The sequence below is a fragment of the Scyliorhinus canicula genome, chromosome 8 (assembly GCF_902713615.1).
Source record: "Scyliorhinus canicula chromosome 8, sScyCan1.1, whole genome shotgun sequence".
NCBI classification, from domain to species: domain Eukaryota; kingdom Metazoa; phylum Chordata; class Chondrichthyes; order Carcharhiniformes; family Scyliorhinidae; genus Scyliorhinus; species Scyliorhinus canicula.
Window position 1 is genome coordinate 85465313 of NC_052153.1, and position 144179 is coordinate 85609491.

At 47.1% G+C, this 144179-nt stretch overlaps 1 protein-coding gene across 3 annotated transcripts; it reads left to right on the forward strand.

The window, feature by feature from the left end:
- The first annotated feature begins 21424 nt into the window (after positions 1-21424).
- rasef (RAS and EF-hand domain containing) lies at positions 21425-101466 on the forward strand. Of its 3 annotated transcripts, none has more exons than XR_005461597.1 (18): positions 21425-22081; positions 37057-37203; positions 41176-41266; positions 56112-56207; positions 60964-61041; positions 63098-63213; positions 64329-64397; positions 65116-65200; positions 66409-66500; positions 71616-71850; positions 72432-72572; positions 81264-81389; positions 82646-82793; positions 85892-85973; positions 88454-88568; positions 91900-92002; positions 93343-93419; positions 100810-101466. XR_005461597.1 is itself a non-coding variant. In XM_038804892.1 (18 exons), the coding sequence occupies exons 1-18, from the start codon at positions 21783-21785 to the stop codon at positions 100916-100918; spliced, it is 2226 nt and encodes a 741-aa protein (XP_038660820.1). In that variant the 5' UTR covers positions 21428-21782; the 3' UTR covers positions 100919-101466. The 3 variants fall into 3 exon arrangements, 2 of the variants coding, with proteins under 2 accessions (XP_038660821.1, XP_038660820.1); XM_038804892.1 differs by having other exon boundaries at positions 21428-22081; positions 91900-92019; XM_038804893.1 differs by lacking the exon at positions 93343-93419 and having other exon boundaries at positions 91900-92019.
- The last annotated feature ends 42713 nt before the right edge of the window (positions 101467-144179 follow it).

The window sequence follows — 144179 nt, forward strand, 5'->3', positions numbered from 1 at the left end:
CAGCTCCAACAGCACTCATGAAACTAGACAAGCACACAGTGGCAGCAGTATGTACCCTCTGCAAGATGCACTGCAGCAACTCACCAAGGTTCTTTCTACTGAGCATTCCAAACATGTGACCTCTATTACCTAGCAAAACAAGGGCAGCAGACATGTGGGAATACCACCACCTGCAAGCAACATACCATCCTGCCTTGGAACTAAATCGGTGTTCCTACGCTGTCGCTTGGTCAAAATCTAGAACTCACTTTCTAACAGCACTGTGGGTATTCCTATACCTCATGGACTGCAACGGTTCAAGAAGGCCGCTCACCTCCACCTTCTAAGGGGCAATCAGCGATGGGGAATAAATGTTGGCCTAGCCAGCGAAGCCCACATCCCATGAATGAATAGAATAAATAAAGATAGGATTATCTTTTATGCTCTGAAGAGATTGAATCTGCTTCACAGTTGTCTCTTGGTGGCAATGCTGCATAAAAGCACCAGTACATAATAATAACCAATTCTTGTACATCACAATTAAAACAATTTCTAAAACACAATTAAGAAATTATTTTCTTTGTTCTAACTATTGATTTCATATTTATACTGAATTATTTTAGTGTTAATTCTATGATAATTAATAAATCAGATGGAATTTCATTATACATTTCAGATTAAGAATAAGCTTTACTTGGGAAGAATATTCTTGATGCAAAGTATTTGTTCTTTTAGGTATTCCACATTAAAATTGTTGATTTTTCAAAAAATAATCACTTGAGTTAACAGGAAAAAGTTTAACTTTGATACTTTACTTGCAGTCTCTTGGAAGCATTTCAGATTGGGAAGGTTCCCATGGGTCACTCAGTTGATGTCAGCAACAGAGTTACAGCAGCAAGCAACATAATTGAATGAGCACTGATTGGTATCCTAGAGCCTTAATGCAGTTCGTTTTGAAAATTGCGGTAGTTTCGTATTTTGTATGACTGATCTTGAGAAATCCTAACATGAATTATCGAGGTATGGGGAATAAATGTTATGGTCAGTTGCTCAGAAAGAATTTGAAAGCAAACATAATGCTTTGGAAATAGGTAACATATGATTTGGTCATAATCAGGTTAAGGAAAAATCTGGCAATATGCCAGAGGCATTGAGCAAAGTAAATGCATCACTACATGACACATGGAAGAAAGATCAAAAGAAAAATTTCTAGTTTAATTTATAAGAAGGATGTGGTAGAGAATTGAGACAGATTATGAAGATGGTGGTTATTTCTTCTTTTCCTAAAGTTTTTTAGTAAATCAAAGTTTTGATCATGTCTAATAGCTCGTAATTTGAAATAAAAAAAAACACTTAATAGAACATACACTGCAGAAGGAGGCCATTTGGCCCATCGAGTCTGCACTGACCCAACTTCCACCCTATCCCTGTAATCCAATAACTCCTCCTAACCTTTTTGGCCACGAAGGGCAATTTATCATGGCCAATCCACCTAACTTGCACGTCTTTGGACCGTGGGAGGAAACCGGAGCACCCAGAGGAAACCCACGCAGACACGGGGAGAACGTGCAGACTCCGCACAGACAGTGACCCAGCCGGGAATCGAATGTCAAATTATCTCAGGTTTTTTGCCATTTTATGCCACACAAATTCTTCAATCATGAAGGTGCATCTGGAACAGGCTGCCAGAGGCAGTGGTAGAGGCGGGTACAACTTTGTCTTTTGAAATGCAGTTGGACAGTTACATGGGCAGAGTGGGTATAGAAGGATATGGGCCAAATGCATAGGCACGCTTTGAAGGATTCAGCTTCTTCAGAGGATGTAGGTTTGTGGTGGGATAGTTGAGAGTGGAGGTGCTCGAACTCAGCAAATACCTCTTGCCATTTGATTCGGGATGAAGGCACACCAAAATTTAAACAACGTACATGAACTAATTCCTCACTTTTTGAGAATACATGATCAGGAGGATTTTCTATACATTGTTACGTACTACTATGCAGCAGCAAAATGAATGTTTTTCGCCACTAACAGGATGCTGCCATCAAACCAAAAAGATATTCTGCCTAGCACAAAAATGAGTTGTGTGGACATGAATTTCAGTGCCAGTGTGATGCTCGGTATGTAGGCCGTACGTCCCAAATACTGGCAGATTTTATCAAACAGCATATTCCTTCCACTGTTCACAACAGGCAAGGTATAGGATGTGCTCAACCAGCCCTTGCTTAAAACAGAGATGAGGAGTGATGTACAATCAATGACCATGCGACGAATGGTGAACTACTGTGGCTTTATTGTGCTAGATGTTAAGCCTCCTGCAGCTGGACCCAAGAATGGGGGCAGTGCAGGAGAGCGTACACTTTTATACAGAGTCTGCTGGGTGGAGCCAGCAGGCCGGGATTTACTGTAATGACTGGAGTACGATGGCAGTACATATGGTGCATGATCAGTGGTTTACCACATTCACCCCCTGTTTAAAAAGAGTCCAGCGGGGTTGAAGCGAAGTTACATGTCGAGGGCTTTGATCCTCCGTAGCGATCGCCTCAGCCCGGGCTGTAGTGTGGGCACCGATGTGAGTACCTGCGACTCCGGGAGTGTGTTGTCCTCTCCTTCTTCACCCAGTAGTGGAGCTGGTGGGGTGACGGGCGCTGCCGGGGTGGGGGTGGCAGTGATGGTTGCTGGTGGGGGTGGTAATGGCGCAGGGGCGGGGTTGGCGACCGGAGGGGGAGGAGACGGTACCAGGTCGGGGGTGGTGGTGATGGTGGATGGGGAACCAGCGGGTGCCAGGTCCCCGAGGGAGACTGTGTCCTGTCGCCCGTCATGGTGTGCCACGTAGGGGTACTGTGGGTTTGCATGGGGGAAGGAGGACTTTTTCGACGAGGGGGTCTGACTTATGGCTCCTCGCATGCTTCCGGAGGAGGACGGGCCCAGGAACTGTCAGCCAGGTTGGGAGCAAGACCCCGGAGGTGGACTTCCTGGGGAAGGCAAACACACGTTCGTGAGGGGTCTCATTAGTAGCAGTGCACAGGAGCGACCAGATGGAGTGGAGTGCATTGGGAAGGACCTCCTGCCAGCGGGAGACTACTAGACTGAAGGGCCAGCAGGACGGCCTTCCAGACCGTCGAGTTCTCCCCCTCCAACTGTCCGCTCCCTGGGGTTTGTAGCTGGTCGTCCTGCTCAAGGTGTTTGCGGAGCAGAAACTGACGCAGCTCGTCACTCATGAACGAGGAGCCCCAATCGCAGTGGATGTAGGTGGGGAAACCGAACAAGGTGAAGAGACTGTGTAGGGCCTTGATGACAGTGGCAGAAGTCATGTCAGGGCATGGGATGGCGAAAGGGAAACGGGAGTACTCATCAATGATGTTGAGGAAGTACACGTTGCGGTCAGTGGAGGGGAGGGTTCCTCTGAAATCGATGCTGAGGCGCTCAAAGGGGCGGGAAGCCTTCACCAGATGTGCTCTGCCCGGCCGCTAGAAGTGCAGTTTGCACTCCGCGCAGCCCTGGCAGTGCCTGGTCACGGTCCTGACCTCCTCAATGGAGTAAGGCAGGTTGCGGGCCTTGATAAAGTGAAAGAACCGGGTGACCCCCTGGTGACAGAGGTCATTGTGGAGAGCCCGAAGTCGGTCTACTTGTGCGCTGGCACATGTACCATAGGACAGGGCATCTAGGGGCTCATAGAGCTTCCCAGGGCGATACAAGATCTCATAGTTATAGGTGGAGAGTTCGATCCTCCATCTCAAGATCTTGTCGTTCTTAATCTTGCCCCACTGTGTATTACTAAACATGAAGGCAACCAACCATTGGTCAGTGAGGAGAGTGAATCGCCTGCTGCCCAGGTAATGCCTCCAATTTCTCACAGCTTCCACAATGGCTTGGGCTTACGTTTCAACAGAGGAGTGCCGAATTTCAGAGGCATGGAGGGTACAGGAGAAGAAAGCCACGGGTCTGCCCGCCTGGTTGAGGGTGGCGGCCAGAGCCACGTCCGATGCGTCGCTCTCCACCTGAAATGGGGGGGGACTCGTCGACTGCGTGCATCGTGGCTTTGGCAATGTCCGCCTTGATGTGGTTGAAGGCCCCGCGGGCCTCAGCTGTCAGGGAGAAAATGGTGGACTTGATGAGTGGGAGGGCCTTGTCCGCATAATTATGGACCCACTGGGCGTAATATGAGAAGAATCCCAGGCATCGTTTCAGAGCCTTGGGACAGTGAGGGAGGGGGAGTTCCAGGAAGGGGCATATGCGGTCGGGGTCAGGCCCTGGGACTCAATTTTCCACAACATAGCCAAGAATGACTAAGCGGGTTGTGCGGAAAACGCATTTCTCCTTATTATAGGTAAGGTTAAGGAGTTTAGCGGTGTGGAGGAATTTCTGGAGATTCGCAATGTGGTCCTGCTACTCATGGCTGCAGATGGTGATGTTATCCAGATATGGGAATGTGGCCCGCAGCCCATACTGGTCAACCATTCAGTCCATCTCTTGCTCGAAGACAGAGGTCCCATTGGTGATGCCGAAGGGAACCCTGAGGAAGTGGTAGAGGCGGCCATCTGCTTCGAATGCAGTGTATTGGCGGTCCTCCGGGTGGATGGGGAGCTGGTGGTACCCGGCTTTCAAATCAACGGTGGAGAAGACTCGATACTGCCCCATATGTGCGGAAGGGGGTACGAATCGAGCTGCATGTACCGGTTGATCGTCTGACTGTAGTCGATGACCATCCGGTGCTTCTCCCCAGTTTTAACGACCATCACTTGAGCTCTCCAGGGGCTGTTACTGGCCTCAATGACCCCCTCTCACAGAAGTTGTTGGACCTCCAACCTGATAACGGTCCTGTCCTGGGCACTGTACCGTCTGTTCCTCGTGGTGAAGGGCTTACAGTCCGTGGTGAGATTCGTGAAGAGCGAGGGTGGATCGACCTTAAGGGTAATGAGGCTACCAACGGTGGGGGGGGGGGGGGGGGCAGGGGTCCGCTGAATTTCAGGGTAAGGCTCTGGAGGTGGCACTGGAAATTGAGACCCAGTAACAGGGCAGCGCAGAGATGGGGGAGGACGTAGAATCTGAAGTTACTATACCCTACACCCTGTACCGAGAGGGTAGCGACGCAGTACCCCCGGATCTGTACGGAATGGTATCCGGAGGCCAGGGAGATTTTCTGGGTGACGGGGAGAATCGGGAGGGATCAGCGCCTTCCCGGAGCTGGATGTATGAAACTCTCCGTGCTCCCAGAGTCGAAGAGGCAGGTCGTCTCGTGCCCGTTGATTCGTATGGTCTTTGTAGCGGTCGCGAGGTTGCAAGGCCGAGACTGGTCGAGGATGATGGAGGCGAGCTGCGGAAGGTGGTGTGAGGGCAGATCGGTGGCGGCGGAGGTATTGGCGGCCAGCGTACGACCAGGCGAGCAGGAATCCTGGGGTGGTGAAACTGTGGAACTCTTTGCAGCAGAAGGCTGTGGAGGCCAAATCACTGAGTGTCTTTAAGACAGAGATAGATAGATTTTTGATTAATAAGGGGATCAGGGGTTATGGGAAGAAGGCAGGAGAATGGGGATGAGAAAAATATCAGCCATGATTGAATTTTTGACTGAGATTGTGCCCTCTTGTTCTAGTTTTTCGTACGAGTGGAAACATCCTCTCCACGTCCACTCTATCCAGGTCTTGCAGTATCCTGTAGGTTTCAATAAGATCCCCCCTCACCCTTCAAAAGTACAGACCCAGAGTCCTCAACCGTTCCTCATATGACAAGTTGTTCATTCCAGGGATCATTCTTGTGAACCTCCTCTGGACTCTTTCCAAGGCCAGTACATCCTTCCTTAGATACGGGGTCCAAAACTGCTCCCAATACTCCAAATATGGTCTAACCAGAGCCTTTTTCAGCCTCAGAAGCACATCGCTGGTCTTGTATTCTATTCTAGCCTTCTCGACATGAATGCTAACATTGCATTTGCCTTCCTAACTGCCAGCTGAACCTACATGTTATCCTGAAGAGAATCATGAACAGGGGGCGAAATTCTCCGACCCCACGCAGAGTCGGAGAATCGCCCGGGGCCGCCAAGAATCCCGCTCCCGCAATGACCAGAATTCTCCCACCCGCCAGAAGTCGGCGTTCCGCCAATCCCGCCGCCCGCCTTGGAGAATGGCTGGGGCCGGCGGGATGCAACGGTTTTATGTGCTGCCATTATTCTCCGGCCCGGATGGGCCAAAGTCCCGCCGACGTGGCCATGGGTCACGTCGGCCTTAATCAAAGTAGGTATTTAACGGCGTCAACCAGTGCTGATGGTTGACGCCGTTCAGCGTGGAGGTGGGTGACAGGCCGGGGAGAGAGAGAGAAGTGACAAACTGCGAGTGCCGGTGGGTGGGGGTGGGTAGAGAGAGAGAGAGAGAGAACTGACAAAGAGAGAGAGAGCCGGTGGGTTGGGGTGGGGGGGGGGGGGGGGAGAGAGAGAGAGAGAGAGAGAGAGAGAGAGAGAACTGACAAACTGTGAGTGCCGGTGGGTTGGAGGGGGGGGGGGGGCTGGGAAGAGAGGTAGAACTGACAAAGAGAGAGAGAACAGACAAACTGCGAGAGCCAGTGGGTTGGGGGGGGGGGGCTCTTTATGTGATGTCTCGCCGGGCGGCGTTGATGAAGTCGTCCAACGTCAACCGACGCGCCACTTCAGCAGCGGGTGAAACCGACGTGAATTGCGTAACGCCGATGCTGGCCCGTTCGGGCCCGGAGAATACGCGATGTTTTGCGGGGCCTGACGCCGGAGTCATCAGCGCCGTTTTTGGCCGCCGGTCCCAGGCATTGCGACAGACATCGGAGAATTTCGCCCATGAAATCTCAAGTCCCTTTATGCTTCTGATTTCCTAAGCATTTCCCCATTTAGAAAATAGTCTATGCCTAATACACAGGGCCCTGTTCTTTTGCAGGCAGAAAGAACATGTACACATGGTGCCTGTTTCAGCTAAACAAAATAAATGATTGCCATCTGTTGGTTCATTTGACAGGCCAATATCTTGACAAATCAGAGTGAAGCTGCCTGTTTCAAATTTCAAACAATACTTGGCACCTAACAGTCAGTCGTCATCAACTCCACCAATCTGCACCCTCTTCTCATACCGTATAAAGTTGCTGCTTCCCTGGTCTTGTATTCTAGCCTTCTCGACATGAATGCTAACATTGCATCCCCTGACATTAACATTGCCTCCCCTGACATTAATAATATTGATATTGTCCTGTTGAAAATGAAAAGCTTCAACAAAATGTCTTTTTTCAGCAATACTCATATTCAAAAGTTGTGAGAAAGTAAGATTCAAGATTTGGGTGAAACTTACTCACAATGCAGCCCAATCTGTAAGGATATGTACCAATATGAATCTAAACCATTCATTGCTTGGAAATCACAGCACCAATATACAATTGAAAAGTGTGGTACAACCAGACTGTCCCACAAGCAGAGTGCCTTTCATAGTCTTACTCTACTGCCCTGAAAGGCAGCATCATTTCCTCAGTGTCTGTGTCTGCTGTAAGGAGGGTCCACAACCTTGTTGCAGTTGTGTACCACTTTGATACACAACTTGAATTTCCTCAATGGCCACAACCTGGAAGGTGCAGCCAAAATTACTCTCTGTGCTGCATCCATTTTCCCAACACTAATTTATGCCCAAATGTCCTCCTAATCTCCTTAGAATGCATTCAATCTTAAAATTGATGTAAATCAGTGGAAACAATCAGAGCCTCACCAGTATGCTTAATTGTGAACTTGAATTCTCAACTCATTTAACCTTCATTCGTTGACGTCATGTTTAAAATTGGCAATCAGGAAGTGTTTCAGTTTTGAGAGATATTTTTGTAATATATCTCAATGAAGATGTTTTTTTAAACACAAAGGAACTGTATACCGCTGAAAAGCGAGACATGAAGTTTTGATCTTGCACTCAAAAGAGAATAAAAATGCCAAATTTCAAATGATCACAGCAATTTATACTACAGGAGAAAAGGTGTTGATTAGTAGGCACGTTGCCTTGGATTGGCATTCATTCATATCAATGTCAATAGACCAAATTGGTACACAACTGCAACAAGGTTGTAACCCTCCTTACAGCAGACACAGACACTGAGGAAATGATGCTGCCTTTCAGGGCAGTAGAGTAAGACTATGAAAGGCACTCTGCTTGTGGGACAGTCTGGTTGTACCACACTTTTCAATTGTATATTGGTGCTGTGATTCCTAACAATGCCACAGCTCCAAATTTGGTTTAGCACACGGCTAAATCGCTGGCTTTGAAAGCAGACCAAGGCAGGCCAGCAGCACTGTTCAATTCCTGTACCAGCCTCCCTGAACAGGCACCGGAATGTGGCGACTAGGGGCTTTTCACAGTAACTTCACTTGAAGCCTACTTGTGACAATAAGTGATTTTCATTTTTTCATTTTCAAATTGTGACATTTGTAACCACTTTCTTAACCTGCTTGTCACTTTCACAGATTTGTTTATTTTATTTGTGCTTGGGATATGGGCATCTAGCAACTGCAACATTTATTGTCTATCTTTAATTGCCTTTGAGAGGTGGTGGCGAACTGCCTTCTTGAGGTCGCAGTCCATGTGGTATAGATATATCAACAGCGCTGTTATGGAGAAATTTCCAGGATTTTGGCCCAGTGACAATGTTACGATGCCCCGGGCCAGTGTGCAGTCAATCCCAGCCCCACTGGTCCCTGTGGTGAATGTATTGACCATAATGCATGCATGATACTGTAACCTGTGACCTATGACCTGGAAGTGGAACTGCTTCCAGGTACTGTACTGTAACTCCGGTATGGCTCTGCCTCTGGCTCCGCCCTCACCGGGGCCATATATAGGCTGGCCGCCTGTGGGCAGCATTCATCTGTACTACTGACTCTGGCTAGGCAAGTTCATGACTAATCATAGAATTTACAGTGCAGAAGGATGCCATTCGGCCCATCGAGTCTGCACCGGCTCTTGGAAAGAGCACCCTACCCAAGCCCACACCATATCCCCATAACCCAGTAACCCCACCCAACACGAAGGGCAATTTTGGACACTAAGGGCAATTTATCATGGCCAATCTATCTAACCTCCACATCTTTCGACTGTGGGAGGAAACCAGAGCACCCGGAGGAAACCCACGCAGGCACGGGGAGAACGTGCAGACTCCGCACAGACAGTGACCCAAGCCGGGAATGGAACCTGGGACCCTGGAGCTGTGTAGCAATTGTGCTAACTACTATGCTACCGTGCTGCACTAATAAAGCCTACTGTTCACTCGCTCACTCTGCCTTACTGTGAATTGAAGGTATATCAATTTATTAGTCATGGACAGCACAATGGAAGCCGCTCTAAAGACAGACAGGCTCGAACTCGATGCCCACGCGTCCGAAGCCAAGGAAATATTCGAACATTGGCTCCGATGCTTCGAGGCCCACCTTGACTCCTCACAACGCCCCCCTCAGAGACTCTTAAGCTGCGACTCCTCCACGCTCGCGTGAGCCATCGAATCTCAGTAATGATCGAGAAAGTGGCCATGTACGAGGCGGCGGTCGCAACTCTCAAGGCACATTTCGTGAAGCCCATAAATGAGGTGCTCGCCAGCCACCTCCTCACTACTCGCTGTCAGTGCGCCGAAGAATCGCTGGACGAGTAACTCGAAACCCTGACCCTACTCGCGAGGAACTGCAGCTATCGAGATGTGATGGCGGATGAACACATGAAATCACAGATCTGGGACACCTACGTGGCGGGGGTCCGCTAGAATTATATCAGGCAGTGCCTGCTGGAAAACGGGACCTCTGACCTGCGGGACACGGTACAGCAAATGACCTCGCTAGAGATGGCCTATCAGAACCTCAGCGCATTCCCCACGGGCCTGGCGAACCCCTCGTGGACACCCCCATCGTGGCTCCCGTCGGACCCGACTACATCGCAGGCCTGTGCCGCACATCTGCTAGCCCAGCCCGGGGAAGCAGAGTTCTACTTCTGTGGCCAGGGTCAACACCCCCAGCAGTGCTGCCCAGCCCGCACAGCGACATGCAGCGATTGTGGGAAAAAGCGGCACTTCATTAGAGTCTGTCTGGGCCGGCCTAAGGCCCAGAAATCAAAAACGCACCTGGGCCTGACCCACAGATCCCACAATGCGGCTGCGTGCCTGCCCGGAACGCCCCCGTCAGATGCATCATTGGCATCGTGCGATTCGTGGAGGCTGCCATCTCGGTCGCCGGCCCCAACACCGACTGACACGTGTGACCTATGATGGTCCATGATGGTCGTCAGGGTCAACGGGTACGAGACCTCCTGTCTTTTCAACTCTGGGAGCACGGAGAGCTTTGTCCACTCCGACATGGTAAGGCGCTGCTCCCGCCACACCTACCCAGCCTCCCAAACAATTTCCCTTGCCTCCGGGTCCCAGTTCCCAGGTCAGTTCCGGGGGTACTGTATCGCCAATCTCACTATGCAGGGTGCAGAGTACGCTCGTTTTAAGCTCTACTTCCTCCCCCACCTCTGCGCCCCCCTACTGCTCAGATTGGACTTTCAATGTAACCACCGAAGCCTGACCGTACAGATTGGCGGACCCTTGCCCCCCCTCACGGTGTGTAGCCTCGCGACCCTCAAGGTCTTCCCCGCTTCACACTTTGCAAATCTCACCCCTGACTGTAAGCCCATCGCCACCAGGAGCAGGCGGAACAGTTCGCTGGACATGATGTTTATCAAGTCAGAGGTCCAGCGACTGTTGATTGAAGGGATCATTGAGGCCAGCAACAGACTCTGGAGAGCACAAGTGGTGGTCGTCCGGACCGGGGAAACGATTCGGATGGTTGTGGACTACAGCCAAACAATTAACCGATTCACGCAACTCGATGCGTACCCCCTCCCCCGCATAGCGGAGATGGTCAACCAGATCGCGAAGTACCATGTGCTCTCAATGGTCGATCTGAAATCGGCCTACCACCAGCTCCCAATCCGCCCGGAAGAGCACCACTACACTGCTTTCGAGGCAGCCGGCCGACTTTTCCACTTCCTCAGAGATCCCGTCGGCGTCACTAACTCGGTCTTTCAGAGAACGATGGACCGAATGGAGGACCAGTACGGTTTGCGGGCTACATACCCGTACTTGGACAATGTGACCATCTGCGGCCATGACCAGCAGGACCATGACGCTAACCTTCACAGGTTCCTCCAGGCCGCCCAATCCCTCAATCTCACATACAACGGAGCAAAATGCGTCTTCCATACCACCCGATTAGCCATCCTTGGCTATCGCGTAGAGAACGGAGTCCTAGGGCCCGACCCCGACCGTATGCGCCCCCTCACAGAACTCCCCTCTCCCCACAGCCTTAAGGACCTAAAACGATGCCTGGGGCTGTTCTCCTACTACACCCAGTGGGTCCCCAACTATGCAGACAAAGCCCGCCCACTTATTCAAACAACCACTTTTCCCCTAACGGATGAGGCCCGCTTGGCCTTCAGCCGCATCAAGGCCAACATCACCAAGGCTGCAATACACGCGGTGGATGAGTCCATCCCTTTTCAGGTAGAGAGCGATGCGTCAGACGTCGCACTGCCCGCCACACTCAACCAGGCAGGCCAGTGGCATTCTTCTCTAGGACCCTCCATGCTTCCGAAATTCAAAACCCCTCGGTCGAGAAGGAAACACAAGCCATAGTGGAAGCCGAGCGACACTGGAGGCACTACGTAGCCGGTAGGATGTTCACCCTCATCACCGACCAACGATCGGTAGCCTTCATGTTTGACAACGCACAACGGGGCAAAATAAAAAATGAGAAAATCTTGAGGTGGAGGATCAAACTCTCCATCTACAATTACGATATCAAGTATCGTCCTGAGAAGCTCAATGAGCCCTCAGATGCCCTGTCCCGCGGCACATGCGCCAGCGCGCAAGATGACCAACTTCGGGCTATCCACAATGACCTCTGCCACCCGGGGGTCACCTGGCTTACCCACTTCATTAAGGCCCGCAATCTGCCCTTCACGATCATTTGTTTATCTTCCCCAGGAAGTCCATCTCTGGGGTCTCGCTTCCATCTTGGCTGAAAACTCCGAGACCAGTCCTTCTCCGGAGGCACATGAGGAGCCATAAGATCGCCCCCTGGTCAAGAGGGTCCAGCTGCTCCACGCCAACCCCCAGTACGCTTACATCGCGCACCAGGACGGACGGCAAGATACGGACTCCCTACGGGACCTGGCGCCAGCTGGTTCCCCCACCAACGCGCCCCACCTGCCTACATCCCCCCCTCCCCACTGCCCGCCGCCACCCACAGTGCCCCATAAGCTCCCCTGAGTCTCCTGTATTGTCCCGCGCCAACAGTGCTGCCACCCATCACCACCCACCCTACCCCCACACCCCAGCCATCTCCGACACCCCGGACCGAGGCGCAAGCTCTGGACACAACGCCCCTGGAGTTACCACCTGCGACTACTGTGCCCGATGCACCGCCAGAGCTGTGGAGGTCGAAGAGAACGATCCAGCCTCCAGATAGACTGAATATGTAATGACCCCACGTCACCCCCGCTGGACTTGATTTTTTTAACAGGGGTGAATGTGGTGAATGTATTGACCTGGAAGTGGTGATATGAACTGCTTTCAGATACTGCACTGTAACCCTGGTATGGCTCCGCCTCTGGCTCCGCCCTCACCGGGGCCATATATAGGCTGGCCGCCTGTGGGCTCTGGCTCTGGTTCTGGCTAGGCAAGTTCATGACTAATAAAGCCTACTGTTCTCTCGCTCTCTCTGCCTCACTGTGAATTGAAGGTATATCAGTCCTGGAATCACAACACAATGAATGAACCAATAATTCCAATAAAAATATCCAATAATCATAGTCACCAGGTTTGTAAATGTAAACACAATTACTGTTTATTTATAACACGAACTATAATGAAGTATGCGGCACACAGTTGGCTAACAATTAGCTAATGCTTAACTCCCACTATAACTTGCCTCCCCTACCCTGTATATACATAAAACACACAAATACAGAGGGGTTGATAGGGTAGAAATCATAAGTGCCAGGAAGAAAGAGTCTTTGTTTCAAATTATGGTTCTTAGAACATATCTTTCCAAGGCAAGTGTGCAGATTAACGTATTTATTGCAGCCTGTACTGGCTTGTCTGTAGATTCATTCAGTAAGGTTAGCTGTAATCTAACAAACGAAGTACTCGCAACCTTTCTGGAGAGGCAGTTTAATTCTCTTCAGACCTTTGCTTTTGGCTCGTGGTTTGTCTCCAGACCTCTGTAGTTTCAGGAATACAACACCCACAGGCTTTTTGGAGAGACAGACAGCCCTCACAGCAGCCTTCCAGAGAGAGTTAGCTAGATCTTTCTAGAGACGGTTAGCCGGGTCTTTTTACCATGTTGCCAGAGACAAAACTGAAATCTTCAGGTCTCTGAAAAGTATTTCAATGGGATAAGGTCCAATCACCACCTGTTACCAGGCAGAGCACAGCCCCCAGTCTATCAATCAAACTGTGTCCCAGCCTACCTCTCTTACTGATGCTCAAAAATCTGAACCTTCAGTTTAAACTAGCAAGTGCTGCCCCCTTAAACCTCTGGATTCTTCTACTTGAATTAAAGACACATGCTGCTTGCCTTAAAGACTGTTGCTCGTTCTGGGTGAGTATGCTTTACACTCAATTTAGCTCTGTTTCGTTCCTTAGCTCTAGAGTCACCAGGTATCGTTAAGATACTGCCACAAGTTTCAAGTTCAAACCAATAACTCCATACACCAGTTAGTAAGTTCAAACAAGACACGTTTATTTTAATAGTTATCTCCTAATTATGCATATAAACTACAAGACTAGGCTAGTCCTACCACTAACAGGCCAAATACTTATCTGGATAAGGGAACTGCCGGATCAGGGAACAACAGCTTCTAGCTTTGTCCTGGATCCGCAGGCTTCCAGTCGGTGTGGACTAAAGGGGTCAGGAGTGTCTACTCTCGTAGCGTGCGTTGTGTGACACTTACTCGATGGCGGCTGCTGACCAGACCTCTCCTCTCCGTGGTCAAGTTCGAGAGCTGCTACAAAGGTGTTCTTGTTGGGAGGGCCGGCTGAGAGAGAGAGCTGGGGTCGGGGTCTCTGTCTTATACCTCTCCTAGGATCTCGCGCCCACCTGGGTGGACCCTCTATACACTCGCAATCGATTGGGTCTCTTCCCAATCGATTGACTTGAATTTCCCCAATAACGGGGCAGTCCCTCGATCACTGGGCGGTTCTTGGGGCTTATTGTTTTGGACTTCTCTTGGCACCGAGAAGTCTGGCCTTCTATTCACTGTAGCGATTTGAGTTAACTTGTTTCCATTGTACCTGGGAATCACCGGGTATCGCCTCATTAGTATGCTAACTTGTTTTCTTTCACAGTGCTGTCTGGTTTCTGCAGCAGTCAGAATACACAAGCTGCTTGCTTTTGCAACATGTCAATTTTCCCTGCCTGGACTGTACATGGAACAATACTTTTCACTGTACCTCGGTACACGTGACTTTAAATCTCAATCTAGAATTAAGAATCTAAACCTCTTTATCACATGTAAAGCAACCTGTGCACTGCTCATGTTTATGCCTAAAGTTGCCATGGAAATATCAGAAGTTAAAAAGGTAAGATTGAGGAACAGAATACGGAAGGAAGATTGAAGAATAAATTACAGGAGCTTAAACTGCTCCGTTGAGAAGGTTGCAGGCTCACGTTGCTCGTGGAAATCGAAAAAGCAGCAAACTGAAAATGTGGAAAATCTGAAAACCAAAAGGCAATATTGGAAACATACTACTGGTCAGTGCACATGTACAGAGGTAACACACAAGGTAATATTTTGGACTGAGCCTTTCTTCAGAACTGAAAATAGAGCAGACAGATAGCCAATGAAGTTAGTCAATTTTGCCCTTTTTGACACCAGAAATCCAGTTAAAAAGGGCCAATTTCTGTTCTAATCTAATTCTTGAAACAAATGCCAACTTTCCACATTCTAAATCCATATTTTTGTAGATTTACAAAGAATTAATCAGTAATTTTGAATGGAAATACTATGGGACTGAAATTAGTTTTTGGTGTTTCATAAAATAGACGGTCATGCATTTACAGCTTGATCTACACTCCATGCAATTTTATTTTCCACTGATTCACTATCACTCATTTTGTGTTTTTAACGATGATCATCTTTTACTTCAGCACAGTTCTGGAGGACTTAGCGTACACTTATATTTTCAAATGAATGTCAGCATTGAAAGGAATGTAGCAGTTATGGCTTGACCTCTTTTTAAAAGTCACAGAACATAGAACAATGAGGAATAGGAAGCAAATTAGGATAAAAAACAAGAGAGAATGAATTAAAAACTGGAATGGATGATTGAAAACTATAGCAAGGGACAGGGATTTGCCAGTCTTTGCGTTGCACATAATGAGTTGCACATTCAGGGGAATGGAGGGGTGATGAGGGTTTTTTGGGGCCAGGGTAGGAACAGAGGTGGCCAGGGGTCAAAATACTGGCCCTGCGTGGCATGCTGGATTCAGGATTAGCTATGTTAACCTGGATTGGGAGGGTGGGGGGGGGGGGGGGGGCACAATCCCACCCAGTCCCTGATTAAAGCCATTTATACTGGTTCAAGAAGTCATTAAGTGCTCATTAATGGAGGAAACTATGATTTTTGTTGAAGTGCAGATAAAAGGAAATGAATACACATCGGTGAGCTGGTTATGGCCACTCCAAGGAATTTGTGCAAATCACAAACTCCACCATTGATAAGTAGATGCCCTTAGTGCATTCAGATGGTGGGGAGAGTGTGCAGTTAGTGTTTGGGCAACATGGGAGGACGTCAACTTCCTGGTATCATGAGAGAATAAGAGCAGGGGCCAAGGCAGCTAAGAGTAATTTGGTGCCTACCCAACCACAGGGAAGGCAGCAATGGGGAAACGAATCTCAGAATTTGGACACAGTAGTGATGAGGAACACCCAATTAAGGAAGGGTAGAGCTCCAGGTTTCAGGTGACAAATAAATGTGGCGATTGTCCTCATGTGGAGGTCCTCGTGAAGGTACATGCAGAGGCAACTGAGCTTGCTTTATTCCAGGGCCAGCCTCCATCACCTGGCTCTGCTACACAGATGCCCCTCACAGTTGGAGAAGCCAACTGTATGTTAGTGCACAGTTGCTGCATGCACTCCCATGCTGCCACATATAACTCTCCATGAGGTTAGCAACTCTCTCCATGAAACAGTTCATTCTCTCATAGCCCTGACTCTTCGTAGTTCATGTGAACTGAATGGATTTCTCCATTTTCAGTTCATGATGCCCCACATTGCTTCATGGAGCTCCTATATGTGTGTGTACATCTGTTGCTGCTAACATAGGTAAAAGCTCCTTTCTAGTGGCTCCTGAGGTCCTGCAAAAGTGTCCTTGTTGGAAAGGGCTGTGTCTGTCTTCTCCCTCGGAGAGGAAGGTCCCATAGCTGCCTCTGGCACATCCAACTTTAGATCCATGTTCCTCATGTGAGCATCTATGCTGCTGGTCAATGCCCTTGCAAGGTGTGACTGTTCTTTCAGTTCAGTTTGCTCAGTGAAAGAGAGGGAGAAGGTATCTTTGGGCAGAGCACCTGCACATGGGAGGCACAAGAAGAGATCACATGAACTAGCCTTGGTGAGCAGAATTCTCTGCAATTAGTTTTGGGACCTCAAAACGACAAGGGTACAGATTACAGAGGTTCTGAAAATAATTTTCAAATCTTCTCTGGCCACTGAAGAGATGCCAAAGGACTGGAGGATAGCTAATCTGACACCGTTATTCAAGAAGGGTGATAGGGATAAATCAGGAAATTACAAGCCAGTGAGTCTAACTTCAGTGGTAGGGAAATTATTGGAAGAATTCTGACGGACAGAATTAATCTCCACTTGGGAAGGCACAGATTAATCAAGGATAGTCAGCATGGCTTTCTTAAAGGGAGATCATGGGCGGTATTCTGTCAGCTGACAGAGTCGGGAAAGGCGATTGGGTGAAGAATTGGTTTTGACACCGAAATCGTGGGTTCATGCCAAATTGCAATTCTCTGTACTGTGGTGTCAATGCGTTCATCTCTGCATGTACACTAAATGCCATTGGCGTATCATTAGCGGGCCTGACTTGGTAGTCTCCGGGGCCTCCGCGATTCTCTGCCTCCACCGGGGGGAATTCCTTTTGTTTTTAAATCTTTTTATTGGCATTTCTCATATTTATAAACAATTGTATATATAGATCACATTTTTCTTACCCGCGTTAATTTACTTTATTGTACAGAGAAGTTTATTTTGTGTTTCATTCAATTGACCCTCTATACAATCCACCGTCCTCTGGATCGATCTGTGCTCCCTCCCCCTCCCGCCTTTCTCCATCCCCCCTGCCTTTGGCTTCAGCTGTGTTTTGCTTTTAATTTCATGGAAAAAAGGGGTGGTGGGGTGGTTATGTCCCATCCTCTTCTCTTCTTTTGTAGTATTCCCACTCTCCTTCTGTCCCCCCCCCCCCCCCCCCCCCCCCCCACCCCACGCCCCCGGGCTGCGCAGTCCTTTGGCTCCTCATTTATCTTGTTTTTTTAAATTCTTAACTTCCTCCTCGTTGTTGGCCTCAAATAGGTTTTGGAACAGGTGACAAACTACCCCCAAGTACCTAGAAAGCCGTCCTCCGACCCTCGGATGGCGTACTTCTCCTGGTGGAGAAATTCCGAAAACTCAGCAGGCCAGTCTGCAGCTTTGGATGGTGCAGGATTCTCCGGCGTGCGATTAGGGAAGCGAAAGCAAGGGGGTTAGCCCCCTTCTCCATGTGTAGTTCTGGCTGCTCCGATACCCCGAAGATTGTTAAGGGGGGGTTGTTGGGTTGCGGGTATAGGGTGGATACGTGGGTTTGAGTGGGGTGATCATGGCTCGGCACAACATTGAGGGCCGAAGGGCCTGTTCTGTGCTGTACTGTTCTATGTTCTATTGCCACTATTGGGCATGGCTGCACCCTCACAACCTTGGACAGTGCCTCGGCGAAGGCTATCCAGAACCCAGCAAGTGTGGGACAAACCCAGAACATGTGGGTGTGTTCTGCCAGGGCCGGGGGGTGGCCAGTGGGTTTGGGGTGGACGGGCATGGAACACCATTGCTGCAGCCTCAGAGGCAGCCATCAGCATGCAGATGTGCATGCCGCTGACTGCCCCCTGTGAACTTAGTGCCACTCGTATGGGTGCCTCCCCCCACCCCCCAGGACACCCATCCTAGGTACTCTCTGGCTCCAGCTGACCCATCAATGGGATGGGCACGCCCAGCACAACCCGTGCCATCTTGTTGGCTGGGATGAGTGTGTGTGCGGAGAGGAATGTTCATATGCGGCTGCAGCTTGTCAGCCTCTCGAGTGCCAATCCCGACCCTGGTGAATCTCGGACCATTTTCCATTGGAATCAGTTGAGTTCTGTGTTGTGCAGGTGCTAGCCCCTCAACGATCAGTGAATTGGTCCAGGTGCAGCACCAGTTTTGCTGTCATAGAACTCCACTAATCCTGCCCCGGCATCAACACGTAGTCTCAGGAACGGCTGCATGTCTTCCAAATTTGATTGAATTTTTCAAGGAGGTGATTAGGTGTGCAGATGAGGGTAGTGCAGTTGACTTCAGTAAGGCTTTTGACAAGGTCTTGCATGGGAGACTGGCCACGAAGTTGAGAGCCCATGGGATCCAGGGCAATTCGACAAATTGGATCCAAAATTGTCTTAGAGGCAGGAAGCAGAAAGTGATAAGAACATAAGAACTAGGGGTAGGCCATCTGGCCCCTCGAGCCTGCTCCGCCATTCAATGAGATCATGGCTGATCTTTTGTGGACTCAGCTCCACTTTCCCGCCCGAACACCATAACAATTTATTCTTTTATTCTTCTAAAAACTATCTACTTTTATCTTGAAAACATTTAATGAAGGAGCCTCAACTGCTTCAATGGGCTGGGAATTCCATAGATTCACAACCCTTTGGGTGAAGACGTTCCTCCTAACCTCAGTCCTAAATCTACTTCCCCTTATTTTGAGGCTATGCCCCCTAGTTATGCTTTCACCCACCAGTGGAAACAACCTGCCCGCATCCATCCTATCTATTCCCTTCATAATTTTATGTTTCCATAAGATTCCCCCACATCCTTCTAAATTCCAACAAGTACAGTCCCAGTCTACTCAATCTCTCCTTGCAATCCAACCACCTCAACTCTGGGATTAACCTAGTGAATCTCCTCTGCACACCCTCCAGCGCCAATACGTCCTTTCTCAGGTAAGGAGACCAAAACTGAACACAATACTCCAGGTGTGGCCTCACTAACACCTTATAGAGTTGCAGCATAACCTCCCTGGTCTTAAACTCCACCCCTTTTGCAATGAAGGACAAAACTCCATTCGCCTTCTTCATTACCTGTTGCACCGGTAATCTAACTTTTTGCGACACATGCACTAGCATACCCAGGTCCCTTTGCACAGCAGCATGTTTTAATATTTTATCATTAAATAATAATCCCTTTTGCTGTTGTTCCTACCAAAATGGATAACCTCACATTTGTCAACATTGTATTCCACCTGCCAGACCCTATGATGGTTGATGGTTGAAGATGATTTGAGAGTCAACCACATTGCTGTGGGTTGAAGTCACATGTAGGCCAGACCAGGTAAGGATGGCAAATTTCCTTCCTTAAAGGCATCAGTGAACCAGATGGGCTTTTACGACAATCGACAATGGTTTCATGGTCATCATTAGACATTTAATTCCAGATTTTTATTGAAATCACATTCCACCAACTGCCCTGGTGGGATTTGAATCCCAATCCCTGAGCATTACACTGGGTCTCTGGGCCCCATATCTAAGGAAGGATATGCTGGCCTTGGAACGGGTCCAGAGAAGGTTCACAAGAATGATCCCTGGAATGAAGAGCTTGTCGTATGAGGAACGGTTGAGGACTTTGGGTCTGTATTCATTGGAATTTAGAAGGATGGGGGGATCCTTTAAAACAGAGATGAGGAGGAATTTCTTCAGCCACAGGATGGTGAATCTGTGGAACTCTTTGCCACAGAAGGCTGCGGAGGCCAACTCACTGAGTGTTTTTAAGACAGATTTTTGATTAATAAAGGGATCAGGGGTTATGGGGAGAAGGCAGGAGAATAGGGATGAGAAAAATATTCGCCATGATTGAATGGCGGAGCAGACCCGATGGGCCGAGTGGCCTAATTCTGCTCCTATGTCTTATGGTCTTATTACTAGCCCAGTGACAATACCACTACACCACTGCCTCCCCTAAGTACTAACAAGGGAGGACAATCAAGGCAAGGGAATATACAATGAATGGTAGGATGCTAGGAAGTGCAGAGGACTAGAGGGACATGCATGTCCATAAGTTCCTGAAGACAGCAGAACAGATCTGGTGGTTAAGAGGGCATATGGGATACTTGCCTTTATTAGCTGCGGCATAGAATATAAGAGCAAGGAGTTTATTATGATGGAGCTGCATAAAATGCTGGTTAGGCCACAGCTGGTGTACTGTTGCAGTTTTTGTCACCACACTACAGGAAGGAAGATATTGCACTCGGGAGGGTGCAGAGGAGATTCACCAGGATGTTGCCTGGGCTGGAGCATTTCAGCTATCCAGAGAGCCTGGATAGGCTGGGGTTGTTTTCCTTGGAGCAGAGAAGGTGGAGGAGAGACCTGATTGAGAGGTCAAAAATTATGAGGGCCTAGATAGGGTGGATAGGAAGGAACTTTCCCCTTTCGTGAAGTGATTGATACCAGGGGGCATAGATTCAAGATCATGGACAGGAGATTTAGAGGGGATGTGACAGAATACCTTTTCACCCAGAGGGTGGTTGGAATCTGGAACTCACTGCCTGAAGGGGTGCTAGAGGTAGGAACCTTCATATTTAAGAAGCATTTAGTTGGACCTCCTTCTGTACTGTAGGGATTTATTTGATGGATTCAATGAAATGCCATAGCACCTGCACCACATGGATTGCAGTTGTTTAAAAAAGCAGCTCACAACCACCTTCTCAAGGGCAATTAGGAGCTGGGCTACAAATGTTGGCCTGGTCAGGGAAGCCCATATCCTGTAAAAATGAATATAAAATAATACAAAACCACGGACACAGTGCTGGAAAATGGGATTAGAGCAGGAAGGTGTTTGATGGTCGGCATGGACACGATGGGCCGAAGGGACAGTTTCTTGGCGATAGCACATTTGACTTTTGGAAAGGAAGTCGCATCTGGAATTAAGGGACGGACCTGTCTCTGGGTCTAAATGGGCGTTGTTTGAAATGAAGTGAAACCTGGATTTTCTGGATCACTTTGAAAAGCCCATTTCTCCCAGTGATTCACCTGACGGCCTCTCCTCTCTTCGGTCAATAACGTGGGCAGGTTTAATGGTGCACGCAGAGAGAGAGAGAGAGAGAGAGGAACAACTTGAAACAAAGAATAGGGAGAAGTCCGGTTGTGGGCTGACGTCAAGGTGGACTGTCACCTCCCGCTTTAACAACTGTTTAACAGCAGCCAGCTGAGGGAGAGAGGTGTGCCCGGCTCGATCCCACACAACTCACATTCCGCAATGGTGACTTTCAACCAGCACTTCACTCTCTGACAGTGTGTTTCAACTGCTTTGCTTTGCAAATCTGCCCCAAAGTAAAATGGGAATTGGTGCATCAATGAGGGAGAGCCAGTGTTACTGACTGACAGGCTGGTCAACACGGAGACACCCGTCACAGCATCTTTTGCATCGAGGGAGGTGCTGAGAGGGAGCGAGTTGATCTGGTTGGATTTTCTTTCTAAGAACTTGCCCCCCTCCCCTTCCCATTTCCGGATGGAAAAAGAGGAGCCGAGACTACGCGCCCTCTTCCACGCCTGCGATGTTAACCGTTCCGGTCGAATCGAGTATGATGAATTTTCCACGGTCTGCCGGGAGCTACAAGTACAGGAGTCACAGATCGGCGCGATCTTTCACACACTAGACTCGGACAGGGACGGCTCCATCAACTTCCGCGACTTCACCCGAGGATTTCAAGAAGTTTCCGAGATGATCAAATTCGAGGCTCTGGGTGCTGAGCCTGACTGGGATGAATTCCAGCAAAGACTGGGCGACGAAGCCAGGTTAATTCCAAGGTGAAACCCTCAACTTTTATTTCACACAGCACACTTTCCGACGGAGAGACATACTGTGAGGAGTGTTGTTTTGTTTTGGATGTTGGGGGAGGGCTGCATTGTATTTGCAATTCAAAAAGTGGTGCTGCGGATTCAATGTGGGGAGGGGGGGGGGGGGGTGGACTCACCTGACTTTGCAGCCGTCAATCTAGTGTTGCAGACGTCAATCTTTCTCCACATTTCCAAATTTCTCAAATGCATTGCAGCCCGCCTCACCGTGCAGCTCCTGGCGGGAGATCCGCGCCATTTCTTAGGGTTCAGTGTGTGTTTGGCTGAATACTCTGACCTCTCTCATGCCTCACTCACTCGCTTCAACTGAACACAGAGTCAGTCACATGCCGACTTGAAGCAGATTTGAACAAATCAGCGGAGAAGCAACTTTGTTGCTATTCCATGTGAAAGTGGGGAAGGCTGCACAGCTGAGAAAGTACAGCTGAGAACTTTTCACTAGACCAGAGCGTGCTGCTGGATTTTAGTGGCATTATGAAATAGCGAGCCTATTGATGAGAATAATCAGACTTACGTGTGAGTGAAATATGATTTGGTAAATTAATTTGAGAGAAAATCCGGGTCGTGTACATGAGGTTGTTTGCTCAGTCGCTGTTATTCTTACGCCGCTGCCAGTCACCTTCCTTTAAATTACTCCAGGATGCCTTTTCCAATGAATTTCACGAGACCGGTTTCACGGCATGCCAATGCAGTGAACCGAATTCAGCAGACTGGTTCAGAAGAATTGTTTTTTTTAATTGGATGGGCATGGAAACCTAGAAGTTTTCACCGCTGAACAGATTGTTTGGCACTTGAGTGGGAGGAGGTCTTGGTACAGCCCGGTGTGTGTGTGTGTGTGAGGAATGCCATCTGAATTCAACATGAGGAAGACTGTTCCAGTAGACGAAAGGGTCCTGCCGGGAATCACAATACTCAAAAGAAACTTGAGCTTCTCACATGTCCCCATGTTTGTAAAGGTCGTCAAAGCGCAGAGTGGCAGATATATTCCACTAGTGTTCATAAAAGGATATAAACTGAAACCCAGTAATTACAGGCCAGTGAATTTAATCTCGGTGCTGGGGAAGTTTACAAAGAGTATAACTCGGGTCAAAATATCAGTTCCTAAATAAGAAAAGCCAACACGGGTTTGTTAAAGGCACATCGTGTTTGATTAACTTGCGGGAATTGTTTGATGAGGTAGCAGAGAAGGTTGATGAGGGTCATACTGTTGATACCCATGTACATGGACTCCGGAAAAGCATTTGATAAAGTTTTCCATAACATACTTAGGAGCAAACTTAGAGTTCATGGAGTACAAGCTCATGCTCCAAGCTGAACTTCCAAACGATTAGGGAACTCCTGTGGAAATTCTGCCCCTCGGCTTCCAGGAGTACCTTCCATGGATAAACGTTTATTAAATGTTATGCTATATTCAAACTAATGCTACATTTTACTTCCTACCAAGAGCCCTTCAAGGTTAGGTCAGCCAAGTCACTTTGGCGTATATTTCCCTACTTGGTAAAGATAACGGGCTGGATTCTCAAAAAATGGGTGTATGTCCCCACGCCGGCGTAAAAATGCTGGTGTTTCATGCCAGACTGTCCTTGAAAAAATTAAGAGTTATTCACCTTCTTGCAGGGGGCTGGCAGTGACCCGGAGTGCTTCTCGCAGCTTTCGATGCGGATATGGGCCCCTGCACTTTTGGTTCCGAGTCCATGCATGCGCATGGCAGCAGCCTCCATTGGCCGCGCCGAACGCGATGGCGGACTCAGCCAGTGGACCTGGACCAACAAACAAGGTCCCAATGATCTGCCCCACGCCGCTCCATCAACCCGCCTGATCGCTGCTCCAGCCGCCCATAAGGCCCCCCCGCCCCCCACCAGGGCAGCCGTGGACTGAGTCCCAACCGACCAGACATGGTTTGAGCCACGCCGTTGGGAATTCGGCCGGTCGGGACCGGAGCATCGCTATGTGGGCCTCTGGCACTGGCCCCCCATCTGCGCCGCGGAAATCGCACGCAAGCGATTCTCCGGAGACTAGAGAATTGCGGGAATGGCGCCTGGCCTGATTCGGGCTTTAAAGTGAATTCTCTTCCCCGCCCCAAACACGATTTTGGCGTGGGGCTGCGGAGAATCCAGCCCAACATTTTTTCCATCATTATTTCAGTATTTTATCACTTATTAATCAAATGTCTGCTGGAGGTGTGCATTTTTTGCCATTTGACTTTTGCCATTAGTCCATCACTACTCATCTGAAATAAAGCTGTGTTCATACTTTACATTAACTTACACTACTAGTTAACCCTTAGATCGGCAAACGTTTTAACTGGGATGTTGAAACATTACCACTGGCTGACAGATTTTCAGAGTAAGGTTCAGAGATTGGTGTGGGTGTCCTCAGTTAGAAAATTCTCCAAAGTAAAAGTGATAATTTTGAACAATCAGCTACTTTTGATATCACTTAAGGTGTTCTCCAGCTCCAGTTGTATTGTATATGTAGGTGAGTGTGGGGAAAGAAAATTTCAGTTACACAATTAATACAGCAGTAGATACTGTAAAGATTTACTCCTGTGGTGCCCTCTGCTGGCAAGTGGAATCTCCCTCGAGTATAAAGCTTCCCTTCACTGCCATTGGTAGTGCTAAATCTCATTACACAGTTTCTCAATTGCTTTTGATGATGAAACTATACTTTATTTTAGTACATTTTTTGCTAAGATTGTATTCCCTGACAAACCACTGTTTTAAAGCTGGCCTGTCCTGCAGTAGACTCTCCAATATAATATAACTGGCAATGACCTCGGCACACATTCCACAGAATAGGGTAGAGTAGTATGATCATTATGTTATTGGAATGCAAATTCAAACCCCACAATGGCAACTGGGGAATTTAAATTCAGTTAATCAAATACATTTGGAATAAAATAAGGTAGTATCAATAATGGTAATCATGAAACTACCAGATTATTGTAAAACCCCATTGAGTTTGCTATTGACCTTTAGGGGAGTAAATATGGTTTCTCTACTAATGGTCTCTCTAACTTAAGTTTTGGAGAATGTGTGTGATTTGTACATGGCCTGGGTGGGAATTTTGCACTGTTGCGTAGATTATAATAATAATCTTTATTGTCGCAAGTAGGCTTACATTAACACTGCAGTGAAGTTACTGTGAAAAGCTAATAATAATCTTTATTGTCACTAGTAGGCTTCATTAACACTACAATGAAGTTACTGTGAAAAGCCCCTGGTCGCCACATTCCGGCACCTGTTCGGGTACACAGAGGGAGAATTCAGAATGTCCAAACGTGCAGACGCCAAACAGACAGTGACCCAAGCTGGGAATTGAACCTGGGACCCTGGCACTGGGAAGCAACAGTGTTAACCACTGTAGGGAGCATTGGGTCCTTACTAGGTCCAGCTTATATGTGACTTCAGAACCACAGCAACATGTTTGATTCTCAACTGCCCTCTGAAATGGCCTACCAAGCCACACAGTTGTATTCAAGAAGGTACCTCACCATCACTGTCTCGAGGGCAATTTGGGAATGGGCAATAAATTCTGGCTTTGCTAGTGATGCTTACATCCAGTGAAAGAATCAAATATAATGGAATCCATTGCCCAATTGGCCTGCAGCAGTGCTATACTAACACATGCAACCCTTGCACTCCATTCTTACAGCTAACCTGACAAGGGAACAAACAAACCTTCCATTAGTGTGTACCCCACAAAGGAAAACTGTTTGCATCTCTTAATTGTTCAACAAGCTCTTCACAGCCATTTTAGGAGATTCCTCCAGCACTCAATACATCCATTTAAAACAGAAACTAGTTGAATAATGCAAAATAATTGGGCTATTGATTTTCCATCCCAGATTAGTTGCTTATACATTTTTTTCATTAAACTTTACATAAAGGGACGTATTGAAGGGCATTTTAAAGCCCACCCGGTCAACTGGGTTCAGCAGATATTGGAAAAAAGGGTGGCTCTGACTGCATGCCTCTAATAGAACCTGTCCAAATTCTCCTTCCATTTACATTAAAGGATAACGTAATCTCCTGTACAATCCAGCTCACTAAATTTCCAGATACTTATTGAGCCCAGGTAATCTATCACATTTGTGTACATCCAGGAAGGTCTCCCCTCCAGTCCAATGTTTCAAAACAGCAGATTTTACTGAAAACAATTACTTGTAAACCTGTTGAAAATTAGTAAAAGCTCTGCTGTGCAGCATTAACTAATGATGATGAACAGTAAGCTTTGATGTCATGACCTCACCTCACAGAGCACCCATTCATTATGAAACCTGTTAATTTACTAAAGGATTGTATGGTACCAAGATCACTGTCATGTGAGCTGTAATATCATTTTTTAAAAGTTCTCAATTTGCATTCACATATATATTTTGTAAAGCTATTGTATGTTTTCAGTGCTCCTTGCCTGCAGGTGGGGAACCTTGAGAAATCCTAGTTTTGTGCCATACTTGTGTTTGTGCTGGAAGCAATATGGGTCAAAGTTATTTTGTTTTGGGATCTGGGCTGGTTGAGGGTGAGTGATCTTGGGGGGGGGGGGGGGGGGGGGGGGGGGGGAGGGGGGGGGGGGGGGGGGGGGGGTTGCGGAGGAGAGTTGGCGCCCTTCATGCTCACCTGGGGTCATTTTTGTTCTGAGTGAGTCTCAGTTTTGTGATGATTATTATAAACTTAAAGACTAAAAATGCCCACCAGCTGTTATTTTGATTAACGAGTGCTTAAGTAAAGAAATAATAATGGAAAAAAAACTTGATGATTGCCAAACAGGAAATTTTATCTGAAAGTGACCTGACTAACCTCCAGCCTTGAGTGGCTCCAGTGGGAAATGACAATGGCATACAAATCAGTAAGTCTACATAGCAGGCACTGAGGCATATTCAGTGGAAAGGGCCACCATACCTTCAGCGCACATGGGTTAATTCTTCATCTTTGTACTCCTGGCACAGTAATTAGCTTGAGTGCAGAATAGGATTAGGCAAGGGAATGATTTTCAAATTGCTCATAAATTGAAATTGTGTCACTGCCTACTACAGCCTAAGGGAATTTGTGAATTGTTAGAAAATTACATTTTATGTTTGACTAATTGCTCAAAGTGATAAAGTGTGGCAGGAGAATTACTTGTGTACGACCAGAAGATCTCGAACTCTTGTTTGAATGATTCGTGGAATTTTCTTATGGACAATGGTTTCCTCCCACAAGTCCCGAAAGACGCGCAGTTAGGTAATTTGGACATTCTGAATTCTCCCTCTGTGTACCCGAACAGACGCTGGAACGTGGTGACTAGGGGCTTTTCACAGTGACTTCATGCAGTGTTAATGTAAGCCTACTTGTGACATTAAAGATTATTAATTAAACAGTCTCTACCACCTTCAAAGAAAAAAGACAAATCGTCCACTGCCAAAGTGAGTTAGAAATTCAGGGGAAATGTTGATTTCTTGGGAATTGCCATTACAGCTATTGGGTCAGTAATCTACTGTTAAATATTTTTACATTTTCTGAATGCTTTTGGTTTTGTAAATTTCTGAACTACTTCAAGGCACAATTCAAAACTGTTTTAGAAACATAGAAAATAGAAGCAGGAGTAGGTCATTCGGCCCTTCCAGCCTGCACCACCATTCAATATGATCATAAGACTATAAAACATGGAGCAGAATTAGGCCACTCGGCCCATCGAGTCTACTCCGCCATTCAATCATGGCTGATATTTTCTCATCCCCATTCTCCTACCTTCTCCCCATAACCCCGATCCCCTTATTAACCATGGCTGATCCTCCATCTCAAAACCATACCCACACACTCTCCCCATACCCCATCCATCTTTAGAGTTTTACTTTCTTTAGAGCCTTTACTTTCAACAACAATGCTTTATACAGTGCCTTTGACTTCATAAAGCATCCCAAGGTGTATCATAAGGACATTATGAAACAAAATATTACAGATAAGGAAATTTAGATCAAATCATCAAAAAGTTTGGTCAGAGAAGTTAGGGTTTGAAGGAGTGTCTTAACGAAGGGAAGCATGGTAGAGATGTAGGAAGGGTATTCCAGAGCTTTGAGCTGAGGCATCTGAAGATGCGGCCACTGTTTGTGGAGCAATTAAAATTGCAAATGTTCAAAAGACCAGAATTTGAGGAGCACATACTTTGGAAGGTTGTGATACTGGAGGAGATTCTGGAGATAGGGAGAAGTGAGGCCATGAAGACTTTGAAACCTAGGATGAGAATTTTAAAATCAAGTTATTGCTTAATGGGGAACTATTAAGTCAACGAGCAGCGAGTGATAGGTCAACGGGTCTGATGTGATTTAAGATACGGGCAGCAGACTGTCAGATGACATGACGGTTATGGTGGTAGAATGCAGGGGACCTACCAGGAGCATAATGGAAATGTTGAGTCTCGAGGTAACAGCAGTATGAATGAGAATTGCAGCAGCGGATCAGCTGAGTCATGGGTGAAGTCAGACCTGCTACAGAGGCGGCAATAGGTGGTCTTATTGATGGTACAAATATGAGGTCTGAAGGTTATCTTCGGGTCAACTATGACACTAAGGCTATGGATACATTGGTTTAACCTCTGACTGTTGCCAGAGAGAGTGATGGAGCCGATAGCTGGGGAACAGAGCTCGGCTGGGGACTGGAAAGATTGTCCGGAATTTTCCGTCCATCCTTGCCCTGTGATTTTCCAGTTTCTATGCACCTCCGCTGCCAAAACATGCACGGTGGGAGTTTGCCATCGGTGGTACTGGGAGATACCTTAGTGTAATATTTTGATGTCCAGCCAGAGATCATCCTGGTCAGTACACCTCAGGGTAGCACCACAGATTTAATTCCTCCACTGATGCTTCTTGCTAAATTTGCACTGTAATTTCATCATTTTATTTCTGCATAAGTGGGTAGAATTAAGAATCTGAACCTCTTTATCGCATACCTGTAAAGCAACCTGTGCACAGCTCATGGTTTATGCCTAAAGTTGTCATAGAAATATCAGAAGTTAAAAAAGTAAGACTGAGGGACAGAATATGGAAGGAAGATTGAAGAATAAATTACAGGAGCTTAAACTGCTCCGTTGAGAAGGTTGCAGGCTCACGTTGCTCGTGGAAATAAAAAAAAAAGCAACAAACTGAAAATGTGGAAAATCTGAAAACCAAAAGGCAATATTGGAAACATACTACTGGTCAGTGCACATGCACAGAGGTAACACACAAGGTAATGTTTTGGACTGAGCCTTTCTTCAGAACTGAAAATAGAGCAGACAGATAGCCAATGAAGTTAGTCAATTTGCCCTGTTTTACACCAGCCATCCAGTTAAAAAGGGCCAATTTCTGTTCTAATCTAATTCTTGAAACAGATGCCAACTTTCCACATTCTAAATCCATATTTTTGTAGATTTACAAAGAATTAATCAGAAAATACTATGGGACTGAAATTCGTTTTTGATGTTTCATAAAATAGATGGTCATGCATTTACAGCTTGATCTACACTCCATGCAATTTTATTTTCCACTGATTCACTGTCACTCATTTTGTATTTTCTTTTTTTTTATAAATGTTTTTTATTGGGTTTTCAAATGTAGTGTATTTACAGATGTACACAAAAGAGAAAGAAAAAACTGAAGATGTTGTACACAAGAGAAATACAATAATGCTATATATTTGGCAAAATCACGTGAACAAGTAAAGAAAAACATGTAGTGGGGAGGAAACTGGGGATATACATCGAGGACTCATTTTGTATTTTCAACCATGATCATTTTCTTACGCTTAACACTTCAGCACAGTTCTAGCGATCTTAGCGTACACTTATATTTTCAAAATGAATGCCAGCATTGAAAAGAATGTAGCAGTCATGGCTAGACATCTTTTTAAAAGTCATGAGGAATAGGAAGCAAATTAGGATAAAAAACAAGAGAGAATGAATTGAAAACTGGAATGGATAATTTAAAACTAAAGCAAGGGACAGGGATTTGCCAGTCTTTGTGTTGCACATAATGAGTTGCACATTCAGTGGATTGGAGGGGTAATAAGGGTTTTTTGGGGCCAAGGTAGGAAAATACTGGCACTGGGTGGCATGCTGGATTCAGGGCTAGCTATGTTTTTTTTTATAAATTTATTGTACCCAATTCATTTTTTCCAATTAAGGGGAAATTTAGCGTGGCCAATCCACCTATCCTGCACGTCTTTGGGTTGTGGAGGCGAAACCCACGCAAACACGGGGAGAATGTGCAAACTCCACACGGACAATGACCCAGAGCTGGGATCGAACCTGGGACCTTGGTGCTGTGAGGCAGCAGGACTAACCCACTGTGCCACCGTGCTGCCCTCGGGCCAGCTATGTTAACCTGGATTGACGTGAAGGGTGGGGAAGAATCCCACCCAGTCCCTGATTAAAGCCATTTATACTGGTTCAGGAGGTCACTAATGGAGGATGCGAATTTCATTAGTTTCCTGTGGAAGTATAGGCGCTGTTGTGTTTCTTGGTCATCCAGGAGAACCTACATGGAAGTTCATACCCTACTCCCAGCCCTTCAATTCCCACAGCACTATGGATCTATCTCTTTGTGAGTTCTGAAAGTTGCCAGATTCTATGCTTTCTCAGCCTAAGTAGTAAATGTATACTGCCAGAGGCATGGAGTACACGGCACTATTGCTTAAAATACGTGAAAGGTGTAAACTTAAACGGGGGAGCGTCTGGTTTAGCTCAATTGGCAGACTGCTGGTTCTTGCCAACAGTGCGGGTTAAATTTCTGTAATGGCAGAGGTTATTCATAAGGTCCCACCTTCACAACCTTGCCCCTCATGACCATTTGTCAGTTCTCTACCTCAAAGGGGTTAGAATCATAGGGTGGTATTCTCCCCCCCGCTCGCAATTCCCCCACCCCCCCCCCGAAACCGCGCGAATCGCGCTGGGCCACTCGGAGAATCGCCGCAAACGGCTAGCGGTGATTCTCCGGCCCAGATGGGCCGAGCGGCCACTCCGAAACGACAGGGTTCCAACGGCGCCGTCCACCCCGGTCGCTGCCGGCGGGAACTCTGCGGGAATGCTCGGGGGGTGGCCTGTTGGGGGGGGGGGGGCTCCTTCACCCAGGGGGAGGGGGCTCCGAAGGGGTCTGGCCCGCGATCGGGGCCCACCGATCGGCGGGCTGGCCTCTTCCCCCCCGGGCCTAAATTCCGCCGCGTCCGGCCCCTGAATTGCGTCGGGGCCGGCGCGCGTAAGAAGTTCCCCACGCATGTGCGTGATGGCGCGGCTCAACTGTGCATGCGCAGGATTGAGCTGCCCCAACTGCGCATGCACGGGTTGGTGGGATGCCCATTTGGCGCCGCGTAGGGACGCTTGAGTGGCGTGAACCACTCCAGCGCCGTGCTGGCCCCCTGTGGGGGCCAGAATAGGTCGTGCCCGGGCCCTGTTCGCGCCGTCGTGAAACGCGACAGCGTTCACGACGGCGCAGGCACTTGGTCTGCGGAGCGGAGAATCGCCCCCATAGAATTTACAGTGTAGAAGGAGGCCATTCGGCCCACTGAGTCTGCACCAGTTCTTGGAAAGAGCACCCTACTTAAGTCCACATCTCCACCTTATCCCCGTAACCCAGTATCCCCACCTAAACTAAGGGCAATTTATCATGTCCAATCCACATAACCTGCACATCTTTGGATTGTGGGAGGAAACCGGGGCACCCAGAGGAACTCTGCGCAGACACAGGGAGAATGTGCAGACTCCGAACAGACAATGACCCAAGCCAGGAATCAAACTTTGGATCCTGGAGCTGTGAAGCAAATGTGCTACCACTGTGCTACCGTGCCACCCGTTTGGGATTATGGCGACTTTACTCATTAGAGTAGATAGAGAAATACAGCACAGAACAGGCCCTTCGGCCCACGATGTTGCGCCGAACTTTTGTCCTAGGTTAATCATAGAATTTTGGACAATTTTCCATGGCCAATCCACCCAACCTGCACATCTTTGGACTTAAAATTAAAGTAGGGCATTAAAATTATTGTGAAGAATGAGAAAAACAGTTTGTGTCTGGATTTGAATTTAGTTCAAATTGTGCACTCTGATATTATTTTTAATTGAAATAATCAGATTTGTAGGTATTAGTAGCAAAATCTTCATTAAATAATACTCTAAAAAGTGATCTGCTGCAGGACTTTTGAAAATGAGGCAAATTATAATGATGCTTTTTATTATTTGGAAAGTTATTGCAACATAATTCCAAAATCTCATTTAGCTGCGAATGAAAGAGAATTTCTTTGTGGAACTATCCTGATAGTTTCAATCAGATCATTGATTTTATGGTTCTGGGTCATCAAATACATACAAGGATGATGGGAGTCTGGTTGTCTGATATATAATGGCTGAGGACCATCAGATCCCTACAATGCCATTCAGGATGGAGACCATTCAGCCCATCAAGTTGGACTGACCTTCTGAAAGAGAACTTTATCCAGGCCCACTCCCCTCTCCTATCCCCATAATCAGACTTAACCAGCACATCCCTGGACACCAAGGTGCAAATTTATCATGGCCAATCCATCTAACCTGTGCATCTTTGGACTGTGGGAGGAACCCAGTGGAAACTCACACAGACAAGGAGAGAAAGCGCAAACTCCACAATGACAATCATCCAAGGACAAAATTGAACCCGGATCCCTGATGCTCTGAGGCAGCAGAGCTAACCACTATGCCATTCTGGACAAGGATGCTTCTTCATGTCTCCGGGAAAAATAGTCACTGTCATGAATTACCTATTATATAAGGAATGATGGGAGCATTTAATTTACTAAACATTAGCTTGACATGACTGTTTAAAAAAGAAAAATTAGTGTTATATCATAGCAACAGAATATCATGTCACACAACTCAAAAGATACAGAACTCAATCTCATAAAAATGATTTTTACAAATGGAATAATGATTGTTGGCATTCGTGCATATTGTTCTTTTGATAAACACACATTTCTGTGTTGTTTTATAATCTGCCAAAAACATAGCAGTGTAGAATAAGAGTGTCAGTGCTGCAATCTGTTGGTTGCCACAACCATCAAGGATAAATTGTCCTGAATATTTTATTAATTTCTACGTTTTGGTAGGATCTCATCAGTAAGCGGTTCACAAATCAGTTACAGAAATTATAATTAACAGCAATTTAGTATTGCTCTTTCCATTTCAGATATCTTCAGAATACTGGACGAGTTACTGGCTCTGATAGTGTGAAGGAACTGAAATAATGCCGATTTTGATGCTGAGTCATTTTTCAAAGAACTCCAATAAATTGCTTAAATGTGATTTTCCTTTAACAAAGCCATGTAGACTCTGCCCCTGATTGCCTTGAATTTTGTTAATAAACTTTTATTTCACCAGCTGTCTTGGTACATAATTCAGTTTCTAACATTGGAGGGGAACTTCTAGGTGGTGGTATTTCCATATATCTGTTGTCCTTGTCATTCTGGATGGTGTTGTTCGTAGTTTGGAAGATACTTTCTAGGGGGCCTTTGTGAGCTCCTACAGTACATCTTGAAGATAGTACAACTGTGCATTGGTGGTGGAGGGAGCGAATGTTTGTGGATGGGATGACAATCAAGTAGGCTGCTTAGTCCTGGATAATGTCAAGCCTTTTGAGTGTTGTTGCAGCTGAACCTATTCAGGCAAGTGGAGAGTATTCCATCACATCCTGACTTGTGCCTTGTAGATGTCAATATTTACATGACTAGTTTGGTTCAGTTTCTAGTCATTGGTAACCTCCAGAATATTGATGGTGGGGGAATTCAACAATGGTAATACCATTAAATGTCAAGGGTTGGTGGTTAGATACGCTTTTGTTGGAGATGTTCATTGCCTGGCACTTACATTGAATATTGTTTGTCACGTGTCTGCCCAAGCCTGGGTATTGTCCAGGTCTTGTCCAGGTCTTGCTGCATTTGAACATACACTCCTTCAGGATCTGAGGAGTCATAAATGATGAACATGATGCAATCATCACCGAACATCCTAATTTCTGTCATTATGATGGAAGGAAGGTCAGTGATGAAGCAGCTGAAGATGGCTGAGCCTAGGGCACTGATCTGAGGAAATCCTGGAGTGATGTCCTGAAGCTGAGATGATTGACCACTGACAACCTCAACCATCTTACTTTGTGCTAGGTATAATTGCACCCATTGGCATGTTTCTCCCCAATTCCCATTGACTACAGTTTTGCCAGGGCTCCTTGATGCCGCACTCAGTCAAATGTGGCCCTGATATGAAGGGTATTGACTCTCATCTCAGACTTTTTCGGAACCCAAACTGAGCATCAGTGAGCAGGTTATTGCTATGCAAGTTCTGCTTGATAGCACTGTTGAAGATCCCGTTTAGCATTTTGCTTATGATCAAGGTTAGACTGATGGGACGGCAGTTGGCCTGGTTTGATTTATTTCTGTTTTTTATGTACAGGACATACTTGGGCAATTTTCCACATTGCTGGGTAGATGCCAGTGTTGTAGCTGTCCTGAAACAGCTTGGCTAGGGGTGTGGCAAGTTCTGGAGCACAGGTCTTCAGTACTATTGCTGGAAAATTCCTTTGTACTCTGTCCTACCATCTCAAAGATAGAAAAAACGATCAACAACTCAATATGTGCCCCTGACCTGCCCCACCGCTGGCAGTTAGAGCCACATGTGAAGCGGCAAAGAAATGCCCCTCAGCTGGCCACTGGAGGGGTACCTATGGACTTGGGAGTGGGCGGGGGTGAACCTACGGACTTATGAGGCCCATGGGGATACACTAATCAATCTCCCCATGGGATTCGTAGAATATGAGCTTCCCCACTGGTGGGCGGTGACCCGTCCGGCTAGGACTCATGTCTTGCTCTGCAAAAGCTGGTCCGGACTGGGACCAACATTCTCATAGTCCCGACTGGGACCTCTAGTGTTGTATGCTGCTGTAGCGGCCGTTTCCTTGACCTCAATAAACTCCAGTTAACCTAGCTTCTCGAGTCTCCTGGGTCTTAATGCACTTCAAAAGCAAAGCAAACTAAAATTAAAGTTGGAACAAAATTTCAACAGTTTTAAAGTCAGTGCATTATCTTTTGAATTGGATATTTAAGATAAAATTTGTAAAGCTCTCTCTGCTTCCAGTCTAAAGCCCTGCTTAATGGGAGCACAGGTTGGAGAATCATGTGTTGGGTGTGTATGCAATCTTTATGCAATGCTACCAACGTTTTGCTGATTATTTTAAAGACAAGACCATCTGGATTGCTGTATATTGATCATTCTACCTGTTTCTCCCAATTCTAAAATATGTGGTCTTGTCAAGTCAGTGTCCACAACAAAATTTACCCTCTGGCCTTTGGAAGAGGCACATCAAAGGATCAATGAATATTTGAAAAAAAAGCTAATTACTGAAATATGTAAGTAATGATTAATGTATCAAAATCTATTTTCACTGTAAACTCTGCAAATTGAGCTCTGAATTAGTCCCCAACAGTCAATCAGATCTCGAAAGGGGTCGAGTAGATGCAATTTACTTCCCTTATAAGTCATGAGTGAATGTCTGACTTGAAATACCCTCCAAAACTGCCGCTACTCTCCGCACATGGGATCTTGTCTTTTCACCACCTTTTCCCCTACCGGAACGTGTGCTATTGCCGTTTCAAGAATTTTGTTCTGTAGAGTGTTCAAATAGAATTGTAAACACAGAGCTATCCAGCAGCGTAGGTTATTTCCACTAATCAGTATTTACATTTCCATGATTTTGATGTCAGGTTGTGGAACTCGATCCAGTAGAAAGCAACTTGGATTGAAATGCATTTGCTCCTTTTAACACCTTTCCATCTAATTGATTGCTGATGTGATTTCATTTGCTATGTTTAAAGTTTTTGCCAAGGCACAGGTGTTAGGTGCTTAGCATTGTAAGAGTCTTTCCTGTTTATTTCCTTTGTTCCCATTTCTTTTATGCTATTTTATTATTTTGGGACATGGACCCATAATTGGAATGTGCCTTTAAGCAGAAGAGAAGCAGCCTGCATGCCAGGATGCTCTATTCCCGGTTTTGATTTTAGCCAGGCTCCATGGCATCGACTGGATCTTAGGAACCAGGTTCATAGGGAGTCAGTTCGATTGGCTGGCTGGCTGGCAATTGGTGGGTTGGACAGGGACAGTGTTCTGCCTGATAGTGATTGGTTCCTGCTTTTTGAAAGAACTGGGCAGAAGAGTTTAGACCTTGGAAGTGAAAGGAACTCTCTCTCTCTCTTTCCTGCTTGCTGAAGTGAACAAACTGCTTTATTGTTCTGAAAGCAGTGAGTGCCTGGCATATCCTTTGCCGTGAACCTGGAATGATGCGGAGTCTGCAGAGAAGGTAGATAATCTTGCCAGAGAAAACCATTTCAAACCTAGAAGGAAGAGGTATCAAAGCGAAAGCTGAACTTCAGAAAGACACTAACCAGAAATCATCCCAGTGCATCAAAGATCTTTATGCTTTTATTTTTATTAATATTTTCTTTCCCTTTCCACCATCCTTTCCTGACTGTGTTGTTTGTCTGTCTGTTTGTGTGTAGAGAGGGGGGTTAGTTGGGGATGAAGGTTGGGAAAGGAGTATTAGATAGTCAGTTACATTTTCTGTCCATTTACTGTACATAATAAAAGGTTGCATGTGTTAACGTTAGAAACCTGGTGGCTGCAGGTTTATTGGGACCAACCAAGGACCTCGGGTTTTTTAAATAAAATCTTCTTTCACCATGCACTGGCCCAGCATGATTCCTCAAAATGTTGGACTGAAAGCAAAAAATTCCTTAGATTCAAACACAGACAGAAATGTGTGAAGCAATTCCCAAATGCTGCTGAAATATCTGAAATGTGCAGGGTCAGACTGTAGATAACGGTCCCAAGATCACCATCTGACAGCGTTTCCGTAAACTGGTTGTTATGCCTCATCTATCATTTCTTGTATTTCCAAACAGACCTGCTCAGGTTGCGGCCCTTTACCAGAACCTGAAAACAGCAGAACCCAGGCTGATTAATCAATATGAATCTGTGGTCACGAATTTTGTTCACGATATTACATTGCAGAATGCAGAATTGGAAAAACTAGCCCAAACTGTGAAAAGGTAAGAATCATTTAGAATTAATTTTATGGGGTATATTTTCCTCTATTGTGAATGGAGCTAAGTAGGAGGTGTATGGAGATGAAAGATAGGCTGGAAGAATTGCATGTTCATAACGGTTTCCCTGATTTTCAACCTATATATTTGACTAGTTGGAAAATCAGGCAGTATCCATTATGGATATCTAATTCTTCTTGACTGTTTTTTTTTCCCCTGTATGTGTTCTACCTATACTATTATTTATGCCCAAGAGCAAAAGAATAATATGTACCCCAATTTGTTTCAGAATGAGTAAATAACCTTGCCTCCAGAGCTTTGACACGCTCATCATCGGCTTTAGGGTCGGTTTCCACATTTATGCTGATGACAGTAAGCTCTAACACTCCAGCTGCATTCATGATTTTCCCACCCCTCCTGCCCCTCCGCACTACCTATGAATGACATCCATGCTTTAAGAAGGTGCCTCAACTTCCTTAAGACACTTGTGAGAAAGACCAAAGTCATCGTCTTAAGTTTCCACCATAATATCCATACTCTTGGCATTGTTTCCAACCCCATCTCTGGTCACTGTCTCAAGCTCATGCACACCCTCTTGCTACCGTCTGGCCTGATTAAATGCACCCGCCTCCCACCTCGTAAAGGTGAGGTCATTAATTTCCACCCAACTATTCCAATGTTTCCTGGTCATTTTCCCATCTTCCACCCATCTGAGCCCAGATTGAAATTCCCTCTCTCAATCCTTCCAAGTCACCATCCTCCCTAAAACTTACCTCTTCAACCAGGTTTTTGGTTATCCGTCCTAACATCTCCTTGATATCCAGGCTTGGTAAGTTTTTTTTTCTTATAGTGTGTCTCTTGAGAGCCTTGGCAGTTTGTTCAACATCAAAGGTGTTATTGACCAAATACAAGTTGCTGTTGTTGGCATAAACATATTGGGAATGATTCAACTAAATGAGAACAAAGTTCCATAGTGAACACACTTAACTATATGTTTCCCACGCTCGCAGCGCCGAGAAACACATAGCTATACAACTCTACTCGCATTAAATAAGAGGCCTCAGCAGGAAACTCATGGCCGAGTCCGCAAATAGCTTTGTTTTCTACACCAAGGAGCTTTGCTCACCGGAACTCTTCAGTGAGAGGGCGGGACTCTCCCCTACCCGGCGGGGCAGGGGGTCCCGGCGTAGAGGAGTGGCGACAACCACTCCGGCGTCGGGCCCCCCAAAGGTCGGAATTCTCCGCACCTTTAGGGGCCAAGCCCTCACATTGAGGGGCTAGGCCCGTGCTGGAGCGGTTGGCACCACACCGACTGGCGTCCAAACCGGCTCCAGCGGCCTTTGCCGCCCGGCGCCGGGTCTGGCCGAAAGGCCTTCGCTAGTTCGCGCATGCGCCGGTGCGTCAGCTGCCGCTGATGTCACCACCGGCGCATGCGCACTGGGGGATTCTCTTCTGCCTCTGCCATGGTGGAGGCCGTGGCGGCGGCGAAAGAAAAAGAGTGCCCCCACAGCACTGGCCCGCCCGCCGATTGGTGGGCCCCGATCGCGGGCCTGGCCACCGTGGGGGCACCCCCCGGGGTCCGATCGCCCCGTGCCCAGCCCCCAGGGTCCCGGGGGCCCGCTCCCGCCGCCGATCCCACCGCCACCAGAGGTGGTTCAAACCACAGCGGCGGGAGAGGCCTCCCAGCGGCAGGACTTCAGCCCATTGCGGGCCGGAGAATTGCCGTAGGGGGCTCGGCGATTGGAGGGTGGTGTTTGCCACTCCCGCCAATTCCCGGGTGGCGGAGAATTTCTGCCACGGCGGGGGCGGGATTTTCGGCGGCCCCGGGGGGGTCGGAGAATTTCGCCCAGAGATTGGGACACCATTTTTAAATAGCGTCCTGATCTCCGAAGCTCCCAACACGACCACCAACCTCCTCCAAGCTATTTCTAAATGACGCCCCCCCCAACACCCATGCAGGGCACCCCAGCCCAATTGCCAGCATGTAAAAAATGCCTTGGCAGTACCAGGCTTCCATCCATACAACAGCACTGAAACCACTAACCCAAAATCATAAATAATAGACTGTGAATGTGCTGCGTTTTCTTTCCTAAAGCTTCTCAGAATCTCTGCTTCTTTGATGCAGTAAATGAAACCATTATCTGATGCCTCTTCTCCATTGTCCAATTCAATTTGACTCCTCATGTTTGGTTTCAACCATAAGCAGAGCATCTCTAGCATTAGTTGCTCCTCCCAGCTCTAGACCATTACCTCTGAAATCCTGCAAGATATATCTGTGCCCCTTTCCTCTTCCTCAGCTAAATGCTACCCCTTGATAACTGTACATAGACATTATGTTGGATTCCATATGTACTTTTAAACATCCAGTTCTACTTCTCCACCACGTTTCTTTCAACTACTTTGCTGCATCTATGTTGTCAGACTGCTTTTGTGACCTTTAGTCTTGCAGCAGTTTGGTCGTGTTAAATATTGGGACAACCAGCAATGTCCATATGCTTGCCATTGATGCTATCCCCCTCCCAGCTATAGTTTCTGGTTGAATCAGATTGTTTGCAACGTTTGTGTCCTATATGACCCTGAACGCAGCTTCTAACCGTATCCTCTCCATCACAAGTCTGTCTCTTCATTTCCAAAACAGTGCCTACTTCTGCCTTTATTTTGGCGCACGTACTGCTGAAACTATCATCTTAACTACACCAATATTCTCCTAACTGTTCTCTCATCTTCCACACACTTCAACACATCCACACACTTTACATCCAATGTTTGGGACAGGAACACATGGCCTACAGTGTCCGACACATGAACTTTGCAGTCCTTGTTGAACTACAGTGACTACCAGTGTCCTACACCTCCAATTTTAAATTATCATTCCTGTGTCGAAATCCCTTCATGGCCTCCCATGAGTAACTTATTTTAATCCTACATCTGCCCCAGCACTCTGCATTCCTCCAACTATATTCTTTGGGCATCCCGGCTCATATTACCCCAATTTGATGGCCATCTCAATTCCTGTGCTTTACAACTTCTTTCACCTTCATTCTCGCCTTCGTCAACTGTTCAGCTGTATAGAACCTTAGTTAGGCCACACTTGGAGTATAGTGTTCAATTCTGGTTGCCACGCTACCAGAAGGATGTGGAGGCTTTAGAGAAGGGTGCAGAAGAGATTTACCAGGATGTTGCCTGGTATGGAGGGCATTAGCTATGAGGAGCGGTTGAATAAACTCGGTTTGTTCTTACTGCAACGACGGAGGTCGAGGGGCGACCTGATAGAGGTCTACAAAATTATGAGGGGCATAGACAGGGTGGATAGTCAGAGACTTTTCTCCAGGGTAGAGGGGTCAATTACTAGGGGGCATAGGTTTAAGATGCGAGGGGCAAGGTTTAGAGGAGATGTACGAGGCAAGTTTTTTACACAGAGGGTAGTGGGTGACTGGAACCCGCTGCCGGAGGAGGTGGTGAAAGCAGGGACGATAGTGACGTTTAAGGGGCATTTTGACAAATGCATGAATAGGATGGGAATAGAGGGATATGGACCCTGGAAGTGTAGAAGATTTTAGTTCAGACGGGCAGCATGGTAGGCATAGGCTTGGAGGGCCGAAGGGCCTGTTGCTGTGCTGTACTTTTCTTTGTTCTTTGTTCTTTGTAAAACTCACTTTTTTAAATCAGGCTTTTAATCACCCATCCTAAAATGTCTCTCTTTGGATCAACATCTATTTTTTCTGTTATTGTTGTAATGGAGTAATGTCACTGATGCTACTAACCATTTTTGAAATAGATGACTCTTGAAATCAGCTTAACAAATTAAAACCAAACCAAATTGCTTTGTTACTCATCAAAACTATTGTACTTTGGATATTTAAATATAAGCAGGTTTTTCCCAATTGCTGCATTGTTGTAATCTCTGGACTCAGAAGAAGGAGGTGAAGCTGATTGTAGTATGCAGGGCTCTGTTTTATTGCTGCTTGTTTGTTTCAGGGCACAGGATGAGGCTGCACAGCACGTGAGTGAACTAGAGGGGGATATTGATCAACGAATAAAAATGGCAGTTCATAACTGCCAAAAGGAGGTGAGATTGTAAAGAGAATTCCAAGTCTTTTCAAATATTAACTATGATTTTTTTTGTTCAAAACCCCAAACACCTTGGGCGGGATTCTCCCAACGGGCGGCTAAGTGCCGACTCCTGAGTAAAAACGGGAGTGCACGTTGGCTCTGGCGCACACGTCTTACGGCCTCCTGCCCCTTGTCCTGCCCATTCTCGCCCTCTCCCGTATCCTCCTGGGCGGACGAGGCCTGGTGTTCATTCTCCTCCTCCAGCACATTGCCCTCTGCTGCACAATGTTGTGGAGGATGCAGCAGGCCGCCACAATGCGGGCGACCCTCCTAGCGTCATACTGGAGGGTCCCTCCAGAATGGTACAGCCACTTGAACTACATCTTCAGGAGGCTGAAGCACCGCTCGATCACACTCCTGGTTGCTGTATGGGCGGTTGTTGTAGCGGGTCTCCACATTGATCTGTGGCCTCCGGCTAGGTGTCATCAGCCACAACTGCAGTGGGTAGCCCCTGTCGTCCAGGAGCCACACACCCCAGCCAGGGTGGGGGGGGGTCGTCCCAAACATGTCAGGAATCTTCGAATGTGCCAGGATGAAGGCATCGTGCACAATGCCCGAGTATCGGGCGCAGACGTGTGTGATGTGTAGCTGATGGTCGCATATCAGCTGCACGTTCATGGGTGAATCCCCTTTTGGTTTGTGTAGAATTGCCTGTCATCTGCAGGTGCTCGCAGGCGGACATGCATCCCATCGATCACTCACTGAACCCCGCCGGCCCGGGCATCCTGATGGGTTCGGTCCACATTGAAATGGATGTATTGAGCCAACTGGCCATATACGTCCTCTGTGACGGCACGGATGCCCCTGTGAACCGAGGCCTGTGAGATCCCGGACAAGTCCCCTCTCGGCGCCTGGAAGGACTCTGTCGCTTAAATGTTCAAGGCAACCATCACCTTGACGGTCACCGGAAGTGGGTGTCGTCCCTCAAACCGCCGCAGTGCCAGGTGTGCCATCATCTGCCAGATATTTCGCAGTCTCTCTGCTCAGCCGGAGCCTTCGACGGCATGCTCCATCTGTACTCCTGGCCCCGTCAGTGGACTGCACCGTGGGGACTTGCGGTGCTGGCGGACATCCCCAATGTAAGGAGTACCGTCAGCTGGCACTGCCCTCGCCAGAGGCCCCATCGGGGCTACTGTGGGTGTTGCATTAGATGGGCCGCCGGCGGGTGGCGGCCGGGGGGGGGGGGGGGGGGGGGGGGGGGGTGCATTTGGCGGAGGGTTTGGTGCGGAGTTGGGGGCACCATACTGCTGGTGACACTCTGTAGAACCATGGGCCAAGGTGGGTGGTCAGTGGGTGTGCAGCAAGATTATTACGATAATGGTGGTCTGGGACTGGACAACCCCCCCCAATCCTGTGGGGGGGGGGGGGGGGGTCACCTCAGCAGCTCGGCCTGTTCCCCGGCACCCAAACCAGCCCGGCCAGTGTCCGGTCCAGCAGCCCACAGTCGCTCCTCTCTGTGTCCCATCTCCTCTCTCTCTCCTTCGGCAGCCATGACGCCGGTTTCACGATTTTTAAAAGCACAAGTAAACCGTGCCATCGGGAACTAGGTCCATCGGGGGAGGAGAATCGAGGAGGCCCCGAAAATACCCAGTCAAGCCTGCTAATGATATGCAAATGGCGTTTACTGTCTCTGCGTTCCGGAATGATTGACACTGCTGCCCAGATGATGGAGAATCGTATTTGATGTCAAATAGTTACCATGGGCGGGATTCTCCCCTAACCAGCGGAGCGGGCCGTACCAGCGCCGAGGAGTGGCGTGAACCATTCCGGCCAACCAGCACCGAAGGGGCTCCACCGGCCGGCATGAGTTGGCGCATGTGCGGTAGCGCCAGCGTGTGCTGGCATCATCCCAGCGCATGCGCAGGGGGGGTTCTCCGCGCCGGCCATGGCGGAACGTTACATTGGCCGGCGCGGAGGGAAAGATTGCCCCCACAGCACACGCCCGCCCGCGGATCGGTGGGCCCCAATCGCGGGCGAGGCCACCGTGGGGGCCCCTTCTGGGGCCAGATCCCCCCACGCCCCCCGAGGACTCCGCAGGCCGCCCGCGGAGCCATATCCCGCCGGTACGGACCTGGTATATTTTACGTCAACAGGTCCCGCCAAAAATGGGCGGCCACATGGCCCATCGCGGGCCGGTGAATCGCCGGGGGGCCGCTACCAACGGCCCCCGAACGGCACAACGCGATTCCCGCCCCCGCCAAAAAACGGGCACTGGAGAATCCAGCAGGCGGCGTTGGGACAGGGTTTACGCCGCTCCCAGGCGATTCTCCGGCCTGGCGGGGCGTCGGAGAATCCCGTCCCTGGTGCGATTTTGGCATCGGAACCTATTCTCCGCCCAATCGGTTTTGCGATTTAGGCGTCAGCAAATGGGGGAACCCTCCCCATATTCTCCCACTGGAGGTGAATTTCACCTCATTTGTACTCCACAGGAAGCAATTCCCAATCTTTAGCCATGCAAATGTATGTATGGTGAGGAATTTCCAACTTCCCCCACCTCCCGCGTCATAATTTACCCCCATTCCAAGATTTTCTAGGTTTCCCCCCTCCCCCATTACTATGAGGGTGACCTGACTCCCCCCTTCCACAGACCCCCCAGAAGAGAGGCCTGTGACTGGAAGTCCCCAGAAAAGAGACACCTATCAGGAAACCCCCCAGAAGAGAGAGCCCAGTTTGGAATCCCTCCAGAAAAGAGATCCCTGTCTGACAGCTAGGGAGCAGTCCAGAGCGAGACAGTGAAAATATTTATCACAATCACAAGAAGCAGCACCGGTCAATTCCTGGAAAGAGAAAACCAGTCAGCTGTGTTTAAACCCCCCTCAGATCTTTCATCTGCAAACCTCTTTGACATTGATTTTACTGACAACTTCCATATACCTCAGGTTTTTTTTTGTTCATGGGTGGGTGCGTTGCAGGCTCTGCCAACATTTATTGCACATCCCTAATTGCTCTTGAGGGGCAGTTGAGTCAACCAAATTGCTGTTGGTCTGGAGTCACATATAGGCCAGACCAGGTAAGAATAGCAGATTTCCATCCTTAAAGGATGGAACTAGATGTGTTTTTACGACAATCAACAATGGTTTCATGGTCATCAATAGACTTTTAATTCTAGATTTTTATTGAATTCAAATTTCACCGTCTGCAGATGCGGGATTTCAACCTGGGAGTACTCTGGATTACTAGTGCAGTGACATTACCACTGCGCCACTGCCTTCCCAATGCTGTCAGCATTCTTCCATTCAAAGAACAAAGAAAATTACAGCACAGGAACAGGCCCATTGGCCCTCCAAGTCTGCACCGATCATGCTGCCCATCTGAACTAAAACCGCCTACCATTCCCGGGATTATATCCATAAGACCATAAGACATAGGAGTGGAAGTAAGGCCATTCGGCCCCTCGAGTCCACTCCGCCATTCAATCATGGCTGATGGGCATTTCAACTCCACCTACCAGCATTCTCCCCGATATCCCTCTATTCCCATCCTATTCTTCTATTTGTCAAGACGCCTGTTGAAGTCACTATCGTACCTGCTTCCACTACCTCCCCTGGCAGAGAGTTTCAGGCTCCCACCACCCTCTGTGTAAAGAACTTGCCTCATACATCTCCTTTAAACCTTGCCTCTCGCACCTTAAACCTATGCCCCCAGTAATTGACTCTTTCACCCTGGGAAAGAGGTTCTGACTACCCACTCTGTCTATGCCCCATATAATCTTGTAGACCTCGATCATGTCGCCCCTCAACCTCCGTCGTTCCAGTGAGCGCAAACCCATGTTTCTCCAACCTCTCCACATAGCTAATGCCCTTCATACCAACCATGTTGCTCGTTCTGGGTGAGTGTGCTTAACACTCAATTTGGCTCTGTTTCGTTCCTTAGCTTTGGAGTCACCAGGTATCGTTAAGATACCGCCACAAGTTTCAAGTTCAAGTTCAAAGCAATAAATCCATACACCAGTTAGTAAGTTCAAACAAGACACGTTTATTATATTACAGTAATCTACTAATCATGCATATAAAACTATAAGACTAGGCCAAATACTTATCTGGATAAGGGGACTGCCGGATCAGGGAACAACGGCCTCTAGCTTTGTCCTGGGTCCGCAGGCTTCCAGTAGTTATGGACTAAAGGGGGTCAGGAGTGTCTACTCTCATAGCATGCATTGTGACACTTACTTGTTTGCGGCTGCTGTCCAGACCTCTCCCTCAAGGTTCTTTTGCTGCAACGGTGTTCTGCTGGGAGGGCTGGCTGGTCAAGGAGAGGCTGGCAGAGAGAGCGAGCTGGGGTCGGGGTCTCTGTCTTATACTCCTCTCAGGGTCTGGGCGGACCCTCTATACACTTGCAATCGATTGGGTCTCTTCCCAATCGATTGATTTGAATTCCCCAATAATGGGGCAGTACCTCGATCACTGGGGCAGCTCTTGGGACCTATTGTTTTGGACTTCTTTGGCGCCGAGAAGTCTGGCCTTCCATTCAATGTATCGATTTCTGTTTAACTTGTTTCCATTGTACCTGGGGATTGCCCGGTATCGCCTCATTATTATGCTAACTGGTTTATTTTCACAGTGCTGTCTGGTTTCTGCAGCAGTCAGAATATACAAGTGCTTTGCAAGCTGCTTGCTCTTTACAACATGTCCATTTTCCCTGCATTCCTTGCAATCTTCCATTTTGTGTTGGGCAGTGGTCACCCCAGGTGGCTACACCAACATCCTGGTAAATCTTTTCTGTACCCTCGCCGAAGCCCCCACATTCTCCTGGTGGTGTGGCGACCAGAGCTGAACACTGTGTTCCAAATGTGGCCTAACTAAGGTTCTGTAAACATGACTTGCCAATTTTTAAACTCAATGCCCCGGCCGATGAAGGCAAGCATGCTGTATGCCTTCTTGACTGCCTTCCTTCTTGACTACCTTCTCCACCTGCGAAGCCACTTTCAGTGACATGTGTACTGTGTACCTGCACAACCAGATCCTTTTGCCTATCAATACTTTTAAGGGTTCTGCCATTTACTGTATATTTCCCATCTGTATTAGACCTTACAAATTGCATTACCTCACATTTGTCTGGATTAAACACCATCTGCCATCTCTCTGCCCAAGTCTCCAATTGATCTATACCCTGCTGTATCCTCTGACAGTCCTCATCGCTATCCGCAATTCCACCAACCTTTGTGTCGTCCGCAAACTTACCAATCAAACGAGTTACATTTTCCTCCAATCATTTATATATATTACACACAGCAAAGGTCCCAGCACTGATCCCTGAGGAACGTTACTAGTCACAGCCCTCCAATCAGAAGCGCTCCCTTCCACTGCTACCATCTGTCTTCTACGACCGAGGCAGTTCTGTATCCATCTTGCCAGCTCATCTCTGATCCCGTATGACTTCACCTTCTGTATAAGTCTGCCATGAGGGACCTTGTCAAAGGCCTTACTTAAGTCCATGTAGACAACAACCACTGCTCTACCCTCATCAATCATCTTCGTCACTTCCTCGAAAAACTCAATCAAGTTGGTGAGACATGACCTCCCCTTCACAAAACAATGTTGCCTCTCGCAAATATGTCTTATTTATTTCCAAGTGGGAGTAAATCTTGTCTCGAAGAATCCTCTCTGATAATTTCTCTACCACTGACGTAAGGTTCATCGGCCTATAATTACGTGGATTATCCTTGCCACCCTTCTTACACAAAGGAACAACATTGGCTATTCTCCAATCATCTTCCTTAACTCTCAAGTGCTCTAACTGCAATGTTTATAAAATCAAGCTTTGATTTGCAGCTCCTGGACTACTTCAGAGTTAAGTGCTGTCAGTTTTTAGCTGACCACTTCAAATTGACTTAATCATGAAAGGAGGTGATTGGAAAGCACTTAAGTCTGTTTAAAGTGGTCGTGGAACTGTCAATCAAAGCCTGATGTTTATAAACGTTGAGTAAAGCACTTCAAAGTTACTTAACCGTGAAGGGAAATGAATGGAACAATGCCGACAGCTGGGGTGTGTGGAAGCTGTCAATCACAGCCTAGTAAAATCAGTATCAAAGAGAAATAAATGAATGTTCGCAGATGAAGCTCTGAGGGGGTTCAAATCCAGCTGACTGCTTTTCCTTTTCTAGGAATTGATAGGTGCTGCTTCCTCTGCCTGAACCAACAGGTGTATTGCCCAGATGACGATTAAAGCAGTGATGTTTTTCACAGCCTCTGTCTGGACTGTGCTGTAGCTTCCAGACATTATTCTCATTTCTGGGGGGCGGCGGGGGAAGAGGTGGCGGGGGAGAGGGGAGAAGGGGTAGGGGGGAAGAGGGGGTGGTAGGGGGGAGAGGGGGTGGTGGGGGGGAGAGGGGGGCGGGGGGGGGGAGAGAGGGGGCGGCGGGGGGGAGAGAGGGGGCGGCGGGGGGGAGAGAGGGGGCGGCGGGGGGGAGAGAGGGGGGCGGTGGGGGGGGGGAGAGGGGGCGGTGGGGGGGGAGAGGGGGCGGTGGGGGGGGGGAGAGGGGGCGGTGGGGGGGGGGAGAGGGGGCGGTGGGGGGGGGAGAGGGGGCGGTGGAAGGGGAGAGGGGACGGTGGGGTGGAGGACGTGGGCGGTGGGGGGGAGAGGGGGTGGTGGGGGGGAGAGGGGGTGGTGGGGGAGAGAGGGGGTGGTGGGGGGAGAGGGGGTGGTAGGGGGGAGAGGGGGTGGTGGGGGGAGAGGGGGCGGCGGGGGGGGAGAGAGGGGGCGGGCGGGGGGAGAGAGGGGGCGGCGGGGGGGGAGAGAGGGGGGCGGCGGGGGGGGGAGAGAGGGGGCGGCGGGGGGAGAGAGGGGGCGGCGGGGGGGGAGAGGGGGCGGCGGGGGGGAGAGGGGGCGGCGGGGGGGGAGAGGGGGCGGCGGGGGGGGTGAGGGGGCGGCGGGGGGGGTGAGGGGGCGGCGGGGGGGGTGAGGGGGCGGCGGGGGGGGAGAGGGGGCGGTGGAAGGGAGAGGGGGGCGGTGGGGGGGAGGAGTGGGCGGTGGGGGGAGAGGGGGCGGTGGGGGGGAGAGGGGGGTGGGGGGGAGAGGGGGTGGTGGGGGGAGAGGGGGTGGTGGGGGCGGAGAGGGGGCGGAGTGGGTGGTGGGGGGTGCGGTGGGGGGGAGAGGGGGCGGTGGGGGGGAGAGGGGGTGGTGGGGGCGAGAGGGGGCGGAGTGGGTGGTGGGGGGTGCGGTGGGGGGGAGAGGGGGCGGTGGGGGGGAGAGGGGGCGGGCAGTGGGGGGAGAAAGGGGGAAGGGGGCAGCAGTGAGGGATGAGGGGGCGGCAGTGGGGGGAGAAGGGGGAGGGGGCAGCAGTGGGGCAAGAGGGGGGAGGGGCAGCAGTGGGGGAAGAGGGGGCGACAGTGGGGGGAGAGGGGGGCAGCAGTGGGGGGAGAGGGGGGAGGGGGCGGCGGTGGGGAGAGAGGGGGGGAGGGGACGGCAGCGGGGGAGAGTGGGGGCGGCGGCGATGGGGGGAGAAGTGGCGGCGGTGGGGGACGGGGGTAGGGGGGAGGGGGGGCAGGGGTGGGGGGAGTGGGGCAGGGGTAGGGGAGGGGGCGGCAGTGGAGGGGTGGGGGCGGCGGGGGGAGGGGGCGGCGGGTGGAGGGAATAGGGATGGCGAGGTGAGAGGGGGCAGCGGTGGGGGCAGGGGATGGCGAGGGGGGAGGGGATGGCGAGGGGGAGATGAGGCGGCGGTGGGGGGGGAGGGCGCGGCGGTGGGGGGAGAGGGGGCGAGGGAGAGGGGGCGGCGGTGGGGGAAGAGGGGGAGAGGGGATGGCGAGGGGGAGAGGGGGCGGTGGGGGGGGAAAAGGGGGCGGTGGTGGGGGGGAGAGGTGGCGGGGTAGAGGGAGAGGGGGCGGCGGTGGGGGAAGAGGGGGGAGGGGGAGAGGGGATGGCGAGGGGGAAGAGGGGACTGCGGGGGGGAGAGGGGGCAGTGGGGGGAGAGTGGGTGGCGGGGGGGAAGAGGGGGGCCGCGGTGGGGGAGAGGGGTGGGAGGAGGGACGGGGGTGGGGAGAGGGGCGGGCGGCTTCCTGCCAGATGTCTCTTTTCTGGGGGCCTCTTGACTGGGGTCCCTTTTCTGGGGAGTTCCTGACAGGGGTCTCTCTTCTAGCGGGGCTCACTGATAGGGGCTCTTTTCTGGGGAGTCTGTGTGCGGTCTCTTTATTTAGGGGGTCTCTGTGGGGGCCTCTTTATTTAGGGGTTTCTGGTCAGGTGAAATTTGGTGGGGATGAGGTAGGACGTTCTTGCAGTGTGGGGGGGTTGGGGGTGGGGGTGACCCGCGGATGGAGTTTGGGGGCAACTCCCTAAAAGAGTTACCCCCTTGGTCCACTGCACCTGGGCCATCTTTGTCAGGACCAGTAGTAATTCTCAGTCACATGATTCCTGGCCCAGAGGACATGAGAAATACGTAGGTCTGGACAACATGATGCGCAGCCTGCTAAATGTATGAAAATCAACTATTATGAAATGAAAATCGCTTATTGTCACGAGTAGGCTTCAAATGAAGTTACTGTGAAAAGCCCCTAGTCGCCACATTCCGGCGCCTGTTCGGGGAGGCTGTTACGGGAATCGAACCGTGCTGCTGGCCTGCCTTGGTCTGCTTTCAAAGCCAGCGATTACCCCTGTGAGCTAAACAGCCCCATTAAGACCCATTTGCATTCTTCCGCTGAATGGGGGGGCAAACCTCTATCCTGGTGGACGGCAATTCCATTTTTTTCACGATGCTGGATTCTCTGCCTCATGGGTAACTCCACCACTGGCGGAGAGTTCAGCCCATGGAATCATTTTCTCCATCAACTAAATATTGATTGTAATTAATCCATTTTATTCGGTTGCTGCCCAGATGGTGAAATTGAAAATAATCCCTGTGTTTTGTGAATGGTTTCCTGCTTTTATTACATTTGGTGTGAGTGGTAATGATTTGCCCCTGAATTTTAACTTCACACTGCAATGCACCCAAGCCCTGAAATTACAATATGAGATTTAAAATAAAGTATTGGAGAGATAAATTTCACATAATGTTCTTGTGTTTGATCCCATGGGGGAATCCCAGAGCCTAAGTTCTTTCCTGTGTTTAGCTATACTATACCTCATTTAGAAGTGATTGATGTTGACACTTGAGAGCCTGCAATGGAAAATTGTTCCATTCCCGATTGCCAGCATCCTTCACCCTTAATGAGCCTGAAATTCAACACAGAGCACTCACCTCAACCTCCTCAAACACAGCATTGTATTTACTCTAGTTTGCATTGCATCAGATTTGCTTTTTACACAGCATAAGCATGTCTGGAAACACAACAATTTTTCTTCAAGTATGCTGCACCTGACTTAACATCCTTTGTGTTATAATTTTCAACGGTAAATAGTGCTGGAAAAAAGGTGTTGCAGGAAAAAAGGCAGAGCTGATAACATTAAGCATCAAGTACATTGTGACTGTTAAATATTTGCTTTCTTTTTTATGACCTTCGTATATAGTTGTTACCTCAAGCCAACACCTGTGCCCTCACTCCATCTGTAAGTTACTAGACACAAGTACACAGATCATTCTTTCACTCTATTACCCATATGAATGGTATCCATTCCAATATGTATGTATCTTGCCATTGCTTAAAGGACCATAGGCATCGCATCTGTTAAAGAAAGATAGATAATTTAGCTACTCGTAGCTTGAGGGGCACCACTCCGCAAGTGTGGGGTGAGTCAAGGAATCAGGGTATGAATTACCATTGCCAGTACAGGGACTGAACTTGAACCATTGGCACCATTCTGCCTCACACCCATTAAAATATGCCTTCTACATTCAAAACAAACATTGTATTCCTGTAAAATAGATGTTTTTTGTCTTGGTTGGGAGGCTGACTGTACCTCAGAACAACAGTCCACTTTACAAGTCAGAATTGAAAATATATGTTGTGAAAGTGCACTGAGTATTATATTTACATTGGTTAGCTTTTGGGTTCAAAATAAACTTTCAAGGTTATGGCACAGTGGTTAGCACTGCTGTCTCACCGCGCCAGGGACCCGGGTCAATATTCTGACCGTGGGTGACTGTGTGGAGTTTGTATGTTCTCCTCATGTCTACGTAGGTTTCGTCTGGGTGCTCCGGTTTCCTCCCACAGTCCAAGATGTGAAGGTTAGGTGGATTGACCATGCTAAGTTGCCCCTTAGTGTCCAGGTATGTTCAGGTTAGGTTATGAAGTTATGGGGATAGGATGGGGTGGGCGCTGGAGTGGACCTAGGTAGAGTGCTCTTTCTGACGGTCCTTGCAGATCGATAGGCCAAATGACCTCCTTCTGCACTGTAGGTATTCTTGGAAGTTTGTCACTCTCTCGAGCAAGGAAAATGTTACAATGTGTCACTGGGCCATCAATATATAATCACTGTTTAAATAAGGGCAATATTTGTATAGTTTTCAAACCAGTGAGCCAAATACAATGAAGTTGCTTTTGAATAACATTTGTGACATGTAAAGGAGTGTATGGTTTTAACCTGGAACAAATGTCTCTGTACACTTAAAACATGCCAACCTCAGATTTTGGGCTCAGGTGTTTTAGAGAGTTTATCTCTAAAAGCCTGGTGAGTCAGAACCACTGGTAGCTCAGTACAATTGTTACCTTCAGATCTCAAAAAATATGTATGAATTGCTTCACATTTGTAGTGGAGTGGTCATGTTGCTGTGGCAACAAATCAGTTATGGAACCATTCCAAAATATATTATTATCTTGGAGTTGGGAGGCACAGTATGTCAGCATGTGATCTTTTAACTTCTGACTCCTGCATTTAAATCAAAACCATGCTGATGAAGGCCTAGTGGTATAACTATGTTCCGTGAATTGAGTTTCAGCAGCCTCAACCCAATTGCTATTGTGTGAAATTTGGGCCAGAATTTTATGTGTCTAGGCCGGGCAAGCACCCAACCCAGGAGTGCTTACAATCTTCCAAGAAGACATCAGGAGCGTTTTCCAATTACAAGGTCGGCGGGCACGTGCATGAATTGGATGTCCACCCACTGACAATTAAAGGCTATTAAAAATCCAATCGATAGCGATTTTACGCTGCCAGTGCTATTTTTAGCTCGTCGCACAGGCAAAATGGGTGGATTACACTTTTTGCATTTCCCCAGCCAAAGTTAGGTGGGAATAAAAGGCCCTTGAACCAGCCGCAGTTTCTGTGTGATCGAGTTCTTACCTCGACTTCCCTAGTTATTGTTCACCATTTTAAGCATGACTTTCAGTATTTCAGGACTTCTCTGGAAGGTTTTCCTGAGAACTAATGGACAGCGTTCCATCATTTGCAAGGCACTAGACCTCTGTATCTGTTCCAATCGGTTTAGTGTACCCTGAAATCACCTCTGAAGAGGATTTGAGGGGCAGGAAAGAGAGGAATGCAGGCAGCGTCCCTTTGTGAAATTAACTTGCCTCCAACTGCAAGAGTGGTCACTGCATGCCGCTGGCATTGAAGGTCACAATGACCTTCAACTTCTACACCTCCGATTCACTTCGGGTCTCAGTGGGGGACCTGTGTGGTGTCTGGCAACCAGCCGCACATGATTGTGTCAAGCTAGCGATTAATGCCAACTTCAGACACATTCGCACTTTCACCAACTACTGAACATGAGGGCAGCCAGATAGCGAGGATGAGGACCCTCTGCAATGGCTGGGTTTACCAGATTCCAGGGTGCTATAGGCTGTAAACATGTGGCCATCAGGACACCAGCAGGTGAGCTGGGGCCTTTTATCAACAGGAAGGGGTACCATTCGATGAATGTGCAGATTGTGACCACAGGACTCTGATTTTGCATGTATGTGCCCATTATCTAGGGAGCTCACATGATTCACATCTTGCAGCCCTCCAGGTACCAAGACTGTCATGGCTCCTGCAAGATTGGATGGATGGCTCCTGGGTAACTAGGGTTATCCCTCGAATGGTGGCTGATGACCCCACTCTGTCACCCAAAAACTGAGGCAGAGGGGAAATATAGCAGGAGTCATACCTCCGTAGGTCTGGTGGTGGAAGGGATCATCAAGATGCTCAAGATATGCTTCCGATGCCTTGACCAATCCATGGGGTCATTGTAATATCTACCAGAGCATGTCTGCCTGCCTAGCTGCCATGTGCTGTGCCCTGCACAAATAACTCTGACAAGGGGAACCCAGAAGAGGTTGGGGAAAGCGAAGCAGGACCACAAGTCAAGGTGGATTACTCCAGTGATGGGTCTGAGGATGAGCCTGGGATGGCACAGGGTGAGGACATTGAGGCGGACAACAGGAATATTTGGGGGAACGGCATGGACGCAAGAGATGCATTAATCCAGCAAACCTTCATCCAACGCATGGAGGCTGACACAATCTAATCCAATTACAATCTCTCATTCACAATAAAACTTTCCTGAAGAAACCAACCCAGAAATGTTGCATCACACAAAGCTCTCAACCTACAAGCCTGTGTAACATCTGGCTAATGTACAAAGCATGCAGCCAACTCTGCCCATTGAATTGAGGAACACATGTATGTGACTTAACATAAGAACAGTATGCAATTGTGCCAAACCTAACAAAATTCTAAAGTAATTAATGTAAATAATGTCACTCACGACACGCCTATGTTGTAATGAAGGTGCTTTAAACTTGCACCTGCAGGTGCTGCAACTTGGTGCCCCCCTACCCCACCCCTCGCTGGCAGCAGCATTGGAGGCAACCTGCTGACTTTGCTGTCGTGGTGGCCGTGATGACCTTGGCGGGCGTTCTCTGGTCACTGGTGCCTGGATTGGCTCCAGCTGAGAAGAAACATCCAGTACCATTGATCGTCAGCCAATGGATCGGCATCGTCAGATGCAGCGATCATTTGTAGAGGGGGCGGAGGAATTGCTGCCTTTGCCAGGAGCACCATGAGGTGTGTTTGCATCTCCCTGACCAACATTGATGGATGGACACCTAGCAGACAGAATCGGTGCCTCATTCATCTCTCACAGCCGGTGTGGTGACTTGCAGGTCCGAGCACATTCTCCCCCTGTGTGCGTGGGTTTCCTCCAGGTGCTCCGGTTTCCTCCCACAGTCCAAAGATGTGCAGGTTAGGTGGATTGGCCATGCTAAATTTGCCCTTAGTGTCCAAAATTGCCCTTAGTGTTGGGTGGGGTTACTGGGTTATGGGGATAGGGTGGAGGTGTGGGCTTGGGTAGGGTGCTCTTTCCAAGGGCCGGTGCAGACTCGATGGGCTGAATGGCCTCCTTCTGCACTGTAAATTCTATGATTCTATGAGTGCAACGCCTGAGGGTGTCCCTGAAGCTGGCTCTCCACGAGAGTTGCCACTATTTCAGTTGAGGCTGTGCGCTTGATGCTCAGGATCAACACAATGCTGATGTTCCACATGGTCTCCTCAATGACGGACGCCACGGCACACAGATCCTCATGGATCTCCGCCAGATCTCCTCGTGCATCCCACTGGACATAATGTACCTGCCGTGTGATGGATGCCTCCAGAGGCCCGCCATCTGCTCCAGCTCAGTGTGGACCTGGTCTCCAGTAGTGCTCCCACTGTCGGCGCCCTGGGACTTCTCTGCCTCTGCCAACTCCTCACATGACTGTGATGTGCCCTCATCACTGTGCACTACCCCTGAAGGTGATTACCTATCGCCCACCACTGTGTGAGTATCTGCACTGGTGTCTGGTAGCGAGAGACAGCGTGACATGGGTACGGGAGTGATGTATTTCTGGGTGCCTAATGGGGAGTCGCCTGCACCTGGTATGGTTGGCTCATCTGCTAAAGGAAGGTACAATATCAGTGTATTTAACTGTCATCACCACTATACTTGCTCAGTGGCCTTATGAGGTAATGAAAGGATATGGCACAGTGGTATCTGCATTGAAACTTCACTGGGTACTCTGGCTGGGACAGCTCACTTTCAGGGCCCATGACCGCTCCCTTACGCGCAGCACACACATCTGGGACATTCACATTTGCTTTCATCCCAGAATCCCGTCTTGCCAGGACTATGGGAATGAGCGTGCTGTTAGCAGTCCAACTCGAGCGCATCTCTCTTGCTCCTTGTCAGCACCAGCAGATGAGGGACTCCCCTACAAATTTGGCAGCGCTCCGCAGTATTTTGACTTGGGTACAATAGAAAGGCTCATACTGGGTCCACCGTGCTTGAGGACCATTCCAGGTGCCCCCTCCCACCACGCGAGCACCGCCAGCCGGCGTAAATCCGCGCATGCGGCGGAGCGTCAGCGGTTGCTGACGTCATCCATTCGCAGGGGAGGGGGTCTCTTCCGCCTCCGCCATGGTAAAGACCATGACGAAGGTGGAAGAAAAAGAGTGCCCCCACTGCACAGGCCCGCCTGCCGATCGCGGGCAGGCCATCATGGGGGCACTCCCTGGGGTCAGATCAGATTGGGGTCAGAGAATTTTGAGGGAATCTAGGGAACAAATAGCAGAAGTGCTGATTATAATTGATGAGGACCTGCTCCAATGTCTTTGACAGTGCTGCAGTTGGGGATATACTTCAGTAATGCTCAGCAGCAGAAACCCAATATGAGTCCTTTAATTGCGGTGCCGGCTTATTCAGACTTGCTGTCAGGCCTCTGACATTGTTGCTCATGGGTGGCCTCATTTTCTTGCCATTTGAGGTATAATTAATACTTACTCCCTGCTTTGTAGAAAAGCATCTTCTATGCAGAAATACAAATTCGGTATTAATGGTTTCACTGAGGATGTAAAACTGGGTTATACTAACACATAAGTTACACTTGAGTTTTATGTGTTTTAATAGACAACATTTTGCTATGTTATGTTACATATATTGTTTTGATGTGGCCCAACTCATTTGCCTTTGATTGCAGGAACAAAGAAAAGCCGACATTGCTCTCAGTAACCTAAAACACCAATACAATGCCAATGTAAATGAACTCCAGATAGCAGTAACAAAACTTAAAAAGGTAAGGGTTGTCTCTAAGATGGTAAAATAACTTTTGAGAATGCAATGTAAAGTGAGTATTGATTCATTTTGCTTTAAATCGGCATTAATGTAAAAACAAATCATTTTCCAAAATGAACTTTTCAAAAAGGTAATTTGCGAAAGCCAAATGACTTTTCGGAACAACGACCCACATTTTCATGCCTCTGTCTCTGTCGGAATGGAGGCGGAAAGGCTTTAAAAATGACAAGTGGATCCCGACTCAGGAATTCCCGCCCCCATTTCTGTTTCTGTAATTATTGTCAGTGCAGCATAAATTTGTAAGTACTGAGCACACATGTTGCACTCTCAACTTTGCCGGATCCTTTGTGGGGACAGGCTCGCATTTATAGGAATCATGGTTAACAGCTCCTCAGACGGTCTGCAACCCTGGGGGAGCCTAATTTGGAGTCAGAAAGCTCTTGACAGATAAGTTTAAAAGTTGATTAAAGGGCAGCACGGTGACGCAGTGGTAGCACTGCAGTCTCACAGTGCCGAGGTCCCAAGTTCGATCCCGGCTCTGGGTCACTGTCCGTGTGGAGTTTGCACATTCTCCCCGTGTTTGCGTGGGTTTCGCCCCCACAACCCAAAGATGTGTAAGGTGCGTGGATTGAACTCCCTAAATTGCCCCTTAATTGGAAAAATAAATTGGTACTCTAAATTTAAAAAAAAAAGTTGATTAAATGGGAAATGATAATGGAATGAATTCTCCGCCCCACAACGCCACCAATGCAGATTGCCATCAGATGTCTGATCGAAATTGAGGTTCACACTGGGTGCCGAGCCTACCGTTATGTTCCAGACCCCGCTGGCGGCGGGATCAGGGTTCATGCCCATGCACCAGCAGGTGGACGCTTAGTGGGCCCGCACCAGAATTTCTGAACCCTTGCGCTTCTCTGGTCGTATGGGCCAGGCATCAGGTGGACGCAGATCACTATTACTTACCAGTGTGTTCCTAATGTGGTAGAACTCACCATGGGCCAAGGGGATAACCCCTTAAGGGAGCTGACCCCAAAGTCAACCCGAGGGCCTGCCTCCATCCCCACCTCACAATGCACAATCTGCCCACCCCTCCCAGCCACCCCCACTCCCCAGGGACGTCCCTAAAATGAGAGACACCCCCAAGGGTCCCCTAAATAAGCGGAACCCCCCTGAGCCCCTGAGATTCCCTGAATAGGGGAAGCCCCCATCCCCACACAGACCCCCAGAAAAGAGAACCCTGTCTGGAAGCTAGAGAGCAGTCCAGACAGGGGCAGTGAAAAAAACTACTTTTGTAACACTCACCTGGGCATACACCTGTTTGCTCAGACAGAGGAAGCACCACGTGTCCATTCCTGGAAAGAGAAAAGCAGTGACCTGTGTTTAAACCCCTCAATTCCTCTAGCTGCAAGCCTTTCATTCATTTCTCTTAATGGACTATGATTGACAGCTTCTACAAACACAGCTGTTAGCTGTGCTTCATTCATCTTCCTTCATGGATGAGTAACTCTTTAAGTGCTGTACCCATAATGTTTACAAACATCAACCACATCAAAGAGAATTAAGCGAATATAATCCTAACCGACTCAATCTCTCCTATATCAATCCCACCATCCCAGTAATCAGTCTGGTAAATCTTCGCCGCACACCTTCCATAGCAAGAACATTCTTCCTCAGATAAAGAGACCAAAACTGCATACAATATTCCAGGTGTGGCCTCACCACGGCCATGTATAATTGCAACAAGACATTCCCGCTCTTGTACTTTAATCCTCTTGCTAGGATGGCCCAGGGGCACATTGGTAGCACTGCTTCCTCACAGCGCTCGGGATCCGGTTTAATTCCAGCCTTGGGTGACTGTGTGGTGTTTGTACATCTCCCTGTGTCTGCATGGATTCCCTCTGGGTGCTCTGGTTTCCTCCCACTGTCCAAATATATGCAGGTTAGGTGGACCATGCTAAATTGCCCCTTAGTATCCAAAAGGCTAGGTGGGGTTACGGGTAAGGGTGGGTGCTCTTCAGAGGTTCGGAGCAGACCTGATGGGCTGAATGGCCTCCTTCTGCACTTTGGGATTCTATTAGGGACCAACATAACATTAGCCTTCTTTATCGCCTCCTGCACCAGCATGCTTACTTTCAGTGGCTGGTCTCTGGTCTCGTTGTACATTCCCCTTTCTCAATCTGTAGCCATTCAGATAATAATCTGCCTTCCTGTTTTTGCTACCAAAGTGGATGACCTCACATGTTCCATATTATACTACATCTGTCATGCATTTGCCCACTCGCTCAAATTGTCTAAATCACACCGAATCATCTTTGCCTCCTCCTTACAGCTCACCTTCTGACCCAGCTTTGTGTCATCTGCAAATTTGGAGATACATTTAGTTTCCTCATCTAAATCATCAATGTACATTGTTAATAGCTGAGGTCCTTGTCTGAATGTCCAAATAAACCACATCCACAGCTTCCCCCTCATCAACCCTATTAGTTACATCCTCGAAGAATTCCAATAGATTTGGCAAACCTTTTCGTAAATCCATGCTGACTCTCTCTGATCCTGCCATTGTTTTCCAAGTGCTCTGCCATTAAATCTTTTACAATGGATTCTAGCTTCTCCCCCACTACTGACATCAGGCTGACTGGTCTATAATTCCCTGTTTTCTCTCTACCTCCCTTTTAAATAGCTACCCTCCAATCCATAAGAACTGTTCCAAAGTCCATAGAATCTTGAAAGATGACCACCAATGCATCCACTATTTCAAGGACCACTTCTTAGGTTAGCAGGCACTGGGGATTTATTCGCCTTCAATCCCATCAATTTCCTCAACACCATTTCCCTATTAATACTGATCTCCTTCAGTTCCTCCCTGTGTTCCCCAACATTTCTGGTACATTATTTGTGTCCTGCTTGTGAAGACAGAACCAAACTATATATTTAGTTAGTCAGCCATTTCTTTATTCCCCATTATAAATTCCCCTGTTTCTGACTGTAAGGGACCCACATTTGTCTTCACCAATCTTATTTTCTTCATATATCTATTTACAGTCAGTTTTTATGTTCCACGCAAGGGTATTCTTGTATTCTATTTCTCCCTTCTTAATCAATCCCATTTTCCTCCTTTTCTGAATTCCAAACTGCTCCCAAACCTCAGGTCAGCTGTTTATTCTAGCCAATTTGTATTCCTCTTCCGATGATCTAATACTATGTATAATTTCCAGTGTAAGGCATGGTTTCGCCACATTTCCCAATTTATATTTGCACCAGACAGAAATGAACATTGGCTCCAGTTTACCCATGTGCTCTTTGAATGTTTGCTATTGCCTTTCCACCATCATCCCTTTAAGTAACATTCCCCAATCCATCATAGCCAACTTTCACCTCCTACCATCTTAGTTTCCTTTATTTTGATTCAGGACCCTAGTCTCAGAATCAGCTAGGTCACTCTCCATCTTGACAGAGGCGGGTGAACCAGGAATTTTCCAGTATCAGCCAGTTTGTTGACTTGCTGGAATCTTCCTGTCTTGGGGAAATGGTTAAGAAGGCAGGTCAGGTGAGGTGACAGCTACCCACCCACAAATGGTGGGTTGCTTGTTAACATAATAAAAGGTCAATCAAAAGCTGACAGATTCCACTCTGCCAGTTGGCTCCCGTGACGTCAGAGCTCGACATGCCTGGAGGGTCAATTGTGACCTCCCCCACAATGGTGGTCTAGAAGCTGTAGCACTTTATTTTTAAATAGCTTGGGAAATATTTTTGAGGCCCCTTCTCCCTATTTCTGTATTGGTAGGCAGCCACTCTCAGTTCTGGAGGGCCTCCTGTTGATCCTCTAGCTTCCGGGGTCTGCTTGTCGTCCTTAACTAATGGTGATCCCACCCCTCTGGCCATTAATTGGCCTTTTAGTCAAAAATAATGGTGTTCTTGTCCTGCCGATGTAATGCAGGGCTGTTCCTTCGAAATTATCCCAACATCGGGATCATGACTCAAAAATGAAAATCCAGCTTTTATGTCCTAGGACTTCCCCAGAGTTGGGAAGTGGAGTGCTTGGATTTATGGCATTGCGCATAATGGAAATTAAAGTAAACAGTTTCTACAGATGATCTACAGTGTCATTTTATATCCTCCTTTGTGTTGAAATTCTGCCTCCTTCTGGGTGCTGTTAATGAACCACAAGACATGGCCCTAGCATTGGGAAGTTCACCTCCAAGCTGCACACCATCCTGTCCTTGAAATGTATCACTGCTTTTTCATTGTCGCTGTGTCAAAATCCTGGAATCCCCTCTCTAACAGCACTGTGGATGTACCTACACCACATGATCGGCAGCGGTTCATGAAGGTGCAGCTCACCACCACCTTCTGAGGGGCAATTAAGGAGAGGCAATACACACTGGCTTAGCCAACAAAGCCCACAACCCATGAATTATTTTTTCTTAAATTTGTTAGCCGCCATCAGCTGCACCAGCTCTGAAGGCAGGCTCCTACCAGAGAGTCAGTTTGCACTGGGCCACATTTAGCATATGCCACTGACATGATTCTCCAAATGCACGCAGTTCCAGATCAGCTTCAATGCATTTGAGTACCCTGCCTCTGACTAGCATCTAGACATGGGCTTTGCGTAAAGTCTTATATTTTCCATGCAGTTTTGATGGATGTTTAAAGTCTGTCTCACTTGTGAATCATTGTGAAAGTTGTACAAAAATAGTCTTTCTGATTTACTTTCATTCAGTGTGAAAAACTAGAAACTCATTATTTTCCTCTTGCAGTTGGAAGAACAATACCGGTCATTTAGCCCAAAGGAGGAGAGCATTGCATTGAAAAGAAAATTAAATGATTTCACATTGGTAAGAAAGCATGTTTCTGTATAGCTCCTGACACACTGGGATATTACTGAGACTCTTGAAAATGTAGTGAGCATTCAGCAAGCCAAGATAAATCCAGTTTTGCAATAGAGGATATTTTCCAACAGTGTTCTGGGTAAATTTCACAACACAATTCTTGTGCGCTTTTTTGAATCTTTCTGGTACATTAATCAAATGCTTTAGGGATATCTGAACCTAACCTAACCTACCTGGTGAGAGGCTGATGGGAGGGGATTGGCCACCTAATTTACACTTTGCCTAATTTTATTTTCTGTTGAAGTCAGTGGAAGGTAAACTTGAGGAGGATGATAAAGGTGGCTGAACCAATCTTACTGTTTACTGCAATGAAAATTATGTTAAAACTGCTCTCTTGGTTATAGTACAGCAGTAGATTTATAAGAAAACTGCAGCTTTGCAATTAATGAAAAGAAACTTAGAGAATTTACGAGTGTGTGAATCGCTTAGATTGTGAAAATCTTCAACCATGTGAATACAGAAAATCCTAAATCTTTCATTCACATGATCATATTACAAGTGATTTATTATCATTGATTTACTGCCACTGACCTTTTCTGCAAGATACTATATGCTGAGATAGTAAATTGTACGACACAAAGTCAATGCGAAACTTTGAGTTTTGCTGAGAGCTGTCACACTGCATTAGATCTCTTGCCCCACTGATCCAGTTGCTTCATTTAGGTATGGCAATTCATGGATTGCAGAATTTTTTCATCCATTTATTTTAATTTGCTGTGTGACGTTCTGCGACAGCAGTGTTACATCATAAAACCAACCCTGTGTGTACACTACACTTGTCTATATTTGAAGGCAGCTGTTAAAAAATATGCCATCCTTACATTGTACACAACTGACTGAGGATTTCTGAGAAAAAGCTTTTTTTAATCACTTCCTCCAATGACATGGTGACTTTATCGAGTGAACAATTGAATGCAAGAATGTCCCAGATACATTCCCAGCTGCTGCTGAGTTAGCAGTGGACATATTAAAATTAGCCTCAGCACCCCACGGTTCTGGAAAGTCAACCAGGCTTCTCACATCTGATTGATATCCTACAATCTCCTCTGGTAGTGTTAATGCATGGATGTCAGATGAGGACAAAATCAAGTGTTACTGTGGCGCTTTCCATGGTAGCATAGCCTGTATATTTCTGTCAAGGCTTATTGGGAATAATCACCTAATTGAATTTCTGTGCAGCTGTACCCCAGGAAGGAGAGAGCGTCTTAAGGAATTGGTAGAAAGGGGAAAAATTGGCAAAATCAAACTCTACATTTATAGACTCTACACTCTCTCACTCTCCCACCATGGACTATCTGTGGCCAAGATGATTTGATAGCTTGTTCCCTCACTGATAAACCTTTTTTTCTTGCATTGGTGCTGACAAGACCAGCATTTGTTACCCTACCCTAATCACCCTTGAACTGAGTGGCTTGCTAGGCCTTCGCGGAGGGCATTTAAGAGTCAATCACATTACTGTGGGTCTGGAGCCCAGGTGAGGAGGGCAGATTTATTTCCCTAAAGGACATTAGTGAACCAGAGGGTTTTCATCAATGATAGTTGTCGTGGTCACCATTACTGAGGGTAGCTTTACATTCCATAATTATTAATTGAATTTACGTTCCCCAGTTGCCATGGTGGGATTGGACCCACGTCCCAAGAGCATTAGCCTGGGCCTCTAGATTACTATGCCCAATGATATTACCACTATGCCACAGTCTCCCCTGACAGTACAATAGTACGGATAGTACAAACATGGCACGAGGTTGCCTTCTGGTGGATGATCCCTTCATTTTCTCTGCTTTTCTGGAAGGAACACCTGATCTACATATGCTACTCATTCAGATATTACACCTGTAATGTGCCTAGGATGATGATGCATTATTCCACCTTGTTACAAAGTTATTATCAATTTAAAACAATTGTAAAAATGAAATTCTATGGGCAAGAGTGTTGAGGCTTGCAAACAGAATTCAGTCAAGAAATGTAAATGTTAATGCTTATTTTTGTGTGTCTTTTATAGGAAAATGATAAACTGAAGAAAGAACTACTTGAAGCCCAAACAAACATAATGCTGCTGCAGAGTGAAATAGATACTTTGAAAAGTGACTATGCAGATCAGTGTTTGAATTTAGAAAGGTAAAATTAATAGAAATAATTTGGAGTTTAATTTGGATTAATGTGAGGTTATCCACTTTGGTACCAAAAATGAGAAGGCAGACTATTTGAGTGACCATAAGTTAGGAGAAGGAAATATGCAAGAGAGCTGTGTGCCTTTGTACACCAGTCACTAAAGGTAAGCCTGCAGTTACTGCAGACGGTAATAAAGGCAAATGATATGCTGGCCTTCATAGCCAGAGGATTCGAGTACAGGAGCAAGGTTGTCTTGCTGCAATTATAAAGGGCCACGCCTGCAATATTGTATGTGCAGTTTTGGTCTCCTTATCTGATGAAGGATGTTCTTGCTATAGAGGCAGTGCACCAAAGGTTTACCAGACTGATTCTTGGGATGGCAGGACTGATGTATGAGGAAGGTTTGAGTCTGGGCCAGTGGTTAGCACTGCCTCAAGGCACCGAGGACCCGGGTTCGATCCCGGCCCCAGGTCACTGTCTGTGTGGAGTTTGCACATTCTCCCCGTGTCTGCGTGTGTCTCACCCCCACAGCCCAGAGATGAGCAGGGTAGGTGGATTGGCCACGCTAAATTGCCCCTTAATTTAAATTTTTTAAAAAAGATTGAGTCTGTTAAGATTGTATTTGTTAGGTTCAGAAGAACGAGGTGGGAACTTATAGAAACCTATAAAATTCTAACAGGTCTGACAGGGTAGATGCAGGAAGGATGTTCCCAACGGTGGTGGTGTCCAGAACCAGGGGTCACATTCTGAGGATACGAGGTCGACCATTTAGGACAGAGATGAGGAGGAATATCTTCACCAGACAGTGGTGAGCCTGTAGAATTCATTACCACAGGAAGTGTTGAGGTCAAAACATTTCAAGCAGCAGGTAGATACAGCACTTGGGACGAAGGGCATCAAAGGATATGGGGGTGAAGGTGGGATTAGACTACTGATTGGATGATCAGCCATGATCATAATGAATGGCGGAGCAGGCTCAAAGGGCTGAATGGCTTCCTCCTGCTGCTATTTACTACGTTTCTGTAACTACTGCTCCTCAAGTTAAAGTGCAACTATTGTTGCTGCTCAAAACTTTGTGTAAAGGAATGTCTCCATTGTCTCCATTTTTACTTCCACTGCAGGAATCATGACATGGTCGAAGGGTATACATATGATAGGGACAGCCTAACGCGACAGATTGAAATGCTTCAGTAAGTATCTTTAGTTTAAATTTCTCAATAACACTTCACAAGCATAATTCTGTTGTTGTTTCTGAATATTTTGAGCCATATTTTCTTACATTTTCACAATCGGCGTGTTTACTCAAGTGGCCAGTGGACACAGGAGCATTATACAGTCCTACTTGTAAATTTGGAGTGGGAGGTGCTGCTGATTAATATCCACATGGCTTGAGCCAATTGAAGTGACACATATCTGTGACCTTTGTGCGCTCAAAGTTGTGGAAGATGTGTGATTGTGACATCATTGATTTAGCGGCCTAATGAATCACCAGGATACCAAAAGCACTGATCCCTGTGGAACACGACTCGTTACATTTTGTCAACCAAAAAATACCCATTTATGTTTACTCTTAGCTGTTAGCTAGCCAATACGTAATCCAATGCACCATGAGCTTCTATTTTCCACATAACCTTTAATGTGGCCTTATCAGGTGCCTTCTGGAAATTAAGTCCAATACAGCCACTGGTTCGCCTTTATCCACAGCACATGTGACTCCTTCAAAGAACTCCAATAATTTGGTGAACCATGACTTCCGTTTGATAAAGCCATGTTGGCTCTGTCTCATTATCAAAATACAAGGCAAAGAGCTTCAGTTTCTCTAGCTGTCTTGGAATATAATGTGACATCTTTCCTAAAGGAATTAGATTTTTTTGTAATCCATGGACAATGTTTTCCCCGCTTTTATAGGTCAGCGAACAGAAAGCTTCATGACAGCAATGATGGTCTGCGATCTTCCCTTGAAAGCAGTTTCAGCAAATATAACAGGTCTTTGGTGAGTGTACATTCTGATCGAATTTTCTCGTCGCGCCTGACTCGGTGACGCAACAAGGTTGTTAAATCTTGCGAGAGATTTCCTGTGAGATTTGCGATGCTCAACACCTCGCGAGATCTAATGAGACTTCATGAAACGTCGCAATCTGGATCTTGCCCATATTGGGCAAGCTCCAGACCAGCATTTTTAAATGAGCCATTAGGCTCATTTAACCATGTCTACATCGGATTCTCCTGGAACCTGTGAACTAACAGCCTCCCCAGCGAGACCTGGACCAGGTGTCATTTGCTACTGGTCCACACAAATGTGGACCAGGCATTACGGCACCTGGGTGGTTTCCCAGGCCATTGGAACTCTGAGTGGTCAGGGACAGGGAAGAGTGGCACCCTGGCTCTCCTTCTGGCACCTGGGCACCTTGGCAGTGTTTGGGCTGGGGAGAGGTTGGGGATTCTTTTGCAGGCCTTGGAGATTGGGATAACGTGGAATTCTGGTGAGGAGAGCTTCCTATTGAAAAAAAGTGGACTATGTGAAGCCTCGGCCGCATGTTCCCCATTCTGGGCCCCTATTTAAAGCGAATTGCATGAATAGCCAAATGTTTCTCGGCACTGCGAGTGCCGGGAATCATACGGCTAAATTTGTTTGCTCGGGGACTTTGTTTCTTTTGGAAAGATCGTGCCTTAAACTTCAAATATACTGCATTGGGTGCAAGGCATTTAAGGTCAAAGGTTCTATATAAATTAATATTTATTTTATAGTCCCAACTTCAGCAGAGTCATGCCACGTATGTGAAACTTAATATTTTGTACATTAGAGGCATGGTAGCATAGTGGTTAGCACTATTGCTTCTCAACTCCAGGGTCCCAGGTTCGATTCCCCGCTTTGGTCACTGTCTGTGCGGAGTCTGCACGTTCTCCCCCTGTCGGCGTGGGTTTCCTCCGGGTGCTCCGGCTTCCTCCCACAATCCAAAGATGTGCGGGTTAGGCCGATTGGTTATGCTAAATTGCCCCTTAGTGTCCAACAGTTAGGTGGGATTGTCAGGTTGTGGGGTTGGGGTGGAGGTGTGGGCTTACGTAGGGTGCTCTTTCAAGGGCCGGTGTAGACCCGATGGGCCGAATGGCCTCCTTTTGCACTGTAAATTCTATGACTTCTATACCTATGACGCAAATACTATTGTGTACAAATAATCAGAATTTTCTGCAATACTACAGCGTGCAGCAAATCTCTCACCAGGAAATGCCATGTTCAGAAGCAGCCCAAAGCTCTGTGGACATCAGTCGCCTCAGATTTCAGCATATGACAGGTGAATGTCTTTGTATATCTTCACAGAATCAATGCAATTTCTGTTTGGGAACCAAATGGTCTATGTTGGGTAAAATAAATGAACGGATGATCTGAAATGGAGAGTAGAGAAAAGTACTAGTCTTGTTATATCTCTTGAAATGATGATGTTAACAATTGAATCATAAATAATTTACCATTTATTATGCTCTGTGCTTATTCATTTTCAGAATGGTAACTCTCTTGCTTTTTCACTTAATGTAACAGATTAAAGATAAAGGGAATAAGCTTTACAGGCAAGTTAGCATAGAATTTACAGTGCAGAAGGAGGCCATTCAGCCCATCGAGTCTGCACCGGCTCTTGAAAAGAGCACCCTGCTTAACCTCACATCTCCACCCTATCCCCGTAACCCTGTAACCCCATCTAACCTAAGGGCAATTTGGCATGGCCAATCCACCTAACCTGCACATCTTTGAACTGTGGGAGGAAACCAGAGCACCCGGAGGAAACCCACGCAGACACGGGGAGAACGTGCAGACTCCGCACAGACAGTGACCCAAACAGGAATCGAACCTGGGACCCTGACGCTGTGAAGCCATAGTGCTAACCACCGTGCTGCGTGATGTTTAGGGATGCACTGCCTCAAAATCTGGTGGAGGCAGATTCAATGGTAATTATCAAAAGTAAATCCCTCACCAGGAAATGCCATGTTCAGAAGCAGCCTAAAGCTCTGTGGACACCAATCGCCTCAGATTTTATCATATGACAGGGTTACGGGGATAGGGTGGAGATGTGGGGCTAAGTAGGGTGCTCTTTCCAAGAGCTGGTGCAGACTCGATGGGCCAAATGGCCTCCTTCTGCACTGTAAATTCTATGCTTAGGGCAGCAAGGTAGCACAAGTGGATAGCACTGTGGCTTCACAGCGCCAGGGTCCCAGGTTCTATTCCCCGCTGGGTCACTGGCTGTGCGGAGTCTGCACGTTCTCCCCGTGTCTGTGTTGGTTTCTTCCGGATGCTCCGGTTTCCTTCCACAGTCCAAAGACGTGCAGGTTAGGTGGGTTGGCCATGATAAATTGCCCTTAGTGACCAAAAAGGTTGGGGGGGGGGGTTATTGGGTTATGGGGATAGGGTGGAAGTGAGAGCCTAAGTGGGTCGGTGCAGAATCGATGGGCGAATGGCCTCTTCTGGACTGTATGTTCTATGTAAATTGGCTTTTTATCTTAAAAGGAGGAGAGAGGTGATGCTTCTACAGGGCTGGGGCAAAGTGTTCCCTTCAAAGTGAACCGGAGCAGGTGACTATGAAGGTCAATTCCTAGAGTCTGAACCTGAGGTCTTGGCCATAGTGCCATAAAAGTTTAATGTCCTCACAATGGTGTTCGAGGTACATGGAGACATCTTTGAATGTTATCTCCTATTCACTGCAACACCAGTCTCATGCTACTGCTTCTTGACAGCCTCATCAATCATCAGGACTCGGGCCTAATATTCAGATGCTGCTCCTCACACACTTCACAATACCGTCAATCTCAGGCCTACTTCTTGAACTTTCCACATTTTTCTAACTATTCAACTATGGCAGGCATGCCAGCCAAAATGCATCCTGCGGCTCTATTGCCAAGGCGAAAAGCAACGGGGAGAGCGGGCACCCCTGCCTCGTCCCACGATGTAGCCCAAAGTACCCAAACTCACTTGGTTGGTCCGCACACATGCGACCGACGCCTTAAATAGCAGCCGGACCCAATCCATAAACCCTTGCCCAAACCCGAACCGCCCTGCGCCTCCAACAAAGACACCCACTCCACCCGATCAAACGCCTTCTCTATGTCCATCGCCACCACTATCCACCTCCTGCCCCTCCGAAGGCATCATGATTACATTGAGCAGCCTCCTCACATTTGCTGACAACTGCCTCCTCTTCATAAAATCAGTCTGATCCTCACCTATCACCCCGGCACACAGTCCTCAATTTGCGATGCCAACACCTTTGCCGATAACCTGACGTCCACATTCAATAGTGATATCGAGTTGCATGACCCACACTGCTCCTGGTCCTTGCCCCTCTTTAAAATCAGGGAGATGGATGCCTGCGACAATGTAGAGGGGAGTTCCCCCTCTCCCTTGCTTCACTATACGCCCTCACCAGCAGTGGCCCCAGGTCCGCTCCAAACATTTTACAAAACTATACCAGGAACCCGTCCGGCCCAGTGGCTATTCCTGCTTGCGTTGCCCTCATACTATCCATCATCTCCTTCAGCCCAATTTGAGTCCCCAGGTCCTCCTCCACATGGGAAACTCCAACCCTTCCAGGAACCACTGCATCCCCTCCTTCGCGATTGGGGGTTCCGACCCGTAGCGCCTTTTATAAAACGCCTCGAAAACCCCATTCACCCCCTCTGGGTTCATCACCACCTTACCCTTATCATCGCTAACTCTACTGGTCTCCCTCACTGCCTCCTGCTTTCTCAACTGATAGACCAATACCCTATTTGCCTTTTCCCCATATTCATACATTCGGGGCTGGTTTAGCACAGTGGGCTAAACTGCTGGCTTGTATTGCAGACAAGGCCAGCAGCTCGGGTTCAATTCCCATACCGGTTCCCCGATCAGGTGCCGGAATGTGGCGACTAGGGGCTTTTCACAGTAACTTCATTGAAGCCTACTTGTGACAATAAGCAATTACTATCATTATACACTGCCCCTCTGGCCCTCCGTAAGTACCCCGCTGCCTTCCCTGTAGAAACTAGCCCAAATTCCATCTTGGGGCCACTGCCTCTCCTTCAACAACTCTGCCTACAGCACCTCCGAATGTCCCCTGTCCACCCTAAAAATCTCGTCCACCAGCCTTGCCCTCTCCTCCGCTCCGTTTACTCCCTATGCGCCTGAATTGATATGAACTACCCCCTGACTACAGCCTTGAGTGCCTCCCACAGCATGGCGTGATCTCCCTGTGATCTCCCTCGTGGCATTCAGCACCACATAGTCCCGAATGGCAGCCCTCACCCACTCACACACCTCCTCATCCGCCAGCAATCCCACATCCAGCCTCCACTGCGGGCGTTCAGAGCCCCCACCCCCAGGCCACCCAACGTGGCGCATAATCAGAAACCACAAGTTGGCCACCCCTCCAGCACCATCTTGTCAAACACAAAAAAATATATCCAGGAGTACACTCGGTGCACAGGGGAGAAGTATGAAAACTCTTCACCCTTGGCCTCCCAAACCTCCAAAGGCTATGCCAGAATTGTTAAACTGTCTTTCCTCAGCTTCCATCATTTGCAGTTTTTTCCCTTGTTGTTCCAACCTCATTGTGTTAAATATTGACTGGCAGCTTTTTGTTCCATGTTGGCTGTAATTTGTCTGCACTCTGGTGAGTTCAGAATGGGGATTGGAGGTTCAATCTGAACCAGCCCAAACTTAAAAATATAGTAGGCGTTGCTGTAGACCGAACTAGTTCAAAAAATCTAGTTATGTAACAAGTACATTGACATCAATCATATTGTGCTAAACACTAATCAAATCATCTACTAAGTAAAGAATCACATTGTGAACAGCAAACAAAGAGACTTGTTTAGAATTAGGGAGGCACAAGAACGTTTATCGAGACCAGGAAATACTGACGCCTGTAATTATTTGTCATATATTGATAAAAGCTCCAATGAATTCTTAATTGTTAAAGGCTTAAATTTCTAGAATTATATGAAGTAGCTATGTATTATAATTAACATAATTACTGATATGCTATTTATTATAATTGGCATAATTACTGATGCTATGGGCACGCTTCTCCCCCAAAATTTCTAAGTTAATTTGTGGCAGGTTTTTCAGGAAGTTTCCCGCCAGCTCTGCTGGCAAGTTCACCACCGCTATCTAATGACACTTTTTTGATCGTTGGAGAGTTTCTCACCAGTTTAGCCCACACTTAGAATTTCTTTTATTACTGGGGAGCTGAACTCAGAAATAGCTGCCATTTTGAAAGGTTTCCCCAATCTCTAAGTGGGCTTGTGGGTCCCCCTCACCCATCGGCAATGTCACCCCCCCCACACACATGGACCCTACCCCACACCTCCTTACCCCCCCCCCCCCCCCAGGTGAGGACACCCCACTATGGTGTCCCTAGCATTCTCTCTCTTCAGACCCCCAAAGTCCCCTTACAAAACCCCCTGCCTTCTAGGACTCCCACCCTCCCAACCTCCTGGAGGCTCCTACTTACCTGCCCATCACTCCCCCACCCTTCAAACCTGTCCTCCACCCTCCTTTCATGGGCATTGCGCCCCCTGCCCATGACCCTTGGCAGTGCCACTCTGGCACTTGGGCACCCTTGCACTGCCACCCTGGCACCCAGGAATTGCTCATGCCAGCTTGGCAGTGCCATCCAGGCACCTTGGCAGTGCCAGGGTGACAGTATCAAGATGCCAGCCTGGCAGTGCCAGGGGGCCACCCTGCACTTACCTTATCACCCAAGGGTATCCGATGGTGCCATTCTACCTGGTCCACGTTTGTGTAGATTAGCACTGATCGTCACCCGGCTGCAGCCTCCCTGGAGAGGCCAGAGAATCGCGGGAGGCTGGTGAAACCCAGGAAAGTAGGTCGTAAGTAGGTTTGCGTCCTAATTCAGTCATTCAGTCTCGCCTATTTGGAGCGGAGTTCTGACTCTGACATCTCGGGGGAGTCCAGTGAATCTCGCGAGGCATGGAGCCCGTCAGGAGGCTTGGTGCAGGCCTCTCCCAAGTTTCACCGGCCACGTTGTGCTCCCACTTGAGCAACGTGGCTTAAAAATCGCACATTGTGTCTACACCCTAACTAAATATTAAACTGCATTTAAATAGCTTTAAAATAAATATTTATCTGATTCCTTATCGTGTTGCATTGGACACCATAAAAACATTTGCCAGTCAGCCATTATTGAACCACGTTTGCAGAATACTATCATATTATGTATCTAGATGAGAACTACAAGACCTATGCTCTTTCAAGTTGCTAAAAAGATGTGTCTGTCCTGCTGGTCCAAGTTTTCTGAGGATAAACCTTGCAGTGATTCCTTCAGTTGAAGAGGGTTATGCTAGATGTCATTCCTTTGATTCAAACTTCAAAACATAGACAAACTACCAAAATTGATTTTGATTATTGTTCACAATAGGTCATCCAGATCCTCTTACTTAGATGAAGACATGGAGTCACTGGCTCTGTGCGACCCGATGCGCAGGGTCAGCTGTGAAGTTGAAAGCTTAACTGAAAGCTGCTTTGACAGTGGCATGTCCACAATGAGAGATTCAAATGAATATGATTCTGAGGGTGAATTCAAACATCATAAGAATTTTGGAAAGGAACTTTGTGCTGGGGAAACCTTTGGAGAAGATGCTTCTGACACAGATGTAAGCATCCATACAAGTAATGTGATGTTTTCATGAAAATCTTTTGTACATTGTGAACTGCACTTATTGATCCGCTCAAAAATGAATGTTTTCTTCTGTGGGGAAATGAGTTACAAATGAACGCTGTATTTTTGATCAGGTCTAAAACAAGTAACTGTGCAAATGACCAGTTTTAAGATTCTTAAATGTCAGCCCCAAATGGTTACTAAATACCAGTGTTTGTTTGATACAGTAACAGAGTATGCTGTTGTGTTTGTGTTTGGCTTTGGGCACAATGTTCCCGAATCAGAACAGAATTTTCCCACTGGGACAGAAGGAAGGGCAATTGGAAGATTACTCTATCTGAAAGAGCACCGATAATTTATTGTCACTATGCTGAGATTTTAAAAATTAAATTAAATGCATAGATTGATCAAATAATTAATAATTGGAATTATAAATACAACTATCAATGGTCAGATACAGATGTCAAGCTTAGAATCAACCACTGTTTGGCCACCAATAATTATAGTGAGATGAGGTGATGCGGGCCATCTTTTGTGAGCTCTGTAGGTTAAAGTATATCTGTGATTTATTTGTAGGTACCTGAAATTCGGGATGAAGTAGCTTTTAGCCAAGATAGTACAAGCACTGTTCTGGAGTGGAAGCCATCCCATGCATTGAGCCGGAGCAGTTCTGCAACCTCTTTGTCACAAGGCAATAACACTACATTTTCATCACAGGTAACGTCTGTTAAAGTGTTTTAAATGCAACTCCAGTTCTGTGAGCTTCCGTTTCTCTTATTCAGTTAAATTAAATTGTTACATTGCAAGTCATTGAGAGGCTGACTGTTGAACTCCTTCAGATGACATTTGCATTGCATATTGGGCAAAACTATGGCTGATGGAGTTCAATGTTGGGAAGCACGAAGACATAACATGCAACTTGGAGTTGAGAAAGAGGAGTTTACATGCTGTACAAACTTGGTCTGTATTTCTTTGAGTTAGAAACTGTACGATTTAATTGAACACCGATCTATAAAATGCGAAAGTAAGCTGATTGTGAGATACAGATCCACTTGGAGAATCCAGAAAAAGGGGCACAATCTTAAAATAGGAGCTAAACCATTTAGGAAGTTAAATCAGGAAGTATTTTTGACACAGAATATGGTGACAATCTGGAAATCTTTCTTTCAAAACATTATGTGGCTGAGAGCAATAGATTTTTGTTAGGGAAACAGTATCAAGGGAGATGGAACCAAGGCCAGTAATTTAGATCAACAGTGATCTATTTAAATGGTGGAACAGGCTCGAGTGACTGAGTAGCTTACTCTTCCTATGTTTCTAATCCTAATTTTCTGAAGTACTGGGAAAGTGTCATGCTCAATAGAAATGCAATATTATGGAACTGAATAATTTATAGCACGGTTTTCCCAGGTTCTTGTGTATTTCCTTATTTACTCTATGGCGGTTGGCTGTGGAGTAGCAGAGTATCATTCTGATATTTAATCTGATGTTGGCACTAATTCCAAGATGCCATTTTTTCCATGCTACCTGTGTTGTTCAGTTCCATTATGATGTGATCTTCGGTTTGCTCCCCCCTCTTAGTCTCTCCATAACACGTGCTTTCTTGAGCTTGGAGCACAGGCTGGAGATCTGCTCCTGGTTCCCGACCAATTATTCCGAGGGAAGAAGTGTTAGGTGTATGAAAAAGCATTAAGGTAGACAATTCCCCAGATATCTATCCCAGAATATTGAGGGAGCCAAGAGATAAATCGCTGGGCCTCTAACAGAAATCTCTGTGTCCTCGTTGGCCACAGGTGGGATCCCAGAGGATTGGAGGATAGCCAATTTTCTACCGTTATTTAAGAAGGGTTGCAAGGGTAATCCAGGTAATTATAGGCCAGTGAGCTTGACGTCAGTGATAGTGAAATTATTGGAAAAGATTATCAGAGAAAGGGGGCTGGATTCTCTGCACCCCGATGCCGAAATCGCGTCCGGCGCCGCGGCGGAGAATCCAGTTTCACGCATGGAATTGGGACCGGCTCTGGTTCCTCAATTCTCCGGCACCTGAAAAGTGGCATATTCGGGGAGTGCGCCGTGTATCCACCACCGGCGGCCATTGCTTGAGGCCCGCCCCGCTGTTCTCCGCCCCCGACCGGCCAAAGTTCCAATGGCGTTTTTCTAATATGGTCACAGGCGTTCGTGAAACCTGCAAGGCGGCTGCGGACACGGTCCGCGGTCGCCATGGTCGTGAACGCACCGATCGGAGGGCTGGGGGGGCGTCATACGGGTCTGGGCCATTATTGTGCGGCCGGTCCGGGTCAGGTGCGGTGCCGATCGGGGGCACTATTTCTGCGGTCCAGGTCCGCGGTCTGAGTCCGCCATGGAGCACGGCGCGGCCGCTGGAGGCCGCCGCCATGCACATGCGCAGCCTCTAACCCGTAAGTGTGGGGGGCCGTATCTGCAGCTGGAGCTGCGAGCTCCACGATGGATCCCTGCTGGCCCTCTGCAGGGCTGTGAATCTGTGGCCTTTTGACACCAGTTTTTCTGGCTTAAAAGACCACAGATTTCAGGACAAGGTGGGGACATAGTCCCTGTAATGGAGAATCCAGCCCAGTATCTATTCACATTTGGAAGTGAATAGTCTTATTAGTGACAGACAGCGTGGTTTTGTCCGAGGGAGGCCATGTCTCACTAATTTAATTTAATTTTTTGAAGAGGTGACAAAAATGATTGACGAGGGAAGGACTGTGGATATTGTCACATGGACTTTAGCAAAGCATTCGATGAGGTCCCTCATGGCAGGATGGTGCAAAAGATTAAATCACATGGGGTCAGGGGTGAACTAACTGGATGGATTCAGAACTGGCTTGACCATGGAAGACAGAGGGTAGCTGTGGAAGGGTGTTTTTCCGAATGGCGGTCTGTAACTAGTGGTGTTCCGCAGGGATAAGTACTGGGACCTCTGCTCTTTGTAATATATATAAATGACTTGAAAGAAAACGTAGCGGGTCTGATTAGAAAGTTTGCGGATGATACTAAAATTGCAGAAGTTGTGGATAGTGATGAAGATTGTCAGAGAATACAACGGCATATAGATAAGCTTCAAAATTGGGCAGAGAAATGGCAGATGGAATTTAACACGGACAAATGCAAGATGATGTATTTTGGTAGATCCAATTCAGGTGGGAGCTATAAAATAAATGGCAGAACCATCAGGACCTGGGCGTGCAGGTTCACAGATCCTTAAAAGTGACAGCATGGATTGGACTTCCGGCGGGGTCGGAGTGCGGCCGCAGGCAACGGAGCTCCGACAGTCACGTCCTGTTTCAGGGGGAGAGACAAAAACAAAACGTGCAAACTGGCCGGACTGCTGGGATCGAGCCAGAGGCAGGGATCGACCTCCACCCCCTCCGCACGGCAGGAGAACGCGAGGACCGAGCCAGCAGCAGAGATCGAGCCAGCGGCAGGGACCGACCCCCCCCCCCCCCCCCCCCCCCCCCCAAGCCGGCAGCAGAACAAAGGAGGACACCCGGCCCATCCAGATACCTCTCTCTCTCTCTCGACCCTCCTAACCCAGCGTGTGGGTGAGTAAGAGGAAAAAAAAGAACTTCCCCAAAAACCTTTTGAAGAGGAAACTTGTAAAGAGAAAGAAAACATTTTTTCTTTCCCCTTTTTCTTTAACAAGGAAAAAAAATTTTTTTTGGCATTTGGGAAAAAAAGCGGTAAAGGAGAGAAGGGAAGGGGAAAATAGAAGGGGAGAAAAGAAAAGGGGAAGGGGAGAAAAAAAGGGGGGATAAAAGTGCCAGAAGGTAGCCAAAACAAAGGGAGAAAGGGCACCAGACGCAGAAGGGGCCGGGGACGAATCCACTCAGACGAGCTAACCGGCAAATGAAGCGGCAGAACGGAAGGTTTGCCACAACGAAAGGAGCTGGGCAGAATGGAGCTTTTTTCCTCTTGGGCCAGGGGGGAACTGTAAGGCAGCCTTTGCCGAGGCGCTGAGGGAACATTAGCAGGAAAACAAGGCAGAGGCCAGAGCAGACATAGAGGCCGCAGTGCAGGTAGCAATGGCCAAGGCCCTGGCGGAGGTGCAGCTCACCCTGGGCAGAGCAGAGGAGAGACTCGATGCCCAAGAGGAGAAACTGGAAGCACAAGAGGCGACCATTAAGGAGCTGGAAAAAACCGCAACTGACGAGAGCGACTGAATCATGGCCCTGGAGAAGGAGGTGGCGAGATTGGGCACAACACAGAGGAGCCTGAAGGGCAGAGTGGACGATCAGGAAAACCGCTCGAGAAGGCTAAAATGGAGGGATAGTGGGCCTGCCAGAGGGGATCGAGGGTAGAAACCCCACGGCATACGTGGCTGAGATTCTGGGTAACTCAGTGGGGAGGAAAACTTTCCCCAGCCCACCAGAAATGGGCAGAGCACATCGGTCGCTGCGCCCGAAGCCCAAGGCAGGGGACCATCCGTGAGTAGTTATAGCTAAACTGCACTGGTACCAGAAGTGGTCACAGAGGACCAGACGGGTTTTGTCAAAGGTAGGCAGCTAACCTCGAACATCAGGCGCCTGCTAAACGTGATAATGACCCCCTCCGGGGAGAGAACACCAGAGGTGATTGCCTCACTGGAAGCAGAAAAGGCCTTCGACAGAGTCGAGTGGAAGTATCTCAGAGTACTGGAGCAGTTCGGGCTTTGAACAGCATTCACCTCCTGGGTAAAACTTTTATACAACGCTCCCATGGCGAGCGTACGGACCAACAACACCAACTCCTGATACTTCCAGCTGCACAGGGGCACCAACCAAGGATGCCCACTGTCCTCGCTGCTATTCGCTCTAGCGATTGAACCACTAGCAGTTGCACTCAGAGTGGCAAAACGCTGGAGGGGGATCCAAGGGGGAGGCAGAGAGCAGAGTCTCACTCTGTGCAGATGACCTGCTCCTCTACATTTCAGACCCACAAAGCAGCATGGACGGAATCATCGTGCCCCTGAAAGAGTTTGGCGCCTTCTCGGGCTACAAACTCAACATGAGCAAAAGCAAGATCTTCCCGGTACACCCACAAGGAGGGGAGAAGCACTAACGGGACTGCCGTTCAAACAAGCCCGACACAAATTCCGCTACCTTTGGATCCAAATAGCCCATGACTGGAAAGGGATCCAAAAATGGAACCTCACCAGTCTGACAGAGGAAGTAAAAAAGAGCCTGCAAAGATGGAACACACTCCCATTCTCCCTCGCGGGGAGAGTCCAGATGATCAAATGAACGTGTTACCCAGGTACCTCTTCCTACTTAGCTCTATCCTGATCTACATCCCAGAGGCCTTTTTCAAAGCACTAGACAAATTAATCGTATGGGGGGGAAGAATGCTAGGATCCAAAGAAGGTCGTACAAAAAACAAAATCCAGGGGGGAGTCTAGCCCTCCCAAACCTACAATTCTACCACTGGGCGGCGAGGGCCGAGCGAATAAGGGGATGGATCAAGGAGCCAGAAGCCGAGTGGGTGTGCGCGGAAGAGGCCTCCTGCAAGGGGACCTCCCCCCAGGATCTCGCCACGGTGGCACTCCCATCCCCACCCAAAAAAGACTCCAGCAGCCTGGTGGTGATAGCCACCCTCCAGTCCTGGAACCAACTACGGCAGCAATTTGGCCTGACCAAAATGTCGGACAAAGCTTCCATCTGCAACAACTATAGGTTCGCACCAGTGCTGACTGACGCCACCTTTAAAAAGTGGGGACAGGACGGAGAGACACTGACAGTCAGGGACCTAAACACGGACGGCAGGGTCGCAACAATGGATGAACTGACAGAGAAATTACAGTTAGCCAGGGGAATGAGCTAAGGTACCTGCAACTCAAAAACTTCCTATGAAAGGGGACAAGGACGTATCCACAGTCGCCATGACAGACACTACTGGAAGAGTTACTGGACGCAGGCATCCTAGATAAAGGGAACTGTAGCGACATGTATGGCCGACAGGTAGAAAGGGCCGACAACGTACTGGACGCAACAAGAAAGAAATGGGAGGAAGACCTGGGAATTGAAATAGGGTGGGGACTCTGGAGCAAAGCACTGTATATGGTCAACTCCATTGCCACGTGCGCAAGGCTCAGCCTGACGCAACTAAAAGTGGTACATAGAGCCCACTTAATAAGAACTCAAATGAGAAGGTTCTTCCCAGAGGTGGAGGATAGATGTGAACGGTGCCAAGGAGGCCCGGCCAACCACGCCCACATGTTCTGGTCTTGCCCCAGACGTGCGGGGTACTGGACATCCTTCTTCGAGGCAATGTCCAAAGTGGTGCGGATGAGGGTGGAGCCATGTCCGATAGTGGTGGTCTTCGGGGTAGCAGACCAGCCAGATCTGTTCCTGGGGAGGAGGGCAGACGCCCTTGCCTTTGCCTCCCTGATCGCCTGCCGTAGAATCCTGTTGGCGGTCAGCAGCACCACCCAAAGCTGCAGACTGGCTGTCCGACCTCTCAGAATCTCTCCAAATGGAGAAAATCAAATTCGCCATCCGAGGGTCAGACGACGGCTTCCACAGAATGTGGGAGCCATTCACCCAATTGTTCCGGGACCTGTTTATGGCCAACGAACAAGCAGAAGAATAGTGAGGTAGCCAAGAATCAGGGGAAGGTAGCTGAGACGGGGGAGGGAGAGATTGACTGGGGAGGGGGGGGGGATAGCAGTTAAACTTAAGAGAAAAAAAAGGCGAAGCACAGGAGAAGGGGGGGGGGGAGGGGCTGGAAGAGGGAGGACACAGGGAATAATAGAGGGGAACCAGTGAGGTGGAGGGGGAGGCAAGGGAATGGCAGCCGGAAGGAGGGCAAGGGAAACAATAGCAAACTTGGCATCTGCAGGAGCAGAGAACAAGAAAGATCCGGGCGAAAGACAGTATTTCAAATGGCTGAAGCGGAGATGATCGCGAGACGACAACGGCAGCGAAAACCGCCCAGGGAAGCAAGCGACAACACCAACACCCGATCCATTCGTGTATTGCCCTCTGTAATTGTTCTGTAATTGTTTCCCTGACGCCCAAATGTACATGTACCCCCCCAGTTCCCGCCCCACCCACAAACAGATGCCTACTTATGTGCTAAAAACAATACTGCCAATTGTACAGAGCTGCTGTTGTTGAGCCAGCACATAATACCCTACCAGTTATCTTATTCTAATTTTTTTTTCTTCTTTTTGTTTTTTTTTTGTTTGTTGTTGCTTCTTTTGTTTTTTGTGCCTGTTCCCTTCTCTTCTATGTATATATACATGTATTCTGTTTTGTGTACATAATGGTAAATGTACTTTATTCAAAAAAACAATTAAAAGCATTTATTAAAAAAAAGTGACAGCACAGGTGGGAATGGTGGTAAAGAAAGCGTATGCATGCTTGCCTTCATAGGATGGGGTATCGAGTACAAAAGCTTGAAAATTATGTTACAGTACAACTGGGTTGGTTTAGCGCAGTGGGCTGAATAGCTGGTTTGCAATGCAGAACAATGCCAGCAGCGCGAGTTCAATTCCCGTACCGGCCTCCCTGGACAGGTGCCAGAATGTGGTGACTAGGGGCTTTTCACAGTAACTTAATTGAAGCTTACTTATGACACTAAACTATTATTATTATTACAGTTATATAGAACATTGGTTAGGCCACATTTGGAATACTGTGCCCAATTCTGGTCACCGCACTACCAGAAGGACCTGGAGACTTTGGAGAGAGTACAGAAAAGGTTTACTAGGATGTTGCCTGGTACGGAGGGGATTAGCTATGAGGAGAAATGGAATAAACTGGGATTGTTCTCCCTAGAGAAACGGAGGCTAAGGAGCGACCTGATAGAAGTTCATAAAATTATTAGGGGTATAGATAGATTGAACAGTTGGAGGCTTTTTCCCTGGGCGGTAATGACAATTACAAGGGGGCACAAGTTCAAGGTTAGGGGGGGATAGGTTCAGTGGAGATGTGCGGGGGATGTTTTTTGCACAGAGGGTGGTGGTGGCCTGGAATGCCCTGCCAAGTGAGCTGGTTGAGGCTGATACGTTAGTGACCTTTATCTGAATAGGCACATGAACAGACGGGGTATAGAAAGTACAGGCGGTTGGTCTAGATAGGACATGTGATCGGCGCAGGCTTGGAGGGCCGAAGGGCCTGCTCCTGTGCTGTATTATTCTTTGTTCAATGCCACATTATAGTTGTCTGCCCAGTGGTACCTCAAAGCATTTCCTCCTCTGGTTCTTCGGTTTCCTGCTTCAAAAGGTGCCGTTGATTGAGATTTAAACTTCACCGTGTGGAATCACAGGCGTAAATCTTGGTGCTGCTCAATAATTGCAGTACATTGCAGTCAAATACAGCGGCCAAACAAACAAATGTGAGATAAATAAACCAATAGTTCATATGGTGGTGTTAGTTGTGGATTGAATATTAATCAGAGCACTGAATACCTTCTTGCTCCTTTTTTGAGTGCGGCCACAGAATTTTATCAGTGTATCAGTAAAAAGCAGACATTTTCTGTCTTTAATATTTCATCAGAAATGTTGCATCCAAGAATGCAGCAAATCCTCAATACTGTAATATTGCACTCAATATGCACCTGACACATTACTAGCTTGAAAAATCTGAAATGGGATTAAATGTAAACGGTGGCAGTCTTGGCTCATGGCAGCACTCTCATTTCTGAGTCAGAAGACTGCACTTAATCCCTTCTCCAAGACTTGGGCATGTTATCAAGGCTGAGATTTCAGTGCTATCCTGTCAAAAGTGCCATGTTTTTTCAAGATAAGATGCTGAACAGAGGATCCATCGGCTCCCATCCGATGAAAGTAAAAGATCCCATATTGCTTTATGAAGAAAGTCTGTGGAGATCTTCTGGTGTCCTGAATTTTCGCTTAATTAATTTCACTGCAACAAATTATTTGACTCATTGTATATGGGACCTTGCTATGTACATAGTGGCTACCATGTTTCCTACATTACAAAATGAAAGGTGCCATAGTCCCAGTGGCTTTGAGAGAGAGAGCTGACTGGTGGTGATTTAACCTGAGGGTCATCAAACTTTAGGCAAGGGACAAGGTTGAGAAGGTAGGCAATCTCAGCCGGTATGGAAATTGAACCCACGCTGTTGGTGTCGCTTTGCATCATGGACCAGTCATCCAGCCAACTGAGCTAACCCACCTCCCTTACATTTCAAAAGTGACTGTTTAAAAACACTAATTGGTTGTGGAGTGCTTTAGGCTGCTCGGAGGTTATGGATGGTGCTATATATGTGCAGATTATTACTTCCACAGTTGAATAATCTGAGTTCAACAGTTAGTAGCCAGCCACAGTATTGCAAAGACTAGAAGCAGGCACTGGGTAATCACAAGTCAGATTGAGTGAAGCTGGTCTTGTATTTTTAGCTCTGTGGTTACATAGTATATTTGTGATTTGTTTGTCTGAAATCCAGAATGAGGTGACTTTTAGCCAGGACAGTAGAAGCACTGTTCCAGACTGGCAACCCTCCCAAGCAGTGAGCCAGAGCAATCCTGGAGCCTCTTCATCAAGGCGCTGTATCTCTGCATTCTCACCACAGGTAATGCCTGTTACTCATTTCTAAATAATACTTCATTTTTGCACGTTTAACTATTTTGTTGTTCAGGCAAACCAAATAGTTGTATTGATTTATATTTATTTATTTAGACTTTATTTACAGCGGTGATTAAAAAGATGCTGAATTCTCAGGTGATATCAGGAAAAACTCATACAATCTGTTGTCAGTATTGAGTTGGCTGATATCAGCTAGACAGCAGTGTTGGGATTTATAGCTGCCATATTCTTCATTCCTGGGAAAGAAAATAGGGAAAGAATAGCTACGTTATCATGTCCAATTTGAGGTGACTGCTGCTGGAAAGTGACTGTAGGGTGAAGGGAAGTTGGACTCTGGTGTGATATTTAATGCTCTTTTGGATGATTTAAAGTAGCCTGCAGAAACACCAAAACAAACCGTAAAAATAGAAGTTTGGGCCAGAGAGCGAGAAAATCCTTGTGGAAATTTAATCCCTTCTCTCCAGATTCACATATTGTACAAAATGAGGGTTATGAACCCTCATGAACCCTTGAACAGCATGGTAGCACAAGTGGATAGCACTTTTGCTTCACAGCGCCAGCGTCCCAGGTTCGATTCCCCACTTGGTCACTGTCTGTGCGGAGTCTGCACGTTCTCCCCGTGTGTGCGTGGGTTTCCTCCGGGTGCTCCGCTTTCCTCCCACGGCCCAAAGACGTGCAAATTAGGTGGATTGGCGATGATAAATTGCCCTTAGTGGCCAAAAAAATTAAGAGGAGTTATTGGGTTACGGGGATAGAGTGAAAGTTGGGTCAGTGCAGATGAGATGGGCCAAATGGCCTTCTGCAGTGTATGTTCTATGAAGTTTTAAAATATGGATCATTGTCAATTAATGGTCTCGGAAGAAGGGAGGAACATAAATAATTAAAATGGATACTTGTATTTAATGCCTGTCAGCAAGAATTTGTTAGCAACATGACCATTTAGAGCTGATTCTATTTCCTCCATTAGGTCTCTAAGCCCCATCTACTGGGTCGACATATTTATTCCAACTCATATTGCACTTACACATGGGTTAATAAAGAAAGTTGGGATATAGAGAAATTGAATAATTTCCAATCTGACTGTTGCATTGCTCATCCATGTAAATGGATGTGGGCAACATGTGAACCAGCCAGAAAGATATATTGATTCAGTCAAAAGTCATTATTTTGCTTGTCTCAGAGCTCACAATTAGCTTTTAAAATGACCAATGTCAGTCTGATTGAATCTTGCCCTTTTTTCAGCCGAACAGCACAGTTGGGAACTTCAAATATCCTCAGTCAGAAAAGGCTTTCAAGATAGTGCTTGCTGGGGATGCAGCCGTGGGTAAATCAAGCTTTCTTCTACGACTCTGCAAAAATGAATTTCGTGGGAACAGCAGTGCCACTTTAGGTATGTTTTCTAAGCTTAAACAACTTGCTTCCCTTAATTTCCTCACATCTTGGTTACATTGTCAGTCAGCTTCTTTAGCTTTCACTTGGCTGCCTATTTTATAAGCCTCTGCCAGAATACCCATTGTTCATGTAGAGGTCAATGAGTCTCTGTCCAGCCTCTGACCCAGAAAATCCGTAGGGGCATGATCCTGACAGTTTCATTAGGACCATGTTTTTCAATGGAATGTGTGTTTGATCTCTCTAAACTTTACTTGCTCAGAGGATGAAAGCCTTTGATGCCAAACCCCACCCCCACTGCAAAGCCTGGAAACTTAGGAAGAGCTGGCTAGTCCAGTATTTGAAGGATTCACTTGCAGAAAATGAAGCATTGTGCGTTCCCCAGCCAACCTAGGTGGGTCGATTTGCAGCTTCAGCAAGCAGGTATGCTTGATTTTATTGGGTATACGAGCATTCAAAATTGAATCCAACCAGGAACAAGAAAATGGGAACACCCAGTGTAGGGAGTCACTGATCTTCCACCCTGACGTGAGAAACTGTATTTGGAACAGAGGGAGGTTCTATCTCATAAGGTCCCAGGAAGATAACCATGCATAAACACTGTATATTTCCGAAAACTTCTGCTACAGCCACGCGGCTTGAGCATTCTCTAGGCCTCTGTATTGTCTTCTTCATCTTCAAAGTTTTAATGCTTCTTTATATTTCATAAATTGCATTTATAAAGAACTCTTTGTGACCTCCTGATATCCAAATTGCTTTATATCCATTGAAGTACTTTTGAAGGTCAGTCACTATTGTAAGGAACTGCTACAGCCACAGTTTCATAAACAGCAGTAAAATGAATGACCAAGTATCATTGCCGTTATTCCACTGAAAACTGAAAGCAACTTTGTAAATTTGCACACGTGCAGGTAACGCGGAAACCAGAAGTTATTGTTAGTGCTTCTGCAGATGTTGCATTGTTCAGGCTCCAACCTGCACCCCACCCCCCCCCCCAAATGCTGCAAACAGTAGAAAATCTTTATTTTACCTTCTCTTTTAATTCAATCATAAGTATTTATTTTTCTATCTGAAATTTTAAATTAAAAGTAGAGGGGTTTGATTTCCTGATTTACTGTCTTTGGGAATTCAGTGTGATTGCCTGTTAACCCTGCTCGCTGACATGACTGTGCTGCACTGGAGATCCCCTTGAATTGGTGCCAGATTTAATCCATTGTTACACCACTGACTGCAAAATCTGACCAATGCATTTTACTGATATTCATTGGTAGATAATTATTGACCAAGACATCAGGAAAATCTCTCTTGTTCGTCTTTGAACGGAGCCCTGAATCTTTGACATCTATATGAGAGAACAGATGCTAGTTTAATGGCCTCATCTGAAAGACATCAGACTCTAACAATGCAGCAGGCCCTCTGCAGTGTCTCCCTCATTTATGTGCTCAAGCCTGAATTTGGACATGAACTACTCAGATCACTAATTTAAGGCTGATACCTACAATTGATATTGAATTTGCAGCTGCATTCAATGTTAAATTTAGGTTTACAAATTAGAGATCTGACTATGTTACTCCCTTACTATTGTCGTTTAAATTGGTTAAAAAAAAGGTTTTATCTCGAGTGCAATTATCATATTCATGGGGCGGGATTTGCCACCCGCCCCCACCGGCAGCGGGATCCTGCATCCCACCAGCCAGCCAATGGGGTTTCCCATTGTGGCCACGTTGTTGGGAAAACCGCGGGCTTGAGCACGCTGCTGGCGAAGTGGAGGATCCTGCCAACGGAGAATCAGGCCCATGGTCTTTAGAATATGCCTAACACTCAAAAATAAAGAATAATAGGCAATAAAACCTCATTATTACAATAGTAGATCTCATTGTTAGTTGTAAAATAAAGGACTGAGGCGGCTGATGGGTTTGCCGTCAGTAAAGGGAGGAACGCATGCACAGGACCTGAGTTTGAGGAATAAAGGTTGTAGAAAGGGATACACGACTTGGGAGTGCTACATAGAATTAGAATGAGGCCACAGAGATTAGAAAATGAGGGGCAAGAATGAGGATTTTAAATTAAATGTGTTGGGAGACTGAGACAACATTGCCCAGTGAGGATAGATGTGATGTGTATGACAGGATACAAGCAGCTGAATTTTGGAGTCATTGGAGATTATGTAGAATAGACGGGAAGACCGATGTTGAAATTAAATCTGGAGGGACCAAAATTGTGGATAATGAGCTCACTGTGGGAGACAATGTTGTGGAGATTGTCCATCGTTGTCTTGATGATGAATGGGATGTGTTTTTTAATCGGGAATCTTGGTTGAACAAAATGCCAACCTAGGCTATTTGAGCCAAAATGCTGAGGAGGGTATGGAGGCAGTGGCAATGATGAGAGTTAAAAACGATCATAAGACATAGGTGCAGAGGTAAGCCATTCAGCCATCGAGTCTGCTCTGCTATTTAATTAGATCATGACTGATCTGATATGATCCTCAACTCCACTTTCCCACCTTATCCCCATAACCCTTGAAATGAAATGAAATGAAAATCGCTTATTGTCACAAGTAGGCTTCAAATGAAGTTACTGTGAAAAGCCCCTAGTTGCCACATTCCGGCGCCCTTACTGATATAAAAATCTGTCAATCTCAGCTTTGAACATACTTAACGACCCAGCTTCTACAGTCTCCTAAGGTAAAGAATTCCACAGATTCGCTATCCTCTGGGAGAAGAAATCCCTCCTCTTCTCTGCCTTAAATAGGTCACACTTTACTTTGAGATCACGCTCTCTGGACCTTATCACTCCCACAAGGGGAAACATCCTCTCAGCATCTACCCTGTCAAGCCCCCTGACAATCCTACATATCTCAATGAGGTAGCCACAGTCTTCCTGGTGATCAGTTGGAAGAAGTTTGGAAACACCCAAAACAATGCCACAGGCAATCTTGACAGGACAGAGAAAGCTGTGAATCGTGGAGAAGAATAGTGAAGTAGGAGTGAAGATGGGTATTATCAGGATGCAAAAGAAACTCGCTGTGTACCTGTGGGTGTCACTTGAGAACAGCACGCTCTTATTCTCCATGTTCTTGTCTTATTTTTCATGCAGGAGTCGATTTTCAGATGAAAACTTTGATTGTTGATGGAGAGCAAACGGTGTTGCAGCTATGGGACACTGCAGGCCAAGAAAGGTAGATTAGAAATGAGCAAGTTTGAAATTAATTAAACTACATATATGTTAAAGCCAAGTATGCATGCAAGATGCACATTTTGTTTTTCCCTTTGTTAGCTTTTGAGTAGACTCTTGGAAAGATACAGAAAAAGAATAAAGGGTCATTGCCTTCTGGTGCACATTCTCATGCTTTGTAAGTAACTAGAAGAATGTGATGATGCGATCTGTGATGTGGAGCATGATTCAGCGACCGTGTTACGCCCAGCAAGGACCCGGGCTCAATGGGTGAATTGTGCAAGAGTCCCAAATCTGTCTCCACTCTTGCCCTCGGTGAGCATGAAGGGGCTTGTTTAGCGCAGAGGATAAACAGCTGGCTTGTAATGCAGAACAATGCCAGCAGCGCGGGTTCAATTCCCGTACCGGCCTCCCCGAACAGGCGCCGGAATGTGGCGACAAGGGGTTTTTCACAGTAACTTCATTGAAGCCTACTTGTGACAATAAGCGATTATTATTATCCAGATCAGCACATTTAAATGAGCCGAATCCCGGACGCCAGATTCACCTGGCGCCCAGGCGTCAATGACCATGCCTCTGAGACCGCTAGAATGCCGTTTAGCACAAATGTGGACCAGGCATAACGGCACCTCAGGGGGTCTCGCTGGCTATTAGAGATCTCCGGGTGGTTGAAAACAGGACAGGGTGGTTCCTTGGCATCTGGACACCTTGTCACTGCCAGCCTGGCACCCTGGCAGTGTCACCCAGATACTTTGACAGTGCCACCTGAGCAGTGTCACTCTGGCACTGCCAGATGTCGAGGTGCTGCCAGGCCAACAGGTGCATGGGTGTCAGATTGGCACTGCCAGGGGTTGGGCTCACGGGGGGGAGCCTTGCCCATGGGGGGGGGGGGGGGGGATTCGGGGGCTTTGGCAAGGTTGGGGGCATGGGGTGGGGTACAAAAAGCACGAGACGGCATGTAGACATCGGGCTGAAGTTCAAAATGGTGCCCTGATCTGCGAGGAGCTGTTCCTGCTAGCAAAATCAGCTCACCAGCAGGAAATCTCTCTTGAGTGTGGCCTCAGTGGGGGGAAACTCTGAGGCCCAAAAAACCGTTAAAATGTCGGTGAATAACAGGGTAAATCTTCGCACTGCAGTCGCTGACAAACACCCCGCCACCGCACCAAAAAGCGGTCTTTAACTTTTGTCCGCTGAATCGCGTCCGTGATCATAAAAATATCTTCCAACCTATTTACTGAATCTCAGCTGGAAGTAACACTAGTCCAGTGCTCCTGAGTTTAAAATGCATGAAAACACTTCATGGTTTCCAATGCGTTTGTGGTATTTCTCTCTTTCAGTTGTGGCACCCGCAAAACCACATTGTGCAGTTTAAGGCAGCTTATATTAAGGGGAAGCCTACTGTCCTGGTAAAGTTATGTGCACACTCTCCCTTCTACTCTCTGGGCAGAGAGAACACAATGTAATCTCTCTCCTAGCATAAGGAGAGTTGGTATTCTTCCTTTACACATTAGTGGTTGCCAAACTCTGTGATATTAGAGATAAAAACAGAAAATTCTAAAATACTCCAACAGCATCTGTGGAGTGAGATAAAGTTAACTTTTCCATTCCATCATCTTTGATCAGAACAGAGAGAAGAAAAAAATGTAGTAGGTTTTGAGCAAGTGAAAGTGGGAAGAACAAAAAGGGAAGGTCTGTAAATGGATGGAAGACAGAAAAGACTGAATGAGAAAAGATTTCATGGTGCAAAAACCAAATGAGTCAGGCGAAGAAACAAAAGATATGTCCAGACGGGGTTTAAATGGCTGGATAGGTGCCATTCAGATGCAAAGTGAAGGAATAATGAAAGAAGAAAAAAACTGAACAAAATTAAGGCAGAGGTCATGATCCAAAATTACTGGACTCGATGTTGAGTCCTCCATTTCTTTTTGCAAGCCAGACAACCCACTTCAATTCTCTATCTTACTCCCATTCAGACCTTTCTGTCCTTGCCCTCCAATAGTGTTTCAATGTGGCTCAATACAAGCTCAAGAACAGCGCCTCATCTTTCAACGTTGGAAGGCTCCATAGCCTTTTGGGCTTAACATTGAGATCAACAATTTTAGATCGCAATCTCTGCCTCCATTTTGCTTCATGTTCATTTTGTTTTTGACTGCTTCTTCAGTTTTTCCTAATTTTTTTCATTGTTCCTTTACTTTGCTTCTGGACTGCTGTTCCACCTCATCGGGACACATCTTTTGTTTCTTTACCTGTCCCATCACCACTCCTTTGGCCGTTTGTATTTTGAAACATTTTGTCATTATGTTTTCCTGCCTGATAGCCTATCACAAACCTTCCCTTTGTTGTTCCTCTATCTCACCCCACCCCTCCCTATAATCTGTTAACATCTCCAACAATGTATTAATCCAATAGTGTTATTTTTTTTCCCAGAGAAATGATATTAGTAACTGAGAAATGGGCACCAAGATCTTATTGTTTATGTTTCAGATTTCGGAGTATTGCCAAATCGTATTTTAGGCGTGCGGATGGCGTTTTATTGCTATATGATGTCACATGTGAAAAAAGCTTCCTCAATGTACGAGAGTGGGTTGACACGATTGAGGTGAAAGAGCCTGTTTTCATATTAAATATATTTTCAGGTATATTAGGCAGTACACAACATGATTAGTGTAAACTGGCCAGGGGAAAGATAATCTATTTGGACAAATTGTGCTGCCAGTATTGAACCTTGTCTTTCTGCGTATTTATCATGAAACTGGTGGCACAGTTCCCACAGTTTTTAATCCATTAAATTTATACTTGGAGCATCATTTAAGAACGTTACTTTGATATTATAAGGTCCAGTGCAAACGTCTCTATTTCATATGCCATATCCTTATTTTTATTAATGTTACACCACTATTCTGTTAAAACTCCCCCTTATTTTTCTCTCACCCTCCAATTTCCTTGACTATATATCATGACCTCTAGGTGAATTTTAGAAGGATTTCTCCTGCCTTTGTTTTGGGGTTTCCGTGACTCTCCTACCAAATGTAAAGTGGATTCCCAAAGAGTTACTCTTTTTAGCTTGGAAGGTAAACAGTAAGGGTACTGTCACACCTCTACATTAATATGAGTAGCACCTGCATGGGAGCTATTTAAAATGACCTGATTCTCAAGAATTTGTCATTCCAATGTGACCTCACCTAAAGATGAAGGTTAGATTGGGAACTCCTTATGTGGGAAATCATATGGTGTGACAGAACATATTGGAGCCCAGCATACTGTTGTAGTCCACTTGTTTATGCTCAATAATGAATCAGTTCAGTGGTTCAAAGAAGAGTCAGGAGACTGGCCACGAGAGTCATTGGACAGAATTTTTACTTTTTGACCTGCGGGTTGGCCAACAGTCAGTCAGGAACCCGAAGGCTTGTGGAGGAGACTCTGCCATGACTTTATAGCTCAGTCATGGTAGTACCATCCTGCTTCCTGGTTTTCCAGCCAATCAGAGCAGGTAGGCCTGATGATAATCCACATCTGACAGACGAAGACTTTCGATTTGAAGGAATCCCAGCCGAGGTTAGAAAGGCTCCATTACAGAACCATGAGGAGTGAGGGGGAAAGCATAATGACAGAGCTGCAGGACTAGATCTTTGGGGAGTTGGGCAAACTGTGTAGACCTTTAAGTGGGACTTGGATGGGGAAGTTCCACCCCCATTTCTGACATTCCGCTTATGCTAGCCAGGGATGGGGCATGAATCACACAGCCGAGAAACCCAAACTCAGCAGGACCATTTTAAATTTGTGCTTAGTTCAAAAAGATCCCATTTGTGCTGTTCCAACGGCCTTAGCCCACAATGCTGGAGTCATGAATTTTTGGGATAGATATAAACATGCTTAAGGCAGATGACACCTGTTTACATGTCATGACCTGAAGTTTCTAAATTCCCAGCCCTTTAAACATAAAAATGGTGTTAGAGTTCAAACAAATCACTCTTTACTGAATTGTTTTGATGAACAGGCCTTCTTGTGTCGGTGAAAAAGAACATTATTGAAACTGTAGGAACAGATGGAAGAGATTTGCTGTTGATATTTCCCAAGGGCCTTATTGTAGCTAGGTGATTATGAATGCCTAGCTGAATTTCAAATGCTACAAAGGCATTTATCTCAGCAAGGGGGCTCAGTTCACATTTTGATTGACATTTCAAAGAGACTATTCAAGGATTAACTGTCTTTGAAATAGTTACTGAGTAGATGTTTGTTTTTATAGCAATTTTATAATATTTTAGATTGTTAGAAGTGTTTTTTTAAATCTCATGGCTTCTGAAGTCTCCCCATAGTGAATACTGAGTGAGTGGCTATGGGAGGTGAGGGTGGGGCTGCATGAAGGGGCATGGGGAGATGCAAGGGCATGGAGGGTGGAGAGACTGGCATGGAGGGGATTTTAGTGTGGATGAGGGGGTGAGTGTTTGTGAGGGCTAAGGGCTATACGTCCCAGCAGCTTCTAAAACAACTGGGCTTTGCTCAGAAATCCAACATTGAACTACGTAAGCTGCTCCCAATGCTGCAGTGAAAGACTAACAACAGTCTGAGAAGTCCAAGGTTGTAGAAATGGCCTCCAAAACTTTGGAAGTCACCTTGAAAGGGCAGTCTCAGAATGAGTCCTGTAAACAGAAGCCTTCCATTATGACAAGGAAGCAGCCATCCTTGTTCAATATTTAAATGCTTTACAGCCTGGTCAGTCCATAGAATTCCTACAGTGCAGAATGAGGCCATTCTGCCCATCGAGTCTGCACTGACATTCTGAAAGAGCAAACTATTGAGGATCACCCCCCCCCCCCCCACCCCCACCCCCATTCCCGTAACCCTGTGCATTGATCATGACACTAAGGGGCTATTTGGTATTGCTAATCCCCCTAATCTGCATATTTTTGTACTGTGGGAGAAAATTGGAGCACCAAGAGGAAACCCACACAGACACGGAGAGAACATGCAAACTCCACGTAGTCCTTGCTGTGAGCTTGCCTTGTTGATCTTGATGAGTTTCAGACAACTCAAGAAACCCCTGTGCTGACAGTGAAAGCCGGAATCCTGAGAAAAATCTATTATTGGTTATCTTTTTTCATACTTAATTCTAAGACCTGCCAAATCTTATGGGTGTTTCCCCGGCACCGAATAAATGCATAAGTGAGTGGGATCACGTTGGCTTCTTTACATGTGAACATTCCCCCCATAGGGACTGAGTTAGGTGGAAAGAGTAGAGTTTGGAGAATAGGGCTTGAAAAGGAGCTAAAAGTGGTTAGCACTGCTGCCCCACAGCGCTGAGGACCCGGGTTCAATCCTGGCCTCGAGTCACTGTCCGTGTGGAGTTTGGCTGGAAGTGGAAGCCAAATAAATACTAGACGGAAATGAAGAAAGCAGGCTGCTTGTCATTTTCAACATTTTCTGTTTGATTTTATAATGCTGTGAAATGGCATGAATGATAATTATGTTAGTCACACCATTACATTGGTTGCATGTAATATTGGCAAAATGAAAACGCTGCTTGGTTTTCCAGTTCCATTCAATCCCAAGATGTAAAACAAAATTGCCAAGCAGTACTTCAAAAAAGATAACACCCCTTTAAATGAAGAAACTCTAGGAAAACATGTATAGTAATGACTTACCTAAGAAAATATCATGGTAATATTTGTCATATCCCGCATGGGATTTAGAGTGGAAGTGATTATCTTCCCTGTGGTTCTCGCAGATTAGTAGCTCCCCCGATGAGGGATGGGGGACTCCATTCAGCTATGTATAAAGGGTCGGCCAGTAAGGCACCGACCGTGGAGTTATCTGGTAGGGATCTACGGGGAGTTGTATATAACGTAACCGTAAATAAGCTAAAGTTCTTTATTCTTACTCAGTGTGGACTCCCCGTGTCCTTATTAAAACGTTTTTTGTTTAATTCAAAGGATTCGACCAATGAAAATATTCCAATTATGTTGGTGGGGAACAAGGCGGACCTAAGAGAGAGAGCGATACAGGAAGGACAAAAGTCTGTCCCTGTCAGCTATGGTGAGAAGCTGGCCATGGTGAGAATCAAAGAACCGAGTCACTAAAAATATTGATTTAAGTCTGGAGAAGTGGGATATAAAGTAAAATGTTAAGAATCTTTCAGGATGTCATTATACTTAATGTATAGGCACCCACTTCAACTCAACCAAATCACACACAAGCTGAGAAAAGTCCTGATTTGGCCAATTCTCCAACCATTATGGGGCAAATCTTTACTGATGAGGGGAATTGAATCTTTACCGATGAGGGGAACTGAGTTTGAATACAACAGGGAGTTAAATCCCCTAAAAATGATGTCTGGTCAGGATCCAGATGTCACCCCCCCCCCCCCCCCCCAACCCCCTCCCCCCACAAAACCAGGACTCTGGCTTTCCCCAAGATTGTGGCTCCCTTATGCAAGGAGAGGTAGGCAGAATATTATGAGCATTAATAATGTATTATGTCGATACCAGGGAAGGACAACATTCCTGGAGGATGACTGGGAGAAACAAGTGCAGGAAGGCAATAGGATGAGGGCTTTGACAAAAGTAATCACGACTTGGAACATTAGCTCCCTTCTTTCTCCACAGGTGCTGTCAGACCTGCTGAGATTGTCCAGCATTTTCTGTTTTGTTTCAGATTCCAGCACCCGCAGTAATTTGCTTTTATCTAGGATGAGGTGTATATTTGCTGTTCACATGGGAATCTGATGTAACTGAAAAATAAATGAATGGGGCTGTTGGCTCTGAGGAGTGATGTGCAGAGAATCTGGGAAAGACAGTGTGTGGAGTTTGGGTATCTGGAAGTATTTTACCACTCACCGTTTGCGCCTTCCTGAGGTCCTGGATCCTCTTGGTACATTGTCTGCAGGTTGGGGGTATGGGTGGGCACACTTCTGTTGGCTTATTCGAGCAATGGCATCCCCAGGTGCTTGGTTGGTGCAGCTTCCTCTTTCTCCTATTATTGAATGGCCACCTCACTACAGCTCCTCATATCCTGCAGCAAGACTTGCATGTATGAGTAAGAGACCCAGGAAACCGCCTTCCCAGCTCTCCTCTCTATTCCTCTGGTTACTGCAGACTCAAAACTCTTATGTGCAGGTGACCCATTGTAACCCTTGCGAGGGACTCTTCAAAACCATCCTTTGACAGACCCAGAATATCATCCTACCTTCCCTCACTGATTGGTCAAGGTACCCAAAAGCTGAATGCTAATATCATCGTTCAGTTAGAAAGATCCCAGTGGGTTCCACCAATTGCTAATGATCAGTGACCATCAGTTTAAAATGCTGTCGTGGGTGGGGTTTTAAGGATGCCAACTTATAGGATTGAGTCTTATTTGTTTTTTTGTTTTCTTGGCAGACATACAACGTTCTGTTCTGTGAAACAAGCGCAAAGGATGGTTCAAACATTATAGAAGCAGTGCTTCATCTCGCTCGGTAATCATTGATTTTAGTAATTAGATCAGTAGATCCATGGAAACATGCATGAGATGGAGTAAACGGAGAAAGACAATTTGATAGAATGTTAAATGTAACCGCTAAAAAACCCTGAATAACTCTCTTGGCTAGCCACCTGTTTGTTCTCAACTAAATAAGCAAAGAAAAACATTTACATTCGATTTATTTTGATACTGGGGTAAAAACATGTACAAACCATTAGTCTGGATAGACTTGAGGGAGAAAAATAATAGATAGAATCATAAAATTCCTGCAGTGCAGAAGGAGGCCATTCAGCCTATTGAGTCTGCACTGACGATTTGAATAAGCACTCTACCTATGTCCACTCCGCCCTAGCCCTATAATCTAACCCACACATCCCTAGACACTAAGGGGCAATATATCATGGCCAATCAACTTATCCTGTAATCCATGGACTGTGGGAGGAAACCAGAGCACCAGGAGCAAACCCACGCAGAAACAGAGAGAACATACAAACTCCATACAGACAGTGACCCAAGGCTGGAATTGAACCGGGCTCCCTGGTGCTGTGAGGCAGCAATGCTAACCACTGTGCCACCTTGCCACCCAATAGTGAATTACAGAAATGAATTTTCATTGGTCAAGTGTAAATTGCCCACTGTGGATTTTTTTTTTTGTTCTTAATTAATGTGAGGTACAGACCTTAACTAATGTTTAGGCCAGACCTTACTTACATTAGTACTTAAAGGACTAAAGTTACAAGTCAACAAATAGATGGATGGCTGAACTGAAAAAAACAAAAGTTAATTTTTCAGGTCAGAGACTGAGATGAAGCTATGGTAATTCACCTTTCACACACACACACACACAATTTACAGTGCAGAAGGAGGCCATTCGGCCCATCGAGTCTGCACCGGCTCTTGGAAAGAGCACCCTACCCAAGGTCAATACCTCCACCCTAGCCCCATAACCCAGTAACCCCACCCAACACTGACAGCAATTTTGGACACTAAGGGCAATTTATCATGGCCAATCCACCTAACCTGCACATCTTTGGACTGTGGGAGGAAACCGGAGCACCCGGAGGAAACCCACGCATACACGGGGAGGATGTGCAGACTCCGCACAGACAGTGACCCAAGCCGGAATCGAACCTGGGACCCTGGAGCTGTGAAGCATTTGTGCTATCCACAATGCTACCGTGCTGCCCCGTCACCATATATGATGAACAGTTATTCAGGGATTCCAAAGTAATAGTAATATGTAAATGTTCCTATTACCGAAAATACCTGGGTTTTATAATACTGCACTATTACAGTCCCATTGGGGATCCCTTGATGCTCCCTCCTTACCTGGAGAGCACAATAGATAAGTAGACAAATCACAGTGATTTTCCAGCTATTAATTTAAAGTAATTAATTTAAAAATGGTTTAAAAATCACATGTTGTGAACACCTGAATTTCTAATATGTTCTCAGAGTGGATGAGACTCCTACCAGGAGCATAAAATCAGAGAATTACTCTTGTGTATTGAACTAATTTCTTGCATTTTAAACTTAAGTCACATAGAACAGTGACATAATCCAGGTAGATACCATCCAGCTATAACATTTTATAGCTCTTATCTATTGGGTGAGATACCAATATCTAAAAAAACAGCCGTTTACCATCTGCCCACAGCTATTCTCGTCTATACGAAGGTATGATGAAATAATTTTATTGATGGAAATAATTTAACTGGGATTCTTGTCATCTGGCAGCTTGATGTTGTGCAAGTGATGGATACCTTGGAGTCAATCTCCATTACGCATTTTTCAACATCCTGGCTTCTATTTTGATGTTAAGATGCTTTTGCTTCTTCCATTTATGGCATCTTCTTTATGCTGAATATGCTGATAGAGAGGCTAGGTCGATGAGTAGCTCCCAGACCTTCACCAGCGTTGCTCTAAGTGTATGGTAGAAGGTGCAGAAGGATGATCTGGAACAATTCTTCCTCTGTTTTTTTTCTTCAGGCTCTTTAGGGAAGTGCTTGGATTCTACTCAGTACCTACCAGTGCAGCCGTGGCAGAGATTGGGAACTCCTGCATGACGGAAACATAAATATAAAACAAATATAAAACAATGCTCCACTGTGCAAACTGATACTTTTTATGTTTAACATTTTAAAAATATATATTTTTATTCAAGGCATTTTCAAATATTCAAACAGAATCAGAAGAACAATCAAACAACTCAATAAACAACCAACACCCACTCCAACCAGCTCTCCTGATGCCACCCCCTCCTCACATTCCGCCATCCCCATTTTAACCCCCTTAAACCCCCTCACCCCAGCCCCACCCTTGTTGACCTCTCGAACCTCCTTAAAGAAATCAATGAACTGTTTCTACCTCGGGTGAAACCACCCGCTGGCTCCCTCCAGTTGAACTTAACCTTCTCCAACCCCAGGAATTCCGCCAGGTCGCGCACCCACACTCCCACCCCCACTTTTGGCGGCTCTGAATCTCGCCACCCAAGCAAAATACGTCTCTGGGCTACCAGGTAGGCAAAGACCTAAACATCAGCCTCTCTCACCCCCTGGACTCCCGGGTCTTCCAAAACCCCAAATATTGCCACCTATGGACTCTGTACCACCTCCAAACCCAGCACCTCGGACATCACGTCCGGGAAACCCTGACAGAACCCCCTAAATCCTGAACAGACTCAGAACATATGGACGTGAACGTGGCTCTCCTCCCCCCGGTGCACCGCCCCCACCTGTCCTTTTCTCCCTCAAAGAATCTACTCCTCCACGCTATCGTCATATGCACCCTATGTACCACTTTGAACTGAATGAAGCTTAGCCTCGTTCACTCTCTGTAAGGCCTCTACCCACGTCTCAGCCCCCACCTCCCCTCCCAGCTCCTCCTCCCACATGCGCTTAATGTCCTCCATCAGGATTCCCTCCCATTCTCCCAACTCCTCATAGACATCTGACACCATTCCCTATTTCACCCCTCGACAGCACCTTGTCCTGCAACCCCAGAGGTGGCAGCCAGGAAAGGACAACACCTCTCTCCTTACAAAGTCCTGAACCTGCAGGTGCCTAAAGCCATTCCCCCTGGGCAACTTGTACTCTTCCTCCAGGTCCTCCAACTTTGCAAATTTGCCCCCTATAAACAGATCGTCAAAGCCCCCAATCCCTGCCTGCCGACACTTCCAAAACCTTGTGTTCAGCCCCGCCGTTGCAGATTGGTGCACATACCGAGGCACCCTCCAGCCCAAATGCTGCCTCCACTGCCCCCACACCCTTAGGATCGACACCACTACTGGGCTCACGGAGTACCTAGTTGGCAAGAATGGTAGAGGCGCCAACAACAAAACATGCACAATGCCGCCTCCATCTGTCCCCATGCCAACCCCTCTCTCATGGCCCACTTCCTAATCATTGTGATATTCAGGAACTCCACCAACTGCTCCGTTGACCACTGAGCCGGTAGCACCGCCCCACTTGCCCTCTGCCACCTTTCCCTGTCACAAACCACAAAAACTCTCCTGCTCCAGCAGCACTTTCTTTCTCGTGGCGCTCCTCATCCGCTGATCCATTCACCAGCCACACCAGAGGAGTATTACCTTCCACAGACCTCCTGTACCTTTTGCCCTCAAGTACTTTGCCCTTTGGGCAAAACAAACTGCTTGGAGCAGAGCCACCAAATGGGCGACCACTCACTCCATGGTCGCCTCCGGAACTCTCTTTTATGTTCAACTCTGAGTCGTGATTTTCTTTGCTGTTTTCAAATGAGTCAGCTCTTCTGTTATATAGATAAATTAATTATATTTTTCAGGCTGAATGTTTTGAACAAGAGATTAGAAAAGCACAACCTAATTTTTGTCAGTTTTGTGTATATATAGGACAAGTAGGAATGCATGACCAGTGTTATATTCTCTTGAAGGACTCTATGCTGCCTTATTTTTTTCCTGAATATAGGTTTCCTTTTTTGAATGATTGGGCATGTAAAGATTTTCCTGTTATTTTGTTATTATTCTAGTTGTTCATTTTCAGCTCTGGGCAGGTTTGCAAATTCATGTGTATCCTCGGTCATAATGGGTACGGGAATGAGAAAAGACTCCAAATGCTAACTGGACAAAAAATGGAAATTTTTCTATCCCAGAATCCACCGCCCCTTTCAGCAACAACAATTTTCGCCAGCGCGCATGCTGATCTGACCGGCTCCATTGCGCCATTGGCTTATCCCAGCCCCTGCAATTTTCAAGGAGTCAGTCCTGGTCCTCTATGACCTCACAGCCTCTCAGAGGAGTCGTGAACCACAGTCTGGATTTTGAAACCCTTTGAAAGGTAATTTCAAAAGTTCTTACCCATACATCCCAGCCATTCTCCATAGCCCCTCATAACCTCCTTGCCAGCTCAATGTCAACTCATGTCCCTTTCATGTCCATTCACCCAGTATGCACATACCTGATTAGCAATATAATCACAATGGCAAGTGTGGAACTGCTGAGAAAAGAAACATCGGTTCAGAAATGTTCTTTGTAAAAAAAAAAATGCTGTTTCCTACAAGCCCACAGAAGTGCCAAACAGACAGACCACATCAATGACTCGGCTTAAACACTTCACACCTCTTAATCTTGTTTGTGTCAATGTCTCAACATTTATTTAGATAATCACAGAAAGAACGACTTACTATAACCGGTAATAATATCAATCAAAGTCCACAATTCATTTAAGTTTTCAAAACAGAACCCCATGTTGAACTAATGCTTTTTATTGATCTGAGCTCACAGCCCAAATCAATTTCATAATAAGGACAGGTGGAAAAAATGTGTTTTTTTCCCTCAGTTCCACACTTGCCATCCTGTTTATAGGGCTCATTGGTTATGTACATAGTGCAGACTGGGTGAATGGGCATGGAAGGGACATGAGTTGGCATGGAAGGTCTGATGGGCCATGGGGAGTGGCTGGCGATGTGCGAGGTGAGGTCTAGAGGGGCAAAAGGCTTTTATTACAACTGGGCCAAAGTGCCCAAAAAATTGAAGTGAGCCTTCTAACCAACCTGTCTCAGCAGTCGCCAGCCGCTGTGGCCATCTAGGATCAACTTCTGGGGCCAGTGGGCCTGACTGCATCTGTACCTGCTTCTCCAGAGTCAGACTTGCCCACTTGGGTCTCTTAAAACTGGGGTGGAGCTGTCAAATACAGTCCCTAGATTTAACTTTACATTTCTAGATTGGAAAATGAGTCCGTAATTCCAGGGACCCTTTCCTGATTCCTCTTTGTTCCATCAGGAGAACCTCTTTACCTGACGCTACCAAATAAAGTAATTCAAAGGCAAATCTATAGGTCTTGCTGCCTTTCAGAAGTCATTTATGCATTTAATTCTGATTTGTAGAAATTCTAGGGCTGAATTCTCCGATTTCCAAAAGGATCCAGAGGATCCGTGGCATTTTATGTCAAAAAAATCGACGCTGTCCCAGCATCGATCCTCCGACTAGTGAGGGGCTAGCATCCGTGTCACGTAAAACGCCGGTCTCTGTCAACCTGCAGCGGTTGCGCCGTACAACATGGTGCTGGATGTGCGCAATCCGACCTGCCAGATTGTACCACCCTAGATACCCCCTCGCCACTCCCGGCAGATCCCCACCAGTCCCGCTGGCCAGCAGCACGGCTCCCGCCCAACTGTGGCAGCGTTGGACACAGTCCGCAGCCGCCACGCCGTGTTCGCGACCGCTGAGACGATGAGTCAACCGCGCAGTCGGGAACTCGGCGCATCGGGGATGGAGCAGATCTCAGATGAAGTCCTGAGGCCATCCCAATAGCATGCGGCGCGCTCCTTGATGATGCCGTTTTGGAGAGGGGTGGGGCATCCGAAAACAGGCGGCGCCCCCGATTCTATTGTAAAAAGGGATTCTCCGTCCGATTGCCGATAACAAAATTGGCGTTGGGAAACGAAGAATCCTGCCACTAGTCTTTCAAAACATTCCCAGTGTGTGGAATGGACACTTGCCTGTGTATAGATCCATGGCCACTGTCGTCTAGTGATACATTGCCCAAAGTGTCATTCTTTGCAATAATAAAAGTAAAATATTCCAGATGCTTGAAATCTGAAATAAAAACAGAAGATGCTGGTAAAACACAGTAGATTTGGCAGAATTTGTGGAGAGAGAAACAGCAAACATTAAAGAGTCTTACAGTCTTGATACATTAACTCTCCCCACAGATAAAAATAATCTTTATTAGTGTCACAAGTAGGCTTATATTAACACTGCAATGAAGTTATTGTGAAAATCCCCTCGTCGTCGCACTCTGGCGCCTGTTAGGGTACACTGAGGGAGACTACCTGCTGCGTTTTCCATTATTTTCTGTTTTTATGTCACTCTTCATTGGGGAATGAACCAGAGAACGTTGACAAGTTCCCCAGCCATCAAAGCATCACCGTCAAGCTCAAGTTTTCACTCAACATTGACAAATATGGATTCTCCAGCTGGGAATGCATTCAATAGCAGGAATGCGTTGTCCGTGATTCTGGAGTGCCAAGTTTAATTGTAGTGCTTGAATCAGTTAACTTAGCACAGACTAAGGGCAGCACGGTGGCGCAGTGGGTTAGCCCTGCCGCCTCACGGCGCCGAGGTCCCAGGTTCGATCCCGGCTCTGGGTCACTGTCCGTGTGGAGTTTGCGCATTCTCCCCATGTTTGCGTGGGTTTCGCCCCCACAACCCAAAAGATGTGCAGGGTAGGTGGATTGGCCACGCTAAATTGCCCCTTAATTGGAAAAAATGAATTGGGTACCCTAAATTTTTTTTTTTTAAAAAACTTAGCACAGACTGAAGATTGAAATGAGACCTTATGACATGTGCAGGGCTTAGTACTACACCAAGAATTACTGACAGGATCGTAGAAGAAAGAACTTTGTGAATGTTTGTTTTTTAGCACCTACCATATTATATCTTAAGTTCTTCATCTAAATGTCACCAAGCAGCCCATTGAGTGAAGATATTTCTTTTAAAAATTATGATTTAAAAGTTTCTGCATTTTTGAACACCCCACATTTTTGAATAATAATTAAATAACAATGGCAGATTCATTTGTCATTTAGTTGTCTTTATCTGAGGGATTTTCTTTTGTGCTTATCGAGGAAAGAAATATTAGTGTTGCAGCTTGCAAAGCAGGTACCCAGAGTAAGTATTAGGGACTGTCAAGGCAGGAGTAACATAAGTGGATACAAAATAAAATTATTTTGTTGAAATATTGGGCCCCGGTCTCAAATTCAGACTTTTGCGATGGTGAAATTTTCCTTCTGGTTTTTGGTACACAATAAATGCAAACTGGATTCCTGTAAATTAATGTTCAACATAACTTAACGGTATTGATAAACCTAGGCATTTGTTCACATTATCTGTTTATTCCATTCCACAGGGAAGTGAGGAAAAGAGCAGGTGAAGACACAGATGAGGACTCTGTAACTAGTTTGACCAGCACACATTTGAACAAGAAGATGCCCATGAAAAACTGCTGCACGACTTAACTGTGAAGAACCAATAATGGAACATGTTTTGTGATCAAGATACATTATTTAGCACCTTAGAAAATATTGAATGCTGGAGGTTACAGTGATGAAGAAGCTGAAATATGAAGGATCGACCATATGAAAGGATGTGGAAGAGCATTTGAAATTAGAATTTTAAATAAAATGCAGTTAGCTATGTTTATACTTCATTTATTCCAATGAACAATGAGATCAGTCTGCCTCAATGATGTGAAAGGATTAGCCAACAAGATGGCTGTTTGAAGAAAAAGTTTATTGGTCTCCTTAATTGTATTTGTATATAAGTGGTCTTATTTACATTTCAAATTTAAGGGACATTTCTAGAAATAATGCTGCTTCCTAAGATTGTATTTTGGATATTATTTTGTCTCCTGTTACCTCCATAAATGTATTTATTTTTTAAAAAGCAAAATTAATGTAAACATAGCCTTTAGAAATGTAAATAAATTATTTTTGTGACTGAAAGTTATTAAAATGTTCTGTAACTTTAGTGAGGTATATTAAATCATACATTACATTTAATTAGATTTTGTGAATCCATAATGATTTTCTTTCTTAAAATAACACTTGTTGGGGTGGGGGTGTGTGTGGTTATTGCATAGAGCCTACAAAACATTGCATTTGGGGTGAGTGAATTAGACAGAATGCAAAGTTTTATATCCCGAAAGTGGGTTGATATGCAGAGATAAAGGCAGGGATTCGCCCATCTGAGTTCGCCCCACCACGGTTGCCAGTGAGAATGGAGAATGTGGCACTCAGCCAAAACTCCATTCACTGCAGCGGGACTGGGGAAACCGGCTGGCGTGGATGGGCAGAGAATTCCAGCCAAAGTCAATGACACTTCAGGCATCTTGCCGTTCTGTGGCAATAATGCTTTTTTCCTTATTTCATGGGAATATGGGCATCACAGGCAAGGCCAGCATTTGCCTCCCGTCCCTAATTGTCCCCGAAAATGAGTGACATTTTATGAGTCAACCACATTGCTGTGGATCTGGAGTCACATGTAGGCCAGGCCAAGTAAGGGTGGCTAATTTCCTCCCTAAAGGATATTAGCGAACCCAGTTAGGTTTTTTACGACAATCATTTCATGGTCATCATTAGAATTTTAATTCCAGATTTTTTATTGAGTACAAAGCTCACCATTTGCCCTGGCAGGATTCAAATCTGGGTCCCGACAGAATTATCCTGGGTATGAAAATGAAATGAAAATCGCTTATTGTCACGAGTAGGCTTCAATTAAGTTACTGTGAAAAGCCCCTAGTTGCCACATTCCGGCACCTGTCCGGGGAGGCTGGTACGGGAATCGAACCGTGCTGCTGGCCTGCTTGGTCTGCATTAAAAGCCAGCGATTTAGCTGAGTGAGCTAAACCAGCCCCTAATAGTATTTGGATTACTAGACCAGTGACAACACCACTATGCCACCATGTTCCCTTGCATGTCATGAGTGCTCTGCATCATAATTGTTTTCTCTTAAGGTCCTATCTTTAAGTCAATGGCACACAAGAATCTTGTTGCACCTGATTCACATTCGTTTAAAGGTGGCTTGCACAAATCGGCTTTGCGGTTGTGTCTGACGTCGCCAGGTTTCCTTGTTGAACTACCACAGAACAAGGGAGGGGAGCAGGAGAATAGACTCTTACATGATGCTCAGACTGGCAAGAGTGAATCGGGGTTGTGGAGTGGGGTCAGGGGCATGGAAGAGTGAAGTGGGAAATGCCTGGCATTCTGGGGGAGGTGGTCACATTCAGTTAAGGTAATGTTACGTCACTCTGGGCTCATGCGCTGTCAATTTAAACCCCATTTGACCCGGAGTCGCAACACAAGTAAGATTAGATTTTATTTAAAATACGTAGGGACCTTGGCTGAGCCCAATAAACTGCAGTCACCTGGTTGGTTTTATAACAATAAGACCTCTTCAGCAGGCAAAAGAGAGAGAATGTTCCTTCTCCTTCCAAGGTCTAATCACTTGTTTGCTCAGAAAGGATAATGCAGGAACCAATCACTGACTGTCGTCATGCAGAACACTATCCCTGGTCAACCCCCCCCCCATTGCCAGTTAGCCAGTCAAACTGACTTCCTCCAAAACTGGTTCCTAAGATTCACTCGGCACAGAAGAGTCTGGCCTCTCCTCTCAGAACATAAAACCTGGGAACAGAATTTCCTGACAAATAGGCTGCTTCAACTGAGTCTTCTGTTTAAAGGCACATTCTGATTATGGGTCCACAGGCATAAATAATAAAAGGAATGGGAACAAAATAAATAACGGGAAGGACTCTTACAGTAAGAACATGAGGGATCTAAAGGGTGGTGTTAGTCCTGTCTATGGTGGACTTATCAGAGTGTTGGCTGGGAAAGTCCTTAAAGGACCTTGAATTATTCATTTCAATTATTCACGCTGAAAGTGATCTCAGGCAATCATGGAAGGGAGAGCCAGCTCAGGCTGCAAGTTCAGCCATATCCTACAAATTGACAAGTATAACACTGAACACTAAGATGATTATTCAGCATAAAGTGAACAAAAGGCATAACATTGTTTCTTCCACAATCTCGGAAATGTCCCTAACTCCCTTGTAACAATCATGGCTGACGCATTGAGGCGTGCCAATTCATTTAGCTCTCTGAATTTATTATTGGTTTATGGGATATGAACGTCATTCGATAGACTGGGGTTCAATTGCCCATCCCTAATTGACCTTGAGAGGGTGGTCGTGTGCTGCCTTTTTTGAACCACTACAGTCCACGTGTTGTAGGAAGATCCACAATGCTGTTAGGGAGAGAGTTCCAGGATTTTGACCAAGAGACTGAAGCAAAAGCAAGAGTTCCAAGTCAGAGTGGGGAGTAGCTTGGAGGGGAACCTGCAGGTGGTGGGGTTTCCATGTATCTGCTGCCCTTGTCTTTAGGTGGTAGTTTGGGAGATGCTGTTAAAGGAGTCTTGGTGGGTTTCTGCAGTGCATCATGCAGACAGTACACACTGCTGCTGGTAACATCAACAAATATAGTTGCAGACATGAATAACGTGAAACCAGCGTAGTGGGAAATATTTACCAATGAAATTTAATTTGGAAAAACACCTATCCGACCTTTGTGCTCTCAATATGTCTTATGTTGCAATGGAATTGGACAAGGAGGCTGTTTAATGGTCTACTCCTAACTGTAGAATTGACACTTGATGGTGCGTTTCACCACTGAAATGCTTCCGCAGAATCACCCATTTCCTGTGCATGCCACCTGCACTTTAAATTATAATTGCAACCGCATGATGTTATAGCCTATTTGAATCCTATTGGCTATGGACAATTGTGGGCGCAGGGGGCACGTGGCGGCAGGGCAATCATTAGCAGTGCAGCTGTGTAAATAGACCTGACCAATGTGATATTGGCTAAAGTGGGAACCAGTAAGCTGGTGCTGTGTACATATTGTTGTAAATAAAGTTACTTTCTTTTTGACTCAACAAACTTCTGCTGGATTCTTCGTGGCCCTCACAAAACATGGGAAATGGGAAAATGAGTGGAAGTGATGCACACTTCTTGCACACTTCTTGTTCCACTATCAGGAACAGAGTGCCACAGACAAAATTCCACCTGATAGAGCATGTTGAATGTTTCTAATATCTTTATGTTGCTGTTTTCTTTTGTCTCTCTTACTTCTATCTTTTGCCTTTTTGTCTTTCTCTCATTTTGAGTGGGAACTGGCAGAAAGTGGAGCACAGAAAGCAGCCACCAATTACTGCAAGGGTTGTGGACATGTGAGGCAGTTCAGGCAAACTGTGACCCACAGCAACTTCCTTCCCATCACCACTCCCAATCACCTGTGCCTCATTCCCATCATGCTTGCTATCCACTCACAGCATCAACCCTCTTATTCTGAAATACTTGGTAAATTACTATATTCCCTCAATCCTCATGTGTGTGCTGCCTACACCACTTAAAACATGCTTTAATCATGCATCATGATGTGCCTGATTTAGGCAGAAATCCAAGGGCTCTTGTAGTTCAGATATTTTGAAAAGGCAATCAAAATGCATTGTTATGGCATGGATCATCTCTTCACTGATACTACATATCAGGCCCACGTATTTCTTTAAAAAAAAAAATTTAGAGTACCCAATTAATTTTTTCCAATTAAGGGGCAATTTAGCGTGGCCAATCCACCGACCCTGCACATCTTTGGGTTGTGGGGGCGAAACCCACGCAAACACGGGGAGAATGTGCAAACTCCACACGGACAGTGACCCAGAGCCAGGATCGAACCTGGGACCTCGGCGCCGTGAGGCTACAGGGCTAACCCACTGAGCCACCGTGCTGCCTCAGGCCCACGTATTTCTAATAGTTACAGTGAAAACGGAAAGGAAAATTATAATAGTAAAATAAGGGGTTTGGGGTGAATGGGTGATGGTGCATAACAGGAAAATTAGGCCCTTTAAAACAGAGTATTCAGCCTCACTGCTCTGTTCACTGTTGACCAACATTTCTCACTGCAGGTGAATAGCTGAAGCAGTATGTGGGAGCATCAGGATTTATGTGAATCTGAGTCCAATTATGTCAGTGGACCTGTGATAAGATTTTAACTAAAGGCTGAGTGGGGAAGTCTTTCCCTCAGGCTGATGGAGATGATCAGTAGCTGTTGGGAACACAAAGATCCTCCATGGTAAATTAAGATCTCTCCTTTGTAAAGCTGCTCCAGAGCTCTCAGATCCACTTGGAAACTAATGCCTTCCCTGTGCTTGATTTAAGAAAAAACGTTGTCCTCTCCGGAGCTTTGGCGAACAATCTCTCTGTGGCTGCTGGTTGGGACCTTCGGCTGCTCAACTCCTGTTCCCAACTACTGGACAGCTGCCACTCTTTTACCCATATAGGACAGGCAACAGACAGGTTGTAAACAGATCAGGCCAGATTAAAATACACTGCGCCTGAAATCTTGGTCTTATAGTGCGCTTTTCATTTGCCCCCGCCTACCTGATACTAAATGGATGTTAAAATTTGCTTGCAAAATTACACTAAATGAAATTTTGAATTAAGAATAAATGGAATAGTTCTGACATTCAAGATTTCACTTCTGTTGCTCATTCTGGGTGAGTGTGCTTAACACTCGATTTGGCTCTGTTTCGTTACTTAGCTTTGGAGTTGCCAGGTATTGTTAAGATACCGCCACAAGTTTCAAGGTCAAGTTCAAAGCAATAAAACCATACACCAATTAGTAAGTTCAAACGACTGAGTTTATTATAATACAATTATAAACTACTCAAGCACATGCTAAGATGACTAAACTATTCCTATCACTAAATAGACCAATACTTATCTGAATAAGGAACTGCCGAATCAGGGGACAATAGCTTCTTGCTCTGCACTGGGTCCGCAGACTTCAGGTTGGTACGGGTTAAAAGGGGTCAGGAGTGTCTATCTCTGGTAGCGATCGTTGTGAGACACTTACTTGCTGGCGGCTGCTGTCCGAATCTCTCCTCTCTCTCGGTCAAGGTCTTCTTCGGTAAAGGCTGGTCGAGAGGGCTGATCAAGAGAGGAGGGCTGGTCAAGAAGAACGAACTGAGTTTGGGACCTATCTTTTATAGGTCCTAGGGCTTCGCACCCTTTTGGGTGGACCCTCTATCTGCTGGGGATCGATTTGGGTCTCTTCCTAATCGATTTGTTTGAATCCCCCCAATACTGAGGCTGTCCCTCTGCTACTGGGCGGGCCTTCAGATGCTTTGTCTTAGAACCCCGCTGGTGCCGGGGTGTCTGGCTTCCCATACACTGTTGCAATCACTTCCCTATTTGTGTCCTTTGTCCCTGGGATCGTTCCATTACTATGCTAACTGTCCCGGAGATTGCCTCATTAGTATGCGGAATGTTCGTTTCGGTGCTGTCTGCTCTCTTAGCAGACAGAATACACAGTGGCTTGTTGCAGCCTGCTTGTGCTGCAAACTTTGTCCATTTTACCCTGCAAGCTTTGCGTTCCTCCATTTTGTATTGAGGGAATGGCCAACTTCGGTGGCTACACTTCCGAGGAGCTGGCCGCAATGAAGTTGCAAGGAATTCCATGTAGGTGTACACTCACATTGAAATACATTGAAAATTACTAGATAATCTTTAATAATGCATTTGGAGCCAACTCAGTTGGAATCAGAAGGAGACACTGGGCGAGCTTCTCCAGAATGATTTTGAAGTGTGCTAGCGAGCGGGAACTCGGCGCTCGGCCCGGCGACAACACCATGCAATAAAATGTGAATTGGTCCACTTAACGAGGTCCCACAGGCTTCACACAGTCAAACGGGAGTTGTTAATACCATACCATATGTCCATTCTCCCACAGGACAGCCAACCAAATGCACTGGCCCATCTGGGGTTGTTCCCCCACCCCGCCTTTCAGGATAATGCCTCAGAGGAGATCTCCGAGGATGCCACCATCAATGTGTCACAGCTGTCATCCCCGCCCTCCATCAGCGCAGAGACACACACCTCAGTGGGCAACGTTAGAGGTCAGACTTCTGGGGCACAATCTGGTGAGCACCACACAGTTGCTGATGCACATCAGGTGGAGGCAGTAATGCCCAGGTGCAACTGCAGTCGGAGGGCTGCTGGATCCCAGGACCCAGCTCGGTCCCAGTCAGGTGCTGAGCCTCTGGAACAGGTTTATCTGGAGCTGATGCAGATGTTAAGAGTTCAGTCAGGACATTCAGAGGGTGATGTCAGCGACACTCCAGCAGGATGTCCTGTTCCATACCCGATTGGAGGAGTCCCAGAGGCTACTGTGATGTCACCGGCAATGTGTGGCACTGAGATCGACACTGCGATGGTGGCGACCGCAGTGGAGAGCCTGGTGCACAATGTCGGCAGCATGAGTGGAGGTGTCGAAGGCCTGGCGCAGTCGGTGATGGCCGTGGCTGAGGGCCTAGGTGGACTGTCTGACTTGATGGTGCGCGTGACGCAGAAACAGGCTGACCTTTGACCTTGATGATGTTCTGTAGGACATGCCCACACGGTTTCAGATGGTAATGGCCGAGGCGCTGCGGAGCTTGTCCCAATTGCAGATGGACCTGCATATGGTTCCCCCCTCCACACCAGAGCCCCCGCCTTCAGCGCCGTTCTGCCCCCCCCCCCCCCCCCCCAGCCCCGAATACCCCAACCTCTCCATGGTGGCCCACCCCCAACCGGGGCTTCATATCCCAGTTGCCCACTGCCCCCTCCGAGCACAGGAGCAACATGCCCAGTGCCCCTGGGCTCATTGCCTGTGAGCGAAGATGGCTGCTCACCTCTTAGGGTCCCCACAGCAGCCCTTCCACCAGGTTTTTCAAAAGGAGTACTGGTCGGTACCAGTGTGACCACTTCCTGGGGAGGTAGCTGGATTACGGGAGGCCGTTGGATATAGGGTGGCTCCCATTAATTGTATGGAAGTAGGGCTTAAGTGGTGATAATTGCTTTCTCGCCACGCTATGGCGAGATCCCGATTTTGCGAACGGGAGCGGGCCTGTTACATTGCAAACTGTTTGGCGCCTGGAGCGGTTCTCATTTTTGGCCTCTCCCGCTATTCACTGTCATTGTCACACTCTCGTTCAAGCGAACGAGGCCACTGAATCATGTCCTCTATCTGTTCAGTGCAACAAAGAGCGGCTGCTTGCTCCTCTGAACCATTGCCCAATGAAACTTGAATATCACCACAAGCCATTTGACTGGGAATCATGTACAGCAATAAATTACAACCACAGTAATTAAAATAAAATTGTTAATGTTGAATGAGCTGGGGCGGGATTCTCTGACCCCCGCCGGGTCGGAGAATCGCCGGGGGTGGCGGCTTGAATCCCGAATTCTCCGACGTCGGTTTTCCGGCAGGGGCGGGGATTACGCTGCGCCGGTCAGGGGTCGTTGGCAGCGGCGCCCCCCGGCAATTCTCCATGGCCCGATGGGCTGAGCGGCCGCCTGTTTTCGGCCAGTCCCACCGGCGTGAAGTGGACATGGTCTATCCTGGCGGGACCTGGCTTGTCGGTCATCCAGCGGGGTCCTCGGGGGGGGGGCGCGGGGGCATCCGGCGCTCCATGGTGGCCTGGCCCGCGATCGGGGCCCACTGATCTGTGGGCGGGCCTGTACTGTGGGGGCAATCTTTCCCTCCGCGCTGGCCTCTGTCGGGCTCCGCCATGGCCGGCATGGAGAAGAACCCCCCTGCGCATGCGCAGGAACAAGCCGGTGGTTCGGCGCATGCGTGGGATCACAGAGGCCCTTCGGCGCCGGTTGGCGCGGCACCAACCCGTCCGGCACCGGCCTAGCCCCTGGAAGTGTGGAGGATTCCCCAACTTCCGGGTGGCTTGACGCCGGAGTGATTCGTGCCGTTTTTGGCACAGGCATCGGGCAGTCGCGCCGTGCGAGAGAATCCCGCCCCTGATTTCTGCAGAGGCACCATTGGGATAAGTGAAATTGGCTTCAGTGCCTCTCTGTTAAGGATGGGGACAAAGCAATTTTACAACCAGTTTGTGGCAGATCATTCTGGCCAGGATACTGAATATGTAGGTGTTTATAATTCTGCTGATTGCTCCCCAGTAACTCATGCTGAGACCATTATGAGTGGATAGAAAAGCATTACCCTCAATTGTGAGATCTCTATGGACTGTGAACAATCACTGTTTTTTGCATGAAGAATATCCAGGTGAAACTGCCCTAGCCCTTATCGATACAAACATTTCACATTCATCGGGCACGATCTAACGGCCACGCCCGATTCGTGGTGCAACGCTGCCAGCAAATCCCACGAGAGGCCTCTCAAGATATTTCGAGAAATCAAGGGAAAAGAGTAAGTATTTCCACAAGTTTGGGAGTTTCAGAGGGAGGATCTTCAGCCCCCATTGAGGCAGAGAATAGAGGCTGCAACAAAAACAGGTAAATGGAGTTGGGTAAAAGATCAGCTATAACACACTGAATGCCAAAGCAGGCTCAAAGGGCTAAATGGTCTACTTGTATTTCTATGTCACTTTTGCAGCAATGTTGTTTTTACCAACATTCACAACAGTAGACTAAAAATTCTAAGCACCCCGGCTCCTCAGATTTACCAATATTGGATAATACCTGGTGGGTGGGTGGGTGGGGGGGGGGGGGGGGGGGGGGGGTGTTAAAGACAACATTTAAAATTATTAAAAACATTACCAGTCATTGATCTGAAGACAGACATGTCTTCTGTCCATAAATGGTGCTTTACTGGGCTTCATAGAATCATAGAATCTACGGCACCGAGACAGACCCTTCGGTCCAAACTGGCCCATGCCAACCAAAAAACCCATCTAAGCTAACTCTATTTGCCTGCATTTGGCCCATACCCCTCTCAACCTTTCCTATCCGTCTATCTGTCAAAACGCCTTTTAAATGTTGTCAATGTCCCTGCCTCAGCCACTTTCTCTGGCAGCTCATTCCACATACATACCACCCTCTGTGTAAAAAAGTTGCTCCTCACTTTTCCATTAATTCTTTCCCCTCTTAACTTAAAACTATGCCTTCTAGTTCTCGATTCCCCAAACCTGGGAAAAAGACTGAGTGCATTCACTCTATCCATGCCTCTCATGATCTTATACACATCTATAAGATCATCCCTCAGCCGCCTACGCCCCAAAGTAAAAAGTCCGAGCCTGTCCATTCTCTGCCTATAAACTCAGTCCCTATAATTCCTGCCAACGTCCTTATAAATCTCTTCTGCACCCTCACCAGTTTAATAACATATTTCCTGAAGCAAGGCGACCAACACTGAACACAATACTCCATGTGCGGCCTCACCAACACCCTGTACAACTGTAACATAACTTCCCAACTTCTATACTCAACGCCCTGACTGACAAAGGCCAAGATACCAAAGGCCCACTGCCCTAACGACCTGTGATTCCACCTTTAGAGGACCGTGCATCTGAACTTCAAGGTCCCTTTGTTCCACGATACTCCCTGAGGTTCTACCATTCACCGTGAAAGTCCTACCTTGATTTGACTTTACGAATTACAACAACTCACACTTATCTGTATTGAACTCCATTTGTCATTTCTCAGCCTATTTCCCCAGCTGTTCAAGATCCTTGATAACCTTCCTCACTTTCTACAAAACCACCTATTTTAGTGCCATCTGCAAATGTATTGATAATGCCTTGTACATTCTCATCCAAATCGTTGATATAGATAACAAATGGCAATGGGCCCAGCACTGACCCCTGAGGCACACCACAAGTCACAGGCCTCCAGTTCGACAAGCATCCTTCCACCATTACCCTCTGCTTCCAACCATCAAGCCAATTGTATAACCAATTTGCCAGCTCTCCCTGAATTCCATGTTATTTAACCTTCCAGAGCAGCTCACTATATGGAACTTTATCAAAGGCCTTACTGAAGTCCATATGTACTACATCTACCGCCCTGCCCTCGTCACCCTTCTTGGTCACTTCATTAAAGAACTGTAACAAATTTTTGAGGCATGATCTCCCATGCACAAGCCATACTGACTACTCCTAATCAAACCCTGTCTTCCCAAATGCCTGTATATCTTATCCCTCAGAATCCTCTTGAGTAACTAACCAACTGATCAGTCAAGAATTCTCAGGTTTTTCTTTGCAGCCTTTCTTAAAACATTTGCTGCCCTTCGGTCTTTTGGTTCCTCACCTGTGGCTAACGATGATGCAAATATCTCAGCAATTTCTTCTCTAGCCTCACACAGTGTTCTTGGATATACCTGGTCAGGGCCAGGAGATTTATCCACCCTCATACATTTTACCACATCCATCACCTCCTCCACTGTAATGAAAACTGTCCCGAATATATCGCCATTAACCTTCCCAGGTTCCCAAGTCTTCATGTCCTTCTAAACACAGAGGAGAAATATTCATTGAGAACCTCACCCATCTCCTGCGGTTCACATACATGTGTCCTCTTTGGTCGTTGAGGGGGTCCTAGTCCCTCTTTAGTTACTCTTTTTCCTTTAATATACTTAAATAATCCCTTTAGATTCACCTTAATCCTCTCAGCCAAAGATACCTCATGCCTCCTTTTTTGCCCTCCTATTTTCCATTTTGGGTATACTCCTGTATCCCCTGTAAATCTTCAGGGAATCCCTTGATTCCAGCTGCTTCTACCTGAGCCATGCCTCCTTCTTTTTCCTGGCCAAAACCTTAATACGTTTTGTCACCCAGTTTTCTCTACTCTTACCAGCCTTGTCCTTGACCCGAACAGGAACATATAGACCCTGAACTCAAGCTATTTCACTTTTAAAGGCCTCCCATTTGCAAAAGGTCCCTTTGCCCTCAAACAAGCTAGTTTAATCAACCCTTACAAGCTCCTGCCTAATTCCATCAAAATTCACCTTGCCCCAATTTAGAACTTTCACCTGTGGACCAGTTTTGTCCCTTTTCTTAACTATTTTATATTAATAGACTAACACAGTCCCAGTCTTTGTTAGGAAAATTAAAATCCCCTACTATAAGAACCCTATTACTCCTGCCAGTCTCCCCAATCTTCCTGCATATTTGTTCTTCTAATTCCTGTTGACCATTTGGGGGCCTATAATACAACCCCAATAAGGTCACCATCTCCATCTTAATTCTTGTCCCACCCACAAAGCGTCGCTGATCCCCAGATTATTTCATCTCTGACTACTGCCGTGATGCTCCCCTAAATCAAAAATACAACTCCCTCTCCTCACTTTCCTTCACCTCTCTCCCGCCAAAATATGAGTTGTACCATGTTACTAGGCCTCAATTCCTATTCACCTCGCTGATGGATCCATGCTTCAGCCAGGAGTTCCTGCTGCAGCTTATGAAAAAATTAAGAGCCTAGTTTTAAATACAGTCAAGGGATACGCCTCCACCTTGCTGCTGATCACAAGGTGTGGGCTATTGGGCACGATTCTCCTGCCTCGTTACGCTCTTGCTCAAGCGGAATGACACCGGTGAATAGTGGGAGAGGCCAAAAATGAGAAGCACGCCAGGCACCAAACAGTTTGCGATGCAACAGGCCCGCTCTCGTAGGCGAAATCGGGATCTCGCTGTAGCGAAGCGAGAAACCAATTATCACCACTTAAGTCCCATTTCAGTACAATTAGCGAAAGCCATCCCATATCCAATGGCATCCTGTCATTCAACGGCCTCCCCAGCAAGCGATCACGCTGGCACCGATTAGTACTCCTTTTGAAAACATGAACCTGACAGAAGGGCTTCTGTGGGGAGCCGAGGAGGTGAGTAGTCATCTTTGCTCACAGGCTTGCCATCCCAGTGTTTGGTGGGGGGGTGGGAGACCCTCGGTTGGGGGTGGGGGCCCCTCTGCAGAGGTGGGCTGCCATAAGAGGGTGAGGCACTGGGGGGGGGAGGGGGGGCACAACCATTTGCGACACCACCATGCCAACCCTGGATTGTTTACTCATTCCGGGGTTAACTCTTATCCCTGCCCATCTGTCCAACTGACACCAACAACCACCGCCGACTGCTGAGGCCATTGGCCATGTGGCTGAAGGCTATTGCTAATAGGGAATTGGCAATCGTGGTTAAGGGAACACATCACACAATCCATGTGGATTCCTGTGGGTGGACGGGCCATGTAGCATGTGGGAGTCATTGTCCAGCATCCCGATCACACCTTGATGCCTGAACACTGTGCTTGAACATGCGGGAGGCAACACCACACATCTCCGGAGACATGTCCACGGCCGAAGGGTGCGTGGTGCCACAGGGAGAGGGAGATGCCTTGAGAGATGGCCAAGAGATCGGAGGTCAGCCCGCATTGTGGAAAAAAGTGACAGAGGCGTCATAATGGTTGTGCACAAGAGTGGTTAATGTGTAATAAAATTCCCCACTCTCCCGATGGTGCTGCACCCCCCCCCCCCCCCCCCCCCCCCCCCCACCCCTTATGTGGCCTCATCAGAAGAGTGGAACTCAGGGGAGTTGGTGGCCACTGTTGCACTCCATGGGACGGACCCGAGTTAGCATCCACGTCCCCTCCTTCCGGTCGGTGCCCAGAGCGCCCTGGGATTCATCTGGGGTCGGAGCAGCAGATGGTTCGAGCCCCGGCTGGCCCTGCATCATCTGGTTCTGCCAGCCCTGGCGGGTGCCTATAGTCTGTACCATCGTGTCAATGCCCTCGCCAATGCTCCTCAGTGACAGGGACGTGCTCTGCAGCGCATCGGCAATGTCCACCTGTGACTGGGTCAAGCTCCACAGTGCCTCGGCCATGCACATCAGAGAGTGGGACATGCCCCACAGAACCTCATCAAGGTCAGCCTGGTACTGGGTCACATTCCCCCAGTGAGGCAGACATTCTGCCAAGATCCTCAGTCATGGTCATCACCACCAGTCTGGGCCCTCTGCTGACATTTATGGGAGGGCTTTTCTCTCTCAGAGGGGGCATCGTTGGCAAAATGCATTGTTCACAGTGATGGAGGGTGTGTGTGAAGAGAGGGTTGTGGGTCGCATGGGGAGTTAGGAGTGGATGCTCCCGGGGGGGGTGGGGGGGTGGGGGGTGGGGGCTGTTGCTGTCTATTCACTCGCGCTGCCCGGTGTAGGTCGTTGACCTTCTTTCGGCACTGGAGGCCAGTCCTCCTGGTCACACTCTCTGAGCTCACAGCTGCTGCCATCTCGTCCCAGGAAGCACTGGCTGCCCTGTGGCTCACTCTCTGGGACCTTCGGGGAACAGGACATCCCTCCTGCCCTCCACCGCATTTAGGAGTGTCCCCAGGTCCCCACCGCTGAATCTTGGGGCCGGTCCCCTCAATGGCATTGTTGTGAGCTGGCTGGGGTTGGCTGAGCAAGTGCAGCTTAAGTGCTGCTCGACCTTGTTAGCGGGGAGCTGGCGAGGGCTGTCCTGACCAATCAGCTGCCAAGCTTTCATTTGCGGCGAGAGGCCTTTGAGGCCTCCTTAAGTGGAGCAATTAATGCTGAATTGCGTTGCCGGCCTCACTGGGCCGAGCGCCAGGAAGCTCGCGGGAATTCCTGCTCGCTACCTCACTTATAAGTTTTTCCGGAGAATCACACTCATTGGTTTTGCAATAGTTTTAAATAACCAGTGAATTGAAGAATGTGCTCAGTCTGGATTCTAGCAAGGAAGAGCTGCAGGCAAATCAAGGTGTTTACTTATTTACACTATTTGCCTATGTACCTAGTACAGGGAAGGAACTCCTCTCTGAGTTACCTGTTACTGCCTACAATACCTCGCCCATGTCTGCCTGATATCAGTGCCACATCATCATGTATACATTTTGTTAACCCTTTATACTAAACTCTGTTCCCAAGTCTGTCTTCAACTTCTAAAACTGCCAGTTTGAGATTTGGAATCATTCTCTGGATTAGCAGGCAAGATCTTTGAATTCCAGTCCAGTAATCTAACCACTACAATATCTAAAAATGTCAGAGTTTTTTTTCATTTGTTGTCAGAGTTACAAAGTCAAAAGCTCGGTGTGTGGACAGCGGCAAACCCCTAATCCAGCTCCTTGCCTTCTCCCAAAATCAATTCAAATTGAATCCACTTCAAGGTGCCCACAAGAGAGGCGTACCAGATCCAGGCTGTGGTAAACACCACTACTAACACATTGCATGTATTACGGTACTGCCCCTGTATTATAGGTACCACAGTAAATCCCCACCTGCTGGCTCCTCCCAGCAGGCGGCGTATAAAAGTGTATGCTCTCCTGCACTGCTCCCATTCTGGTTCCAGCTACAGGAGGCACAACATCTTGTGTAATAAAGCCTCGATTGTTTCACCATTCTCGTCTCGTGGTAATTGACGGTACATCACGGGCATTACACCTGACCTCACGCTCATCTTAGCCAAAAGGCCCAAATTGTCTATGACCTTTGCCAGATGCCATTTCAGGGTCAGTGGCAGGTCATCTTATTTATATATGAGTAGAAGGCACCTATATAGGGAGGGCGATAGGGTAAGAAATCAGAGGGCGAAGCAAGGAATTTTGACCGACATTGATACACGTCCATACATGATGAATGTCCACTTTGAGGGTGTACTAGAATATTGCCAATCTGTACATAGGGCAATGTAGACATCTTCAGCATGGTAGGAGAGTCAGTGATAACATTTTTAAAAAGGTTACACTGTCATTTCCATTTTGATTTGATTTGATTTGATTTGATTTATTGTCACATGTACCGAAGTATAGTGAAAAGTATTTTTCTGCCGCCGAGGAACGTACACAGTACGTACATAGTAGACAAAAAGAATAATCGACAGAGAACATTGACAAATGGTACATTGACAGTGATTGATTACAGTGCGGAACAAGGGGCTAAACAAAGTAAATATACGAGCAGCACAGGGCGTCGTGAATAGTGTTCTTACAGGGAACAGATCAGTCCAACGGAGAGTCGTTGAGGAGTCTAGTAACTGTGGGTAAGTAGCTAGTTCTATCTCTGGATGTGCGGTTCTTCACACGTCTATACCTTCTGCCTGATGGAAGGGTCAGGAAGAAGGCAATGCCTGGGTGGGAGGGGTCTCTGATAATGCTGTCTGCCTTCCTGAGGCAGCGGGAGGTGTATACAGAATCAATGGGAGAATGGCAAGCTTGTGTGATGTGTTGGGCTGAGTTCACCACACTCTGCAGTTTCTGGCGATCTTGGGGCGAGCAGTTAACATACCAAGCTGTGTTGCAGCCGGATAGGATGCTCTCTATGGCACATCTGTAGAAGATTGTGAGAGTTGATGCAGACATGCCGAATTTCTTTGGATTCCATAGGAAGTAGAAACGTTGTTGGGCTTTCTTTTTTTTTAACTTAGAGTACCCAATTCATTTTTCCAATTAAGGGGCAATTTAGCATGGCCAATCCACCTATCTTGCACATTTTTGGGTTGTGGGGGCAAAACCCACACAAACACGGGAAGAATGTGCAAACTCCACAGGGACAGTGACCCAGAGCCGGGATCGAACCTGGGACCTTGGCGCCGGTTGTTGGGCTTTCTTGACTGTTGCATAAACATGAGTGGACCAGGACAGACTGGTGGTGACGGTGACCCCCAGGAACTTAAATCTATCGGCCATCTCCATTTCGGAGCCATTGATGCAGATCGGGAGGTGTGGGGGGGGGGGGGGGGGAGGTGGGGGGGGGGGGGGTGGCCAGTGTGTTGTGCTATGCTTCCACCATACCCAGTACCTCTCCCATCACCCATGGCATCTTCCCATGCAATCGTAGAAGATGTAACATCTGCCCCTTTACCTCTTCCATGCTTAACATCCCAGGCCCAAAACACTCATTCCAGGTTAAGCAGCGTTTCACTTGCATCTCTTTCAAATTGGTCTGTTGCATTCGCTGCTCCCAATGTGGTCTCCTCTATATCCAAGAGGTAGGGTGCTCTTTCCAAGAGCCGGTGCAGACTCGATGGGCCGAATGGCCTCCTTCTGCACTGTAAATTCTATGTAATATCAGAGAGACCAAACGCAGACTGGATGATCGCTTTGCTGAGCATCTTTGGTCTGTGCGCATTCAGGACCCTGACCTTCCCGTTGCTTGCCATTTTAACACAAGACCCTGCTCCTATGCCCACATGTCTGTCCTTGGCCTGCTGCAATGTTCCAGTGAAGCTCAACGCAAACTAGAGAAACAACATCTCATCTTCCGGTTAGGCATGCTACAGCCTTCCGGTCTCAACATCGAATTCAACAACTTCAGATGATTAGCTCTACCCCACCTCGACCCATTTGTTTTCATCCCATTTCATTTTAAATGTCTTTTACCATTTCCTTCTTTCTTGTCTTTCTTAATATATATTAATCCCCCCATGTTATCCACCTTTCCTCACCTTTTCTCCTCTTTGCTTCCCCCTTCCCCTCCCCCTCACATCTACAGTTCACCCTTTGATGTTAGTTTCTCTGCTGTTTGGCCTTTCACATCTTTTTTTTCTCTGGGGACTGCCATTAACACTCTTTCCCCTTGGTTTCTGTGGCCATTAGCACCCGGTTTCCCTGGGTTTCTGTGGCTATGACTCATCGTTCATTCTCACTCCACAGTATAAATATTTCCCACTTTGTCTGTTAGCTTTGACAAAGAGTTATCAGACTCGAAACGTTAGTTTGTTTCTCTCCCTACAGATGCTGCCACACCTGCTGAGATTTTCCAACATTTTCTCTTTCGTTTCAGATCCCAGCATCCACAGTAATTTGCTTTTGTCCAGTATTGTGGAGGAGTTGCTGTTGCCTATCCTGACAGATTACGGTCTGTTGTTGAGGAAGTCAAGGATCCAGCTGCACTGGGAGTCAAGTCGAGGATTAAAGAGTTTGGCTATAAATCTTGTCGGGATAATGGTGTTGAAGGCAGAGCTGTAGTCTATGTGAAGAGCAGTCTCACATTGGTGTCCTTGTTGTCGGGGTGTTTGAGTGTTGATTGTAGAGCCAGGGAGATAGCATCTGCTGTGGACCGGTTGCGGTGATAGGCGAACTGCAGTGGATCGAGACCATCTGGGAGGCTGGCGTTGATCCATCTCATGACTAGCCGCTCGAAGCATTTCATGATAACGTCAGGGCCACCGGTCGGTAGTCGTTGAGGAAGGCTTCCCTGTTCTCCTTTGGTCCTGGTATTATGGTGGTCTTCTTGAAGCAGATGGGGACCTTGGAGCGGAGGAGTTGAGGATATCTGAGGATACACTCATCAGCTGGTCAGCGCAGGCTCTGAGTGCTCACTCAGGGACTCTGTCGGGGCCCGTCACTTTCCACGGGTTCACTTTCAAGAAGGCAGCTCTTACCTCTGAGGCCGTAATCGTGGGTATGGATGTGTCCAGGGCTTTTGGGGCGGGTGGCACTGATATATTGGTTCACTGTTCAAAGCGGGCATGGAATTTGTTCAGTTCATCGGGGAGGGATGCTCCAGCCCCAGATATTCTGCCTGGCTGTGCTTTGTAGCCTGTGAACTTGTGTTCTGAACTTGTGTTCAGGAAAGGTAGACATTGTGGGTTTGTGCCATTGGCCTGGGACTCTAGTTTGATGCGGTATTGTCTTTTGGCGAAGCTGATGGCTTTCTGTACGTCGTACCTGGATTCCTTATATAGGTCAGGGATTTCAGCAGAGAGTGAACCCTTTGGTTGACCCAGGATTTCCAATTGTGAACACCCGTATTGTGTTCTTTAGTACACAGTCCTCGACACACTTACTGATGAAGTCTGTGGCGGTTGTTGCGTACTCGTCCAGGTTAGCTGCCGCTAGACACAAGTCTAGCGTTGAGGTCATCAAGCTTGTTCTCAATCGCTTGGAGGTTTGCCAGGAGCACGCTAGGGAGAGGAATCTTGAAGCCATGTCATTTAAGTTTCACCTTCTTGTATCTGTATCTGTTTTAAACAAACTTTGTTCTAAAACAGTTTCTAATTGTTTTCCTATTATCTACTCAGACCTTCCAGCACTATTCTTCCAATATCCAATCACTAATAGTTGTTTTCCTCCTTCGTTAGTCGCATATGACCTGCAGAGGCACAACTCATTAGATAAGCTGGTGCTGGTCAAGTTTCTTATTTCATCTGCCAGTTTTTCTGTAGATCAGTAACTATGGACCTGATTTTACTTTTGAGGTCAGGACAACCTTGATCCTGTGTCTGAGTTCCCATCCCATCCACAGGGGGAGCAGTCAGAGGTCTCAATTTTTCATGGATGAGCTGTTCATTAGCTGGAGGTGGGTTGGGCAGCTAATTAGTAGCCATGGGGGTGGAAATGGAGGTAGAACTGAGTGAGAATGGGCCCATAGTAACTATTACTCTGGCTGTCATTCTACTGAGGGGATTGAAGAAACAATGATGAGAGAGTAAAGGCAGAGGACCGACACCTGTGGCTCCACTGATGTTCACCTGGACATCTGCAGTTCACACCCACATACTGTTTTTAACCCTTTTTGGAGAATAGTGGGGGAAGTGGTGGAAGGATTTCTGAACTGATTATTGGACCACTGGACAACATTGAATGCTCCTTTCTTGACCAACAAGTTCTGGTGTTGGACTCAAACCCCGAGATTCTGGTCCAGTGGTAGGGGTGCAACCACTGAGCCACAAGGCCTTGGAGGTCTGCAGTGAGGGAGAAGAGGGAGTTCCTCTTTCTGGATGGTGGTAGGAAGACTACCTCTCCAAAACAAGCAAGCAAGGATTGAGGTTGCTGAACCTGTCAGGAGGAACACTGCCAAATGCGAAAAAAGATCCAATTACCTTCTTTGCTCCAGCAAGATGAGTGCAGTAATAGGCCTTTGGATATTCAACCTGCAGCAGATACAGCATGCTTGCTAACTCCTCAGCAAGGGTCAGAGGCCTAAAGCTATAGAGAACTTGTCAGCACTGATACTTGCAGCTTCCTATATCAATAATCCACTGGCCTTTGTCATAGAGACCAGGAAGCCATTACAGTCCCTGCAGGAGCAAAGTGCTCATATGGACAATAAAGGATGCTGAGAGCAGAGGGAGTGTTTCAAGTCCACATCGTCAATGGCATGCAGCAAGGAACCACAGAGATTGCCAAGATAGCCCCACAGGAGCAAGTTGGGGAACCAGGGATGCATTCCTGGTGGAGAAGATGAAAAGATATTGTAATCTGTAGATGAAGGGATGGACAGCACTCCTCCCCATGTGACAGCATGCCAAAGATTCAGCTGTACTAGGGAAGCCTTGATGCTGCAGAGGTTTCTGCTTTCAGAAGCTGGTTCTCATGAACTCTTCTCATGTCTCACAAAGGATCTAACCTGACGGGGCAATGCCAAGGACTGTCTTGGCACTAGGGAACTTGCAAGTAGCAGAACCAGCCTATTCACACATTTAAGCACATCCTCTAAGTGCAAATGAACTCATATCAGTGGGTCCTCATGTGCAGCTACGTAGACTGGCACTAGTTGAAGAGCATGGTGCCATTGAGCAGGAGGATATGAGAGAGGCAGAGGTAACTGTGAACAATTCTCCTCAGAGGATGGAGGGCAGATTTAGTTGGGCACAGATGCAGTACTTCGGACATCTCAGGAAAAGAGGCTCAAGTTAGATCGACATCTGCAGATGTGGATGCAAATAAAGGAGACAGTGGTGTGATAGTAATGTCACAGGTCTAGTAATCCAAAAGTGCAGGGTAATGCTCTCAGGACGTAGGTTCAAATCTCCCCATGGCAGCTGACCATATAACCATTGTAGATTGTCATGCAAATCGAGTTCACTAATGTTTTTGGGAAGGAAACCAACCATCCTTACCTGGTCTGGCCTACATGTGACTCCAATGTGCTGCCCTATTAAATGGCCTGGCACCCATTCAGATCTATCAAACCATTACAAAGTCCACCCTATACACGCACGACTGCGTGGCAAAATCTGGCTCCAACTCCATCTACAAGTTTGCTGACGACACAACTGTAGTGGGTTAGATCTCAAACAACAATAAGTCAGAATACAGCAGGGAGGTAGAGAACTAGTGGAGTGGTCTAATTACATCAACCTCCCCCTCAATGCCCGCAAAACTAAAGAGCTGGTCATTGACTTAAGGAAGCAAAGGACTGTACACACCCCTGTCTGCATCAACGGGACCGAGCTGGAGATGGTTGACAGCTTCAAGTTCCTAGGTGTGGACATCAACAAAGATCTGTCCTTGTCCACCATGTCGACTCTACAACAAGAAAGCACAATAACTTATACTTCCTCAGGAAACTAAGGAAATTCAGCATGTCCACACTGACTTTTACCAACTTTTATAGATGCACCATAGAAAGCATCCTATCCGGCTGTATCACAGCCTGGTATGGCAACTGCTCGGCCCAAGACCGCAAGAAACTTCACAGAGTCGTGAATACCACCCAGACCATCACACAAACCCGCCTCCCATCCATTGACTCCATCTATACCTCCCACTGCCTGGGGAAAGTGGTCAGCATAATCAAAGACCCCTCCCACCCTGCTCACTCACTCTTCCAAATTCTCACATCGGGCAGGAGATACAAAAGTCTGAGAAAGCGCTCAAACAGATTCAAAAACAGCTTCTTCCCCACTGTTACCAGACTCCAAAACGACCCTCTTATGGACTGATCTGATTCATACTACACTCCTGTATGCTTCATCTGATGTCTGTGCCTATGTATTTACATTGTGTACCTTGTGTTGCCCTATTACGTTGTTTATTTTTCATGTACTAAATGATCTGTTTTACCTGCACACAGAAAAATACTTTTACCTGCACCTTGGTACATGTGACAATAAACAAATCCAATCCAATTCAATCCAATCCAAAAAGGAATATAACTAGATGGATTACCTGATACCCGGACGACTTACATTCTCCTTGTGTCTGCATGGGTTTCCTCTGGGTGCATGGGTTTCCTCCCACAATTTAAAGATGCGCAGGTTAGGTGGATTGGCCATGCCAAATAGGGTTAAGGAAAATCCCAAGGCTTTTTACACATACATAAAAAGCAAGAGGGTAGCCAGGGAAAGGGTTGGCCCACTGAAGGACAGGGGAGGGAATCTGTGTGTGGAGCCAGAGGAAATGGGTAAGGTACTAAATGAATACTTTGCATCAGTATTCACCAAAGAGAAGGAGTTGGTGGATGTTGAGTCTGGAGAAGGGTGTGTAGATAGCCTGGGTCACATTGAGATCCAAAAAGACGAGGTGTTGGGCGTCTTGAAAAATATTAAGCTGGATAAGTCCCCAGGGCCTGATGGGATCTATCCCAGAATACTGAAGGAGGCAAGAGAGGAAATTGCGTAGGCCTTGACAGAAATCTTCATTGTCTTCAGGTGATGTCCCAGAAGACTGGAGAATAGACAATGTTGTTCCTTTGTTTAAGAAGGGTAGCAAGGACAATCCAGGGAACTACAGGCTGGAGAGCCTTACGTCAGTGGTAGGGAAATTACTGGAGAGAATTCTTCGAGTCAGGATCTACTCCCATTTGGAAGCACATGGACGTATTAGTGAGAGGCAGCATGGTTTTGGGAAGGGGAGGTCGTGTCTCACTAACTTGATAGATTTTTTCGAGGAGGTCACAAAGATGATTGATACAGGTAGGGCAGTAGATGTTGTCTCTATAGACTTCAGGAAGGCCTTTGGCAAGGTCCCTCATGGCAGACTGGTACAAAAGGTGAAGTCACACGGGATCAGAAGTGAGCTGGCAAGATGGATACAGAACTGGCTAGGTCATAGAAGGCAGAGAGCAGCAATGGAAGGGTGCTTTTCTGATTGGAGGGCTGTGACTAGTGGTGGTCCACAGTGATCAGTGCTGGGACCTTTGCTGTTCGTTGTATATATAAATCATACAAAGATCAGCCATGATCTCATTGAATGGCGGAGCAGGCTCGAGGGGCCAGATGGCCTACTCCTGCTCCTAATTCTTATGTTCTTATGTACTTGACCTTCCCTATTCAACCATAATCATCAAGCCGGAAGATCAACCTTGGTTCAATGAAGAGTGCAGGAGGATATGCCAGGAATAAGAACATAAGAACATAAGAACTAGGAGCAGGAGTAGGCTATCTGGCCCCTCGAGCCTGCTCCGCCATTCAATGAGATCATGGCTGATCTTTTGTGGACTCAGCTCCACTTTCCGGCCTGAACACCATAACCCTTAATCCCTTTATTCTTCAAAAACTATCTATCTTTATCTTGAAAACATTTAATGAAGGAGCCTCTACTGCTTCACTGGGCAATGAATTCCATCGATTCACAACCCTTTGGGTGAAAAAGTTCCTCCTAAACTCAGTCCTAAATCTACTTGCCCGTATTTTGAGGCTATGCCCCCTAGTTCTGCTTTCACCCGCCAGTGGAAACAACCTGCCAGCATCTATCCTATCTATTCCCTTCATAATTTTATGTTTCTATAAGATCCCCCCTCATCCTTCTAAATTCCAACGAGTACAGTCCCAGTCTACTCAACCTCTCCTCATAATCCAGCCCCTTCAACTCTGGGATTAACCTAGTGAATCTCCTCTGCACACCCTCCAGCGCCAGTACGTCCTTTCTCAAGTAAGGAGACCAAAACTGAACACAATACTCCAGGTGTGGCCTCACTAACACCTTATACAATTGCAGCATAACCTCCCTAGTCTTAAACTCCATCCCTCTAGCAATGAAGAACAAAATTCCATTCGCCTTCTTAATCACCTGTTGCACCTGTAAACCAACTTTTTGCGACTCATGCGCTAGCACACCCAGGTCTCTCTGCACAGCAACATGCGTTAATATTTTATCATTTAAATAATAATCCCTTTTGCTGTTATTCCTACCAAAATGGATAACCTCACATTTGTCAACATTGTATTCCATCTACCAGACCCTAGCCCATTCATCTACCCTATCAAAATCCCTCTGCAGACTTCCAGTATCCTCTGCACTTTTCACTTTACCACTCATCTTAGTGTCGTCTGCAAACTTGGACACATTGCCCTTGTTCCCCAACTCCAAATCATCTATGTAAATTGTGAACAATTGTGGGCCCAACACTGATCCCTGAGGGACACCACTAGCTACTGATTGCCAACCAGAGAAACACCCATTAATCCCCATTCTTTGCTTTCTATTAATTAACCAATCCTCTATCCATGCTACCACTTTACCCTTAATGCCATGCATCTTCACCTTATGCAGCAACCTTTTGTGTGGCACCTTGTTAAAGGCTTTCTGGAAATCCAGATATACCACATCCATTGGCTCCCCGTTATCTACTGCACTGGTAATGTCCTCAAAAAATTCCACTAAATTAGTTAGGCACGACCTGCCCTTAATGAACCCATGCTGCGTCTGCCCAATGGGACAATTTCTATCCAGATGCCTCGCTATTTCTTCCTTGATGATAGATTCCAGCATCTTCCCTACTACCGAAGTTAAGCTCACTGGCCTATAATTACCCACTCTCGGCCTACCTCCTTTTTTAAACAGTGGTGTCACGTTTGCTAATTTCCAATCCACCGGGACCACACCAGAGTCCAGTGAATTTTGGTAAATTATCACTAGTGCATCTGCAATTTCCCTAGCCATCTCTTTTAGCACTCTGGGATGCATTCCATCAGGGCCAGGAGACTTGTCTACCTTTAGCCCCATTAGCTTGCCCATCACTACCTCCTCATTGATAACAATCCTCTCAAGGTCCTCACCTTTCATAGCCTCATTTCCATCATGTGGAGATGCCGGCGTTGGACTGGGGTGAGCACAGTAAGAAGCCTTACAACACCAGGTTAAAGTCCAACAGGTTTGTTTCAAACACGAGCTTTCGGAGCACGGCTCCTGAAGAAGGAGCCGTGCTCCGAAAGCTCGTGTTTGAAACAAACCTGTTGGACTTTAACCTGGTGTTGTAAGACTTCTTACTCATTTCCATCAGTCACTGGCATGTTATTTGTGTCTTCCACTGTGAAGACCGACCCAAACACCTGTTCAGTTCCTCAGCCATTTCCTCATCTCCCATTATTAAAACTCCCTTCTCATCCTCTAAAGGACCAATATTTACCTTAGCCACTCTTTTTTGTTTTATGTATTTGTAGAAACTTTTACTATTTGTTTTTATATTCTGGGCAAGTTTACTCTCATACTCTATATTACTCTTCTTTATAGCTTTTTTAGTAGCTTTCTGTTGCCCCCTAAAGATTTTCCAGTCCTCTAGTCTCCCACTAATCTTTGCCACTTTGTATGCTTTTTCCTTCAATTTGATACTCTCCCTTATTTCCTTAGATATCCATGGTCGATTTTCCCTCTTTCTACCATCCTTCCTTTTTGTTGGTATAAACCTTTGCTGAGCACTGTGAAAAATCGCTTGGAAGGTTTTCCACTGTTCCTCAACTGTTCCACCATAAAGTCTTTGCTCCCAGTCTACCTTAGCTAGTTCTTCTCTCATCCCATTGTAATCTCCTTTGTTTCAGCACAAAACACTAGTATTTGATTTTACCTTCTCACCCTCCATCTGTATTTTAAATTCCACCATATTGTGATCGCTCCTTCCGAGAGGATCCTTAACTATGAGATCATGAATCAATCCTGTCTCATTATATAGGACAAGATCTAGGACCGCTTGTTCCCTCGTAGGTTCCATTACATACTGTTCTAGGAAACTATCGCGGATGCATTCTATAAACCCCTCCTCAAGGTTGCCCTGACCGACCTGGTTAAACCAATCGACATGTAGATTAAAATCCCCCATGATAACTGCTGTACAATTTCAACATGCATCAGTTATTTCTTTGTTTATTGCCTGCCCCACCATACTGTTACTATTTGGTGGCCTATAGACTTCTCCTATTAGTGACTTTTCGCCTTACTATTCCTGATTTCCACCCAAATGGATTCAACCCTATCCTCCACAGCACCGATGTTATCCTTTACTATTGCCCGGATGTCATCCTTAAATAACAGAGCTACACCACCTCCCTTACCATCCACTCTGTCCTTCCAAATAGTTTGATACCCTCGGATATTTAACTTCCAGTCATGACCATCCTTTAACCATGTTCCAGTAATGGCCACTAAATCATAGTCATTTACGATGATTTGCGCCATCAACTCATTTACTTAATTTCGACTACTACGAGCATTCAGGTAAAGTACACTTATGTTGGCTTTTTTACCTCTGTTTTGAATCTTAACATCTCGATCAGTAACCTCTCCTAAGTTATATTTCCTCTTAACTTTTCTCCTAATTTTCCTTGTCGTTGAACCCATATCTTCATGTAACAACCTGCCGCATCACTTACCATTAATGTTTTTACTTCCAGTTTTATTCCTTTTAGTATTACTGGGCCTATTCACTGAGCTCCCCTCAGTCACTGTACTTTGTACTGTCACCCTTTTTGATTTTTGACTTTGGCTTCTCTGCCTTACACTTTCCCCCTTACTTCCTTTTGCTTCTGTCCCTGTTTTACTATCTTCCAACTTCCTGCATTGGTTCCCATCACCCTGCCACATTAGTTTAAACCCTCCCCAACAGCTCTCGCAAAGACCCCCCCTAGGACATCGGTTCCAGTCCTGCCCAGGTGCAGACCGTCCGGTTTGTACTGGTCCCACCTCCCCCAGAACCGGTTCTAATGCCCCAGGAATTTGAATCCCTCCCTCTTGCACCATCTCTCAAGCCACGCATTCAACCTATCTATCCTGACATTCCTACACTGACTCATGGCACTGGTAGCAATCCTGAGATTACTACCTTTGAGGTCCTATTTTTTAGTTTAACTCCTAACTCCCTGAATTCAGCTTGTAGGACCTCATCCCATTTTTTTACCTATATCATTGGTGCCTATGTGCACCACTACAGCTGGCTGTTCACCCTCCCCCCCCCAGAATGTCCTGCAGCCGCTCCGAGACATCCTTGACCCTTGCACCAGGGAGGCAACATAACATCCTGGAGTCTCGATTGCGTCCGCAGAACCGCCTGTCTATTCTCCTTACGATTGAGTCCCCTATCACTATAGCCCTGCCATTCTTCTTCCTGCCCTGCTGCACAGCACAGCCAGCCACCAGGCATACCTAAAAATGAGAGGTGGGATTCTCCGACCATCCCGCCGGGTCGGAAAATCCCCAGGGGAAGCGGCGTGAATCTCGCCCTGCTGCTCTGAAGCCGGCTGCTGAATTCTCCAGCGCCAGTTTTCGGGTGGGTAGGGATTGCACCCATCGGGGGCCATTGGCAGAGGCCCCCCCCCCCAGCAATTCTCCGGTCCCCGATGGGCCGAGCAGCTGGCCGTTCCTGGTCAGTCCCGCCGGCGTGGATTAGACATGGTCCATACTGGCGGGACTGGCTTGGAGGGCAGTTAACGGGGTCCTCGGGAGGGTGTGGGTGGATCTGGCCCGGGGGGGCCCCACACAGTGGCCTGGCCCGCGATCGGGGCCCATCGATCTGAGGGCGGCCCTGTGCCGTGGGGGCACTCTTTCTCTCTGCGCCGGCTGCATAGTGGTTTGGTTGCCTAAAGTTTAAACCGTGTTTGCCTCTTGTAGGGCAGTTTTTTTTTAAATGGGCGGTGCCGCAGTTCGCAATCGTCATGACTGATGCTCAGTGTGTCGTTGCGCATGCGCGGTGCGGTTCTCGGACGTCTGCACCTGCGCAGTGTGGTTTTCGGCCTTTTTGTGTTCCTGGTCGCATTGCGAAATGGCCGCTTTTGTCAATGTGGAGGTGCTGCATCCGGGAGACGGCCTGAACACTCTCCACCTCGTGGGAGGCTTGTTTTTCGCTTTCTGCCGTTTTGTACTGTGAATAGCGATGTTTAGAGTGCTCATGCACAGTACACATTTCAATCGTGACTGGCAGGGTCATGTGCTTGATTTTCAACAATTGCTCTCGCAGAGGATCAGAGTGGACTCCAAAACGATTTGGTCTTTGATCATGGAGTCAGTGATATCACTGAAGTTGCAGGATTGTGCTAGCAGTCTAAGGTTAGTTAGATAGGAGGTGAAGGATTCATCTTTACCTTGCATCCTTTGCTTGAAGATGTTTCGCTCAACGATTTTGGTGGTGTCCACCTCGCAGTGGCTGTCGAATTTGTCCAGGATGGTTTGGTACCTCGTTTTGTCCTGCCCTTTGGAAAAGTGAAAGGAGTTGAAGATCTCTATCACATGGTCACCCGCAGCGGTGAGTAGAAGAGCTATCTTCTGAGCATTGGTCGCGCTATTGAGGTCGGATGCTTCCAAGTATAGTTGAAATTTCTGCGTGATTGATCGGCAGTTGGCACTAAGATTGCCAGTTGTCCTGAGCTGATGAGGAGCCTGAATCTTTTCCATTGTGCCTATATGCAGTAGCTGGTTGTCATGGATCTTGCTGAGTTGAACTAAATAGATTGAACAGTCACTCCTGGTATCATGTTGTGTTATACTGCTTCGGATAATACAGGCTGCTACTTGATGCAGTCTTAACTAAAGGATGCTCCAGACTCTGAAATGAGTTCAACGTGTTTATTGAACTATTAACACAGTTCTCAAATGAGTTCGACTCTCTGCTAATCTAACTGTACTAACTCAGTCTAACTGTACCAGCTTGCTCTAAGCCACGTGCAGGGGTGTGATGCTGCTGATCAACCCTGTCTAACTCTCCAGATGCCTGTCTGTGGAAAGAGGTAGGTTGTGAGTGCCTCATCCCTTTTATTGTGTTTATGTTATGCCCACTTGTGGTGATGCCACCTCTGAGTGTCCTGACTTCCCATTGGTCGTGTCCTATTCTGAGTGTTCATTGGTTGCACGTTTGCATATCATGACAATTTGTAAAGCATCCTCCAGTTTATTGTTTAATTATCCACCACCATTCACGACTGGATGTGACCAAAGTTAGATCCAATCACTTAGCTCTGCCTACTGCATGCGTCCACTGGTTAGCATGCAAGTAGTCCTATGGCGCTCTCCCAGGTTGACACCTCGGCCGGGATTCTCCCGGAATTGGCGGGGCAGCCCATACCGGCGCCAATGAGCGGCATGAACCACTCCGGCGTCGGGCCGCCGGGATGTTGCGTACTCCTCCGCACCTCCTGGTGCTGAAGGGGCTGGCGCCGTGCCAAACGGCGCTGAAGGACCTCCGCCGGCTGGTGCGAATTGGCACATGCGCAGGAATGCCAGCGTGTTCTGGCGCATGCGCAGAACTACTGGCGTGTTTCCTGCGCATGCGCAGGGGGTTTCTTCTCCACGCCGGCCATGGCGGAGCCTTACACTGGCAATCAGGAGCCAGCGCTCCCAATTCCGACAGCGGCGCATCAGAAGTGTGCAACACGGAATGCATCACTCTGATCCAGGCAGTGCGACGGATCCAGATGATTAATACCTGGACAACACTTACCGAGTGGACATTATTACGAAGTGCGAATACGCCACACCGGACACATCGTGAGTCCAATCAATCCTGGCCGTGGATTCCGAGGACGAATGGTTTGCAGTGATGAAGGTCAACCAGTTCAAACTGGACACAGGTACCTCCACCAACTTGATTTCGCAGGTGTACTTCAAGAGAATCAAGAAGCCCCCCACAATCCTTCCAGCCCCCTGCAAACTTCTGGACTACAATGGAAACGCAATCAAGGCACTGCCATCTGCAGGTGTCCAGCCGACACACACAAGCAACCTTACGCTGCAAGGTTGTTAAACCAGACAGGGTGTCCCTGCTAGGTGCGCACGCCTGCAAGCAACTGAACCTCATTCAAAGGGCCTACACCACAACGCCGTCCCATTCAGATCTCCAGACCAGCATCGACGACATCCTAACTCAGTTCCCAGATGTATTTAGCGGGATGGGCATGCTGCCGTACGAGTACAAGATTCTACTGCGGCCTGATGCCAAGCCAGTGGTCCACGCACCACGACGAGTCCCTGCTCCACTGAGAGAGCGCCTGAAGGCAGAGCTCACGAGTCTACAACAAAAAGGCTAATTTCCAAGGTCACTGAACCAACTGACTGGGTCAGCTCGATGGTGTGCGTAAAGAAGCCTTCGGGGGACCCACGCATCCGCATGACCCCAAGGATCTAAACAAAAACATTATGCGGGAACATTACCCCATCCCGAAGAGGTAAGAAATCACGAGTGAGATAGCACACGTGCGCTTCTTCATAAAATTGGACCCATCCCAAGGATTTTGACAAATCCAACTTGAAGAATCCAGCAGAAGGCTCTGCACCTTCAGCACACCTTTTGGCAGATTCTGCTACAACCGAATGCCATTTGGCATCATCTCAGCATCAGAGATTTTCCATCGCATCATGGAAAAGATGATGGAGGGAATAGAAGGGGTTTGTGTATACTTTGACTGTTGTGTTATTCATCCTGGGGTAACACGGACTGCAACTGGATGCAGTTGTACTGGAAAGCAGACACCAAACTTAGACGTTGGTTCAATACGATTTATTGAACGTCTGTAACAGTACACACAGCTTGCTGTGGGTTGACACTCTACTACTCTAAGTGTACTAACTATTACTAACTAGACCAGACTAGCTCTGAGCCATGTGTAGAAGGTGCTAACTGATATATACACCCTGGCTGTCACTACAGTAGTCACTAGTGGAAAGAGGTGGAGTGCTGATGCCTCGTGTGTTTTATAGTAGGAAGTCCCCCTCTAGTGTTCTGTCTGGTGATTGGTTGTGTTCTGTCCTGTGTGTTGATTGGCTAACCTGGGTGTCTGTCACTGCCTGTCTTTACCTTATTATGTGCATGAGTGCATATCATGACATTCCCCCTTTTAAAAAAAAGTTTGTCGGTTGCTTAGAGCATATACAACATATATACAGATATAACTATCGACAGCGAATGGTGAGTGAATGCCTATGTACATGAAAGGTGTCTAGCGTGCAGATACGGAACAATATGTACAAAAGAAATGTCAATCAGTCCAATCTCTGGGGCTGGCGTCGGATCCTTGTTGACCGCCTGAGAGGTGGAGGTGGGGACGACGGCGCCTTGACAGGTGGGATTGCAGCCAGATTGGTGGCCTCGTGGAGCGAGGTGTCCGGAGAAGGTATAACAACAGCTGGAAAGGCGAGATCCAGTGGTGGGCAGGCAAGTTTGGGTAGCGCCCTTCTGTTGCGCCTGACAATGGAGCCATCAGCCATGCGAATCGCAAATGACCTGGGAACAGCCTGTCGAACAACTACAGCTGGAGCTGACCAGCCTCCATCAGGTAACTTGATGTGAACAGCATCTTCCGGAGAGAGCAGCGGCAATTCAATAGCATGAGCATCCTATGTCAGCTTTTGCCGGTTCCTGAGTTGCTGCACCTTTTGCAGCACTGGGAGGTGATCCAGGTCTGGTAGGTGAATGGCCGGAACAGTCGTCCGTAGGTCTCTATTCATAAGGAGTTGTGCCAGAGACATACCGGTGGACAGAGAGGTTGTCCTGTACGCCAGCAGCGAAAGGTTGCAGTCAGAAGCCGAGTCCGCCGCCTTGCAGAGCAGTTGCTTCACGATATCGACCCCTTTTTTGACCTTCCCGTTAGACTGTGGGTAGTGTGGGCTTGATGTAATGTGTTTAAATTGGTACAGCTTGATGAAGTTGAACCACTCTTGGCTGAGGAAGCATGGACCATTGTCACTCATGACAGTGAGCAGAATCCATGCCTGGCAAATGTCTCCTTGCAGGCCTTGATGACCGTCCTTGATGTGAGGTCGGACAGTTTCACAACTTCCGGGTAACTTGAGAAGTAATCGATGATGAGCACATAGTCATGCCCATTGGCGTGAAAAAGGTTGATTCCCACCTTAGACCACAGAGAGGTCACGATCTCGTGTTGCTGGAGTGTTTCTTTGGCCTGATGAGGCTGGAAACGCTGGCAGGTCGCACAATTGAGGACCATGCTGGATATGTCCTGGTTGATTCCAGGCCAATATACAGCCTGCCGGGCCCTGCACCTACATTTCCCGACACCGAGGTGTCCCTCGTGGATTTGTTTGAGCACTAAGCTCTGGAGGCTGCAAGGAATAACGATACGATCTAGCTTGAGGAGGATCCCCTCGACGACTGTCAGGTCATCCTTCACATTAAAGGACTGAGGGCATTGCCCTTTCTGCCAACCATTTGCAAGGTGATGCATGACCCGCTGCAGAAGAGGGTCCTGGCAGTCTCTTCTCGAATGTTGACCACTCTTTCATCTGAGGCTGGGAGGTTGCTGGCACACAGTTGCACCTGTGCCTCAATTTGGCGGATGAAGTCTACCTGTTCACAGGGCGAGGTGATGGCGCGAGACAGGGCATCCGCAATGATTAGCTCCTTGCCCGATGTGTATACCAACTTAAAATTGTACCTGCGGAGTCGAAGGAGAATGCGCTGAAGCCTGGGCGTCATGTCCTTATGAATGATATAGAACATAGAACATAGAACAGTACAGCACAGAACAGGCCCTTCGGCCCTCGATGTTGTGCCGAGCAATGATCACCCTACTCAAACCCACGTATCCACCCTATACCCGTAACCCAACAACCCCCCCCTTAACCTTACTTTTTAGGACACTACGGGCAATTTAGCATGGCCAATCCACCTAACCCGCACATCTTTGGACTGTGGGAGGAAACCGGAGCACCCAGAGGAAACCCACGCACACACGGGGAGGACGTGCAGACTCCGCACAGACAGTGACCCAGCCGGGAATCGAACCTGGGACCCTGGAGCTGTGAAGCATTTATGCTAACCACCATGCTACCCTGCTGCCCTATGAACAGGGCTCTGTGGTCAGTCTCTACTGTGAAGGTTAGTAGACCGTAGACGTAGTCATGGACCTTTACAATGCCGGTTACGAGGCCCAGACACTCTTTTTCTATCTGAGCATACGTCTGCTCAGTAGGAGTCATGGCCCTTGACGCATAGGCCACTGGAGCCCAGGACGAGGAGTCATCCCTCTGGAGGAGCACCGCACCAATGCCGTCCTGGCTTGTGTCCGTGGAGACTTTTGTCTCCCTGTCAGGGTCAAAAAATGCTAGTACCGGAGCAGTGGTGAGCTTTGCCTTTAACTCAAGCCACTCTGCTTGATGTGTGGGTAGCCACTAGAAGGCCGTTGACTTCTTCACCAGATGCCTGAAAGCCGTGGTGTGTGATGCGAGGTTGGGAATGACCTTTCCCAAGAAGTTAACCATACCCAGGAAGCGTAGTACCGCCTCTTTGTCTTTCGGGGTCTTCATGGTGTTGATGGCCTTGACTTTGTCCGAATATGGTTGCACGCCCTGCTGGGGTATTTGATTGCCCAAAAACTTGATGGATGACATGCCAAAGGAGCACTTGACCTTGTTAACCTGAGGCCGTTTGCATGGGTACGTCGAAAGACTTGTTTGAGACGAGATATGTGTTCCTCTGGGGTTGTGGACCATATGATTACATCATCTACATAAACAAGCACACCCTCAATGCTCTCCATCATCTGTTCCATGATCCCATGAAAGATTTCAGAGGCTGAAACAATGCCGAATGGCATGCGGTTGTAACAGTACCTTCCAAAAGGTGTATTGAACATGCAGAGCTTCCTGCTGGACTCGTCCAGTTGTATCTGGCAGAAACAACGCGATGCATCTCGCTTTGTGAAGAATTTGGCATGTGCCATCTCACTTGTTAGCTCCTCCCGCTTCGGGATCGGGTAGTGTTCCCGCATTATGTTCCGGTTAAGATCTTTGGGATCTATACATATGCACAACTCTCCTGAGGGCTTCTTCACACAGACCATCGAGCTGACCCATTCAGTCGGTTCCGTCACTTTAGAGATTATACCCTGGTCTTGGAGCTCCAGCAGCTGCACCTTTAAACGTTCCTTCAGAGGAGCCGGCACCTGGCGTGGTGTATGGATGACAGGCGTGCCATCAGGCCTGAGTAAGATCTTGTAGCGGTACGGCAGCGTACCCATTATACTAAACACATCTGGGTATTGTGTCAGGATTTCATCAATGTCAGCCTGAAGATTCACATTGGCAGAGGACATGGCATGTACTCGCTGTGCGAGATTGAGTAGCTTGCATGCACGGGCACCAAGCAGGGAAGCCTTGTCAGGCTTGACGATTTCAAATCGCAGTGTGGCAATGATGGTCTTGTTGGAGACATGCAGATGACAAGACCCCAATGCAGTAATGACATTGACATTATAATCAAGAAGCTGGCAGGCTGGCGGAAGAATTTTGGGTTGCCTTTTGATGCGATCAAGATCTGCTTGAGATATGATATTGGCTGAAGCACCAGTGTCCAGCTTGAACTGGATGCTGCATTGGTTAACGTGTACGACAGCATGCCATTCGCCCGCAGAATCCACGTTGAGGATAGATAGGTATCTTGCTGAATTCGAGGAGGCATGTTCACATGTAGTGATGATGCCCACACGATATGGGGACTCCAGGCAGTTGTCCTCTGGATCCGTGGTGCTACTAGGATCAGGATCCAGCAGCCCTTGCTGCACACATCGAACGCGTTTGCGTTGGAAATGGGATTGCTCGCCCACGACCGGTTGTGCAGACCTGCACAAGGCTGCGTAATGTCCAGGCTTCCCACAATTTAAACATCGCCTGCCTCTTGCAGGGCATTGCCGCTTTAAGTGGGCGATGTTGCAGTTCGGGTACGTCATGACGTTGACGTCGTTACGCTCCGTGCGTTATCGCACATGCGCATTGCCGTCAGCCGCCGTTCGCACCTGCGCAGTGTGGTCTTCGGCCGCTTCGTTCTTCCGTCCGTGGTGCGCATGCATGGGACCTCGGAAAAAACGCGCAAAATGGCCACCTTCATCGATACTAAGGCGCCGCATCCGGGCGATGGCCTGTACACTCTGCTTTGTGGGAGGCAAGTTGGTCCTGTTCTGCCGATTTAAGGTGGGAGTAGCGGCTTTTCGCCTGTTCATGCACTTTACACGTCGATTGTGTCTGGCAGGGTCATGTTTTTTATTTTTAGGAGCTGCTCCCGCAGGGCGTCGGAGTGGACCCCAAACACGATCTGATCCCTGATGATGGAATCAGCAGTGTCACCATAGTAGCAGGACCGCGCTAATATATGGAGATGAGTTAGAAAGGATTGGAAAGGTTCATCCTTACCCTGAAGGTGTTGCTGGAAGACATAGTGCTCAAAGCTCTCGGTCGTTTCGACTTCACAGTGACTGTCGAATTTGGGGAAAACGGTGTTGAATTTGGTCTTGTCCTCGCCGTCGGCAAAAGTGAGAGAATTGGAGATTTGGATGGCTTGGTCCCCCGCAGTCGATAGGAGCAGCGCAATTTTTCTGCCATTGGACACATCCTCAAGGCCTGAGGGTTCAATGTAGAGACTGAACTTCTGCTTGAAGACCCGCCAGTTGGTGCTAAGATTGCTGGAGATCCATAGCTGTGGAGGGGCCTGGATCTTCTCTATGCCGCTGGAAGGTACTTGCTGATCATCTCTGAATCACTCAAGGTAAATTACTTAGATGAAGTAGACTACTGGTACCATGTTGTGTTATTCACCCTGGGGTAACACGGACTGCAACTGGATGCAGTTGTACTGGAAAGCAGACACCAAACTTAGACGTTGGTTCAATATGATTTATTGAACTTCTGTAACAGTGCACACAGCTTGCTGTGGGTTGACACTCTACTACTCTAAGTGTACTATTACTAACTAGACCAGACTAGCTCTGAGCCACGTGTAGAAGGTGCTAACTGATATATACACCCTGGCTGTCACTACAGTTGTCACCAGTGGAAAGAGGTGGAGTGCTGATGCCTCGTATGTTTTATAATAGGAAACCCCCCCTCTAGTGTTCTGTCAGGTGATTGGTTGTGTTCTGTCCTGTGTGTTGATTGGCTAACCTGGGTGTCTGTCACTGCCTGTCTTTACCTCATAATGTGCATGAGTGCATATCATGACATTGACGATATCATAATCTGGTCCACAACCCCAGAGGAACCTGTGTCATGACTCAAGAAAGTATTCGACAGTATTAAAATATTAAAGTATTAAAATATTAGGGCAGCACGGTAGCATGGTGGTTAGCATAAATGCTTCACAGCTCCAGGGTCCCAGGTTCGATTCCCGGCTGGGTCACTGTCTGTGTGGAGTCTGCACGTCCTCCCCGTGTGTGCGTGGGTTTCCTCCGGGTGCTCCGGTTTCCTCCCACAGTCCAAAGATGTGCGGGTTAGGTGGATTGGCCATGCTAAATTGCCCGTAGTGTCCTAATAGTAAGGTTAAGGGGGGGGAGTTGTTGGGTTACGGGTATAGGGTGGATACGTGGGTTTGAGTAGGGTGATCATTGCTCGGCACAACATCGAGGGCCGAAGGGCCTGTTCTGTGCTGTACTGTTCTATGTTCTATGTTCTATGTTCTATTCCGATGCATACATGAACATGGCCTCAAGCTAAACAGGTCCAAGTGCTGTTTTGGGACATCCACGCTGAAGTTCCTGGGCGATCAGATTTCGCGACACGGTGTACGCCCGGACACAGACAAAATTAAAGCCATCGAGGCAATGAAAGTCTCAGAGGACAAGAAAGCACTGCACTTCCTGGAATGGTCAATTTCCTTGGCAAGTTCATCCCAAGTTTGGCCACGGCCCTACGCAACCTAGTGAAAAAAATTAACCGCCTTTGAGTGTAAGGTGGAGCACTGAACAGAGTAGCTGGAGCTGAAAGCCAAGCTCACCACTGCACCCGTCCTTGCATTCTTTGACCCAAGACAGATAGCGTGTGAGGATGGCATTGGGGTGGTGTTGCTTTAAAGAGACGACATGTCATCCTGGGTACCAGTAGCATACGCGTCACGGGCAATGACACCCACTGAGACCAGATATGCGCAGACTGAGAAGGAGTGTTTAGGTCTTCTCACCGGCATCCTCAAATTTCATGATTATGTCTACGGCTTGCCAACATTTACTGTTGAGACGGATCATAGGCCTTTGGTCCACATCATCCAAAAGAACCTGAACGACATGACGTCTCGTTCGCAGAGAATTCTGCTTAAACTTCGGAGGTATGATTTCAATTTGGTGTACACACCTGGCAAGGAGCTCATCATCGCTGATGCATTGTCCCGCTCCGTTAACTCACTCAGTGAACCACTGCAGATCATCCAGCACATTGAATTGCAGGTACAACTGTGTGCAAGCACTCTCCCGGCAACAGATGAGAAGATGGTTCTCATCCGAGAAGAGACAGCCAAAGACCCCCTATTGCAGCGAGTCATCCACAACCTCAGCAATGGCTGGCAAAAAGGGCAATGCCCTCAATTCTACAATGTCAACCACGACTGACGGCATCCTGCTCAAGCTGGACAGGATAGTCATCCCGCTACGTCTCCAGAGCATGGTGCTGTGACAGATTCGTGAGGGAGACCTGGGCGTAGAAAAGTGCAGCCGCAGGGCCCGGCAAGCTGTCTACTGGCCCGGCATCAACCAGGACATCACGGACATGGTCCTGAACTGCGAAACCTGTCAGAGGTTCCAACCAGCGCAGAGCAAGGAGACGCTCCAACCACATGACCTAGAGACCGCTCCGTGATCCAAGGTTGGCATTGACCTATTCCACGCGAATGGTTGCGACTATATCTTAATCATCGATTACTTTTCGAACTATCCTGAGGTGCTGAAGCTGCCAGACCACACCTCACGGACCGTCATCAAATCGTGTAAAGAGACAATCTCACGGCATGGCATCCCGAATACCATCATGAGCGACAATGGCCCGTGCTTCCACAGTCGAGAATGGTCCATGTTTGCCAAGAGCTACAATTTCAGGCACGTCACCTCCAGTCCGCACTATCCGCAGTCCAATGGCAAAGTCGAAAAAGGGGTGCACCTTGTTAAGCAGCTCGTCCGCAAGGCCTCAGACTCCGCTTCCGACATACACCTTGCACTACTTACGTACCTGGTGACTCCCTTGACCACTGGCATGCCACTAGTTCAACTCCTGATGAACAGGGACCTGCGGACGAAGCTTCCAGCCATACACCTGCCCAACCTTGATCATCTCCCGGTGCTGCAGAAGATGCAGCAGCTTCGCGACAGCCAGAAGCAGGGCTATGATGCACATGCCACCGATCTGGAAATGCTATCCCCGGCAGACACGGTCAGGATCAAGCTACCGGGTGGTGGGTGGTCTGCGCCGGCTGTCGTTGTTCGACAGGCCGCGCCCAGATCCTATGTCATACGTATGGCTGATGGCTCCATTGTGCGAAGGAATCAAAGGCACTGCGAAAAGTTGCTTGCCCACAACCACTTTCCCCTCCATTTCCACATGTTGAATTGCCACCTCCAGACACATCGAACCACGAGGCCACCAGTCGTGCCTCCCACTCGTCTGTCAAGACACCGCCATCCCCTCCATCACCTATCTAGCGGTCGACAAGGATCAGGCGCAAGCCTCAGAGACTAGACTTATGAGCATTTGTTTTGTTTGTTTTGTTCTGTATTCCTCCCTCAGTCAGTCATATTGGACAGACACATTCACATGTATATACATCTAAAAAGAAAAAGGTGAGATGTCATGATATGCAAACATGCAACCAATGAGCACTCAGAATAGGACACAACCAATGGGCAGTCAGGACACTTACAGGTGTCATCACATAAACACTATAAAAGGGATGAGGCACTCACATCCTGCCTCTTTCCAAAGACAGACATCTAGAGAGTTAGACAGGGTTGATCAGCAGCATCACACCACAACACGTGGCTTAGAGCAAGCTGGTACAGTTAGACTGAGTTACTACAGTTAGATTAGCAGAGAGTCGAACTCATTTGAGAACTGTATTAATAGTTCAATAAACACGTTGAACACATTTCAGAGTCTGGAGCATCCTTTAGTTAAGACTGCATCAAGTAGCAGCCTGTGTTATCCGAAGCAGCATCACACAACACAAATATCACCTCCATTGCCTTCCTGCCCTTGTTCCTTCCCATTGCCCTCAATATGCCCAGGAGTTGAGGATGTTCCTTTACTTCATTACTCAACCGTAGTTGTACTCCCATACCGACTACTGCATTCCTTGTGCCTAGCTGGAGTCCCAATAATACTTTCTCTTATGCACCCACAATGGGGTAACAACCCCCTACTTTGCCCATACATGTACAGTCTGCTGTCCCCACAAACCCAATGTCTATGTGCAGCTCTGATTTGGTCCTTTATTCTGGGTCTACCTAATTTTATGGTGTGTCTATAACTGGCTCCCCGCTGTGTTACTGCCTTCATACATCCAGTCTGCCCTTGATCCAGTGTGTAAAACGTGCACCTCCACCAAATTCCCAAACTGGCCTTAACAAGCTCTGTGAGTTGGTTAACAACTTTAATTGGCCACATTGTACAATCAAGCCCACCTGCCAGTTCCTGAGTGGGGGAAAGAACGGCAATGGAAAACCAGCAGGCCGGTAGCCTGCCTCCGTTCCTGCACCTCTTGTTTCTGGTCTGTCCAATCTCTCGGTCAGTCTGAGGGCTGTCATGTATAACATTTAGCTCACAGCCTTCAGAATCTCCAATCCTGCAGCCCCTCCCCCCAATATCACTCGAGTAACATAGTTTTTCAATTAATTTTACCAGACCTCAATTTGTATTTGGACAAATTAAGATGAACCCAATTTCTGTCACGTTAACTATCTGACCTTTCAAAGCTCAAATTAAAAACCCTCCGCGCTACAGCAGTTGATGTTCGGGAAAATGAGAAAATTGCTGCTCCAATTCAGATGCAATTTTTTTTAATTGTGCAGTGTATTTAAAGTGAGAGTCAGAAGATTAGATGGGAAAGAAATGTATGCGTGGGTACATATATGCTTCATAAACCTCTAGATGGCGATCACGGTGCACTGTTGAAACAGCAGCTTTATCTAGGCTATGAAAGGAAGAGTAACAATAATTATAACATTTTACCAACAAGAAATCTGTACATTCAAAAGTTAGCAGAGAATGTGACATCTAGTGTTTGACAGTCGCTTCCAACTGTGAAATGTTTGCGGCTCAGTATCAATATTGGGGAGATATTTTTAGACTACAGCTTTAAGTAAAACATTTCCTGTTGTCATGAACCAAAGATTGTGGTTACAAGCGAAAAGTGACTTTAAAGAGCCCAGAGATGAACAACTATTCTATTCATATTTTTCCTGATTTTTAGCAAACACGCTGATGCTTTGAAATAACACATTAGATTGAGTTTTTTTTTCTGTTCACCTGCCAACTCGGATCACATGAAAGATCCAGTTTAGCTTGCTTGAGGGAACACCCTTGTGAAAATCAAATCGCATTTCCACAGATGTGACAGCACATTGACAGAATGGCAGCTTCTGATGGTTTTCCTGAGAAACAGAAATGCTCGTTGAAAGGAAATATTTTTCTATTTGAGAACCTACTTGTAGTGTTGTAAACTAAAGATGTGGCCAAGCACACATCACAGATAACCTCAGTTATCAGCTGACCATATCCCCTTGTGACAGTGTTGCTCATGTGTTGTCCGGTCAACCTCCCCTGTGGAGATATTATCATACGTTGTACCCAGCTAAGACATAGGCCTGTTATTTTTAAACTGCAGTGAAGACATAAACACCTCTTTGCCTGTTCTATCACCGCAAATATATTTAAATTGCTTGGATTTTAATCCCCCTGCTGCAAAATGTATTGTCATTTTAATTTTTAAAATATGGAAATCATCTCTTGCATTATTCAAAGGTTATTTTTAGATTATTTACCTGCTGTGAAAAGTCGAACAAGTGAGAAAGAACATTTGCTTTTGTTTCTGGTTTGGAAAAACACATCAACGGAATGGTTCAAAGAGCTCACAAATGCAGTAAGATAAAAGGTTTTTCCACCCAGAAGATGAACACTGGTAGAACTAAAAGGGTATAGAGGTTGTACAGAGGGAGATCTATTAAACCTGAGTGGCCGGGGAACAAAATGGTACAACAGTTATTGCTAATGTGCAGACAACAGGAGAGGAGACGGATGAAGCATTAGGGGTGCAGATAAAAGCAGTAAGGCTTTTATGGCAGGATGAGGAGTAGAATGATGTTACAGTTCATTTTATTCCATAACCTCACTAAAATTTGATTTTTAAACGTAACAACTGTGCAGCCAGAGACAGGGTTAAGTCCCACAGCCTGGGGTGCAAAGTGATTCACCAGAGACAAGTTGTACTGAACCTCCCCAAAGTAATCATTTAAAACCAAAACAAAGGGAAAGCATTTTCAATTCCCTCACGCAGCTCATATTAATTGAAGCTCCAGATGCCCACTCTGCTCCACATATTGTGGCTAGTTTCAGGTGTTAAATGCAAGGGGTCGTCTGTAATGAATTAGCTTGAATTGGATTACTATCCGGTTTGACTAAGAAATGAATGGTTGGCAAATCTCTCACATCCTAAACAAGGAGTACAATTAAGCAGTTGATTAAAATACTTACTGGTCAATGAGAATACCATAGTTCCCCTAATACGTCTAACCAACTGTGGTAATTCAATATTATAATAAGAAATAATTTCTGAATATGGGAGGTGTAAAATATATAAATGTATGAACATATTGTATTAAAAATCAGAACTTTTAGAAGCATAAATTTGATGTTAAAAAAAATATTGATCCAGACTTCCGGTGGCGGCCATGGAGAAGTAAGTCGCACATTTGATAGCTCCCGCCTGTGACGGACTTTTGGACCTTTCTCCCCTGGTTTTCTCCAGGTTTTATGGGATAAATCGGTGAAGAGTGAGACAGTGAGGAGAAATCCTCCTCCGGTGTGTGCAGAATTCGACCAGAAGTGGCCGTGTGAGAAGACAAGTCCTATAAGGAAGACGTGAGCAGAGCCGGCAACGCGGGAAGGCACGGCAGAGAGCAAGGGCCACGGGGAGACGGCACAGTGGTCAACATAGCAGCTGGTGAAGTTTTTTGAAGATTGCTTCACCAAGCTGAAGAAGGACACGCTGGACCCGATTAAGGCTTCGATTCATCAAGTTGTGCAGTGTTATGGGCCAGAGTTTAGAGAACTCCAAAGTGTGTCATGAAGTTCACCTGACCCACAACTTTTAATAGATTGTGGTTAGGGGAGCACATGGCCCAGTCTACAGGTGTGGTACAGCAGAAATGGAAAAGTATTTTTTAAAGCAAAACAATGTTTATTCTATGAACACAAGTTAACCTTTTTAAAACATACAGTGAACATCTTAGCAACCATTAATTCAAATACAACCCCCAAAGAATACAACACTAAGTAATACTGAAGTGGTCCTTTTAACATCCATAAGACTTAAAAAATAACTTTTAACAGAAGCACATCAGGTTAAAGTCACTACTGAGAGCAGTTATTAGTTTTAAATCACCAAAGGATCAATTTTAAATTTTTAGATTGCAGAGAGAGAGAGACTAATACCCCTTCTGGCTGTGACTGCAGCTATCCAGCTCTGAAAACGAAACTAAAACACACGCTACAGCAAACAGCCTAAAACAAAAGCAAAAAGCTGACAGACAGCCCAGCTCCACCCACACTCTGACATCACTGATAAACACCCATTTCTTAAAGGTACATTTCTTAAACACCGATTTCTTAAAGGTGCTCTCACATGACACTTTTCCCCCAAGAAAAAAAAATAAACCATCAACTTGAAGATGGTTTCATTTTTCACCTCTTCACTATCCTTTAAGAAATGCACACAGTAAATATACTTTCTCATTTCAAAAAAACAACACACGCAACTGAAACTGCTTCCATTCATCACATTTGTGACAAAGCATCGGCTATCACGTTTTCTCGTCTTGCCACATGTACTATTTTTAAATGAAATGGCTGTAACAATAAACTCCAGCAAAACAGCCTTGCATTGTTATTCCGGAATCGCTCCAAAAACGTCATAGGATTATGATCAGTATATATAATGGTGTCAGACAGATTGCTGGTCACATAAATGTGAAAATGTTGCAAAGCCAGCAAACTCTACGTCTCCTTCTCAATCGTTGAATACTTTTCTGGTGAGAATTCAATTTCTTTGAAAAATAACCAATAGGCCGCTCTAGCCCTTCTTCGTCATCTTGTAGAAGCACCGCACCTACACCCACAGCACTCGCATCAACCGCAACTTCGAATAGTTTTGTATAATTTGGGATGGCTAACTCAGGAGCAGTGGTTAACACAGCCTTCAGGACATCAAATGCCTGTTGGCACTCCGCTGTCCACTGGAATTTGTTATGCTTCTTGAGCAAGTCCATCAGTGGAGCGACCAAACTGCTGAAATTCGGTACAAATTTCCAGTAAAATCCACTCAGACCAAGAAATCACATTATTTCCCGTTGTGTCGAGGGTATCGGAAACTCCCCAATAACTTTCGTTTTCACATCCCGTGGGACCATTCGACCCCGTCCGATTGTATGGCCAAGGAAAGTGACTTGGGCCTTTCCAAATTCACATTTGGCTAGGTTTATCACCAAACCCCTTTCCTGAAGTCGATCGAATAACTCCATCAAATGTTTCAAATGTTCTGTCCATGTCTGGCTGACAATTACCAGATCGTCGATGTATACCACACAATTGGGTAATCCTGAAACAACTTTGTTTTTTTTTTAATAAACAATTTTATTGAGGTAGTTTTTGGCTTTGTAAACAGTTACAGACATCAACAGAAAGAAAGCAAAAAAGGCAAAAATGTGCAAACATCCACGTACATTAAATACTTCAGTCGTAACATACTGCACAAGCCCGCTCCTCTCTCACCAGTACTACCCGCCATTTTATCCCTCCTACTCTACTCTACCCTACCTCCCCCCACCCCCTGCTGACGCTCACTCTCCCGCAAAGAAGTCAATAAATGGTTGCCACCTTCGGGCGAACCCCTGTACAGATCCCCTCAAGGCGAACTTAATTTTTTCCATACCCAGGAAACTCGACATGTCCGCAAGCCACAACTCAGTCTTCGGGGGCTTTGAGTCCCTCCATGCCAATAGTATTCGTCGTCGGGCTGTCAGGGAAGCAAAGGCCA

What these genes read in the sequence shown, in the direction of transcription:
- rasef (XM_038804892.1), top strand. Translation starts at nt 21,783, where the DNA reads ATGGAAAAAGAGGAGCCGAGACTACGCGCCCTCTTCCACGCCTGCGAT. An exon ending in AGTGGGTTGACACGATTGAG is followed by an intron (nt 88,569 to 91,899) that starts GTGAAAGAGCCT and finishes TTTAATTCAAAG; the next exon opens with GATTCGACCAATGAAAATAT. An exon ending in ATGGTGAGAAGCTGGCCATG is followed by an intron (nt 92,020 to 93,342) that starts GTGAGAATCAAA and finishes TTTTCTTGGCAG; the next exon opens with ACATACAACGTTCTGTTCTG.